This window comes from Cimex lectularius, unplaced genomic scaffold (assembly GCF_000648675.2).
Source record: "Cimex lectularius strain Harlan isolate CLEC.00 unplaced genomic scaffold, Clec_2.1 scaffold11, whole genome shotgun sequence".
NCBI lineage: Eukaryota > Metazoa > Arthropoda > Insecta > Hemiptera > Cimicidae > Cimex > Cimex lectularius.
Window position 1 is genome coordinate 1,986,432 of NW_019392673.1, and position 140,140 is coordinate 2,126,571.

General features: G+C 34.2%; 18 protein-coding genes, 1 long non-coding RNA gene and 1 pseudogene across 57 annotated transcripts in view; 11 read left to right on the forward strand and 9 right to left on the reverse strand.

Moving 5' to 3' along the window:
- Positions 1–2,273: 2,273 nt before the first annotated feature.
- LOC106668357 (eukaryotic initiation factor 4A-III) lies at positions 2,274–3,986 on the reverse strand. Its single transcript, XM_014397027.2, has 2 exons — positions 2,524–3,986; positions 2,274–2,399 (listed from the first exon to the last, which is right to left on the reverse strand). The coding sequence occupies exon 1, from the start codon at positions 3,851–3,853 to the stop codon at positions 2,654–2,656; it is 1,200 nt and encodes a 399-aa protein (XP_014252513.1). The 5' UTR covers positions 3,854–3,986; the 3' UTR covers positions 2,274–2,399; positions 2,524–2,653.
- A 174-nt stretch (positions 3,987–4,160) lies between these two features.
- On the reverse strand, positions 4,161–6,326 carry LOC106668358 (homeobox protein MOX-1-like). Of its 2 annotated transcripts, none has more exons than XM_014397028.1 (3): positions 6,137–6,326; positions 5,337–5,488; positions 4,161–4,234 (listed from the first exon to the last, which is right to left on the reverse strand). In XM_014397028.1, exons 1-3 carry the CDS (start codon positions 6,234–6,236, stop codon positions 4,178–4,180), a joined length of 309 nt encoding a protein of 102 aa, XP_014252514.1. In that variant the 5' UTR covers positions 6,237–6,326; the 3' UTR covers positions 4,161–4,177. The 2 variants fall into 2 exon arrangements, with proteins under 2 accessions (XP_014252514.1, XP_024081139.1); XM_024225371.1 differs by lacking the exon at positions 6,137–6,326 and adding an exon at positions 5,591–5,681.
- A 5,258-nt stretch (positions 6,327–11,584) lies between these two features.
- On the forward strand, positions 11,585–18,853 carry LOC106668356 (BTB/POZ domain-containing protein 17). 3 transcript variants are annotated; one of them, XM_014397026.2, is made up of 9 exons: positions 11,585–11,950; positions 12,036–12,147; positions 12,472–12,612; positions 12,674–12,853; positions 12,918–13,037; positions 17,059–17,195; positions 17,264–17,493; positions 17,569–17,771; positions 17,843–18,853. In XM_014397026.2, the coding sequence occupies exons 2-9, from the start codon at positions 12,037–12,039 to the stop codon at positions 18,284–18,286; spliced, it is 1,566 nt and encodes a 521-aa protein (XP_014252512.1). In that variant the 5' UTR covers positions 11,585–11,950; position 12,036; the 3' UTR covers positions 18,287–18,853. The 3 variants fall into 3 exon arrangements, with proteins under 3 accessions (XP_014252512.1, XP_014252510.1, XP_014252509.1); XM_014397024.2 differs by having other exon boundaries at positions 11,585–11,885; positions 11,982–12,147; XM_014397023.2 differs by having other exon boundaries at positions 11,585–11,885.
- A 1,315-nt stretch (positions 18,854–20,168) lies between these two features.
- On the reverse strand, positions 20,169–25,199 carry LOC106668324. The gene is made up of 7 exons (XM_014396972.2): positions 25,002–25,199; positions 24,723–24,896; positions 21,684–21,883; positions 21,453–21,603; positions 21,026–21,291; positions 20,756–20,971; positions 20,169–20,621 (listed from the first exon to the last, which is right to left on the reverse strand). The coding sequence occupies exons 1-7, from the start codon at positions 25,174–25,176 to the stop codon at positions 20,568–20,570; spliced, it is 1,236 nt and encodes a 411-aa protein (XP_014252458.1). The 5' UTR covers positions 25,177–25,199; the 3' UTR covers positions 20,169–20,567.
- LOC106668322 (beta-chimaerin) lies at positions 25,150–32,775 on the forward strand. Of its 2 annotated transcripts, none has more exons than XM_014396970.2 (8): positions 25,150–25,273; positions 25,359–25,409; positions 28,001–28,199; positions 30,814–31,181; positions 31,240–31,491; positions 31,549–31,686; positions 31,753–31,858; positions 32,250–32,775. In XM_014396970.2, the coding sequence occupies exons 1-8, from the start codon at positions 25,249–25,251 to the stop codon at positions 32,437–32,439; spliced, it is 1,329 nt and encodes a 442-aa protein (XP_014252456.1). In that variant the 5' UTR covers positions 25,150–25,248; the 3' UTR covers positions 32,440–32,775. The 2 variants fall into 2 exon arrangements, with proteins under 2 accessions (XP_014252456.1, XP_024081116.1); XM_024225348.1 differs by having other exon boundaries at positions 25,181–25,273; positions 30,793–31,181.
- A 3,247-nt stretch (positions 32,776–36,022) lies between these two features.
- Positions 36,023–38,045, reverse strand: LOC106668325 (probable serine/threonine-protein kinase kinX). Its single transcript, XM_014396973.2, has 3 exons — positions 37,939–38,045; positions 36,975–37,106; positions 36,023–36,718 (listed from the first exon to the last, which is right to left on the reverse strand). Exons 1-3 carry the CDS (start codon positions 37,944–37,946, stop codon positions 36,250–36,252), a joined length of 609 nt encoding a protein of 202 aa, XP_014252459.1. The 5' UTR covers positions 37,947–38,045; the 3' UTR covers positions 36,023–36,249.
- Positions 38,046–38,312: 267 nt separating this feature from the next.
- LOC106668364 (splicing factor 3A subunit 1) lies at positions 38,313–46,571 on the reverse strand. The gene is made up of 15 exons (XM_014397042.2): positions 46,343–46,571; positions 44,135–44,299; positions 43,897–44,074; positions 43,676–43,835; positions 43,463–43,616; positions 43,276–43,403; positions 42,019–42,162; positions 41,798–41,963; positions 41,562–41,735; positions 41,373–41,497; positions 40,874–41,195; positions 40,728–40,816; positions 40,535–40,651; positions 40,242–40,415; positions 38,313–38,815 (listed from the first exon to the last, which is right to left on the reverse strand). Exons 1-15 carry the CDS (start codon positions 46,446–46,448, stop codon positions 38,714–38,716), a joined length of 2,304 nt encoding a protein of 767 aa, XP_014252528.1. The 5' UTR covers positions 46,449–46,571; the 3' UTR covers positions 38,313–38,713.
- Positions 46,572–46,762: 191 nt separating this feature from the next.
- LOC106668365 (cytochrome c oxidase subunit NDUFA4) lies at positions 46,763–48,960 on the forward strand. The gene is made up of 3 exons (XM_014397043.2): positions 46,763–46,912; positions 47,023–47,169; positions 48,730–48,960. The coding sequence occupies exons 1-3, from the start codon at positions 46,868–46,870 to the stop codon at positions 48,787–48,789; spliced, it is 252 nt and encodes an 83-aa protein (XP_014252529.1). The 5' UTR covers positions 46,763–46,867; the 3' UTR covers positions 48,790–48,960.
- A 108-nt stretch (positions 48,961–49,068) lies between these two features.
- Positions 49,069–50,586, forward strand: LOC106668353 (leucine zipper transcription factor-like protein 1). Of its 2 annotated transcripts, XM_014397019.2 has the most exons (7): positions 49,070–49,257; positions 49,385–49,509; positions 49,578–49,772; positions 49,832–50,012; positions 50,069–50,200; positions 50,257–50,382; positions 50,437–50,586. In XM_014397019.2, the coding sequence occupies exons 1-7, from the start codon at positions 49,255–49,257 to the stop codon at positions 50,569–50,571; spliced, it is 897 nt and encodes a 298-aa protein (XP_014252505.1). In that variant the 5' UTR covers positions 49,070–49,254; the 3' UTR covers positions 50,572–50,586. The 2 variants fall into 2 exon arrangements, with proteins under 2 accessions (XP_014252504.1, XP_014252505.1); XM_014397018.2 differs by having other exon boundaries at positions 49,069–49,509.
- LOC106668352 lies at positions 50,568–53,868 on the reverse strand. Its single transcript, XM_014397017.2, has 7 exons — positions 53,515–53,868; positions 52,975–53,185; positions 52,763–52,896; positions 52,530–52,709; positions 51,754–52,470; positions 51,007–51,207; positions 50,568–50,952 (listed from the first exon to the last, which is right to left on the reverse strand). Exons 1-7 carry the CDS (start codon positions 53,560–53,562, stop codon positions 50,722–50,724), a joined length of 1,722 nt encoding a protein of 573 aa, XP_014252503.1. The 5' UTR covers positions 53,563–53,868; the 3' UTR covers positions 50,568–50,721.
- Positions 53,869–54,442: 574 nt separating this feature from the next.
- LOC106668355 (E3 SUMO-protein ligase NSE2-like) lies at positions 54,443–56,185 on the reverse strand. The gene is made up of 5 exons (XM_014397022.2): positions 55,906–56,185; positions 55,312–55,463; positions 55,156–55,249; positions 54,897–55,050; positions 54,443–54,830 (listed from the first exon to the last, which is right to left on the reverse strand). The coding sequence occupies exons 1-5, from the start codon at positions 55,991–55,993 to the stop codon at positions 54,773–54,775; spliced, it is 546 nt and encodes a 181-aa protein (XP_014252508.1). The 5' UTR covers positions 55,994–56,185; the 3' UTR covers positions 54,443–54,772.
- A 277-nt stretch (positions 56,186–56,462) lies between these two features.
- LOC106668354 (60S ribosomal protein L15) lies at positions 56,463–58,953 on the forward strand. Of its 2 annotated transcripts, none has more exons than XM_014397020.2 (5): positions 56,463–56,555; positions 56,843–57,027; positions 58,312–58,448; positions 58,508–58,618; positions 58,681–58,953. In XM_014397020.2, the coding sequence occupies exons 2-5, from the start codon at positions 56,856–56,858 to the stop codon at positions 58,873–58,875; spliced, it is 615 nt and encodes a 204-aa protein (XP_014252506.1). In that variant the 5' UTR covers positions 56,463–56,555; positions 56,843–56,855; the 3' UTR covers positions 58,876–58,953. The 2 variants fall into 2 exon arrangements, with proteins under 2 accessions (XP_014252506.1, XP_014252507.1); XM_014397021.2 differs by having other exon boundaries at positions 56,521–56,608.
- Positions 58,954–61,537: 2,584 nt separating this feature from the next.
- Positions 61,538–65,442, reverse strand: LOC106668372 (exosome complex component RRP41). Its single transcript, XM_014397060.2, has 4 exons — positions 65,114–65,442; positions 64,844–65,053; positions 61,801–62,010; positions 61,538–61,740 (listed from the first exon to the last, which is right to left on the reverse strand). The coding sequence occupies exons 1-4, from the start codon at positions 65,273–65,275 to the stop codon at positions 61,591–61,593; spliced, it is 732 nt and encodes a 243-aa protein (XP_014252546.1). The 5' UTR covers positions 65,276–65,442; the 3' UTR covers positions 61,538–61,590.
- A 38-nt stretch (positions 65,443–65,480) lies between these two features.
- On the forward strand, positions 65,481–69,310 carry LOC106668371 (zinc finger protein OZF-like). 9 transcript variants are annotated; one of them, XM_024225363.1, is made up of 11 exons: positions 65,497–65,644; positions 65,741–65,806; positions 66,601–66,680; positions 66,789–66,842; positions 66,919–67,000; positions 67,208–67,428; positions 67,499–67,669; positions 67,721–67,804; positions 67,883–68,056; positions 68,119–68,286; positions 68,541–69,310. In XM_024225363.1, coding segments are annotated over exons 5-11 (1,173 nt in total). In that variant the 5' UTR covers positions 65,497–65,644; positions 65,741–65,806; positions 66,601–66,680; positions 66,789–66,842; positions 66,919–66,998; the 3' UTR covers positions 68,894–69,310. The 9 variants fall into 9 exon arrangements, with proteins under 9 accessions (XP_014252541.1, XP_024081131.1, XP_024081129.1 ...); XM_024225361.1 differs by having other exon boundaries at positions 66,601–66,842; XM_024225360.1 differs by having other exon boundaries at positions 66,615–66,842.
- Positions 69,311–70,371: 1,061 nt separating this feature from the next.
- Positions 70,372–71,510, forward strand: LOC106668384 (CDP-diacylglycerol--inositol 3-phosphatidyltransferase). Its single transcript, XM_014397078.2, has one exon. It carries the CDS (start codon positions 70,530–70,532, stop codon positions 71,175–71,177), a length of 648 nt encoding a protein of 215 aa, XP_014252564.1. The 5' UTR covers positions 70,372–70,529; the 3' UTR covers positions 71,178–71,510.
- A 399-nt stretch (positions 71,511–71,909) lies between these two features.
- Positions 71,910–72,792, forward strand: LOC106668385. Its single transcript, XR_001340744.2, has 3 exons — positions 71,910–72,331; positions 72,392–72,611; positions 72,684–72,792. It is a non-coding gene; the product is annotated as an uncharacterized LOC106668385 (long non-coding RNA).
- Positions 72,793–85,368: 12,576 nt separating this feature from the next.
- LOC106668383 lies at positions 85,369–86,203 on the forward strand (annotated as a pseudogene).
- A 17,449-nt stretch (positions 86,204–103,652) lies between these two features.
- Positions 103,653–105,704, forward strand: LOC106668295 (putative uncharacterized protein DDB_G0271982; the record flags this gene model as incomplete). Its single annotated transcript, XM_014396908.1, has 3 exons — positions 103,653–103,743; positions 105,058–105,140; positions 105,618–105,704. Coding segments are annotated over exons 1-3 (261 nt in total), but the record flags the coding sequence as incomplete, so codon positions are not given.
- A 7,598-nt stretch (positions 105,705–113,302) lies between these two features.
- Positions 113,303–118,173, forward strand: LOC106668381 (pro-resilin-like). The gene is made up of 5 exons (XM_014397076.2): positions 113,303–113,520; positions 116,378–116,447; positions 116,509–117,243; positions 117,307–117,396; positions 117,482–118,173. The coding sequence occupies exons 1-5, from the start codon at positions 113,491–113,493 to the stop codon at positions 118,105–118,107; spliced, it is 1,551 nt and encodes a 516-aa protein (XP_014252562.1). The 5' UTR covers positions 113,303–113,490; the 3' UTR covers positions 118,108–118,173.
- Positions 118,174–126,279: 8,106 nt separating this feature from the next.
- The window catches only part of LOC106668314 (AN1-type zinc finger protein 6), a 52,612-nt gene continuing 38,751 nt past the window's right edge, over positions 126,280–140,140 (reverse strand). For 5 of the 25 annotated variants that reach the window (XM_024225395.1, XM_024225397.1, XM_024225396.1 and 2 more), the window contains 4 exons: positions 130,853–130,969; positions 129,423–129,752; positions 127,634–127,790; positions 126,280–127,474 (listed from right to left, as the gene is read on the reverse strand). In XM_024225395.1, coding sequence (XP_024081163.1) covers positions 127,326–127,474; positions 127,634–127,790; positions 129,423–129,725 — 609 coding nt within the window. In that variant the 5' untranslated portion in view covers positions 129,726–129,752; positions 130,853–130,969 and the 3' untranslated portion in view covers positions 126,280–127,325. Of the gene's footprint in view, positions 127,475–127,633; positions 127,791–129,422; positions 129,753–130,291; positions 130,634–130,681; positions 130,970–131,054; positions 131,365–131,394; positions 131,600–137,840; positions 137,861–138,125; positions 138,257–140,140 lie in introns of those variants that run through there. The other 20 variants (XM_014396942.2, XM_014396946.2, XM_014396944.2 and 17 more) reach the window with 16 other exon arrangements.

Sequence of the window (140,140 nt, forward strand, 5' to 3'; positions counted from 1 at the left end):
CAAAAATGACTTGGTTGTTTTTAATGTATTATTTTTATACAATTGAAAAATCGAGTATTGAATATATTTTGACGAATTAATAAAAGTGTATTATTGTGTGCAAAATTAGTAATTAACAAGATGAATATATACATACATTTTTTCCTTTTTTTTCTTTTCAATTTGAATGTAACCTAGAAGAATGAAATATCTGAGACAAGATTTTTAACGGACAGCCTGCATATGTTGCATGTGAAAGCCTATGAAAAATAGTAAATACTTTTACTTTGTCAGGTGCTCATAAGAGAATGTTTATTTTATTTATTTATTTTTTGAGGGGATTTCAACGAGGTTGTACGAACCTTCAGGGTGCCAATGTTTGTAAGCGAATGTACAGAAAAGCCCGCTTGTATGTCTGGTCTGAATGCAGGGCCAGTGCTCATAACGCGTTAAAAAAGTTGTAGTTTTTATATGTTCAAGTAAAATTTTTGGGGCCGCGGTAGCCGAGTGGTTAGCGTGAGAGACTCTCGGCTCATAGATCCCGCGGTCGTGGGTTCGATTCCCACCATCGCCTGTGGCCTTTTTTTCGCGCTACCCTTCCCCCCCCCAAACGAATATGCATAATTAACATTGTCTTTGGCTAATATGCTCAGAACATAAAGCCATTGAAAAAGAAGAAAAAAAAGAAAAAAAAAGTAAAATTTCAAAATTATTATGGATTATGATAATATTGCATATAACATTTTTGTAGTAAAACGTGTCATTTTAGCGTTTTTTCATTATTGTTATTTTTATTAAAGCAAATATAAAAAAAAAAATTACAAAATAACATTGATAGAAGAAAAATGTTCAAAATTTTAATGTATATTGATGGAGCAGGCCTTTTCAGGTTACCCGTAACAATTCGCCATCAGCCTTAGCATTGTTTCAGGATTGTCCCAGGGGCCAATTTTGGGTCCCACGCTTTTTTCAATTTTTATCAACACCCTGCTCAAGCCTAGATCCAGATCCAGTACTACTCAATTTTCCTTTTTTCCCTCCTGGACAGTTTGGAAAAACTCGAAGAAGATTCAATCTGTCTTTCATTCCATTTTGCTTCTTCTGCCCTCTCCTAGAGTTTAGTTTGATTTTTCAATTTGTTGCTTATTTTCCTTCTTAATTCAATATCTGTTTACAGCAGTAACATTTTCTTTTTCTCATAGAGGAGACATCTTGCTTTGACTACCATATCTTTTCTTCTGCTCTAATTTGGAAAGCGTCAGAGGGTGAAACAAAAGTTTATTTACAGCTCTGTAGATTTCCAAGGCAACGAACATTAAAAGTCATTTGATCTCAGTCAATGCCCATTTATCATTTCTAATAATTAACAATAGAGAACAATCCATGGAAACAAGAGGTAAATAGGCAGCAGTATTCCAAAGTAATATTGTTACTTAAGCACTTAATACTTGTATAAATGTAGGGAACGGATTTGTGATAATTGTACCTGAAGTTTGACTAGAAAACGGATCTGTGTTTGCAGTGGTCAATGTCTACACCGTCTTTCATTTTTGAATCATTGGAACTTTTTTTTAAGGGTATTTCAACTACGAGGTTATACAAACCCTCGGGGTGCCAGTGTTCTTGAAAAAAGACCACATATATGTCAGGTTCAAATGCAGGGCAGAATTTTGTTAATTATAAGATTTTAACCTTGTTTTCTGGTTATCAGTATTCCTTCTTCTTTCTGGTGTTAACTTAGCTTTATTTTGAACCATCAAATAAATTCAGCACATAATATTGATGCAGGTCTACATGCTTAGAGTACTCAAGCCATTTTTAAAAAATAAATACATGCTGAACTATAAAATATACTCTCGGTCAGCTTCTAACCAATTTGAATTATTTAGTCAACAGTTCATCACTAATAATTGAATATTATAACGATTACATTCAAAATGCAGCCAACAGGACTGAAAACTTCCTTATTGAAGAAAATGTGAGGCTTGGCTCTGGTAACAAACCCAGCATCAAATAATATGGCTGGTAGCAAACCAATAACAAATAAATTAATAGGAAAATAGACAAAACAATAATGGATATAAAAATTATATTATTTATCCAATATATACATAAAACACAATTAAGAAAAGGTAATTAATTATCAGTAACTAAAATTTAAATGAAATTTTTGACATTTATATGACAATAAGATTTAAGTGTTGTTTCTTCTTTTAATGCCTTTAGGTAAGTCATTGTTGTAACACTTAAAAATCAAAATTATAAACAGAATCTGTTGTTAAAAAGTCAATATCTATCTTGTTATAATGAATTTTATTGGTAGAATCGAGGTCATTGTAAGTTCTTTCATTGTCACCATCAGTCTGGTCGACATTCATCCTTTTTGACTTCATTCTTCTGTTTTGAAACCAGACTTTAATCTAAAAAGATAAAAAAGATGTAAATAACAAAATCTAATTACAGGAAAGAGCAGAAAAACTTATATGTGTATTTATTATTAATGTTATGGCTAATAGTTAACTTATTAGTACATTTAGTGCTTACCAAAAACAATGGACCTTCAGGTCTGCAAGAACCTGAAGGAAAAGTTATGAATGCCTACCCTCGTAGAGATAGTTTTGACTTTGAAAAAAAAGGAAAAGAAAGAAGGGAAAAAGTTGTAACTTGGTGAGATCTAAATAAGATCTGCAACATTCATTGGCATTTCATCAATTTGTGTACTGTAGTACTGCTCAATATCTCTGAGGATCCTTATATCATCACTCTTGACAAATATGATCGCAACTCCTTTTCTCCCGAACCTGCCAGATCTGCCAATCCTGTGGATGTAAAGTTCTCGGTTGTTCGGAAGGTCATAGTTGATAACAAGCGAAACTTGTTGGACATCGATACCCCTGGCCCATACGTCTGTTGTGATAAGGACTCTGCTTTTACCAGACCTGAATTCCTTCATGATTGCGTCTCGTTCCTTCTGAGGCATGTCACCGTGCATGGAGCAAACGGTGAAATTGGCCTCACGCATTTTATCGGTGAGCCAGTCCACCTTTCTCCTCGTATTGCAGAAAATAACAGCTTGTGTTATCGTCAAAGTATCGTACAGATCGCAGAGTGTGTCGAACTTCCACTCCTCCCTTTCTACAGCGACAAAAAACTGTTTGATGCCTTCCAATGTCAATTCATCACGTTTGACGAGAATCCTGATGGGATCGGTCATAAATTTGCTGGTCATCTCGAGGATTTCGTGAGGCAACGTGGCCGATATGAGGACGACCTGGGTAGCCGGCGGGAGAAACCTGTACACGTCGTAAATCTGCTCTTTGAAACCTTTGTTAAGCATTTCGTCGGCTTCGTCCAGAACTAAGACTTTAATACCCCTCGTCCTGAGCGTCCGACGTTTGATCATATCGAAGACTCTGCCTGGGGTGCCGGAGACGACGTGCTGTCCGTAGTCGAGCTTCCTGATGTCCTCTCCGAGGCTGGTCCCGCCGATGCAAGCGTGGCACTGCACGTTCATGAGATCTCCAAGGGCGAGGATGACTTTCTGGATCTGGACGGCGAGTTCTCTGGTGGGCGAGAGGCAGAGGACTTGAGTGTCTCTCACTGTGATGTCCAACTTCTGGAGTATCGCGATGGCGAACGTGGCCGTCTTCCCAGTGCCGGATTGTGCCTGGGCGATCACGTCTCGTCCTTTTACGATCGGCAGGATCGACCTCTGCTGGATGGCCGACGGCTTCTCGAACCCGTAGGCGTAGATGCCCCGAAGAAGGTCTTCTTTCAGCCCCATCGACTGGAAAGACGGGATCACTTCCACGTTCTCGCTCGTCTCGAACTCCACGTACGAAAGATCCTCCTTCACAATCCGCCTGTCCGACATCTTCGATGCTCTTTCAAAAAAAGCAAAACTTTACCAAATAAAATCGGCTAAACCGAAGCGCGACGACTGTTTCCGACGGTTGCCCAACAGAACGTGTGCCCAATAAATGGCGTCTCACGAATAACGTAGAGAAATCGTTTTTAAAGCTGCCCTTTCACGCACACTCACCGCTCTCAAACGACGAAATTTCTAAATAATAGAGCGGTGAAATAAATTCCAAACATTCGCAGAGTAGAAATGATAAAACTGAGAGTAAAAACTACCTTTTAAAGCTATTTAACATTTCAATTTGTAATTTAGTCGTTACCTATCATTTTGGTCTGCCTACCCTTGCTGTGTTGGTTGGTCAGACTCCTTTCGGCATTTCACCATCTTTTGTGTCTAATAAAGAAACGACCAAATTAAAGTTTAAACTACTCAAGTAATTAATATTTACGTGACATTTTATATATGTTTATGATTATGCGATTACGTACACCTCCGTTCTTTCAGTTTACGCCTAACAAAAGTTATAATTCCTGAGATTATAGAAAAAATGGGTACATGGATTGAGCATTGAAACTTCAGGACTATGGATCTGGTCTGTGGTTTCTCTTTTTGCGGGAAAACGGCTGGACAGATTTCTCCAAGAAATTAGCCAGGACAGCTCTCATCGAAGGCTGTTTAAATAAATCGCGAACATCGAGGCATTACTCGTAGTACAAAGATTTGGATCTCTCCTTAACATACTAGGCCCAACCTACACGACGATAGAAGGCACTCGATTGTCCGAATTTCGTTGGTTTATTAAACTGAGATGAGAACAATTGTATTTGGATTCTTGACCATGGAAGGAGGGCGACTTCAACCAAACTTGCTCTATGTGCAACTCTGGTGCAAAAGATGTATTTCATTTTATGGCCGAATGTCCTATTCTTGCAGAGTTCCGTCTTTGTATGATTACTCTGTAAAAACAGTTTTGGAATATTAAACGATATACATCTGTAAAAATCTTGCGAAATTTGCCCGGCAGACGTGGTAAAACCGATATGAATTAATCAGAGAATGTAACTGGAAAAAGCCGATTATTAAGAAACATATAAATGTGTAGTGATTAGTGACCGTTAATCGATAATTATTCAGAAATCGTGAGACCAGACCGCATCTTACGATTTCTGAAACATATAAAATTGGATTAATAATAACGTTTAAAAAATCGTAAATGCAATAAATAAAGAATTAACAGACCTCTGGCAGACGGATTTTTCCAAATTGTAAAATACTTTTGTTTTCAAAGAGCTTTTTTTTTATCGAAACTGATGCGTATCGTTTAACTTCAAGTGTGTTTTTATTTTTTAAATTTGAGTTGTATGTTAATTCTTCCTCGTCTTCGTTCTTCCATTATAACACGTACGAAAAGTACATATATTCAAATTTACATTTTACATATGCATAGAAATGGAATGATTTTAGTTTGTTTTTTTACGAAGAAAAATTTGTGTACCTGCCTCTCTGTCAAGTTAAGTTCAACTGCAATTTCGTATCTCCTGAGGCGAGTCAAATAGTGCGACTGTGAAAATTCTTCTTCCAGACGTTTGATTTGACTTTTTGTAAAAGCTGTCCTTTCCTTCCTGGCGCATTTGTCTTCTTTACGGTCTAAAACAAACGGCATCCATATAAAAAAAAAAAGAAGGAAATTGTAATGGTACTATAATACAACTAATATTTTGTTTTAAAACTCGTAGATTCAAGTTGTACCTGACAGCTTGATTAGGTATAATATTATCATATCTCTTTTCAGCTAAGCACGGTAGTAATTTATTGGCACCTCTGAATCATGCTAATTTTGACATCGCATCTTAACCATAAGTCCGTTTCGCTAGATTTAGGCGTTAGATCTTGAATAAAATATCATCATTTCATTGACAAAGAAGATTAGAATGAAATTTAAACATGATTTTATGGGATAGGCTTCCTTCGGATGCAAAATTTTATTTCGCTCCCTAAAGCAGTTGTTACATACAAAATGAGTGTTTTCTCTTTTACTCAGCATCTTTTTCGCATATCGTACGTACGAGAGAGAGAGAGAGAGAGAGAGAGAGAGAGAGAGAGAGAGAGAGAGAGAGAGAGAGAGAAGAACTGATTGAAACAAACATCCGTATGTAAATCTACAAATATGTGCCTAACAATGCAGTTAATATTGCAGTTAATATTAGAAATATTGACACTTCATAAGCGATTGTCCCATATTTTACATCAACCTTAAACACAATATGACGCGAATATTCTTTTTTTTTCACTCACTCGATTCGAATTGTTCGTTAAGATTGTTTGGCGGTTGATAGACTATAGGATCGTGGTTCCTCCAAAGTGGCCATTCCTGGCTCCAGCTCCAGTTGTCCATCTTGGACTGAAACTAAGAATTCAACTCCCACACTTTTTATAGGCAGATTGACGTCAGCTTTGACTGGAGACTAGTCGGCATGCCGACACATGTGAGCAACCGTCGGGGGATAAGATTTCTTCTTTTCTTTATTCCTTTTTTTTTTCTTTCTCCCTAAGCATATTTATTACAGTAAAGCCTTAATTATTATTAAATAACGTAATTTAGAAAAGACATGAGCTGTCCAATGTTGGAATATTATAAAAAGGCCGGTTAGATCAAAAGGTGTACGACTTGACATAATTGTATGGATCTAACAGTAAAATATTGTTCTTTATTACTTTTTATTACGGCCTTAAATTTATTTGTTTAGTTTTATCTTTAAAAATAGAATTAGATTTTTTTAAATGTTGACTGGTTCTTAATCCTAAATTGCAAAGTAAACCTGACGGATCAAATGGTAAGAGTCGTTCAAACTATTGACAAATCAAACTAACTTTTAATCACCAGAACAAAAAAAATAGTACAAATTCTTTTCTCATTAATTATGGGTAACTTTTAAAAACTATAATTTCAGCCAGTTTCAATTTGAATAATATTCTTATTGAGAAAAGTAGTACACCATCTTGAAAGTAACTTTTGTATGGCAGATAAAAAGTTCTTTTTTGTCTGATTATATTTACAATCTGAGCGGTTTATTGAAGGTTTAGAAAACGATAACAATAATCTGTCCCTCCAAGTGGCTTAAACGAATGGGCTTAATCGAAATATTTTTCATTCATTCGGATTAGATGGGACTCCCTAGACTAAACAGCTTAGTCCGACGCTTTTCCTTATTTCTTTTGGTTGTAAAAATGCGATTTTTTTCTTATGTGACTCCGAGAGACGATAATTAGAAAAGTATCTCTAAGACAACCTTTCTGACCATGTTTGTTTTATTTCAAATAATTAAAGTCTAAGGAACGATAAATTTCAATTTAAATCTTTAAAAAAAAGTTAAATTGTCGTACTTAATTTCGCCGATGGAAACAGTCAAACAAAAAAGCCCCCCGTACATTTAGGCAGGATTGCTTACAAGCTAAGCCCATAGAACTTCCGATAGAGTTAGCTATTAATTTTTAATTAATTTGTATTTTAAGCGGCCATGGATAGGTGGTCTCATTATTTAATTATTGGGTTGTCCGGGAAATAATTCAGGTTTATGGTTATAAAATAAAAACAATTAAATAAATGATTTAAACAATTTTTAGCAATTAAAATACCTTCCATAACTCCCAATACACTTCTCTCAACGTGATGGCAACTTCTCTTTACCCTATGCATAGAATTTTGAGCCTTTGTTATTAACAAATTCTGTAAACGTATTTTCTAACGACTTTTGATCAATGCATTTTTTATGTTGTTAAACGGTTTCTGAAAAAAAGGTAGGCGAGAGGTCTGGGGAATAGGGAGGATGAGGCAGATCCTTATAATTAAGTTCCAACAGTTTTCCTATTGTCACAAATGAGATGGGGCCGTGTTTTGTCGTGGAACAGAATCAGCTTTTTCCGATTGAACAAAAATGTTTTCAATAGTGCCAACTTCTGGTGCATTACTTCAATTTGAGGGCGTTGATTGTTTCTCCAGGATTCAAGAAATTGTTTTTTGATAAGGTGGGGGGAAAATGTGGTGCTACTTCTCCTATGTAGAGCCATTGTCCAGGTCCAGAATGTCTGCTTTTATCGTAGAGAATCCACTTTTATCACAAGTAACAATTATATTTAGAAAAGGTTCGTTTCTGTTTAGGCAATGAAGTGTTTGGTGGCAAACTTCAAAACGATGATTTTTTTGGTGGTCGTTTGATGTGTGAGTAACTTTCGAGCTTTTTCACCTTTCCAGGTGGTCAGCGACGGTCGATTTACCAACTGAGAAATTCTCTGTAAGATTTTGAATAATTGCTCTGGGATTTTCTTCGACTAAATCTCTCAGAACATCATCGTCTAGAATATAAGAAATTCTTCCTAGCGTTCTTTCAAGGCTAAAGTATCCGTCTTGAAATTGTTTAAACCATCTCTGAACGAAAGTGCTCTCACTTGCACTGCCATCGCCCCAGTCTTAATTAATGTTTCTGGCCGATTGAACGCCGTTCCTACTGAGTTTAAATTCTTAAAACGAAATTACGCGAAAATCACGCGTTGACATTTCAGTAAATACGGAAATATTCCCCATGTAACGAATTGCTACTGAGGTAAACAATAAGGCCGAGTATGTTTGGTGAATAGGCTAAACCAACAATGAAGAGAAGTGCGGTTTTCTTCGGAGTATGTTACAGTAAAAAAAAAACCTGAGAACGGCGAAATAAAGTCGGCCAGGTTGAACAGTGTCTACTGCCAAAAACTTTTATAAACAACTAAATTGGCAAAATCGTTACTAATTTAATAATAGCCGAATAATTTAATTATTTTACGGTTATCGATCTAATACCAGTATTAACTGAGGATCTCTAGCTGTACTGTTGAAGATTTATTGTTAGTGTACTAAACAGTGATATACTTCAATTATCTGTCCCTTAGTAAAGATTTTTTTTCTTATTTTCTCTAGTTTAACCATTTAAATACCACATTAAATTTAAACCCTAGAATAGGAAAATTATTACCCTAATTTTAGTATAAATCTATTTGAATTAAATGTGTGCTTGTTCAAGGAAGATTGTCAAAGCAAAAATATAAATATTATGAAATTCAGGATTTAAACATTAAAAAACTGACTAATCTCTTATCTGGCCTGTTTCTATAATTCCTGATTTGCTTCCGACGCGTTTTTTTAAACTGACAATAATAGTATTTCTCATTTATTTTTCAATTGTACCCATACGTTCGTCTTTTCGTTTGTTCCTCTATGTAATACTCTTACAATTTACTGTTTTATTCTTTGTATTGTTTAAATGAAAAGTCAATAGTTTAAATTTTTCATTCTACAGGTCACTCTCACACTTAAAAAAAAATCTTTTTCAGAAAGGAAAGCCGACGATCGGTACAGATGAAAATTGTCTTTCGGTTAACATTTGAAGTGAGATTGTAGTCTAAACGAACGGATAAGGCGTGAACGAATATCTGGCGGATCTCTTCTTTTAGTCGGCGACCTTTAAATATGAATTAATTGGAGCAAGAGAAGTTTTTTCTCTCGCCTCACGAGAGAACGCCGACTTGTAAAAGCATAATTAAACAACGCTATTAGAGTACTTTGGTAAGTAGTGGCGTCGTAATTTTCAACAAAATAAAAATAAAAATAAAATAAACTATTTGGTTTGGACATAGAGTTGGACTGTGAGAGGACAAACATTTCTGTGCTAATTTTGAATTAACTTTAATTTTAAAAATGCGATAGAAGTTATGTATTTCGTTATGTAATAAAACGTTAAAAACACACAAAAAATATAATATCTTATGCAATCATCACATCCACTGTGGTACTACTAATAAAAGGAATTATAAAAAGTCCAGGAACAATTATAGCCACACTAAGTTCAATGCAAAATAAATGAAACTATCGAATAAAAATTATATTTTTGTTTTTGCTGATCATACTTTGTGTACGTTTCGGCATCATGCAACTGAACAACAAACTAAACTACAGTAAGTTAATAAAAATTACAATTATTTATTTGTAAAAAACGTCAGTTAAAGAAATTTAATTATACAAATACCGTGGATAAATTAACTAAAACAATTTAAAAGAAATTGACGACAAATTTTAAACGAACGAAAGTAACTACTGGAGTGAAATATTACACTTAACTAAAAATAAGTATTACAAATTAAAGCTTTTACAAAATTTATAATTTCATATTTTCATCTAATTACCTATCTGGATGTCCGATAAATCTACTGTGAAGTTAAAGGAACGCAAGATAAACTAAAGCTAGATGCAGCTAATTATTTTTTGTGTTTGTAATTGTGGCGTATTGTATAAATGTGATCACAATATTTTTTTCACACGGTCACAGTACTAAGTCCAATGCTGTACCCCGACGACATATGCCATGAGAAGCCTCTGGCACTCAGTATTGCCGTCCTTTCCTCCTGGCTTTAAGGTGGACAGCCCCTTGGAATTTACTAAGTCCGGAATGGAACTTGTTGAATAATTCGTGAATTATTAGTCGGGAGTTGTCGTTTTTGTGTATCTGGTAGTTCCTCACGTAACACTGGGAATTTATTTTTTATTGCTTGCAGCCGCTTTATTTTGGATGAAGACGCTGCTCTCCATATTTCGCACTTATGCCACCGGCCAGGGGCCTTACGATAGATTTATAAACTAGTATAGCGAGTTTGGGCCTTATCTTGGATTTGCGGTTTATAATGGAATATAGCACACCCAGACGAGCAAATCCTTCGTTCATTTTTTAATGTATGTGGTATTTCCAGGATATAGCCTTCTGTCCAGGTAAAATCCTAGGTACTTCACAGGGCTGTCAGGAGGATTTCACGGGATACCGTTTCCTTCAATTTGTAAGACTGTTGGGTCGCATGGGTAAAGATTTTCGCTTCGCACTGGAAGCAAAAATCTTGAAGGGATTATCTCCAGTTGCCATTTATCACAACATAACACATTTATCATAGTTTGATCAAAAACGTCCTGAACTGCTTATTGAATTTCTAAGATATCATGATTGGAGGCAATGTATTAGTGTGATGTAGGTTTAGAAAAACATTTTTTTATTGTGTCAGCGTTTCGACCTTTATTTAGATCATCTTCAGGGCTCAAGTGTGTGTTTTCTGGGTAGATTTATCACGGTTCTGAGACGTGTTGCAAGTGTTAGTGTTATAATTATTATATAGTTATAAAGGTTTGCTTACAATTAGAATAAAGGGGAAATATAAATGAGAAGTTTGTAGTATGGGCGATCGAAGTAGCTCAAGTAGTTAGAGCAACGGCGTATTGAGCCGAAGATCGTGGGTTCGAATCGCGCTCATGACACTAACTTTTTAATTTCAACCAAAACCTTACCTAAAAAGATTAATTAATTGAAAGAAGTAATTTGGTCAATCAGACCTCTAAATATAATGAGTTCTTTTTAAACTTTAAGTAATAAGATTGTACAACTTATCGAATTCCGGAGAATATTTTTAATCGATCGGGAATTTATGTATTTGATCGTAAGCTTGAAAAACATATTTACATTTACTAATAACAGTTTATGACTTTATGAGTCATCACTTTTGCCTCAGTCATACAAATCATATATTTATGACGTTATTTCTTTAAGCATATTTAAAAGCGCTCGAATATTAATGTTAATTAATTTAATATTTATTACTGTGATTTTGAATGATAATTAAAATTATCAAAAGAGCTGGTTAGGGAATTGAATAGTGTTCTAGTTCTTATCTACGACATAAACCTTACACTGATGGAAACCTACCTTTGTTGTGTGCTTTTTTTAAACGTCTTGATTTTTAAAATTCCTTTCCAATATTTTAATTAATAATAAGACATAAAAAAATAAGTAAAAGAAGTATTTAATTTGCAAAGTACTGCGAGCGTTTGGATTGCGATGAAATTTAAAGATCGGTTTCAAGACGGAATATGAATCCGACGGTTATCAAACCGCAAACGCTCGGACTACGAATGCAATTCTGACCCCTGGGAAAGAAATTTTTAAAAAATAATGTTGGAATGGGCCGTTGGAAGGTTAGACCATTTATTAATCGCTTAAAAGAATTTAATTTTTTCCATTTGAAGCTCCATTGCATATAGTTAGTTATAGCGTTCTAATTCTCAATTCAGGACCGTCCTTTGAATATTCTGTACTGTAAAAGGGCACCTTGGTGTGTGTTGTAGAATGTTTAGATCTGCAATGAGACCCCCAAACCAACCGTCAACGTTTGTTAACGATGCTGAAAATTGCATCTCGTCAGACCGTGCTGCAGCAGTTTCAGCCGAAGATGTCGAGGTAAGTCGATTTGAGTGACAAGTGAAATTTATCTTTTACGTATTTTGAATTCTCCAACAATTTAACAGTAGTCTTTTAGTTGTTATACTTTCGTGAAACCTAGTTTGTAAATGTCCGAGATATTTGTCAGTCGTTTGATCATCTTGATCTCCTTGGTCTCTGTGTTTGTTAAGCTACTTCTGCTACTTGTTAAGCTTACTGCTGACAGATTATGTAAAATTTTCAAGTTGTGCGAATGTAAAAATAGACGAACATAGATGGAAGCATTTATTTTATTGATATTGTACAATTCACGATTCACTCATTTACTAAATACATTAATAGGTAGACAATTCTCATCATGTTTTGCTCAAAATTGCAACACTCTATGCTGACAAATTGATGAACGACATAAGTCTCATAGTCGGCGGGATCGAATATCCGGCTCACAGGCTTATCCTGTGCGCTTCCAGCGATGTGTTCCAGGTATTTAACAAAACAGTCATAATTCGAAAAGCGGTTTGTGAGTTGTTACTGTCCATTTTAGGTTATGCTTATGAACCCACAGTGGAGTGAATCGCACGAGAGCAGAGTCGTGTTACAAGAAACTCCAGCTTGTGCTGAAATATTTGGTCAATTCTTGAGGTATTTTTACACCGGCCAGATAAAAATCAACCATAAAATAGTCACACCTCTTTTGGCCCTTTCTGACAAATACAACGTAAAGGTTAAAGCCTCAGTATATTATTGGTTGTGTGAATTGTTATTAACTTGAATGTAATTAATTACAGGATCTTACCAACCTTTGTATAGAGTACATGTGCAGCCACATAGCCTTAGCTGCTTCAAACAATCAACTTGTTACCTGGTTCCAATATACCTTATCTATCGGACACCATATCGTAGCTTATGTAAGTAATTTTTTAAATATTAAAATTAAAGGTCATTTGTTATTGAAATTCATAAAGCATTTTATTTTCATAAGAAACATTTTTAAATAAACCATGTCAAAATATGCCACATGATCCTTGGCACACACTTCGAACCGTCCAATAGTCAGATTTAAGTGTTTGAATCGCAAGTAAGACTGTTTTCAACTATTCTAATTGTTTATTTAATTTGTTTGTCTCTTTGTCTTTAAATCACATTTTTATTGATAATTATTTGATCTTTTAGTAAAAACAATTATACTCAGTAAATATTTAATGCATATGAATTACATTATTTGATAGTATAATATGCAACTTATAAAACCATGCAAGTCGAAAAGGAAGTTCACTCAATGAGCAGAATGTGTCTGTGACAACCAGTGTCAAGAATGATCTAACACAGAGCTTCCCCAACTGTGGTCCACAGTAAACTTTGAGAAAAAATAATAAATAAAAAATAAATGGAGAATGAATAATTACAATTAAAAATGAATAATGATGAGTACTGAAAACAAAAGTTTTGATTTTGCAGCAGCAGTCATTGTGTTCTCTGTAGGCATACTTTAGTTATGAAACAAGTACCAGCCTCTTTTAAGAAAGTTTTGGATGAGTCTGTTCAAATTATTAGTTACATCAAGTCATGGCCATTGACGTCAAGATTTTTCACAATACTACGTGTCAATATGGGAAGCCTTCATCATTCCCAGCTTCACCATACAGACATGTCCAAGTTAGGGGACTGTCTGTATAAGTACTTTCACAATCACAAGAATTACATTCTGAAGTCTTATATCTATTGATGGACCACAATTTCAAATTGGCCAACGTTTTCAATTCTGGATTTTGTTTTGTGAAAAGGGTCTGCTGGCTAAAAAGTTTGGGAAGGCCTGCTCTAAGAGATGCTGCCTAAGATAATGTTACAAAAATATAGCGAACTGTCAAATGAAGTAGGGTTGTCGCAGAGAAAAGGTGTGAATGGCCACCTAAACTAGATAGGAAAAGTTACAAGTGTGTGTAAAAAAGTTAGACAAGCTTAACTCGCAAGAACCTGAACATCTGGAAACACGCTAGTTGCTCTTTCAAAATTCAAGTGTTCATTGATTTATCAAAATATTTGTTATCGGCGAACAAAATAAATTTACTAATGCACTCCCAACGCCTTGAGACATATGCTAAACCGAAACCTGCTTTTCGAGAATTAAAAGCCCTGTTTTCAATTTTTATTTTATTTTTAAAGTTATCAGATATGAGTTTCTTCTATTGGGCATCCTAGTTCTATTTGGAACTGTGATAAACTTGCATGTTTTTGGAGAGGTGATTACTGGCTTGGAACAGGATGAAAGTTTTCATTGTCAAAACAAAAGTTGTACCAAAAGGCTTGGACTGATACTGCAATGGTTACAAAGAAAAGTTATACAGGGTGAATTGCTACTCGTGCTACAAACTTCTCCAGTAGATTCTTCACCCTAAAATGAACAAAAAAGTTCATATTGTCCATGGTCCGATTCTCAACCATTTCAGAGTAATTTCGCTTTTTATCGATTTTGAAAGATATCACGTCCTGGCGTCGGAAAATCGTGATATCTTTTAATCTAAACATTTCTCTTAAAATCTATAAGCACCGTTGAAATCCCCGTTAATTTTTAGAGAGAATCAAAATCATAATTCCATTGAAATTTTTTAATTTAATTTAATGCCCATTTAGTATGTAATGCTTAAGAAGTTTACAAACAGCTAGAAGGTCAAGGAAGAAAGACCCAAACGTTTTGCCACCTTCATCTTCTTATTGAAAAATTAACGGGGATTTCAACGGTGCTTATAGATTTTAAGAGAAATGTTTAGATTAAAAGATATCACGATTTTCCGACGCCAGGACGTGATATCTTTCAAAATCGATAAAAAGCGAAATTACTCTGAAATGGTTGAGAATCGGACCATGGTCAATATGAACTTTTTTGTTCATTTTAGGGTCAAGAATCTACTGGTGAAGTTTGTAGCACGAGTAGCAAGTCACTCTCAAACATTAGCAATCCTTGAACCACCATTTTTTCTCTTTTTGTCATCAACATCTTGGTCTCACAACCACTAAATAAGAAAATGACGAGTGCGTTGGAAGCGTTATTAAATCAGGTAGTTTTCCTCAAATTTGCTGCCTTCTGAGACTAAAATTAGAAACTCTGGATTACTTTATACACTTTCCGATTTACACAATTTTCCACTCTTTTTGTAGTTCTGGCTGAAATAAAACACAAAAAATTAGCCCAAACATTTTGCCACCGTCATCTTCTTATTGAAAAATTAACGGGAATTTCAACGGTGCTATTAGATTTTCAGAGAAATGTTTAGATTAAAAGATATCACGATTTTCCGACGCCAGGACGTGATATCTTTCAAAATCGATAAAAAGCGAAATTACTCTGAAATGGTTGAGAATCGGACCATGGACAATATGAACTTTTTTGTTCATTTTAGGGTGAAGAATCTACTGGAGAAGTTTGTAGCACGAGTAGCAATTCACCCTGTATATGTGGGATAATGTAAAAACTGTAGTAAAAGTATTTTTTCAATCAATATGTAAGGAGGGGCCTGTAGGAAATGGAACTGCTAGCAAAATTATTAAATAATATGATGAAAATATTTATTAAAAAAATTGTTTTAACTTGTGAATAATGAAATATCAGTTTTTTACTCACAGAATATTATCATACCGTGTAATGTTCATTAGATGTTCCAACAATCAGAAGTGTGTGACTGGTATTATTTACAAATGAATAACAATATTTATACATTTAGAACTTGGAATAGAGGAAATCCATAAAAAGTTTGTTTATAATTAACATTTTAAATTTAAAGAATAATCATTTAAAAATTTAATATTTAGTAATGTTCAGCTGTATGGCTTAGGGCTATCACACAATAGCGGTTTTGAACAAAGCATTTACCAAGAGGAAAACTGAGTCGGTGGGTCATTTCTTTCTTGAGAGTGGGACATGACAGATGGTGCAGTGCGAATCGCCTGGCGGTTTTGAAAGCATATTTCCTGGAATGGTTGTTAGTTGTGCATCAGCCATACTACACGTATCTGTTTTATGTCCAACTACACGTAAATTATTTGTTTTCGATTTTATTTTTATCTTGCATTCTTTTGCATTTAATTTATTAATTTCAACATGAACCACTATTGTTTTACATGTAATATATATACTTTTACAAGTTATATATTGTTCATTTCCTGCAAGTTACAATTTTTAGAGAATTGTTTATATACTGTTACATTGTTTTTGTAGAGGAGGTTTATTTGAGTATACGGAGGTGTCGAATTAGATTAGCTCTTTCTGGATCAAGCAAAGGGCAGTGGAACAAGAAAAGTTCCACGTCCTGAAACTGATTGCAGCAAATATACGCCGGTAATGTTGGCATTTCAATTCCTTGCAGATATTCCTGTGTCCTTGAGAGTCTCTTTATTGAGAGTCAATCCGATTCTGTCTTATACCTTTTGAAATTTTCTACCTTTTTTATCCAGTTGATTCCACAATTCCAAATCCAAATTATTGAAATGTTCTTTTTTCTGTTTATTTCCCTACAATCAGGAAACCTATATTCAACTGTTTTTCATTCTTTTTCCATTGGTAATATAGTAGGGACAGCAGAAGTACTTGTTTTTCGTCCATTGTACTAATAAACAATATTAGAATATAGTGCAGTATAATAATTGACAATACAGGAAAATGATTGGAACGAGATCGGCTCCTTTGAAGTAACCAACACGGTACTGCTAGTGATACCACAGCATGAGTCAGCTACGAAAAAACCGCGTTAAAAGCTTCAAAACCGCTACCTGTGTCAAAGCCCTTTGAAACCTTTTATTGAATATTGTCAGAATAATGTTTTGTGTGATTAAATATAATTAATATTTCAGGTTTGTTATTTTATTTATTTGGCTTAAAATAAAATTTAAAAGAAATATGTCGAAAAAATTAGTTATTTCAGTTTATTTTTCTAGGTTTGCCAAAATTTTTTAAAATGGAATTTTGAGTTAGTTGCAAAGAGTAAAGATTTTGCAAATTGCACTCATGAAATTCTGTCCAAGTTGCTACAGTGGAATGATTTAGTCGTTACAAATGAAATAACATTGTATAAGTTAGTAATTAAATTTAAAGTTTTATTTGAAACTCATATAGCAATACTCAGTAAATTTTTTTTTTCAGTTATGCGGTGGTATGGCTTGAACATCAGAGGCAAACACTTATCGAAGAGGGTCTTACGGGTGACAACTTAGAATTTTATATGAAAAATCTAGTTCAGGAAATTATGTCCCACATTAGATTTCCAATGATGACTCCAAGGCAACTTGCTGAGCTTCTCCTTAGCCCGCTTACAACAAAATATAAAGAGTTTTTCATTGAAAGAATGGCAATAGGGATGGCTTTTCATTCTGGTTAGTTATTATTAAACAAAAAAGAAAATTAAGAAATATAATTAATCATGATTAATCAATTAAGATCAATTTTAGATCAGCGTGAAAGAGTTCTTGAGGTTGCAAGAAGCGAAGCTGGAAAATTGCAGTTTACCCCTAGATTGTACACCGCAGACACTTTCAGCTCTACGCTCTGTGTAGATAATTTTTCATCGATGCCATTCTACCAAACGAGAACGCTTGTCTTCTCTTCCCATTCAGGCTTAGCTGAACATATGGGTGACAAACCATGTGACTGGGTTAGAATTTTATGTTCTTTTGATAAAATGTTTTTATTTAGATTATTGATTTAAAACTGGCTTTGTTTCAGGTAATTGATTTATACCCAAAAGGAGTTTGGTTTCCAAAGTGTTTTCTCATCGTGTGGCAGGGGACTGTCGAGTTACCCGAGAGCATACTTTGTTCAGTCAGACTCTCAATTACTTGTAGAGATGTCACAGAAGATTATCTCAGGGTAAAAATTGGAGTGCTTATTGTGGGTCTACAGGACGGTACTGAGCACGTTGTCAATGTAGTTGAGAAAAACCATTATTTCAGCAAGGATGATAGAGTCTTGAACATAGATAATATCATACCTTTTGATGACTTAAACTTAAGGCTTATTAAAAGCGATGGACATAAGCGACCACCTTACACTTACCTAGTCGGGCTTAACAAAGATTGCCTCAAAGTTCATATTGTCATCGCTCCGTTGTCAGATGTCTCGAGTATAGAACCACAAAAAGATTACTTCTTCCATAACCGAGGGAGGTAGCAAAGACTTAATTTATAATTGTATTATTTGTAATTTACATAATATTGACTATGAAAGAAATCTTCATTCAATGAGACGTCAAAATACTAAGTTGATATTTTCAGAATTGTCTTCCTTAAAATAATTTTGGAAATAATATGAGTCAATTGTATTCCAAATAAAAAAGGAAGTCTTAGGGAATGTTAATTAATTTTAAACGCGTAAGATTTTTATTTTCTTCAAGCATTCTTAAATACATCGTAGATGTATAAAATGTCGATAATTGTTCTCAATTATACAGGTAATGTACTGCAATTTATCAAAACCAAATTTTTGAGCAGTATAAAGTGGGATCAAGCTCCGCACAAAATTAACATTACAACACTGTCAAAATAAAAATAAATAAAAAAGTAGACAATGGACAGCATTCATCATGATTGATGTAGTCAAATGTACATAAAATGTGTTTTGCATAATTTTAAACGTTGAATGAACCATTGTTACATGATATGTATGTGTGAAAAAGGCTGTAAATGTTATTTAAAAAAATTATTGAGACTTAACTATTATATGTTGTTTGTTTATTTGCTGTGTTTATTATAAATTTTATTATCAATTGTTATTGCAAATAAATATTAATTTAAAAAAAGAAACTTTTGTCTGATTGTTAACATGTCCTATATATCATATATATACAAATTTTTTAAATTCAAACTATCACGCATAAATATTAAATAAAACATGAATTTGAACATCCTTACTCTTTTGAATAATTGGTTTTGTAATATTTTATACTTAAACCCTGGTGAGAGCTGGGATGTTAAAAAACAAAATCAAATTTGTACTATTATCCCACTGTTGAAACACTTGTGAAACCTTAAGTTTGTGGGGTGATGAACTTGCAGATTTATATCCTGGTTTAAAATTTCCGATAGCTTTTTCAATCATGTTTTGAGAACAGGTATAGTTGTTACGATTCATTCATGTCATCACATCATTTTCAGAAGTGATAAGATTTCGGCTAAAGACCGGATTCCCGTGCAATTACTCCTTTTTTTTTTTTTTTTTTTTTTTTTGCACTTTGAATGAAAGCAGCAGAGATATATTAATCACGGAAAGAACATACTTCTGACAGTACTATTATTTTACACGAAATTGCAGTATACTTCACAGTTTTTGCTTTTTTTAAATTTTTATTTTATACACATACATATTGCACATAAATTTAAATGCATGAAAACAATCTAAATAATTTTAATGATTTTCAGCATTGAGTAAACAAATTTAATGTAATCGCTTCTTCCAAGTTCTCAACTCTCAATGACTAGAATTTTTTCGTCAGCTCTGTCCCATCATTTTGTACTTCTTATTTCTCACTTCCTCAGTCTTTCTTTGGCTTGGGACCAGAGCAGAACCACACGTTCAATAATCGAGAGATTTCTTCCTGTGGTCTGTATGGTGATGAACCTATAAATTGATATTTACTAATGTATGTAGTAATGGTATTTATTTTATTAAAATTATAAATTATGATAAGGTAATAAAATATGTATAACACATTCAGGAAGCATATTATTTATTTATAAGAAAAAATAATGTAAATTCAGTTTAAACCTTGTGATATGCATAAAGTTAGTTATATTATGTATTGTCATGAATGCTTTATCTATCATTTATTTTTCTATACAAAGGTTTGTTAATCAAGAGATGTAGAAATAGATAATAAATACTGGAAAACAATAATTAAAAAAGAAAGAAAGACAAATCACATTACATACAATATTTGTTAAAATTATTGTGTATCACTTGTACTTATTGTCTTTTAAATAAACATTACTAAATAAACAATTTTTTACAGCTTTCAATGCTTAAAAAAAAATAAAATAAAACAATATCATTCTACTTTATGGATATAACGGATTAGGCACAGAGGACAGTCTTACACAAACTTTGTTTCACAATACTTTTGGAATGTTTTCTTATTACTTACCAACTATGTATCTAGAATAAATTTAAAATCTTAACACCCTGTGACTAATTTATCACTTACTGTGCCAAATCCCCTAAATATAATTAATTAAATGCATGTAAATTGCGTAAAACTAGAAGTAGCACCGACCTATTTGTGATTCAGCCCATTGTACGACATATTATGTCAAAAGCAATCAACATAAATGGAAGCATTTAAGGCGTTCGACGAATGTATTAAGTACTAAAAATCTACTTGGCCCTCTTCGGTATCATTTGAAGGTAACTTAATTGAGCACACTTTCATCTGAGCTTCAACACAACTTGGTCACATTCAGGACAACAGGGACTTTGGAAACATGTTCATGTCAATGTAATCTTTGACTATCTGCAAAAAAAATGTTTCATTTTTGAAAAATATACAATTTCCATTGATTAATACTAGTGAAATTGTTTTATGAAACACTTATGCATCAATAATGTTTCTTGAGAATTGTGAGCAAAAATAGATTATTTTATTACCTCCTTAATATAATCAGCCGTTATTTCTGGCACTGATACTTCAAATCCAGTCAATTTTATTTTATCAGTGCTGAGATATAAATGTTTATTATGTAATTGTTCTTTGTGTATGTATGGAGAGAGTGGTGTATTGACAACTCCGTTTTGGTTGCAGAGTTTTGCCCACGGAGCGAGATGTTTGTCATTGATCTCGTCGACCACTGTGTTCATATCAACCTGAAAGATTTTATTTTTGCTTGAAACCAAACAAACAAGTTTATTGATCATTACCTTGCACAAAGAAGAAGCTACATTCCCCCAATAGTCGTGGTTGATTGAAAACACTTCTGACAATGCTTCTGTCAGAATCCCCTGAGTCGTTTTGCCCTCATCAACCAAATTGTAAATTCCCCCATCTTTCTCTATTGTTGCTAAATGCCACAAAGCTCTGCATACATCCCGCACATGAACAGTGTTCATAAAAAGGTCCTTACTCCAGAATAACGTCATTTTTTCACCAAGATACTTGTACAGACCAGCAATAATTATTCTAGCACCTGCAGGAAGTTTTTTTTTCAATTAATCAATCTTGATGAAAGGTATGGTTGAGATAAAAAATTATTTTATATTGTAATCAGTTGAAATGGTAAATTTTTTTATTCAGCATGGAATTATTTTCTGAATGTGTTTTTCATAATAAAGTCTATCAAAGATTTACCAAGGCCAGACTTATCACCAATTCCATAAATAATCCCAGGCCTGAGAATATTGTAGCTAAGGTCTATCTCACTGAGTTCCTCTTCGACTTTATGCTTATACTTGTCTATTATAGTCCATGGTTCGACCTTATCATCCTCTTTATGACAAGTCTTGAAAGATAGAAAATTTTGTTATCGTTATATTAATTTTAAATTAAGTAAATTTATTCAAATACTATATTTTGTAATACCTTCTCACTGCTGTACATCTGCCCTGTTGAGAGTTCTATATAACGCCATGCATTACAACTCGCAGCGGCTGTCATGCAGTTCTTGCCGACCTGATACACACCTTCTTCATATACAGGGTCTGTCTGACCTAGCTTTGTCTCACTGGCACAATTGAATACGTAATGAAACTGCATATCAGAAAATGCATTTTTGCAGGAAGCTGAAAAAACAAACAATATTAATAGGTAAAAATATTTAAAAAATGAAAGCTTTCAATACAAAAGTATGGATTGTATACAGAGAAATAGGTTTCCTTCTCCTTCCTTCAATCTTTTTTCAAGTATTTATTTCGCATAATAATTAAAGCAATTACTTTCGTTAGTAGGACCAACTAAAAACATAACAGATTAATATAATTCCTGAAGGACAAATTAACAAGAAAAAGTTTTGTTTTCTCCTAAATTAATGGCAGATTTAAGTTAAGATTGAACAGCTATTTGAAAGAAGGTCACTTCTCAACAATTAGTACCATTATCAGATAAATTAATTGTGTTCAACAAGGTTTTCAGCAAATTTTTGCAGTAAAGCCAGATACGACCGATCGATACTCCAGTTAAAGATAACATTCAATATTTAGACATGTTATTTTTATAAACATATTTACAGTTCACACTGACTTATAGCCAACTTGGACCTTTATCTTACAGTGATGAAAGCCATGTCAACGCCTAAACTGTTGTGGCCACCGACACCCCCCTAACTTATTTTTAAAGAGGTTTGGTGGGCTGTCAATTTATAAAAATAATGTGCATAGATTGTTATTTCTTGTTATGTGATAAACCTATGACTTGGTTGAAAATGGCGAAATGCCAAGAACAGCAAGCCATTATTGCAATGGCCATTCTATTGCAATTTAAAACAGATTATTTTACTTATTTTGTCTTTATTTTAATAAGTGTCTATATTCATTATATTTATTTTCTTTCACTTTCAATTTTACAAGTTAAATCAGAAAAAAGTTGTTACAAACACAATGATTTAATGCATAAGACTATAAATATGAAAAACTATGTCCCGAGCAGGTCTCACATCTTTCGGATAAATACACACAGTATACAGTAGTATAATATCTATCCAAAAGTCATGGGTAAGAGCTCATTCAGGAAACTTATTTTTCATCTCCACCTTCTTTGAATAAAAATGAGCATACTGTGATAATTAAATAAAAATTAACAATTGCAGTAATTAAAATATAGTTTAAAACGATTAAAGAATAAACTTTATTGATTTATTATAAATTTATTCAAATAAAATTTCTATCTCCCAACTCAGATTTAAAAAAATCCCTTGTTAGTTTTTGATACTATAAATCGATGTGTTTTGCAATATAAAGCTTTTTTTAAAGAGTTATCAATATTTCAACATCTTTCATTTTAATTATTTAAAGGGAGCAAACTTCCTGTGATAAATATAGCATTTCCTTCTGATAAATTCATTTTGTATCCAGTTCATGCTTAATGTGTATAAAAATAAGAAAAAAAATTAAAAATGAATCTTGCATTTTACCAATCCAAATGAACAAATTGTAAGAAAAAAGGGAAATTTAATTAATAGAGCTCCATTTCATAATATATTAAGCCTAGCTGAATATGTATGCAAAAATTTACTGAGATTAATTTTTCATTTTCAAAAATCTATATTATACTATTTTCATATCATATTTTAACAGCTTTATAATGCACATGTATAATCAATCAACTATTGTTCATTTTTATTTTTTTATGTCATTGTGGATACCAGGAACTGGAGTAGTCCCCCTGATCACTGCAGCTTTACAACTTATTGAACTCCTTCCTGGTTCCATTTTTCGTAGCATACAACAATACGGTGTGCCAGTGTTCTTCCATCATAGAAACTCATTTTCAAAGGGGGTCGGGATTAAATTCAGGGTCTCAGAGGTCCAATCCCACCTCCACTGAGGCGCCAGAAAAAAGTACAGAGGCGACAGTGGGAATCTTAACCACTTAACTACTGTGGTCTCCCAATCTTTGTTCATTCAGAAAATATGGTGGGGGAATGTAAAAAATAAATATGTTTTATTATATTCAATTACACAAGCTCTACATGAACCTCTCTCGCTGGTCCAGAGATTTGACAAACTCTTGGCTTTGTAAACCTTTAACTGCTTTTGCAAGAAAGGCCTGGGATACAGGTACAACTCAATAAAGAAGTTTAAATAATAATTTTGTTGTTCATTGTTAAATTAGTACATTATTTTATTTTTTCCTATTCTAAGATTAACTTAAAAAATATGATTTTAGTTAAAATTATTATTTTTACTTAAGTATTTTTTATGTTAATTAAAATCATCTACAATATTAACTATGTAAAATAAATTATGATGATTATAATTAAAATAATTCCAAACTCCGACATAAGGGCTTTTTGTGATGCTTAACATTTATTGAAAATATATTATAACTATTTCTTATGTTTAGTAACAAATGTATTCTTCTTCTTTGTCCATTCAATTACAAAAATATATGGGTTTGTTTCACATATCTCACATGTACTGATTGGTATTTGGGACATTTGTCCACAATTATTCCTGTTATCAAATTTTGGTCAAACGAGTTTTACATTTTACATCGATATCTTGCAATATTCTGTTTTATAGGTGGACATTAAATGATGCAGCCATTCAACAGTGTTCTTCGTATTAATAGTAATATAGCCTTTAAATGTTTGTATAGGTGTCTTTGAATTTGAAATTTTGTCACATCATTCTGTCAGTTGCATTTTGCCATTTTTCAGTCTTTAGGTGTCTTGTCGTTGCATTATTTAAAGACTACAGGATTTTTTATGTTCTTTATCTTCAGTTGAGCATTTTCACCACAAGACTTCCACCTAAATCCACATCTACATAATGACAGTAATGATCAGTTGTTTTCGTTTGAGTGTCATAATTTGATCAAAGCTTTTTCATTCATACAGAAGCACAGAAAACCTCAGAAAAACACAACTTTTTAAACGTGTATGATCGAACAATAAATAATTACCTGGGTTTATTAAATTGGCGCTTTTAAATTCGACTCTATAATCGTTGAATACTTTCTGGTGAGACTTGTTGAGCCATGCCACCTGCGGAGGTACTTTATCCACGACCCGGACATGAGCCGCCAAGTCGTTTTCCACTATGTATTGTACCAAGTTGCGCCCGACGAAGCCGCATCCTTAGCCGGCGAAATTAACAAACAAAAAAAAGAGAAAAATTAAAGCGAACAGTATTTAAAAAAAAATACGTTTAAATTGTCAGGAAACGTGATTACAAAACGAACCTCCAAAAATTAAAACGTTTATTTCACGATCTGCCATAGTCGAGTTCGGACTGTGGACAGGAAGCGAGAGCGACTGATAAGCTTGGTCGACTCGAATCGTCGTCTCGGTGCATGGGTAAACATAACCTGCTCTCATATAACCGAGTCTTGTACCTCTTGACTTTTCCTTTTTCATAACTTAGTTAATTTCTGTTGCAAATGCAACAAGATTTTAAATAATTTATATTCAACTGCAGTCTAAAATGAAATGGATCTTGTGCAGCCTTTGAATGGTCAGTTTATTTATTATATAAACGACTTTCTCGATTACGAACAAGTGTCCCAGATTTTACTGATATACTTTTTTTTATTATTCAGGAATTCCAAAGACTCCGGAATCACCGTTCGGCCCGATATGGAAGCCGGATCGTAAGTCTAAAACAGCATAAACAAATATGATAAACAATCTGTTTCATAGTGAACAAAAAGATTCAAACCCAAACCAATGTCATTGTGAAGAAAAAACTGTGTGAACTAGCCAATAGAATATTGCAGTATGCACTTGTGACCTGTGATATCAAATACCCAGAATGGCCCAATTAGACACTAATAAATAATTGTTTAAAGTTTTCACTATTAACATTTTACTCAGTACTACGTGAAGTCTTCAACATTTCTTGTCACATATAAATAAACTGCAATGCAGAGAATAAAAATACACTGATGGAAAAATTTAACGCACCACCCAATTTATTTAGTTTAAAATTAAATCCATTTTCTTTCTACATTTGTTACAGGTAATTAGGTGCTTTCGTGGTGAAAATAAACAGTAAATAATGCTTTGTTTACTTCCTTTATATACTTTTATACTAATTAATTTGCATAAAAAATAGCATTATGCCCTTCCATTCTTCTAGGCCTAAAGATCGCTTTCAGTTAATCTTTTTCCATTGTTTGATTTCATTTGATATTAAAGCTTTTTCGATGGCTTCAGTCTGGCATTTGAGTATGACAGTGTCAGATTCATAACATTATTATGTTAATGAAGGGTGTGCGAAGTCGTCAGGAGACTGAGTGTTCGTCAGTTTATAATAGAAAGAGTTTGAACAGTTTCACACTAGAAGGCCAGGACAGGGTCGACCTGGTATACAGACCAGAGAGTTGATAGATTCATTCATCATCAGGCTCTACAAAACTGCAGCATTACAGAAATGAGATAAGAAATCTGATATGACAAGTCCAAAATGTTTCGACTTCCTAAAGGATTGTAAGGAGAGGCTCAATGAAAATAACCTTAAGGCCCGGCACTAGGCTCGTGGACCTATTACCACAGCTCATAAAATGGCCAGGCTTCAATTCGCATGGGAATTTGTGAATTAGACATTATAAGACTGGAGACAAATTCTCTTTACAGTTGAGTTACATGGTTGGCCTCAAATCTTCGTATGGGCGTAATTTTATATGGAGACACTCAGGAGAAAGGTAAGCTCCATGGTGTATGGTTCATTAGCATTCCATGCTAAGTCACTGATGTTCTGGGGTGGCATTTCTTTGGACACGTGCACAGATTGGTTGTTGTGCGAGGAAGATCTCTAACATCACAGAGGTACTTACAAGCCATAATCAAAGAACATGTAGTGCCATTTGCTCCCACATCAGTGAGAAATCCTTGCTAATGCGAGGCCCCATAGAGGATGTATTGTGGTTGACTACCTAAATGAGATTGGAATTAAGTGCTTGGTGTGGCCTGCATTAAAGTACATTAAAATTTAAGGGTGGTGCATTTATTTTGTCCATCAGTGTACTATGTTGTGTTGGCATTTGAGTTGACCAGTTTTTGTAATGTGCCTCCTTGTCCCAGGCACTGCATTGAGAAACTTCTAATGAAATTGGCCAGGACAAAACACTAGCCAAATTTTATGAGATTGTGCGCTCTTAAAAGTACAACCTCAGTAGACAATCATTAAATTTGATAAATGTGTTTTCATTTTAAATTACATTGTCCTTCCTGTGTAATGAAAACAAGATTAGCACTGCTATATTCCAAATTTTATATTCAGGGGGCAAAATATAGCAAGAAATGAGTAGTTTTTATTATGTGTTAACACTGCTGACTGCCATTAGTGCAATGCATTGAGCCCTTGGCCAAATGTTTTCTTCAGCCAAGGATGTGCCTACTCTAGGACAAGGTTAACATTAATTCAGTAGAAATATGACGATATGATATATTTACACTATGTATAATATTTGCTTATGAGATACTGATCACTTTATCTACTTTTGTATGTAAGCTCAAATCTGCACATGCACGTGTGTACAGAGTTGTACCTACCATTTCTCACAGCTTGCCGACAATTCAAGCTTTTGTGTAATTTACAATAAATAACTGGCAAGCCTCGAGATTCACTCACCCTCACCTCTTGTCAGACCTAGGTCTTATCCGTACAGCTTCCGAGGTTGGACACTAGTGCTATCAATCTTTTCAGCCCCCCAATATAATCAGTCTCCAAATCTACTTAGGGAATAGTTATTGAAATTAGTTAATTCAATAATTTATACCAAGCCTTGCCTGTGATATAATATAATAAAAGAACAGTAAAGGTTGGGATGGTACTAAATCTCAATTTATTTTTTAAGTTTAGTAAAAATGCATTTATTAATTAAGCTTGTATCTTTTTGAAAATTGGGCTAAAGGTATTAATTTGAATGATGCATATAATTACTTTAATATAGAATGGTTATGCAAATATTCACACTTTTTATCCAGTAATTATAAATTAGTTGTCATTGTCCTGCGGGTAACAAATAATTCAACTAATTACTGTAGAATTTTATTTAATTACATTTTAATATTATCCTTCTGTACTGTACCTGTTTTTTAGTTTTATAGTGGAAATCAAGTTTATGGCTTTATTTAAACAATCCAATTTGTTAACAGAAGTATCATTTTAAACTCTGTCTAGTAAAATTAGTTGTTATCATTTAAAAATATGGTTCTTATGTGCAATATAATTTTACAGTATACAAGTTGCAACAAGAAGCACCGAAGCCGAATATGATTCCATGTGATTTAGATGTGCCTTCTAAGCCAGAACATTATGGAAAAGAATTCCATGGTGCTCTCAGTCATCAGCAGGCGGCACTGCTCCTCAAAGAGGAAGGAGACTACCTTGTCAGACTCAGTGGCATAGCTAATCCCATCTGCACACTCTCATTTAAGTAAGATTGAAATTGTGGAATTTTGATGTGATGAAGCTATATTCTGATGGCCCCTGATCTTCCTTGTCCTGGAGGTTTTTTCTGTGATGCATATAATTTTACACCAGGTAGATAAAAACTAGCAAGAATAGCAGACCAGTATAATCAGGGAAGGTCAGACCAAGAGTATATTTAAACAATATGAAATCAGATTATCAGTTACTAACATTAAAGTGTTTTAGATGTATGTATAATGATTTTATGTGTAATTTAATTGTTTTTATTAAATATATTATGCACTAAGGCTTTAGTTTCAAAAAATTTTATTTGAACTCTATTTGGCAAACAAAGGTCTTTTATCGAAAGATTGCTTTACATTAAAAAAAAATAAACCTTTTTTGGAAAAAAGTCTTATACAGTTGATCAAATGATCAAGTTGTCAGAAAACAAAGAAATAACAATAGCTGTAATTAATAAGGCCTATTATTATTTAGTCATACATCAGCTGATTAATATACCATCGACTGTCATCAAATATCAATTAGTGTAAATTGTTGGTGATAATATTGCAACAAAACATTAGTTTTTCTTTTTTAAAATTTAATTTTTGCTTTAAAAATGTACAAGGTAAACGTTAAATGGGGAAAGGAGATGTTTTCCGATGTAGAATTGAATACAAATGAAAGTCCGTATGTTTTCAAAGTAAAGCTGCAATCATTAAGTGGTGTTCCTCCTGAGAGACAAAAAGTTATATTGAAAGGCGTTACAGTTTCAAACGATTGGTCTAATGTTGAAGTCAAAGATGGAGTGACAGTCCTCCTGATGGGTACCAAGGCTGAAAACGTACCTTCTGAACCAGTAGTTAAGACCTGTTTCATCGAGGATATGACTGAAGATGAGATAGCCAAAGTTTCTGATCTGCCTGCGGGTTTAGCGAATTTAGGTAATACTTGTTATTTGAACGCGACGGTCCAGTGCCTAAAGACAGTGCCAGAACTGCGAGAAGCTCTCAGACTTTTTAAAGGGAAGTTTATGGAAGGAACTATCACTGCTGAGTCCGTAGTCGTGGCGATGAGAGATTTGTATGATGTTATGGACAATGAAGCGTTCATTCCGCCAGTTATGTTACTTCACGTCGTACACATTCTCTTTCCGAGGTTTGCAATAAAGAATGAACAGGGAGTGTTTATGCAACAAGATGCTAGCGAATGTTGGACTGAACTGATCAGAGTGCTGCAGCAGATAGTACCATCCATTAATAAGACTGGTTTTGAAACAAAACACAAGCATTTCATTGACCAGTATTTTGGTGGGGTCTTTGAAATTGAATACACTTGTACTGAATCCAGTGACGAGTCTCCAATAAAACGGGATGAGACATTTTTACATCTTAGTTGTTTCATTGCACAGGATGTTAAGTATATGATGTATGGCATCAAATCCCAGTTGGTGGAGAATATAACAAAAACGTCAGAAGTTTTAGGCAGAAATGCAGTCTTTTCCAAGTCTTCAAAAATAAAAAGGCTCCCTGCGTATTTAACGATCCAGTTCATCAGATTTTTTTACAAGGAAAAAGGATCCGTGAATGCCAAGATCCTGAAAGACGTCAAATTTCCTTTTGAGTTTGACGCCTTTGAATTGTGCACCCCTCAACTCAAAGCTCGGCTCACACCAATGAGGCAGAAATTTGAGGATTTTGAAAATTATAAATTTTCAGATTCCAATGCGAAGATGAGTGGAGAAAACTTAAAGACATTGCCATTTTCATTTGAAGACGATTTGGGAAGTAACAATTCAGGCTATTACACACTTCAGGCAGTTTTGACTCACATGGGTAGGTCTTCCAACAGTGGGCATTATGTAGCTTGGATCAGACATTCACAAAACAACACTTGGATTAAATGTGATGACAAAACAGTTACCCCAATTTCAGAAGAAGCGGTGTCAAAATTGTCAGGAGGTCACGGTGATTGGCACTGCGCCTATGTCTTGTTGTACGGTCCAAAAACTCTACAAGTCCCGCTTGATATGTTTTAGTCATCTTAGATCAATCTCCAGTACTAAATGAATAAAGAACCTATTTTTAAAATCTTAATAGCAGTTACTTTGCTTCAGCAATGTGGCCTGAGACAGTCTTAATAATAAAAATGTTTCTGCCATTGAAGTACATTTGTTTTCAATATTTTAAACATTATTTAGCTTTATAATAAACACCTGAGAGATGCAACAAATGAACCATCTGAATCGCCTAAGACTTTGGTTTCACATTTGTATTAACTATTATTTGATATTTGTTATTTTGTTTAGATATTTTCATTTAAATTAAACTGAATTTGCTTTTATTAATCTATTAGTGTATGTACTTAAGCATAATTTATTATGACAAAATTGTACTCTGTAACTTAAAACAAATGTAAACAACTGTAACTTAAAAAAAATGGAAGTTCAATAATAAAATCAAATTTTAAAACCTATTCAATTTTTGTTTCCGAATTGGAAATATTGAGTATTGTTTTAAATTGAATGATTATTTGTTATTATTATAGTTATTAATGAGAATTAACTATTTATAGCAAGTTAAATTGTTTTTTCTCTCACCAGTTCACTGTTTTAGGATATTGAATTTTATTTTTAGATTGAGAGGAAAAATAAGACATTACCGTTTATTTTATGATGGACAGCATTATGTAAAGGACAAGAAGTTCGACTGCATTGATGATCTCGTTGCTCATGGCCTTGTCACACTTCATTTAGAAGCAGAAGCTGGCACATACATCCAGTTGATGTGTGATGAGGCCAAGTATGAAAAAAGCCCTGCATACATGACCTTATCTAGATTTAAAAACAGAACAAAACCATTATTGACCACTCATCAAGAAGAAGAAACTGTATTGTATGACAAGCCGCACAAATTTAAAATTCACAATTTCAAAGGATTCAACTGGTGTGAGTTCTGTAGGAATTTCCTTTGGGGTTTAACTGCTCAAGGAGTGAAGTGTGACGGTACATTTATTCCTTATAGTTCAATCCACTCGGTTTGTACGACTTCCCTTTCTTTTAGATTGTGGGTTCTCTGCACATGTTAAATGTTCAGAAAAACTCCCGCCGGACTGTTGTCCAGAGCTGAAGTCCGTGCGGTCTGTTTTTGGAGTCGACTTGACTGCATTCGTCCGGTCTAGGAAAACAACAAGGCCATTTGTCGTTGAAAAATGTGTTCAAGAAATCGAGATCCGTGGCCTACATGTGGAAGGGTTATACAGGATATCTGGTTTTGCCGATGAAATGGATAATCTGAGAATGGCATTTGAAAGAGGTGATAATTCATTTATGAAATTATCTTTAAAAACGATAATTTAACCTATATTTTTAGATGGAGAAAATGCAGATATTTCTGCAAACGTTTATGATAACATTAACGTAGTAGCAGGGATATTGAAGCAATATTTTAGATTACTCCCAATTCCCCTGCTAACCTATGAGGTTCATCCTAAATTGATAAAAGCTGTTGGTGAGTATTGCAAAAAAATGTTGAATACATAATTAATAGTTTAATGTAATTTTCTATTTCTTTCAGAACTTCCCACATTAAAAGAACAAATTATAATGACTAAAGAAGCCCTTGCCCACTTACCACCTGCACACTACAACACACTTAAATATCTTATGGCACATTTATCAAAGTAAGTGCATAACTTTAATCATATGCTGTTATAAATATTTCAAACATGCAATTAATGTTTCTTACTTAGCAAATGGTAGTTATATTTATCAATAACTTTAAATTAAACAGAAAAATCAAAACACTTTTATTTATTTTTTTCAAATTGTTATTCAAATTCTCAAAGAAAAATTTTTTTTTTTTTTTTTTTGGCGTTATGAACTATGCATATTAGCCATGTGACAAATTTGGGGGGTTATTGGGAAAAAAGGGCCAGGGGCAACGGTGGGAATCGAACCCACGACCGCGGCGTGAGAGTCTCTCATGCTAACCACTCGGCTACCGCGGTCCCCCTCAAAGAAAATTCAAAGGATTAAATTATAGTTCAAACATTTAACTTTCATTGATTACAGAGTGGAAGAACATCAAGCTGCAAACAAGATGAGCTCATATAACTTGAGCACAGTCTTTGCCCCAACACTAATGCCACCATCTAGCTCTAAGATGGCCGGCTCAATCCCGGACATGACTGGTGAGATAAACTCGCTCAATCTTCTCATCCATCATCAGAAACTGATATTTCAATCTGCAATTCTTTACTAGTGTTTCTTTACTCTATCCCCCCATCTAAATCTGTATGATAGCAGAGTTTTAGTGACGACTTAGAATGGGATTTCATGCCTCTTGTTAAATTCAGACAAAATTTTTGCAATGTTGTGAAAATGTTAAAACTTTGGAATTGTTTAGTGATTGATTACAAATTTATTGTTCCTGACTATTTAGAATCTTTTGTTAAGAGGCCTGGATATCCTATAAAGAAGTGAAGAAACTATTTATAAGAATTGAGTTAAACTTTCCATTCTTCTATATTATTTATTTATTTTTTTGTTATTGTAAATATTAAGTAATGTATATTTTTATTTGTTAATTACTATTCATTGCCGTTTTTTTGCTCATTTCATAATTCAATTTTAAAAAATCTACTATACTATGATTTATAATTTGAAATAAGTTTTAGAACATGTTGCATTTAAATGTAATAATTGCACAATAGTTTCTTTTGTTTAATAGAAAACAATTATATCTACTTCTTCTATTTTTAAATTATCAAAAACTGTGAATATTCAATCCAGGCAATATAAAAATTATAAACCTAATACATAAATAATTAGGTCTGTGAGGCATTTTCCTATTTACCTGAATAAATAATATAATTAGTTTAAATAAATTCTCTCTATGTTGTAACTTACATTTTCTAATCTTAAAGACTATTTATTATCGGTAATTAAAATTGAGAGTGTATAATCTGCAATAATAGTTTCAAACATTTTAACCCTCAGCTGGTAATGATTGATTATTTACAATTTTTTGTTGTAATATTATGTTGTGTACATTATTGTGAATATGTTTGTAATTCTAGATCTCAGAAGGGGCCTTTTGAGAATTATCGTTTCTATTTAATGTACAACTTTCTTTTAGTAGTACATTCAGTGTTAATATGCATTCCTTTTTTAATAAGATAAAAAAGTTTGTTTTAAAAAAGTCTTAATAACTTAATGAGTTTTTCATAACTTTACTCAACAATGAATTAAAAATCTATCTTGATCTTAATCTTATAAATTGTTTTTAAATATAAATGGGTTTGTAAAACACACTAATTAAAGTAAAACATTAATCTTTCTCAAATACTTTAAGGGTGTTATGGGACAAATAAATTGAAACAATTGACTTAATTTATATTTAATTTAATGTATGTTATCTTCTTGTATTTACATGAAATAATACAATTTTATAAAAATATCTTCTCACTTTACCAATGAATTATACATGTATGAATTTTTCACAATTGGCCTTATAATTGTACCAAACTATATTTTTAAAAAATGCAAGTATTTTAAATGCGAAATAAACATTTTTATATTATATATATTTTTTTAAATTAATAAACCCATAACAAATAGTGTCTTATATGAAAAACTATTCAGAAATCATGGTGTACACCAGACCACATCTCATGATTTCTGAATAATTATCAATTAACGGTCACTAATCACCATACATATATGAAAAGCATTTTAGTGTTTGTTTTGAGTCATGAGTTACTAGTTTTATTTTAGTTTTTATGTTCAGGGATGAATGTTTAATATTCCTATAAGGCAGCAGTCATGAAACCCCCAAACCTTCCTTCATTATTGTTTTCCCCATTCATTATGGGTTTTTTATTTCGTAATTACCGATCATTTTGGTTTACCTATTGCTTGCTTGTTGGTCTGTCAAATACATTTCACCATCTTCAGCCTATGCATGTGAAGTTATGAAGGGTGAGGAGTTTTCTTAGTGCCTTTGATGGATTAAATATGTGTTTTTTATTGCTTTGGTTTGTGTTATGCATTTTTAAAAATTAATAATGTTTTGAATGGTGTAAATGATGTTTGCAAACAATTGTTAATTTGTGTGCATGTGAGTTTAATTACCTGTTTTCAAATAAATAGCGTAACAACAATTTAATTAATAAAAAGTTAATAATTTTATAGAAATATAATGGTTAGTTTTAAGTAAATAAATATCAAACAAGGTCAACTACGCTGGTTTTCTAAGACAAAAGCAATTAATGATACTGATATAGCCAATATTAAGAGTACTATGGAAAAATTATGTTTCAAAATTACAATGAACTGTTTAATGTTTTATTTTCTATTTGTTTATGACTAACTGTTATTAAATTCTTAACTTTTTCATAATCCACACTTTTAGATTTAAAAAAAATTGTACATTGTTTTCTTTTTACTTTGCCAATTATTGCAAGAAAATTTAAAAGTTCTAGGATAACTTAGCACAATATAAGTCAATTTGTGAACATTTCTCAGCCAAAAACAGTCTACAATATTTTTTTGTCAAAAACTGTGTTAAGGAATTTGTTTAGGTTCATGCGAACGGAAAGAAATTGGTTCCAGTGTGTACACACTGTTTAGTTCATTGCACACCATGGCTTGCAATCTAAAAAGTCAGTATGATGTATGTTTGATAAATTATTCCATTGCAGGCTTGGCATATTCGTCTTCGTATATACACCTCTGTACAATTAATTACATCATAATAATTTTACAACAGTTAAAACCTCTGCATTCAGCAGAAGCAATGGAGTAATAAAATATACTGCTAAGTCTGCATTAATCTAGTTTTTTAAACTTTTACTACAATATAATATTTTGACCTTTTTGACATATTAATTATCTAAGTTTATACATTTGTAGGAAGATGAGATTCTAATGATCTAACTGATCTTAATTATTAGTAAGCCATACAGGAGGGCTTAACGTCCAACTTCAGATTGGGTATCGCAGATGAGGGGTCAATCCATTTTTCAAACTGTTATCAATTAAAGTCATGGGCTCTGCCAATATTTCAACCCAGAACCGCTAGTAATGTGCAAATAAGAGAAGGTGCCCTAACCATCGGCTATCCCCCATATGTACATGTTAAAATAAAAAATAATCCTCAAGAAAGAAACTATGTATTAATTAAGTTTTTAATGCATAGATAAGGATGTTGGTTGATTGAAGATATTAAAGTACTTGTTTTTTATTTTATTTTAAATGCCTTAAGGTCCATTCCACTTCCTCAGTTATATCTTAGTTACGAATGACATTTAATTTATTAACTTCTTTTCACTGTTTTAATTTTTTTCCATTGTTTGGGATGGATGACACAGATACACAACCTCCTACATTTTCAATTAAATTTGGGCATTTGTCTTTGAATTTAAAATTTTTAAAATAAATAAGTTTTGAAAATAACGTTCTTAAATCTGTCTATTATTGCTATTTGGCTTTAATGCCTGAATTTATTTATTTTGCATAGGTCTTTTTACAAGTACTTACTGTATGTTTTATTTCTTTTTTTAGAAGGTCTGATAATAATTAATGATAAGGCAAGATAAAAGTGAATAGCGTAAAACCCCAAAATCTATTTTTGATGCTTATTTATTTGGAGTGATAAATTGATTCTCATTATTATTAATATTATATTTTATTCTTTATTAATACTTACTATTTTATTAATTTTTATTTTATCTGCTTTATTTTAATGTATTCATCACTGCTCAGCATTATTAAAATATTTCCTAATTTGCAGTAATGTAATACCTAATTAAAACAAACTATGCAATAAAAAAGAAAGTGTTAAATTATTTATCCTCTCACCACATTTCATATATTACAGTTAACATAAATTTATTTTATTGGAAGAATATAAATATGAATATTTTGTTTATTGAAATAACTTATGTACAATAATTGTAAAAAACACAAAAAATAATTTTATAGTTTTACACAAAAACGAAGCAACAATCATCAAAATAAAATATTAAAAGAAATTATTAAATTAATTCATTTTCATATGTATAAAAATTAATTATACTGATTCTTCTTCTACAGCGTCTTCCACAACGGTATCTTTGCTTTCTTCACCTTTTTCCTCTTTCATGGTTTTGCTGCAAGTTTTGCTTTCGTCTTGTTTGTAATTGGATTTCGTGTCTTGGTTGTCACACTTTGTCAATACTTCTTCCTGTTGGGCCAGTACTTTTTCTTCATCTTTTCGGGCCACTTTCTCTTGTTTGGTCTCTGAGGATTTTTTTGATTTCTTAGTTGGCTCATTTTCAACAACGACTTCTTCGACCACTTCTCTCTTAACTTTCTTTTCCTTTGTCTTTTCTATTTTGTGTTTCTTTGCTGCTTTTTCAGGTTTCGCCTCTGGAACACTCTCCTCTAAGACTTTGGCCTCTTCTTTTTTCTTCTGGGTTAATGTTTCTTCATGTTTCTTCCCCTTCTTGTATTTGTTTTTCTCTTTTAGATTTTTTTCTTTGTTTTGCTTTTCTTCATTCCTGTCAAAAAATAAATAAATATTAGCATAAAAAAAACTAAATATGACCGTTTAGTGACTTTTTCAAGGTAATATTTATCAGTAAAATAAACTCCTAGAATAAAATGATAAGAAACTCCTAGTTTGATTTATAAATCAAATACAAGCTTATCATGAAATGTAAACAAATGTAATAATTCATTTTTTATAAGCAACCCATAAAATATAATTTCATAACTGTTACAGTTTACGTTAGTGTAAATAAAATTTTTTTTTACCATTTTTGATCTTTTTGCTTCCCATCTCGAACTTTGTATTTGTCTTGTTTTTTGGTCTTTTTTCCATCGGCTGCATCCAAAATGAAAGCAATAGTAATTAACAATACGGCAGCCAAAGCCAGTCTTCTGTACCTAAAATGAAATTATATGTTAAATATAAAATACAATAAATTTGACTTTAAATTAATCATTAATCAGGTATCAGTATTAGAAGGATCGATCACTTTTTCACTCACAAACACTCTGGATCAAGGTATGGTCTTGAAGAAAAAAGCAAATTCAAGCTTTCGACCTATTTTAAGGTCATCATCAGGGAAAAACTTAAATATGTCTATAGATCAAAAACTTGGCAGTAGCAACTAAATTTGCTTTCTTCTTCAAGATCATGCCTTGATCATAAATTATTTGTGATTAATTAGTTAGTCCTTCAGAGGTTCTCCATTGGGGTAACGAAGTTACATGTTAATTAGGTATATTACCTAATGTATCCATTTAACTGTGCAAAACTGTACTATTTGTTGAATAAAACATTTTATTTTATATATTCAAAAAACATTAATAATAAACATATCAATCAAATTAAAATTAAAATAACATTATTTCATAAAAATACAGTTAGTAAAAGAACTGTTATTTTTATTTAATAATTACAACTGCTGTCTACAACAAATACAGACAATCAAAAGTTATCTTTGTTTAATATTTTTAGCAGATATTAGCTTATGAAAAATATTGCTTGTAATAATTGGAAAAATAAAATAGGTAAAACTATTTTAAAAAATTTAAAGCATAAATCTGTACAAAAGTGTAAGAATGAAAAATTAGATAAACATAACAATGTTATAAATCATTATTTTGTTACAAATTCTGAAAGTTATTGTCTGTTTATTAAAAAAAATCATTTTTACTAATTAAAAAATATTAAAATATTCAACACATCATTAAATAATTATAGTTTGCTTACCCACTCATGATGTTGCTGTTTTTCTTTACAAAGGATTGTGCTCTTTCTCTACCTGTTGTTCACAAAGGATTAAAATCAAATGGTGTTATCAAACGGCTCCCAAACAATTTATATTGCCTGTCTCCTTGCGTTTCATTCAGCCAATCCATGAAATACACGACTACTTTAGATAAAGTAACATTAAGAGATTAAATTTTAATTTACTATTTACGTGAATTGTCTCGAGTACTTCTGATTTTTTAAACTTGTGTAACTGACGTAAAGATCATTTTTTTTACCATTTTATTAATTTTTTGTTAATATTAAAAAAATATATACGTCATTTGACTGACGTATGTGAAGGATCTTCAAAATAAAGTACAAGAAGTTGGATGTTAAGTCCTCATTAAAAATTACTTTTATTTCTCTGACATTTTCAGTAGATACATAATTATAGTACAGCAAATAAATGTACTTCACAATTTACATTAAAACAGAAAATCACAAATTATAACTGGAAATATTTAGGTATTATTTTGTTAGAACATTTGTAGATGGGCTAAACTGAAAATGGCCATGAATTAATTTTTAAAATCTATGACAAAAATAACTATTTTCACAAAAGCTTTTAAATTTTTTAATTAAATAAAGTGAGTATAAACGTATGTATTCTGAAATGAAGTTAATGGTGGGTGTTGGTCTGCAAATCAGTTAACAAATGTTGAAGAAAATAATTAATAATACCATCTTTATTTCTGATGGATACAAATTAATACAAGATTTACAGGATTTTTAATTAATTCTTCCTTCCTCCTCTTTCTTTCAGCTGAAGTTGGATGACAGTATTGGGCCCGATGTTATAATACGCGAGTGAATTTGAGTCCTTGTAAAACATTCCCTGTACAAAAACAAAATAAAAATAAGAAGATAGAAAATAAATAATAACAATAAAAATTAACAATATATATAATAATATTGGGGAGGATTGGCTGAGAAGTTCTTAAGTAACAAACTTACAAGTGGTTGGAGAATTTGGGTCAGAGAACAGGAATTAGTAAGCGTAATATTAGCATGACCTAGTGTAAATATTATGACTTGTTTCTTTGCATCTGCCTTCAGAATATTTAAACAATAATTCATGCACTTTATTTTTGTGAATTGGTTGTGTCTAACCTATAAATTGGCCACTATCAATCATTTTCGATTTAATACTGAAGATAGTGAAATGCCAAAATGCGTCTGGCAGATAAAATTAGCAAGGATTGGCAGAGCACATCAGTTGTCGATCAAGTTGTCTGTCAGTCATTATCAGAAATGACCAAATTACTTTCTCTTTCTTTCTTTTATTATTTTGTTCTTTTTTTGACCTTTCTGCTTCTCAAAAGCAATTTTTCTCAGTACATATTTCATAATAATTATTTCAAATTGCTAAATTAGAATACACTATTAGAATAGTGTTTAAATTATTAAGTAGTATAAAAAAGTAAGTATGTAAACACTTTGTTTTGAAAATAAACATTAATAAATTGATTAGATTTCGTGGTCCGACTGACCAAATAATATCTTTCAATAAATAATCTTTATAAGGTATTGGTTGGGATAAAAAAGTCAGTGTCACAAGTGGGATTTGAACCCACGACCTTTGGCTATATACGCCGCTGCTCTACCACTTGAAGTAGTAGTAGTCACTTCGATCCACTCGGATTTTTTTATCTCAACCAATACCTTACATAAAGATTAATTAATAAATTGATTAATTTCCCAATTAGTATTTTTAAAATATTAAAATTGATTAAACATACATTTATTTTTATGATATAATCACCTTAATTAATGGCAGTCATGTTGATTTTTATATTATTTTCTTTTGTTTAACTTTTTTTTTTACTAATTTGCGCATGAATATTTTTTATTTTTTTAACGCGTGTTGTTAGTATAAACCAGCCTAAGGTATTACCTCCAATGTAAAAGCTAATTTAAGCACAATAGGCATAAATGTTTTAAGAAAAAGGGGCATTTTTAAGTTTTCATTAGGAAATGTAAAAGCAAAATTATTAATTGTTTTAAGTATGTAAATATATCATCACGACTGCATAGTGTGCATAGGGTGATGGCATACAGAGTATATTGGGTATGATTGTTTAGTTTGGAAACTAATCAAAAGTAGTTGCATGTGTTGGGAACTTAATGACCTAATTGTAAAGCCTTTGGAAGACAGAAAAGACTAACACCAAACCCCCTCTAACTACCAACTTTTACCAGAGTAGGTAATTATTATGTCTTATTATGCTATTCCAGTAAAACTAATTAAATTTAAAACTCACATCACAGTGAAGTTTCTGTTTTGAAGGAGGCATCCCAACGGCTTCTTGGATTTTTGCTTTCAGAGCAGAAACTGTTTCAGTCAACATCATTGTTAAGCTGAGACTCTGGCCATTAAGCTTCCATTCGGACTTTTCTGACATCATGGGTACCATTACTTTGAAAACAACAGGACCCTAAAAAAAAAAAAAAAAAAAAAAAAAAAAAAAAAAAAAAAAAAAAAAAAAAAAAAAAAAAAAAAAAAAAAAATACAATTAATAATCAAGCTTAATAACATGAGTAAAATATGTAATACTTTGTTTTGTTGGAGATACTGTTCTTCTGGAATAAGGGAATCTTCTGTTTTTTGTTTTTTAGTCAGTGGCTCTTCGTCATTCATATCAGATGTGACATGTTTCAACATTCCACCCATCTAGAATATAAAGTATTAATTACTGAACTGAATTAACTAACAGTTTATCAATAATATTTAATCAAATTTAACAAACCTGAGGTTGTGGAGGTAGAGGTGCCGTTCCTGGTGGTGCAATAAAGCCTGAAGGAGTAGCAGCAACAACTGGAAACGCTCCTCCGGGAACTGAAAATTAAAATAATGAACATCGCAATATCAGACTTAGCAAGGTCTACAACTTACCCATCAAAGGAGGCCTGATGGGTGCAGGAACCATCATGATATGAGCCTGCGGTGGTGGGAGCATACCAGGAGGAGGTGGCAATGGGGCCTGTACTTGTGGTGGCGGCAATGGAGGAGCAACTTGGGTTTTTGGAGGTGGAAGTGGAGGTTGTATCACTCCTCCAGCCCTTGTAACAGGTTTTGGACCAATTTTTTCTTTCTCCTCATCTGGCAGGAGACCCTTGACCTTATGTATCTGATGGATTTGCTCCTCAATTGTGATGTTTGCTCGTGCAGCTCTTGTAGCAGCTTCAACACTTGAAGTGTGTCCATCCCATGTAACCTATAATAGCATGTTATATATAAATAAAAACTTATTTTTTTTTAAAAAGGAAAAGTCGAAAGAAGATATAGTACACTTTCATTTAATATATAAGGACCAGAGGTTTCAAATTTGGTATTTAGTAGGTTAGTAAAAAAAAACCTTTGTAAATGATTTTTTTAAAATAAAATAAAATACCTTGTCATCCTTCTTTTTGTCTTCTTCGCCAATCTTTTTACCAATTGCTGTTTCTTCATCCCCAACTCCAAAGATATCAGTACGGCGTTCAGCCAATTGTTTTAAACTTGCCTCAATTGCTGACCCTGAAATTCATATATAGAGAAATAAGTATAAATATTTGTCATTTTATATTTATGCAATGCAAACCTCCAGCATAAACTGTGTCTTGGTTAATCCTGTCCTGAATGTGCTTATCCCTTTGTTCCACCCAGCGAGGATCCAGAAGTCCGATCCTCATATGTTCTTGTACTTTGCTTGCCGGAATCTTTTCACTCGTCAAAGGAGATATCAAATAATTATCTCCAGTCTTAAGAGTTTTAGCTAAAACAATCAACACATTAGTAATATAATAAAAAAATATATATTTATATATTATTTGTTACCTTGCTTTGGATTGTATCCTTTCTTGACAATCACTTTATCAGGAATAGGAGGAAGAGGAGGCTGCATGGGTTTCTTTGGTTCAGATTTAGCATCAGGTTTCGAAGATCCCTTGTCACCATCCTCAGTTTCGCTTTCGCTTGAAGATTCTTCTTCCATGTCTTGCACCTTAAATAATTTATTTCTTTACAAATGTCTTAAAGTAATAGATGATTATGATTACTTGTGTATTATCCGTAGCCCCCTTTTCAGCGTTAGATGATGTTGGAGGTCCTGAGTTATCTTCTGCATCACTGTCATCCTTATCCCTATCACCGTCACTTTCAATTTGCATGTGACCATCCTCAGTTGTATCCAGAAATCGTTCCTAAAATAAGTGCAAAAAAGAGATCATTTCTTCTAAATTTACCAACAATAATAATTACATAAACACAATTTAAAAATAGTTACTATATTTTGAGTGATTTGCACTCTTTGATTTATTTTTAATTATAAAACAATTTGCTTTAAAAACAAAATTTATCTAGATAATTCTAATATCGCTTTACTTATTTTTTAACTTCATACAATTCATAAAATTAGAATAATATATTTAGACAATTTTTTAATCTGAAATATATATAGATTTTTATAACAGTCTATTAGAGACCAACCCCAACTTCCACGTAGTGCCTCCTGGGAAACATTTCGATGTCGCCTGCACCCCTCAAGGGCCAGCGCAACGAGGCAGGCTAAAAGGGGATATGGCCACCCTAATCCTAAGTTGTTGTGTGATCCGTGGCGAAGGATGAATGGCGCTGGGGTGAAAAACAATAGTGTCTCAAACGGAGCCCTCAGGGAAATGCATAGAGGAAGTCAGCGACACTAATGACCTGACCCTGGCATGGATCCCTGGACATTCGGGGCTTAGAAGCAACGAAAAGGTTGATATGCTGGTCAAAAAGGGCGCCAACTTGGGCTGTATGGGCCCAGAACCCTACTGTGGTCTACATCTTAAAATGGATCCTTAATGAGTCCAAAACCTGGTATGAGGCACGCGAAGAGATTCATAGAAGGACCATCCGCAAAACTTACAAAAGAATTACTGGAAGGCAACCGCAACCGAACCAGGATTCTGGTTGGACTCCTGACAGGACATTGCCACTTAAGAAAGCATATGCACCAGATAGTACAAAAAGAAGAAACACTGTGCAGATATTGCCAGGAAGAGAAGGAGACCACAGAACACATTTTATGTTTCTAGGTATATGTAGGTGCAGAGTCTTGCAACTAGGACAAGAAAAACCACAAGCAAGATCCTACACCAAGGAACCACTGGCAAAGCTGTGGAGGCTGGTTAATAGTCTGAAGCTGGCCAGTGAGTTATAATTAACAGAGAAGCACAATAGATCTTTTTAGGTCGAGGTGCAGTAGGCCTTGTGGCCGCCTCTATTATCCCTATCCCTAACAGTCTATTAATTTTATTATATTAACTATTTACCTGCATCAACACCCTCGCACCAACTTCATCTGGTGTAGTAGGTGGTGGAAAATTACCAAGTTCTCCAGGTATGTAGTCAACAGTTTCGACAACAACAAAATCATGCCAATCAATCTGTGCATATGCAACTGTAAAAATAACATCAAATAAAATCTAAATAAATAAACAGAGGTTATAAAACATATACCTCTTTCCTTCTCTAAGGCTTGTTCTTCTTTTCTTTTTTGAATTTCTTGATAGCGCAACCAATCTGCTCTGTAGCGGACCTGATCCAAGACTCCTGTTACACTAACACATTCCTCTTTTAGTTTTAACATCATATCCTTAGGTGGGATCAAGACCTAAAAATACAATAAATTAGAGAAAATTTGAATACATATACAACTCACAGCACTATTACCTTAGTGTACTGCATCAAGAGTTTAGTAAAGTACTGAAAAAGAGAATGCTGTGGCCTTAGGAAATCAAACTGGTAGTTCTTCTGTTCTCTGTTCATCAGATTTGTTAAAAACTGCCTTTCATTTCTTGCCACAAACTGTGCAGTCAATTTGACTATGTCCCTTTAACAATTACAATAATACATAATTAACATAATTTTCTTTTTAACTTGTTTATACTCACAAATCTAAAGCAGAGATTGATGGAGGGTCAGCCATAAATTCAAAATCCTGAGGAGGATCTTTTGGCACAAAGGGTTCTGCAATTTGTTTTAAAATTTCCTGCTGTTTAAGCTGAGTCGCAGAAGCGACAGTTTTCTGTGCTACAACCGGTGTGACAACAGCAACTTGTGGCTCATTCCCTACAATTACAAATTTAAACAGCATTAAAAGGCAAATTATTAACTACAAATATATAATACCTTTGCCTTCTTTGAAATCTTTGACTTTGTGCTGGTAATAAGCATGATAAGGGTCACCACTGTTGAGAAAATTGAACTTGGGGTTTCCCAATTCATTCTGCCTGATCCTAGATTCAAACTCTGGGCCATTACGAGCAACAAAGCTGGCAGTTTTATCAACAATATCTAGTAATCAATTTGTTAAAAAAATATAATATATATTATACTGATTTATTTATTATTTATTTAAATTTTATTATTTGGGGGTGTGGCAATGATTATGACAATTTTGATTTCTCAGCACTTAAAGGAAACTTCGGGTTTGAATGCAGGGCTGCTGGATTCGAACCCTGGATCTTTATTTCACAGTTATCAGTGCTGTGTCAATGCCTCAATCATTGTGGCCACTGATGTCCCTTGAAGAAATGCTGTCTAGGAATCTGAAAAAAGGGTAGGACAAACCAAGCCACAATATACAATTTTATATTTTTTATGTAACCTTAGGTATTTATCAAAGTTTAAGCATTGAGCACCTTAAACATAAAAATAATACGTATGCCAGCAGATCTTATTGCTGTATATGAGAAAACAAACTGTGGATCAGTGGGCTCTCAAGAGACTTTGAATTAAGTTAGGGACCCAGACGAGAGTCGCCTCAAGATGATGATGAAAAAGGTGGATCAGAGTAACCCAGGATGGGCTTTAATGAACCAAAGCACTCAAAATTTGGCATGTGCATATGATATGATTATTGATGATATGATATGATTATGATATTGACACGATTGCCTGGAATTGAAGAGAGCATGAGGAAGGTTTGTCAAGCTTGAAGCAGAAATGTTGGGTTTGGTCCATTAACTGCACCAAGACGATGTATACATTTCACAAGAGGTCAGAGGCAAGTCAATTCTGATTTCATTGCACTAAACAGCGAGGATGAATGTTGTAAGACCTTAAAATATCCGGGTACCCAGCTTACCGATGATAACAGTAGGAAGAAGAAATCCGGGCAAGAGTTGCCAGATGCTACTTTGCCTTGAGGATGGTCTTCAGGTCCTAATATGAAGTTGAGTCTATTGAACGATAGTGAGGCCACCGGTACTTGATGGCTCTGAAACATGGACCATGGCAAGTACCAATGAAGATTCTTTGAGGTGTTTCAAAATCACAATGAAACCTTGAGTAAGACTGATCCATTCTTCTGCTAATTATAGATAAATCAGTTAAAGTTTTTTCCATTTAAAGTTATAAAATCTCATATTTAGCGAAAATACCAAAAAGCGAAATCTTCATGTGGAAGCTTTATGACAGCCTTCTGTTCAATTTTTTTTTTCTCTTTTTATGCGAAGGGAGGCAACTAGTCCACATGTAGTAGTTTTTTATCCCCTAATATTGAGAAAGGGCACAATTTGAAAAGGAAAAAGTATATTGTCATAATGAAAATTAAAAGATGTATGAGGTTCAGCCACGATTAAACCTCGAGTCAGAATGATCTGTTCTTCTGTTCCCTCGACTCTCGTTTCTTTTGCTGGCACTGTCATTCCTGTAGTACTTTAGGCATGATAAGCCAGCATAACAACACTCAATTCTAACAGTACAAACTAGAAGTGAAAGTTTTGTACAAGAAATCAGATATTGTGACTGAACTAAAAGCGAGCCACCTCAGGAAGGATGCAGAAAGCAGGGCTGTAAGGAAATGTGTGGTGATTAGTGGCCATTAGTTGATGATTATTCAGAAAAATGTTTTTCTGAAACCTACATCACACCAGGCTGTAAAGAAAGTTTACTCAGGTAAGATAGGTAGGTGTTAGACAGCTGCGAGGAAGACCTAGAAAAAGATAGTTGGAATATATCGAGGACAAACTAAAAAAGATAAGGATTATGAGATTCACAGAGGATAAAAGAGAATGAGCGAGCATTGTAGTAGGCCAGGGCCCTTCAATGGTTGTAGCACCGAGGAGTATGAATGAACTTGAGTATGAAATTAAATTGTGTATGAAAATACAATTTTAGAATGAAAAAAAATTCTTTCTTAGCATTAAATAATGACAAATGATTGACGAAGTGAATCTAGAGATTATGTTCAAATGTTGAAGACGACTTTCATAAACAATATACACATTAAGTCCTCTTTTTTGCTTTTCCAAGTTGCTTCATTATTATACAACTAATAATACATTTTTTACCAATCGAAATAACTTTTTAATGGTGTAATGTTTTAAAGGATACTTCTAACCTCAGGCGGTGGGTAAATGATACCAACGAGGGGTTTCGAAGCCGGCGGAGCGTTTTCCGTCCCTTCTTTTGGGAGGTGGCTCACATCGATCGAAGGCATTTTTTACTTTGTCAATTATTTAATCAACTGCATTCAGTAAAATAGTTCCAATTAAGCTAAATAAATAATTAAACTTTTCGTACAAGAAACGTTCCCTATTGTTTACAAACCGAGAAGGTTACTAAGTGTTAAGGTTCTCAATTCTGCTGACTTGAAGGCGAGTAAAATTTGCATCTTGATAAATTTATCTTTCTTTAATTTAAAATAACCTTTGGTTTACAATTTTTTTAAATGCTTATTTATGGTGGTTAGAATTGTATGCTAGAGTAAAAAATCTTTCATTGCATCTTTTGGCACCTTAGAGATATATCAAGTCGCCATAGGCTATTTTCTACAAGAAAATCGAAGGTACTTCTTATAGTATTTTTACTTCTTCTTTTCTCATCGTCGGAAAGAATTAAAGAAAAAACTCTTCAAAGATGTTGCCGGGTATGACATTTTCCAGTCTTCGCAAACACACTGCGGTAAGTGGAAATCGCTATGCTCGATAGAAATCCCGTGAAAATCAACTTCTTCCTTCTTAAAATTGTTCATTCTGTGATGAAATAATCCAATTTTCTTTTATGTGGTGCAGCTCATCCCTCTTTTTGCATGTATTATCGTCGGAAGTATCGGCTCGGTGGGCTACCTGATGAGGCTGGCCTTGAAAAATCCCGAAGTGGCCTGGAACAAGAGAGGTGACCAAGAGCCCTGGAACGAATATGAAAACAAGCAGTACAAGGTAAGAGCAAAATTGTTTTTTTTAAAATCATTTATTTGGATGTGTGTTACAAATTGTAACATTTTATCAGTCAGTTGCAAACACCACAGCAGCCAGATCTCTCGCTTTATGTTCCAACGTAGTCATATAAAAAAGCCATATTGTGGAACATATGATACTGCACTTCTAAAGCTGTACCATGGCTGTTGTAGGTATCACAGTTCATCATATATCACACTACATTTTTCCACAGCTCTTCCAAGTCATCCCTGGAAATATCTGCTTGTAACCATCATATTTAACGATCATCAGGCCATACCAAGAAGCCCTTGCATTGATATGAACAATCTTAATAAATGACTGAAAAAGATTATATGCTTCACACAACATATCCATGTAGTCCACAGCTGTTAACAAACCCTCTATAAAGGGAAAAAACCTCTAAGCTCACAACTAGATCACCTTTAGTCATTTGCTCTTGTGCATTCTCCAGAGGCTAAAGTTTTCAGGACTATATCATATTTCCTACATGACTACATACTCTTGATCATGCAAAGTCCTCCAGTTCTCTAGCCAATAAAACCATTATTTATCCCCATTCACCAACTACAACAATTTTTGTTTTAACTTTTAAGAATTGAACTTAATGAAAAAGTTGACCTTCCTGTTGAAAATGTCATTTACTAATCAATCATTATCTTGCCTTCTAACATGTTCCACTTAGCATTATGGTTTTATAATGCAACTGTATATTCTTTGAAGTAAATTCAACTTTGTCCCCAAAATACAACAATAATTAAATTTTTTTGACAACTCGTATTTCCCATTATAATAAGTATCATAGGAAGGCTTAAGGCCCAACTACATATTGGGTGTCAAAACCTCATTACAATATTAGGATAGAGGATTGGGAAAGGCACGTGTGCAAGCTCTTCGAAAGTAGGACATCCCCAATGAGATTTAGATGTGGTGGAATGGTTTACAGAGAAAGGAATGTCGGAGTAGTTTGATTGAGAGGCCACATGGTGAAATGAAGGGGGAGAAAAGAGTGGTTCATAGTAAAAGAGGAGGGAAGTGTATGGGAGGTCTTCACTACGGAGATGTATCCTTCCTGAATTCACGTCAGCCCCTTCAATAAATGCTGTGAGTCCAACTAGGGCCCACAAAGGTAAAAACCACGAGTATGAGATAATGTGTCACAAGGCTTGGAGAGCGGGAGAGCCCCCGAACAAGATACTATCATTAGGTTAACAAATTTTGCAGTTAATCTACTTTATATTTGTTTCTTGAATCAGTACGATATTATCATAATATTAGTTATTAAATTTAATATTAGTTAATAAATCTATATATAAGATGAATGCACGTGTGTGTGTGTGCGTGTGTATGTGTTGCAATAAAGCCTCAAGTAAGAATGATCCATTAGCTCCAACTTGCTTGTTTCTTTTGCTGGCTTTTTCATTCTAGGTGTGCTGCTGAAACGATGCTAAGCCAGCGTAATAACAATGACTATATCTTTTCTGTATATTTTTTTTCCAAAGTCCAGAGAAATGAAATGATTGTGATTTTTTTATGTTTTAGTTCTACTCAGCTTCAAACTTTGACTACAAAAACTACAAATCTCCAGCCCCAGAATATTAGAAGATGAGAAGAATAAATAAATTGTAGATATTTACTTCTAAAATTGATTGGAAATAAATTGTAAATTAATATTTGTTGTAATATTTCCGATATATCCATTTTGTGCTTTTTACCTATCTTGTTCTGCAGTTTTGTGTATTGAAAATTAAATAAAGAGCTACCTAACTGACAGATTAATCTTTTATTTACGTATATTTATATGTTAAAAAAGTTCTATGAACTGTCAAGTTAAATTAATTAGCCAAGAATTTTTTTCTTTATTAGTGCTAACGTGATTAATTCAATAAAATAATTATTACTAATGTTAAACATAAGCATCAATTTTAATTATGGCTTATTGATCTGTGTCACACACTGCATTCTGTTTTGTCATAGCAACGATGAGCAATACAGTGATTACTTTTTCAAGGCTGAAAGTTCGGCAATTCGTATTTTACTAGTTAAATTTCTCACGTTGTGTTCATCATGGTAAGTTAGTGTACAAGACAATTCATACTTTACTGCTGAGATTAATCTAAAATAATATTTCATGTTAAATCGAATGTTTATATTGTGTTTACATACCAGTGATAAATAACATTAATTTTATATGAAGGAGACATTAGGTTTAAATGAGCAACATCAAGGGATAGTAAAAGGATACATGAAATTTGCCAAATACCAAAGGAGCCAAAACTTAAAGTTTATCGAGATGTTGTTTCAAGATGTAGAAATGGCACGGTACTAAATATTACCTTGATTTTTTTCTAAATATCATTTTACTTGAATCAAAGTTTTATGTTGAAAAGGCTTAATGAATCTACATTCACCAAAGATGAAGTACAAGAAATTTTGGACAATCTCAAGGAATTGGTCACAGGTGAAGTGGTTGCAGAGTTGATAGATTTTTCACACACAAACATACTTTTGTTTGCTCAGCTTTTAACCCAGGCAGAAAAATGGCATTTGCACATGACAGTGGATTTATCAGAAATCCAAAATAGGTATAGATCAAGTTTCATTTAGTTAGAAAGAAATAATTAAAACTTCATATAAAAAAAAGAGAACTGTTGGATAAAGTGAAGATAATGGAAGAAGCTGATGGAAAAGCTCAACCAAACCCACATAGACTACAGCCACTTACAGACCAATCAGGATCAACTGAATTGTTGAGAATGGAAATATCACGCCTAAGAGATGAAAATCTTGTCCTCCAGTCCCAACTGAACAATGTGGAAAAACAAGTAACATATATTTATTTTTTCAATGTATTTTTGTTCATGTTGATTTTCTTTTTCAGTTGAAAGACATGCAAGATGAGAAGGAACAAATCAAAGAAATGTGCACTTCAAAAGAAGAAGAGGTCAATGTCTTAAAGAAGAAGGCTGAAGAGCTCACTTTGTCCGCACAGAACATCCAGACAGAAATTACTGTAAATAAACTCTCTATTTGAAATAATTTATATTTTATTTTAGTTTTATTTCACAGAAGTCTGATAGTGAACAGTTGTTGGGCGAATATGAAAAAGTCCTAACTGAACAGCTTAGCTTGGAACTGGAGTCCATGAGGCAAGAGTACCTCAGTGTACAGTCACAGCTAACGCTCGCCGAACAGGTAAGGTGACTAGTTTTTCAAATTCTCACTGTTGTAAACAATCCAATTTAATAGGAGCTGGAAAGGAAGTTCAACCAAACAACAGCTTACAGCAACATGAAAATGATGATCGCAAAGAAAAATGATCAAGTTAAAGAATTAAGGAATCAGTTACTCAAATTTCAAAAGCCAGATGAAGCTCAGAGTTAATTAGAAAATATTATATTGCTCTACATTAGATTTTGATCAACATATGTATTAAAAATTAATTTTCTATGCATAATTCATTAACATTTATTTTTTATTTTAATTGATTAAATTTTTTTTGACAGACTTTGTTAAAAAAAAAAAATAATTGATTTAGTCATCTCTAGGTAAGGATATACTCTCTTCGCTCAGTGATTTTTTAACTTTTTTTGGTCTCTTTCGAGGTACAGGAATATACTCTTTGATAACTTTCTGCACTGGATCAGTGATGCTCGGGTAAGGATATCCAAGGCCAAGTTGTGTTTGGAACAGGTCATAATGTTCTTTCAGCTGCATGATCTGTTTCATCAGTATTATCCTGACCCTTTCGTGTACCTGGTATTGCTAGAAAAGAATCGTTCAGTTGCTGAATGTACAAACACGATAGTTAAGACTCACCTGCCAGAATACAATCTCTTTTGTCTTGCTGTTGACTTTGGCAGGTCCTGAAACAAACATTTCTTTTGGAAAGCCGAGTGCACCCATGCTGCAAGTCATGATACTAAAGGGTGTATCAGTGCCACAATGCAACATCCGGAGGTGCTCATTTAAAGATCTGGCTGTAGAAGCACCATTGGTAGCATACATATTCTCACATAACTAAACAAAACAGTTAATGGATAATTAGTGATGTAACTTATTACAAAACATGCTATAAACAATAATTAATAATTATTAAAACAATGAGAACAATTGTAATTCATTCAGAAAATTGCAAGTATTTAAGTAGGACAAATGGCTGTTTAATAGTAATATTTCTATAGAAATGCATACAAACCTTTTAAAGCACATATTAATGCACTCACACAACATAAATGTGCGTAATTTGATATGTGTGTTTTTATATACATATGTGTGTAAAACGTTTTTTAAAGTACATGGTTGAATTACAATATACACAATTTGATATTTTGATATTATTATGAACATTTAATAAGATAAGATTTTGTTATTTTCTTTCACAGTGTGTAGCATCCTTCCTTCCTCTGTATTGTTTAAATTTAATATATATTATTTTACTTGAAACTTTTTTCTATCTTTGTTTATGAAGTTATCATAATTGTGTCTGAATGTATTTTTATGACTCAATACTTTTTATGAACTAGATTTTAAAATTAACATACTAATTTAAAATTAATTTTTTACCTTTGGCAATTTATCATAAAGCCATTTCATGTCGTCTACTACAGCTGCAACTAAAACAACATTTTTCAAATGGGAATCTTCATAGAAATAATTTTCTTTCAGTCTATCTTTTCTTCTTTGCTCTACCATTCGTCTTATGTGATTACGTAAAGGAACAGGATTTTTTGTTTTGGGAATGAAATAATCATCTTCTTGATAATAAGAAATGCTATTGTCGCCCATTTTATAAATTTCCTTGGGTTGTGAAGAGTCTAGTTCAGAAGAGTCAAATCTGTTTAGTGTGGCAAAAGACTCTTTATTGGCAATAAATTCAACAACACTAGGACTCTCTGCAACCACTAAGGGGGAAGGAGATTTTTCCACTTGCTCATCTAATTTGTTTAACACGTTATCCCTTCCTTTTTTTGTTGCCTCCTCTTTAGTTTTTTTGAAAAATTGCAAGTGTTCTTGGAGATTTAAGCATTGGTAACAATTAGAGTGTTCTCTTCGTCTTATGCTGTTGTAAAATTCTGCAATTTTTTCCTCTTCGCCCTCAAAAGGATTTGGTATTTTTCCTTTATTGAAAGAGGCTAGTTCATAAGATCCATTGTCTGCTTTTTTAAGATCTTCCAGATTCACTATTTCAATCATCTCTTGTTCCATGTTGACATAAGCCATATTTACGTCTACCACATTTTCTCCCAGCACAGTGATCCCAGAAAATTGTTGAGGAGGGACCTGAAAAGTATTTGTACAATAATTATTGCAGGTATTTGTATAATTTCTTAATGTATTACCTTTAAGTATTCAGAAAGCAATATAGTAACTTTTTTCTCGATATGCCGTGTGAGCCCTGTTATTTGATTCCATGGGATTTCCTTAAGAAACACAGCCATCATGTAGCAAAACAAGCTTTCATACTTTCCAACTATGACAGCTTTTGATGTAAGCTTGGCAAACTTGTCCATTCCAGCCGCCTAAATTTTGCCTTTCAATGATAAGAGAAAAAGTTGACAAACCAATAAATTACCATTGTCGAAAGAAACACAAACTGCTCATTTATTATATTTTCAATTGACATATTTATATCACTCAGTCGTGGAAAAATAAGTAAGTAATCAGCATCTTTGAGACCCTCTTCTAAACTTTTAGTTACTTTCACATCTAAAGCCAAAGTAAAACAATGAAAATTGTCATTAGACCAATCTCTTAGATCATTTCTTTGCTTTTTATTTTACTTAACTTTAATCCAAGGATAGCATGCAATAGTAAACTGAGCAGCAAGACATTCTGCTTCAACAAGATATTCTGGCCTGTCATAAAGGAAGATTTCTGCTTCCACATTTTGTCCAAACGTACGACCGTTCCCGATATCAAGTAACAAATGTGTCAGTGTATCTACTGGTACAGTAGACACAAATACTTTTACTTTGTTGATGTAGTACCTTTGAATCTGCAATATTTTTTTGTGTAATTATCCAATTATTGCAGTTTGGTCATTTCCGTTCATTTTGTTTGCTTATCCTTGCTGGTTTGGTCTGTCAGACCCAAGCCAGTGATGAACAAAATGGTAGGAAACGAGCACACTACAGATTCATCACCTCATGAACCTCAATGTGAAATCTCACGACAAAATTGGTATTTAAAACATAAATAAAGTCTAATTATTTGGTTTTGCCCCTTTTTTTAATAAGTTAATCTTTTCTTAATGAATTGAGGTGCAACATGTAGCGTTTTGACTGTACTTAATGACACTTATCACAAAAGTATTGGACAACATACTTTACTCTGAAAGTGAGGTTTTTCACGTTTCAGAACTTCATAAATCATCTTGGTAAATTGAAGAAAAGAGAATCTTTAAAATTATAAACAGTAATTCTTAAGAAATTTACAAGTTGCACTATTTTAAATCTACACAAATATTTTAGGTATACAAATCAGATGTTTTAAAAATGTAATAAGTAATTTGTTGGAGCGAATGAGTATGTTTTGAAAATATGTATTGTAATTTTAATTTTCTTTTCTAATTGTCTGCAGAGATCTGCAAAACCTTGTGCACCAACGCGTTCTACTGAAATGCTTAAAAACTTGTATACTTTTGAGCAAAAAATGTTCTTAAAAAACAAACATTGTAAAATATTTTTATAAATTAGATTTCTTGAAAATTTAATGATCCACTAAAGTGTAAAATGAATAAATAAATATTTCAAGAAAAATACAACTTGTACAGTTAAAAAATCAAAGCCACAGAACAGAGTTTATTTGATATTTGGCATTGATAATAATAAATAGTTCATAAAAACTATATTGTTTTCTTCTGATAATGTTGTTATTTCATTATGTAATTGTTATTAATTTTTTTATCTTGATACACTGTATTCCACAGTCATGCACAACCAAAAACTGATTTTGGTTGTCTTTATCTGTGGAATACAGTGAATCAAGATTCTATAAAATGAAATGGAGCCACTTCCCCACTTTATAATTCAAACTTTTTCTTTTTAATATTCCTCTAAAGTTAAACATATTGTTTACTTACTTACAGTTTAAAGTTTCTTTGAATTTTCTCAAGTTTGTTATTTTCGGTGGTCAGTGCTTTGTCAATGTGTTCTCAGCACTGGTGGTCACTTTGCAAAATCATTTGAACAAAGGATACCAGGCCACATTGAAACAAAAACCGCATCACAATTTTTTTAAATGTATAACAATGTTCAATTTTACAGTTATTTCCACTTTTTAATTATTTTTACAATGTTTTATTCATGTACAATACAAGTAATAACTTGTAAAAATGCATATGAACTCTTAACAACTTGATTTTCTTTCCTCTTCACAATTCGAATAATTTTTGTGGTCCCTTGGGTTTCCAACTATCAAGTCATATGAAAAAAAATTGAATTTTCACTTTGTTAAGTATTAAAAATAGAATATGAACATTATTAAAAAAGTTTAAATTTTTTTAATAATATAGAGCAATAAATATAGTATAAAAAGTGTAATTAAAGTAATACATGTGTATATGAGTTGAGTACATAAAATGTTACACTTCTGTTATTTTCTTCTTTGTCAGTACAGCATTACATCCAATATAAGGACACCTGAGACAAAATAAAAATTAATATACATTTAACAATAAATTATTATTTACATTAATAATTTAGAACCTGAATTTCTTGTTTGTTTTAATTTGGCAAATGATGCTATCTTTATCGTAAGTGTGCGCACAAATGGTTGATTTGACAGGGTTTTTTATTGGCTGTTTAGTCCAAGGATCAAGCATCGGTTGGGACGATACATTGCTACAGTTCATTTGCAAACCTGAAACATCAGATTATATAATTATATACTATGCCAATTACTCAATAAATTATTTTACTATAAAATAACTAATTAAAGCAAATCTACACAAGAACAAGATCTTACTCATATCTAATTTCTCTGTAGTCAGGTCATCAAAGGATTTGACGAAATCTGTTCTAATCTCGGCAGGAATGTTTTTCACTTCTTCATCAAAAATCTATCAAAGAATACAAATAAAAAATAAAAAAACAGATAAAATCAATTGCAGCCAAGCATTACCTCTTGTGCGTTAATTATGGGATCAACAGACTCTTTCATAATCTTCTTTACAGCCTCATATGCCTTCCAAGTGGCGGCTTGATTATTCATGTTTGCTTCATTTTCGCTGACTACTTCGCGAAGCATTTCAATGAGTTCATCCCGGCTGGAATCTGCAATGAACATATTTTTGTGTCACATCTTTCTTCCGGTTTTGGTTTATCCTTGAAAAGATTCATCATCTCTTTGGCAACAAATTGAATAAACACAAAAAATTACTACTCTTATTTTTTTTTTGTTCATTGTTCTTTCTTTGATGATAGATTCGGACAAATAAGTAACTCCAGTTTGTTATTATTCCTAGCCCTGAAGAGGAGAGTCAATTGGCTCCAAAATGCATCGGCATCATAAAAAAATAATTGTTGAAGAAGTACACTAGTTATTTTCGGACTCTATCATTGAAAAAAGAAAAAAGTTTCATTTGTAATAAATTCCTTATTGCAGGCAACCCAACATAAATACAAATTCAAATTAGTAGAGAAATAAATTACAATATTTTCAATGATTTCGGTCATTTTTAAATTGTTCAAACATTTTAAAACTTAAGTTGGAAACCTTTGACATTTTCAATTATTGATTCAGCTAACTCCATTGTACGCTGGTGTTGTTCCTTAAAAAGCTTTCCTATGTCGCTCCCCAACATAGCGATAGGTCACAGAATCAATTATTTTTTATTTATGTTTTTAAACGATGCTGCAACTTGATTAAAATCCAGTTTGTCCTGGATTTCTGAGAAACCTCTAAGTACCCAGGCAGCAGGTCGGGCCATTGACAAGGCGGGACTTCGGGTTTCAACACGGTTCAAGCGCAAGGCTGTTCTGCCAAGTATGAGCATACCGGCATACCTATGTACAATAGAAATATTAAATGGAAGTCACCAAAAAATTGTCTAAACAATATTTTTCTTTCATTTGAGAATAAATCTAGATATTTTTTAAGTAATAAAATTTAAAAGTTTTCTAATTTTGTTTGAAATGATCTTTCGTTTACAAGTTTGATTTTATGAAAAATCTTTTGCCTTACAATTGATTTAAGAGGAAATTAAGGCATTGTGAACAGCCGAGTTTTGCTAACAAAAATAAAATTGTCTCTCTCCGGGTAATTCGATAATCGACGAAATGCGATGTTGTGAACGACTGGTGTCAGCAACGATCCATTTGGCATTGAGAGGAGAAACCGAACCTTTCTTTGTGGCGTGTTTAAAGGTGAGTCTGTTGTGATTTTCTCTCTTTTAATATCCCGTTTCATCAAAGTTTAGGTTCGATCATCCTCAGAATTATTGATATTCTTTATATTATGGTGCATGCCGATTGTTAAATTTTCTTATTCAGGCCCGACAATTGCTGTAAATTTTCCCTGTCGGCGAGTTGGTGGTTTAGGTTATTCCACCATCCACTCAATGCCGATTTTTACCCCGTCTCTTTTAAACCCTTACAATTCCACGTATTTTTCCATCACTTTCATCCGCCAAGTTAACAGGTTTCTTTTCCAGCCCTCGTCCGACAATGGGGGCGTACAAGTACATCCAGGAATTGTACAGAAAGAAGCAATCCGATGCTTTGAGGTATCTTCTCCGTATTCGGGTATGGCAGTTCAGGCAGATGACCAAGATGCACCGGGTCCCGAGGTCTTCCAGGCCGGACAAAGCGAGACGAATGGGATACAGGAATAAGCAAGGTTTGCACACGTATTTTAATATCACATAAGCATGTCTATGCCACCCTAAGTGATTTTGGAACGCATGAATTTTTTTGCAATAAACGAACGTTAACAGATAATTTGCTGTAGAAAGTTTTAGGTGAAGTCTTGTATTTCTATCTCAATGGTATTTGCTTATAACAATCTACAAGGGATCATTATATCCGAATTTTTATTTAAAAAAAAATATATTTAAGAAAAATTGTTAGGATAAAAGAAAAAAAGCCAGTTATTACACGTATTTATAAAAAACACTGGCTTATGTATTTGTTAAGCTTAGTCCACATTAGGGTCAAAGTGGCATATCTTTGTTGGGAACTGTTTGTCTGTTTGGGGGCTGATCCACATCAATGTCACGTCTATGCTATAGCCCTAGAAAATGTCTCAGGGTGTTTCTCTGTCAACGTTATTGTTAATTAAAAATAGAAATCGAAGATGGTTGGTACGGAAATATTAATGACAGTGATAATGATCTTTTCGATGCATTAAGCTTAGAAGATGGAATGGGATTTGTCAACTTTTTAAGTATGACGCATAAAGATTTTGACTTGCAAATTGTTGTTCCAATGATATTTTAAGACAACAGGAAATTTATCAATTTAATTTCCCTTACCATGAAACTCAAACCACACTCAGGATGGCCCTGAAACGCGTCTTGCAATGTTGTATCACTGAATCCCAGAATAAACTCCAGATACAAGGAACTTGTTGCAGGGCTGAATTTTCTTTTAATCAGGAGGGTTGAGATTCAGCCCTGCAACAATTGCGCACAACTTTGAGTCCCAAGTGTGGACTAGGCGTTACACACATACATATATATTGTTATATAAACAATAATTTGAAGTAATGTGTGGTGTTTAGTGACTGTTAGTTAATGATTATTTGGAGGTCGTGAGATGCTGTCTGGTATGATGTAGATTTAGAAAAACATTTTCTTTATCGTGCCAACGTTCCAATCTTGAGGCACTCTCAACACGACACACAATAATGACACATCTACACAGAAAACTAACATTTTGAGCCCTGAAGATGATCACAATAAAGATCGAAACGTTGGTACAATAGAGAAAATCTTTTTCTAAACCTACGTCACACCAGACTGCATCTCACGATCTCCAAATAATCATTAATTAACGTTCACTAAACCCTATGCTTGCCATTCAAATATATATTAATCTGCCTGTCAAAGAGGCATCAGAAATCCACATTAAATTGAATTAATATTAATTAGCTCGATTCAATAGAAGGTTTTTGTTGATTTAGGTTATGCTATCTTCCGAATCAGGATCCGTAGAGGTGGTAGGAAGAGGCCAGTTCCTAAGGGTGCCACTTATGGCAAGCCAAAAAGTCATGGTGTCAACCAGCTGAAGCCTACCAGAAATCTCCAAGCCATGGCCGAGGTATAACACAGATTAAACTAAGTCTGTTGCAGTTGTTTTAACTTACGAATTGTACACAGGAGCGTGTTGGAAGAAAGTGTGGTGGACTTAGAGTACTTAACTCATATTGGGTTGCCCAAGATTCCACCTACAAGTACTACGAAGTGATCACCGTAGATCCAGCGCACAAGGTACTCAACATCATAACTTTTATGCCAGTATTTCAATTGTTTTATCATCTTATTCGCTTTAGGCTGTAAGGCGTGATCCCAAGGCGAACTGGATCTGCGATGCGGTTCAGAAGCATAGGGAAATGCGAGGTAAGACATCAGCTGGCAGGAAATCAAGAGGCCTCGGAAAGGGGCACAGGTACTCCCAGACAATCGGAGGTTCCAGAAGAGCTGCCTGGATCAGAAGGAACACCCTTTCGCTCAGAAGGAAACGATAGGGTGTATCAAGAATTATATATTTTTGTTTATATTCTTTGTACTACTCAATAAAGAAATTTATCGGGTAGTGTTTTATATGTCAGTGTTCCTTTCTTCAATTTTCCTTGTTTAATAGTTTACAAGTCATTAACGTTATAAACAAAATTTTAATATTAAATACAGTAGAACCTTCATTATACAGGCTAACGACAGAGATGGTGTCCACATTGTTATAATTTTTATTTGCTAAGTTCTTAAATAATGTTAGTTAATAGAAATTGTGTAAAAAAATATTTTTAATAACACTCAATTATGTATCAATTTATAATATGTAAATAGATCAAAATAATCTACATTTTTATTTAAAAAATATATTTTACTTTGTTGTGGGGAAGTGGTCAGTGGCCCGTCCTTTCTATGGAGAATAGGATTCTATTAGTTTTTCAAAAATCTCTTTTGTATCATTTACTGGGCAATTTATCATATCAACATTGATGAGATCCGGGAAAGAATAGGCAACTAGAAAAAAGAGTCAACTTTATGACTTATGACATCATTGGCAAAAAAAATCAGAACTCTTAGTGCACTTTTACATTAACCATATTTTAACGTTTTGGCCGAAGCATTGACCAAGAGGAAAACCGAGTTGGCGGGTTGTTTCTAGAGAGCAGGACATGACAGATGGTGCAGGGCTATCACTTGGTAGTTGGTGGCTATGAAACTGCCGGTGGTTTGAAGATACAAAGGTGTCAGCCGTGCCAAACACTGTTTTACTTATTTAATTTTTTTATCTTTGATTACTCTATTTTAAGTACAAATTATTGTAGTTTTTTTCCATTGGGCAGCAGCAATACGTGTTCATCCATTGCAATAATATAATACATTGCACTATTATTGACAATATAGGAAAACAATTTGTTGAAGTCATGAGAAGCGGCCTCATTCTTGCCACTCCTCATGACTTCAACAAATTATGAAACAACAGGTCTCTAAGAAACATTGGAAAACGTCGAATGGGGTTGGTTGGTTTCATATGGTGAAATTGATACGATAAATGCTAGTGAAACTGTAGTGTCATCTGTGAAAAAACTGCCATATTAAAGCTTGGTCAAAACCGTTGTTTCTCATAACCGTCAATTATCCATTGATTAACATGTTCATAGAGGTTCATCAATGAGTTGTTCAGGCAGATGACACTACCATGGTATCACTCAAAAAGTAGCTTCTAGATAAACTTGCCAATGTCAAATGAAATAGGCCCCACATGAACATATTTTATAGATATTTTCGTTGTTTTAGCTGACTGTATGATATAAACAATGAGTACTTCTCTATATCATGAACTCCATACTTAGCAGAAAATGGCCTTCAGTTTTCACCTTTTCAATAAGATTTATTGTCTTGTAAAAAAAAACTTAAGTGCACCCCAGACATAATAGGGGTTCTACTAAATGTATATGCTCTAGAAGAGAAGACTTGAACTAAATTGTTTTCTTAAAATTGCTTCTTTTCTAGATTAAATTTTTGCATAATTTTATTTTTTTAATATTTTAATGGCACACTGGTCTGAAGTATATCCATACTCATACCCAATGATGATTATCACGGTGACTAAATCTACAAACCAAATTTTGGTGACTAAATCTAATTAAAACTCAACAAGAAAGGAGTTGTCAGTTGTACTTGTAAGTTCAGCTAATTGATATCTGAGCCATTCTTCACTTGGAAGAATTGAAGTACCATCTCTTCTTAAAGATTTTATTGGAGTAATTTAATGCAAAAATTTACATTTTGGTCTGAGTAATTAATCCAAGCCTAGATTCATTTGTATGTATTTAGTAATTTATCAATACCACCTGCTAGCAAACCATATTCTTGATTCTGTGGACATGCCTATCAATAATTTACTTAGGAGTGTACATTGGTGACTCCTTTTGCAAGGTTTTTATCTACTGTGATCACAGTGGTATAATGTGAAAATAAGCTGCTTTCTGATTTACTACTGAAGGTTTCTGCAAAATCTCAGCTTATGTTGTTTTTCCATATAAGGTGGTTGTGATTCACTGTGATGTTTCACATGACAGTCTGCAAAACTACCACTTAAGATGGTAATATGTCAAAACTATCAGGCATTGGAAAACCAAGATGATTGGATTGACTGAAAAAATCTCACAGATTAATCTCTTTGTTAAAGTTTCAGTTGTTTTTATTGTGTTTTAACATTTTTCTTCTTTAAAAATTAAATGTTTCAAGTAATCCATCATGGAAACAATGATTAATAAGTGGTAGTACAACCACCTTGTTTTGGCACTGAAATGGTTCAATAAACAGGATATAAGTCTACTCCTTTATCTTCACATTGCTCAGAATATGCTGAGCAATATAAAGATATTCAAATAAATGAGAAAATAGTGATAGAAACATTCAATTATATTATGTTTGTGAAAAGAAAATGGCCATCCAAATTTTAAAAATATTAAGATTGTAAAATAGTGATTTGTAATTAATTACTAATTTTTTTATATTATTGTATTTGTAATTTTTTGTTTGTTTAAAAAATATATTTTTTCTGTAATATTTGAAATATAAAGTGACTGAAATACTAATGGAGCAAATTTGTAGGTTTGTTTTTCATTCTAAACAGATTATAAATCCTGATTCATTAGACAATTAAAATCAAAATAATTGGTAAAAAAATTGTATATTTACAAAGCAGTAATGTATACATTCAAACATCATTGATCAAAGTGCACTGCAGATCGTAACGATTGATTGACAGCTTCGTCTAAAATGTTATATATATTCATGCAACCTTGCTGTGCCATTTTCAACACTTTACCTAAATGTTCGACGTGCATCCGATGCGACATTTCGATCAGAGCAATCTGAAATAAAAGTAAATTAAACAACATTTAAACCTATTTGAAAATCTATTGAAAACCCACTTGTTCGGAATTGGGTAGCATGGCCACTGTGAGACAGGGGCCGCCAAGATTTTGCTCGAGATTGCTTATATCCACCATAGGGACATTGTCGTCACTCAATGAAGCAGTGCATGCAATAACGTACTCCTTCAGAGGGACTCCAGCATCAATAAGGGCTAAAGTGGCAGCATTAATAGCTGCACAACAATTACCACCGTCAGCTGCCAAAACCTAGAAAAACATTTATCTAAAAATAAAATTATATTTCGTAAAATTAATGCTTTAATTCCCTTTAGAGAAAATGACAGAATTTTTTATTTCTAAAGCGAATATTGGTCACAACATCTTTATTATCTTAATGAACATGTTAAAATTATAAAATGTGATATGTTGTGATTAATAAAATAGATACTGCTTTTTTTTAAATAGAATGTAAAAAATAATAAATAAAATAAAAATAAAATGGACTTCCCCATGTACTAACTAAAAATACTAAAATTAGGTAAAAGAGGAAACACACTAGTATTATACTAAAATTAAGCTGAAAATTGACATATGAAATTGTACTGATATCTCCAACAAGCCAGGCGTACCGCACCAGTATATGAGTATCTAATTCATTCAATATTTGAAGGAAGGTTTCTCTTTACAACACAACCACACCAAAATATGAAAAGCCTGTCCCATTTAACTAAGTGAAGTGAAATACGTCTTCAACAGAGCAATTGCAAAATTGCAAATTACACTTTCCTGAGTCTCTATAACGCTGACTTCACAGTGTAGCACCTCACAGCGAATTTAAAAAAACCCAGCAGAGCTTGTCAGGATTAGACCTTTATTGTTACATTTCTGTAAGTTAAAGAAACATCGTATTTAAGTTTTTTGTTAATTTTAAAATGTTCACTAGAGCGGGCATTGATTTTATTTCACAGAAAAATAAATGAATGTTATCTAAAGTCAGGGATACTTCAATATCGCACTTTAGGTAAAAATGTGTGGTGATTAGTGACCGTTATCGATATTTATTTAGAAATCGTAAGATGCAGTCTGGTGTGTAATTGTACTGATATCTCCAACAAACCAGGCGTACCGCACCAGTATATGAGTATCTAATCGTCCAATTTAGGTAAAGTTCATGCCAGTGAGCAAACCATAAAATTTTGCTGTTAATTATCTCAGCGACTGAAGTTTTCCTAGAAAGTTTTCCCTCATGGCCTTCTATTGATTTGATTGCACAATCAATTAATCATAACATATAAATGAAAAGTGGTTCTACATCAGTTTCCATATGTAAGTGCGTAATATAATGTCAGAGCAGGCAACGCAAACAGCTTTCTAATAAAATATCTTTGCATTTTTCCAATATCTCGAAAAGTTGAAAGCCCCAGGTCTGACACCCTTATCACAATATAAGCCTTACATAACGCATTAAAAATGGTAAACTTCATTTTGAAACGGATTATATTTTGTAAAATCAGGACCAGGTTTTAGCAATGGAAAGTTTTGCTTGGAAGTGTGGGAAAAATGATAAATGAAGAATTAACATAACATCCAGGTTCTTATATTAGTTACTGTCTCTACCCTCCTTGTTTTAAAAAAACATTTTTCTAAAGAACAGGTTTACCTCCTTTTTTTGAAGATCATTATTTTACACTTTTTTAGAATGACTGCGACATTCCACTTTTCACTGTATTCTTCCAGAAGATTTTTGTTTCTCGGTAGACCCATCTGTCAATATCACTATATGGTCAGTGTACTTCAAGATTTTGATTATCACGCCTTGGATATGTACACAATCTTTTAAGACAGAGGGCAGGTCATCCAAAAAGAGAGAAAATAGGTAAGTTGGGGTTAAGTTACCCTGTACAGATTGAGCCCTAAAAAATTCCGATATGCCTGTTTTGACTCCATATTCCAGAAGATGTAAAAAAAAAGGATATGAAGAAGCTTGCTAGAAAAACCCAATTTACTTAATTTAAGGAGAATCCCATTCCAGTCCAATGAACCAAATGCAGATTTTAGGTCTACAAAGAAACAGATCCTCTGTTTAGATATAATGAATTTAACATTGGAAAGTTCAAATAGGGGGACCGCGGTAGCTGAGTGGTTAGCATGAGAGATTCTCAGTTTGTCTGGGTTCAATTCCCGCCATCACCTCCATCCCTTTTTTCATGATACCCTTCCCCCCAATACGAATACGCATAATATATTGTTTGGCATTGGCTAATACACATAGTACATAGAGCCATTAAAAAAATAAAATAAATAAATTTTAACAAATTAAAAAAAAAAAAATGGTTTGAACGGCCACCATCCACCAGTGATAATGGCCTTAATTGGCCATTATGGAGTGAAGTCAATGGCAGTCCCTAGAGTGGTCAAAGTTACGAAATCAGATGGTCACGATTCCACCTTCGCTTCAGTCTTCTATGAGGTTGGAAGGAGAGGTTGTGCGGGACAGGTTGTGAATTAATGGATTGCATGAGAGGTTAGTGAAATTTATTGTAGTGAAAGTGGGCTACGTTTGGGACAAGGGGTATATTGAGAGTGGAGTGGGTAGTATGTTTGGTGACGTAGAATGGAACATCAAGTATTACACAAAGGATTTTGGATTTTAGAGATTGGATTTTGTTAAGATTGGGATGCTTTGTTGTCCTGTACAGTATAAGTTAAGCAAATTGGGGTGATTAGGGTAGTGTATAATAGTTTTTTGTGAAGAAATGTTAGTAGTCTCTTCAGCATTTTATATCTAATCTGTCTGATCTGACAGTCTTTTCATAAAGTTATCATTACCTCGACCATGACAACGATCTGTGATCTTGGCATAAGTTCTGCCTTAATAACTGAAGTGAGCGCTTGGTGTAGGTTGATGGTCATTTTGGATTTTAAGGTTGGTTTTTGTTAAGATTGGGATGCTTCGTTCCCCCGTGCCGTTCAAGTTCGTAGCTCCAAACTGGGGTGATTAGAGTAGTGTATAATAGTATTTTGTTAAACAATGTCAGTAGTCTCTTCGGCATTTTATCGTATCTGTCAGATGACAGTTTTTTCATAAAGTTATCATTACCTCGACCATGACATCTATCTGTGATCTCGGCATGAGTTCCGCCTTAATGACCGAAGTGAGAGCTTGGTGTAGGTTGATGGTCATTTCAGTGTTTTTCCTGTCCCGCGCCCGTGGCGCTTTCCGCTCCGACTTGCTGAAAGGGCTCATGCTGTAGTGGCAGTTGACGAGCGCCAAATCCGACTGAGCCTTGGACTTGTGAGCGCCGCGGACCTGCGAGCGATTCCGTTAGGCGGACGCTACTTTATTTACGATTTATTTTTAAATAAATACCTCGTTCGGGCCGAAAACGGTGGCGATGACTTTCGTGTTTCCCTGCTCAAGGTAGGCGCTTCCGTCCGCGTGGTCGTACACCCCGAGCCGGCACTTGATCAGCCTCAACTCGTCCGGCCTCCTTCCGTCTATCCTCAGCCCCTGGTCGTTAACGAGCTCCATAGCCGTAAATATCGCTAAAACCTACTATTTAACTTAATTACAGGACTCTGCCTTTATTTATTTTTAATTAATCGGTTTAAAGGCTATCGTTTGATTTGAAGGAGGTGAGATACATCACGCCTCGTGCTCGCTTTACGGTTGTTTGTTACCTTCGCACGTGGTTCTCCTTCTCAGAGGACGATAACGATATCAGTAATAACCTCAGCGAAGGTTTAAAACGTAAACAAATTTTTCAAAAAGATGTTCAATTTTCAAACGAAACGAGAATTAGTAGGTTTTAATGTAGAAAAAAGTACAAACGGATAAAGAAAAAACCACGAAATAGCCAATAACAGTGAAAAATTTATCTGACCTATACACCAACAAGTGGTAACCATGTTATATTTATATTTTACGTGTCTTATTTGACAACGCATAATTTTATACTGTTTACTGTTCATAAATAAGATTTAAATTTTATTAAAGCTCCAATCTTCGATTCTGTCGTTCCATCTGTTCAAGGCATAAAAGTTGCGATGAGATTGAGTCAAGGTGTGTTATTCTTTCACAATTGCTGAGCTGATTGAAATTATATAGTTACATTATAGACCGTTTGAAAATATAAAATCTCAAGGACAGGACTTTTTTTAAAAAGATTTTAACGGGACAAAAGTGCAATTCTTTCTCTCTTCTCACTACATCATAATGTGCAATAGAAACGAGTTGATTTTACTCGTGTGAATGTATGAATTTAGAGATCATGAGATCGTCTAGTGTGATGCATGTTTAGAAAAAACATTTTCTTTATCGTGCCAACGTTTCAATCTTTATTGAGATCATCTTCAGGGCCTGGGATTTACAACATTGTTTAAATTATACAAATACAGATAAGATGTGAAAATGAATTTATACAATGAAAGATATTTTAGGTTAATCAAAGTGTTTGTACTCACTCAAAGTTTGTGTTTTCTGTATGTCATTGTATAAATTCATTTTCACATCTTACATGAATTTTTATAATTTAAACAATGTATATAAATCCCAGACACTGAAAATGATCTCAATAAAGATCGAATCGTGGGCACAATAAAGAAATTAGTAAAAGTAGTCTTTTTCTAAACCTACATCACACCAGACTGCATCTCACAATCTCTAAATAATCATTAATTAACGGTCACTAAATACCACACATATTGAAGATAATTTTGTGGAATTTTGAGGTATATAAATTTTAGTAGTGGTGTTATTGCAATTTTCTTGCGTTCGTTTTTATAGTGCAACTTTCCTGCTTGTCAGATAGCCCTGTAAGAAACCATTGTGTAAAGTAAAAATAATTTCGAGATTAGTTCCATTGCTCCAGGAGCTGACAGGGAATGGGCAATGAGGTATAAATAAATTGATGAAAAAGACCAAGAGTTGAATTAGGGTAAAGGGCAGTTAAAACCCATTATCATACTACAGTTTCTTGAAGAACTTAACACAATATTGCATTATTCTACTTGTTGCCTAAAAGCAAAAATATGACATTTTACAGCATTTCCAGAACAAAATTGATCATTTGTCAGTTTGGCCTACAAGACAACATCATGTAAGAAAAAAGTGTTGACTTTGATTATATCATTACATACTTTTTTAAAGTAATTGATTTCTTTTTTTTAATACAGGAAATTGCGCATGGATACAATCTTATGAAAACCAATGAGTAGAAAAATAAATTTGTGAAACAATATTATTCACAATTTAAATGTAAGTTAAACGTTAAATAATCCATTTATTATTAATCATTTACATGTAATAAATACATAGTACAAACTAAATGCTCTTTTTACTGTTTTTATCTTCTTTCTAATTCTTTTATATTCTAATTCCATATTTTGAACTTTAAATTTATTTATTTAATTTTATAAGTTTTAGTCCGAAATAAAATTTGAACAACCACAATTGTAATTTTAGGTGCTGTGATATTTTAGTTATGAATGAGTTTGAGGAAGAAGCCATAGATCTGACTAATGTTGGGTGCTCAGGGGAGTACATCAATGTTATGGAAGGCTATGAAGATCCTGCACCAATTGAAGATAGTGGGACAAGCGATCCTTTTGAAAGCGAAGGGTCTCAAGATGAACGGCCAGAAAGAAAGGAAATAGTCATAGGAAACCATATCAAAGTTACTGAAAGTTGGTAAACCTATTATTTCCTCAATTGAAACATTGTTGATGGCTTCATGTTTTTTCCTCGTTTCTTTAGAAGATCCACCTTCGTATGTTTGCCAGATTTGCAATCATGAATTCAGATGGAAAAATCAAATTAGGTATCATGATTATTGCGTGACTGGAAAACGGCCCCTCAAATGTAAGCTTTGTGGAAAACGATTTGTAAAAAGATCTCACTTAGAATATCACATTAAAACGCATACAGGTAAATTTTAATAATTGGCATTTGTTCAATGTAAAACATGTTTATTTTCAGGAGAAAGACCTTTCAAATGTTCTGTATGTGGAAAAGGTTTTAAACAAAAGGATAAAGTGAAGCGGCATGAAATTATTCATACTGGTATAACACAAGCTAATGCTGGTTTTATGCTTTTAATAATGGTGGTTTTAATGCTATAAATTGCTAATCAATTTTCAGGCAGAGTGGAAAAGGATGAATTCAAATGTAAAGTTTGTGATAAAGTCTTAAGTGGGAAACAAGCTTTAGCAAACCATAAGCTTACGCATAGAAAGAAGAAATTTGTTTGTGATATTTGTAAAAAACATTTTTCAAATCCTACATACCTTAAACAACATGTTAAAAGGCATTCAAGTCAGTTTTTTCCTGTTACGTTTTGTTTTTAAATATGTTCAATTATTTTGGTATTTCCCTAGATGTTCCTTTGTTTATTTGTGAACACTGTGGTGCATCTTTTAATAAAAAATCAGATTTGAACAACCACCTTGGTGCTCATAGAGGAGAAAGGAAGTTCAAATGCGACAAATGTTTAAAGCATTTTAGAAGCAAGCAGGGTTTAGAAAGGCATATGGTCGTACATAGCGGTAGGCAAAATGTTTAATTTTATAGAATTTTAATTTTAATTTTGTTATTATAAGGCTAGAACCATAGTTTTCAGAATTGTTATATTTGCATGTTGTATCATAATTATAGTTGCATAGCCTTGATGAAGGTGATATATTCCCTGAAAAAGCTCAAATAGGTACTGAGTGTTTTTCTTTCTAATTAGATACATATAAAACTAAATGTTAAAAATGTTATTTTTCTCATACAATTTCTTCATGATTCTATTTTTTAGAGGAAGCAGATTACGAGTGTCTGTTTTGTTTGACAACATTTGGCAGGAAAGACAATATGACAAGGCATGTCAAGAATAATCATCCAACTGAAAAAGATGGTGTAGCAAAGTGTATGAGAAACAGAAAGAGTGTGGCACTTAAGAGAGGAATTGGTGAATCTGATTCTAACTCTTCTGAGAACAATTCAACAGAAATTACTGAAAAAGAATCTCAAAAAAATGAAAATCAGTGTGCCCTGGCATCCGTCATTGTACATACTAATTCTGTGATAAGGCAAAACTCTGTTGAAAGCTCTCATGAAACCCAGCAACGAGAGTCTGTCATTAAAATATGCTCTTCTTTTAAACAGTGAATTTTTTGTTTAATGTAAGATTGTTTATTATAAATGTGTCACCCTCTAAAAAGGCAAACAATGTATCTTACATTTTTTAAATCTTGTGATCTTTCCTCTTGAGATCTTCGGGATGATTAATGTTTTGCTTGGTCATTTTCAATCATTTTGGACTGCCTTTTCTCAAATGATTCCCAATCATCAATAGTGACAGCTAAAGACCAACAACAATCTGACAGAGCAAAATAACTAAGATATGACCAAGCTACAAAATTAACATTAATTTAATATACGAGTACAATGTAATAATGAAATTTATATGTTGTGCCTTCTTTTGTCAGTTGTTAAACAATTGTCTGTGTCTTGATTGTCCCTGATTCCCTGGGACATACAAGTTGTGGGAATGATCAAATGGTAGGCGATTGCCAAGTGCCATTGTTTGATTAAAACCACCAAATTTTATTAAATTATTCTGTTTGATTAATTTGAAAAATGTGTTTTTTTATTATAAAAATAAATATTGTTCAGAAAATTATTACCCTCTATTTTTTTATACACCGGATATAACTTATTAGTTCTTCCATGTTTTAAGTTGTAAGCAAATTATTCTGTCTTGATATTCCTGGTCTGCTTATCATTGCTCCTATGTCTGAAAAAAGAATTAGAAGTGTGATAAGATTAAATAAATGGTAGTTGCACTATGAATAACAAAAACTATCAATAGTAGTGAGGAGTGTTCAGGAATAGGAAGAAAAACACCTTTTACATTTTGTTGCTGACGTTCCGACCTTTATTTGGGTGATCTTTCAGGGTGTGGATAAATTAAAAATGATTGTAAAAAATACAATTTAACATTGAGCCAACTATTTCATACTCACATAAAGTTTTTTGTTTAGTCAAAACAAATAAGTCATGGTTGCCCTGAGACTCTGTTATAAGCCTTAGCGCAGGCAGGGAGGCGAAAAGGTGCTATTCTTGTGGTGTCATATTGGTTTTGTGTGAAAATGTTGTGACACGTGAATTGTATTCTGCTGTTTTTATATAAAAAAAATAAGAAAAAAGGCGTTTTCTAAACTACCCCATTCTTGATCACTCCTCACGATTTCAATTATGAAACAACAGGTCACTAAGAAAAACACATTTGTTATTTTCTTCAATTAACTTGTAAAAAACAGGAGATTTTGGAAAATGTATCATATACTACTAGGTTAATTATCATTATTTATTTTTTTAAATTTGTTTTATTTATTTATGTATTTTTTTAAGTTATCTGTATAAATTGTTTCCAAAATTATAATTCGCATGGCCAATAAAGGTTAATTTTGAAATTGCCGCTTCATGGAGATAATTATAAATCATGTTTGTGTTGTGATTTTTTATTATTAGAATAATATATTTTTTAGAGTTTTCTTAATATGATGAATGAGTAAATATTTAAATGGTATTTGAAAAAGCAAAAATTTGTATAATGCAGTGAATGTGATGTAGGTACCAAGTGAACATGACATTTGGTGCGAACAGCGAGAGATGACATTGACAGTCCAATCAATAAACTCCCATTTGGTCGTTGAAGCGAATGTTATCTCGTTTATTGGAATCGCTTGAAAAGTGGGCGAGGCGACTCCGACGATAATTTAAATTAAACGTATTATTTCAGATGGCGGAAGAGAACATTTTCCTCTTTTATCCGAACCTGATCGGTTATGTGCGAGTCTTGCTGGCCATCGTCTCTTTTTACTTCATGCCGACCAACTACCCTGTCGCGAGCGTCTGCTATGTCGTGAGCGGTTTCTTGGACGCGTTCGACGGCCACGCTGCTAGGGCGTTCGACCAGAGCACGAAATTCGGGGCGATGCTGGACCAACTGACCGACAGATGCGGGACCGCCGGCCTACTCGTCACCCTCAGCCATTTCTACCCTGATTACATGTTCCTGTTCCAGGTGTCGATCGCCATCGACATCTGGTGCCATTGGATTTTCCTCCACTCGTCCCTACTCAAAGGCAAGTCAAGCCATAAGTTCCACGACTTGAACGACAACCCCATCATGGCTTTCTATTACACAAAACCGGTCCTCTTTTTCATGTGCATGGGCAACGAGGCGTTTTACGCTTCCCTCTACTTGTTACACTTTGTCGAAGGACCTCTGTTATTCGGAATCGGCCTGTTCAGGATGGTCGCATACATTTCTCTTCCAGTTTGCGTTATCAAGACCCTCTTTTCTCTTATTCATGGCTATGTTGCTGCAATAAACATTGCCAGTGTAGACAGGGTTGAGAGGTTGGCAATGAAGAAACAAAGCTAAACCAATGATTTTTTTATTAGTGTAAAAATCAAACTTGTTACCAAAAACCAAAGAATTAGTTGACCCGGATGTCTTGCAATAGTGCAAACATCCAATTCCATGCCCTTTGAGTATTTTATACCTTATTAGAACTATTTTTAGAGATTTAATTGTGTCTAAACACTGTGGATGTTAAGCACTGAATGTGCCAAATTTTACATTAGTGTCTTATAAATAATCATTGTCTGCTTTATAAATGAGCATAATTTATTGTACTATGTAATATTTATCTCTTCATATTTGTTGTTACCTTATAATTTATAAATTGAGTAAATTAATCCAATTGAAAATTGTAAAGATGTTTCCAAAAATAAAGATATTTAATAGTTTTGTTCAAATAAAACTCAGTTTTCATTAAACACCTCAATTCAACTGAACTAATTATGCGTTCGTCTGATTTGAAAGCAAGGTCAAAAAATAATGTTAATATTTATTTCAATTAATTATTCTTTTTAACTAATATCTTGATTGAGATGAAAAAGTTAGAGTGATGAGCGGGATTTGAACCCATGACCTTTGGCTATCGCTCCTCTAATCACTTTGCTATCATCACTTTGATCAACTTGGACACAACTCCACCAAACCACTCTGTTTGAATCCTGCTTGTGAATTAACTTTTTCATCTCAATCAAGAACTTATATAAAAATAATTATTAATTGAAATAATAAAGGCCGCTAAACATATAAGGGTTAATATTTATGCTGCTTATTAGATTATTAAAGACTATAAATACTATTGTATTATAAATTTCTCTGGAGAAGAAAATTTTCAGGGAAAACTAGTGTGAAAAAGTAATTCATTCATATTTTTTTTAACCTGATTTTAAATTAAATAAACCTCTTTCGGGCGTATGCATCTTTTGGTGCAGGTCACCCATGTCCAACTTACAGACCTTAGGACAATTTTGAGTACCGTCATCCTAGCCAGGGTTCGTCGCATTCAGGTATTTTGCCCAACAGCGGACAAATGTTAAAAAGCTGCACTCTATGTCCATATGAGACTCTCATCAGAGAGTGAGGACCTGAGTGCTGTTGGGGAGAGGGCGATGAACATTGTCAGGAGCTGATTGATCCCAGGTTCCCTGAGCATCTTAGTACACTTGTAACACACTTGGGTATGCATCCTCTTGCCCTCACGACTACACCCACTATTTTAAATATTTTTTTTTGTGTAGCTCCATGAGGTTCAGTCAGAGAAATTGGAATAAAGCAAGGCGTGCATCAGGGGTGCATTCTTTCTCCAATGCTGTTAAATATATATTTGGAGGCCATCATTAACAAAGCATTAGACGATGAGACAATTTGAGTAGTCATTATTGGAGTCCCTTTAAATATGCAGATGATACTGTTCTTTTTACAAAAAATGTCCATGACCTGCAGAGAATAGTCTAGAAGGTATTTAATAAATTTTATTTTAATGGTCTTTAAATGAATCTGACCAAAACAAATTTGCCTGTTTTCACCAAGGTACCTAAATTGAATGCACAACTGGCGATTTCTGATGTGGTCATTGAAAGAGTGTACAGGTAACACAGTAACAGGTCCGGAAACCTGGATAAATTACAATAATGACTCAGCGGGGCTGAAATACCAAGCTGTCGGATGCCTCTTTAAATAAAAAGAAGAAGAAAAAAAGACTTAACATCCAGAAATAAAAGCTCATACTGAAATCCTTTGTAGCAGAAATATAAACAATCAACATAAAGTCTGTGTGTTAAGATACTATGTATTCTCTGTCCTTCTTTAGGTATTGAAGCTGCCACACTTACTAAAGTTATGCAGAAAAGGATAGAGGCCTATGAGATTTGGCTCATTGAGACACAAGGGCTCATAGGATATCTTACATATATAAAGTCACCTCATAAGAGGGTGTGCAGCGATTTTTAAAGCAGACAGAATTAATTAATGAAATTAAAATCCAGAAACACACTAAAAAAGTACTCGGGTCATGTAATGAGAAGAGTGAGAGGTATGAAATTCTAAGTGTAATAATGCAAGAGAAAATAGAAGGAAAGCGTAGCATAGGAAGGAGAAGAATCTCTTTTCTCTAAAATTTGAGGGAGTAATTTAACTACTCATCCATTCAATTGTGTAGGCCAGCTGTACAGAGTTAAAATTGTCATGATAATCTCCAACCTTCGGGAGACGTAGGCACTCTAAGAAGTCAATTCTGTAAAGATGTTTGAATAACCCAAAACATTTTTTAAACTAAAATTGCACTAGAAAAGAAAAAATTGTATTCATAACACAACAGGTGCAAAATTTATAGATTAATTTGCACTGTTGGTTTTACAATAGCTCTTAAGGCATGGTAATATGAATCATTACGGAAATTACAGCATCATGAATAAAAAGTTGCTGATTTATCTCCAAAATTAAGATCCAAACTCAGATGATTCAATTTGATATCACTGAAGTGAACTAAAGTTTGATTCCAATAAACTATTAAAAATAAACCATTGATAGTGTTCAAGGTATTCTAATACTTAGTTGTTTTTAATTATTTTGAATGTAACATATGATAGTTTTGCCAAATTCAGTTGCCAAAATTGACATAAAATCAAAGTTTTTAAAAATAGTATCCAAACACTGTGAAGAGTAATATGTTTCTGTAGATTGTTATCCATTTCTTTGATCTGACTTTGACCGACATGGATGCTAATGTCATATGTGATTCAAATTTTGTCAATCTTGTGCGGTGAGAGGCGTGACTGCAACTTTGGACAATCCTGCTTAAAACATCATATTGTAATTACTGTAAGAGAGACGGATCCAGAAAGGCATCGATGGGTACAAAAGTGTATGCCAACGAGAAATTTAAGTCGCATAGCCACTCGCATAAAAAATTCTACACATATACACATGACGAGAGGCGAATTGACCAACAGTTCTACAACTCAAAATCGTATCCTGCTCACCTTAAAGATGAATGCTTTCAGTTGAGTCAAACTATCTCTACCTTGGGTAAACATGCTCGGTATTTAAAATCGTTGAAAAACAATATGCGCTCTTGCACTAAAACTTGCAATTCTGCACACAATAATTTCTTTAAAACAATTTCAGAAAATATACGCAACAATCATGATGTCATATCCCAGTTTGTCCAAAAGCTAACGACGATTTGGCAGGATTATAGCATTATGAAGGACCAACAATCTACCCTGAAACAAATGAAATCTTTGGTTAACATTTTTGGTTACGAAAATGACTTTAACAAATCTGTTTTTGTAAAAAATAAAAAGTCTCTCATGCCAAGAAAATTCAGCACTGATAAAAAAATTAAACAGAAACAAAAGCAACACGCTTCATCTTCAAATTGCCCTTCTGAAAAGTATTGGATTAAAAATAAATCCTCAAAGAAGGAAGACCACTCTAAGCTAAAAAAGACACTTAAAAAAAGGGTGGATAACATCGTTCATAACTGTTATGAGCTTACCAAAGAATGTGCCAACGAAAATCTTAATGAAGCAGGCAAGACAAAGTTGATAAGTAACCATAACAAAAAAACAAATAATGGCTCAAAAATTGAGAAGTACAATATAAGTAAAATGAAAGGAGGAGACTTTAAAAGAATAGACCCTCGTTACTCTGAACAAGAGACTCTTTCTTGTTCTATGCTTGATAACCATTTACAAGGAAAAACACAGACCCAAGCATCTAATCTTGACAACCAGATGAAAATATCCAAATGGTTAATAAAATCGAGCAGTGCACCATCTGGTTCCACATATCAATTTAATCCTAGAAAATACCCAAATTTGGGGAAAGTTACTGACAGGAACAACTACCCGGCAAAGCACCAAAAGTTGAAGCCCTTTGTAGAAAACCGATTAAGCCAAATAGAAGTTGGCAAAAAAGAAGTAAACATTTTGAATAATGAATATGACTCTAATGATGATATCTCTACCTCGGCCAGCTCGCATACAGTATCTAGCAAGTATCTAAGCCTTATTAGATCTTACATAGGCACACATTCTGTAAAAAAAAATCTGGCAAATTTAACTACAGATCTTTCATCTCACGTAGAAGACCCATACCAAAAATCTGCAAATCCCCACTGCAATGAAAATGCTTCAAACGATTCATACCCACATTCCCAGTCCAACAACAAAGGAGGAGGAGACAGTATCAAAACGTGGCAAAGCACGTCTAAAAACTCCTTTCCGAGTGAAACAAAATGTAAAAAGAAAAAAATTGGTAGGTATGCCAAAGTCAATCCAGACATGATGAACTATTTGAAAATCGGTGACAAAAATGAAAAGTATCGTAAACACGATAAGAAAAAAAATTCATCCAGAAAGAAAAGAACATCACGAGGAAAGCATAACAACAAGGTGAAAACGTTGAAAATAAAAAACGATAAAATTTTCAACTCGAAGATTGGACCGACAGAGATGTTGAATCCGTACCATTCGTCTGATGAGGAACGTCGACCAATTTTCCGCTGTTGCTTTAAATAAAACAAAAGTTAATAAAGCTGATATGGAAGAATGCCCATATAAAACCTATCAATATAAAAGGGATAATTAGGGCAAGTTTACAGCAATATGAACATCAAAGATGACAGGCAAAGATAACCTGTAGATTATAATATTTAAATTGCAAGAAGGAATAATTGATTTGACCATTGGAAAATGTAGTAGGCACACGAGAGTTGCAGAAATTGACATCGCACAACTCTGACTGACAATTTTAGAATTTTAAAAAAATTACGCAAAGTGCCACAACCAATTGCATACACTATACTTACAGATTTTCCAATATAAAATATGTGCTTAAAAACCAAAATAGATCTATCTGGCCCTTTCAAGATATTTATCTAAAGAAAAAGGCATGTCGTGAACACATAATAATAACTTAACACAACTGTTGTTGTATTATTTATTTACTTTTAAAATGCAGAACATCACTAAAGGCAACGAAAGTGCAGCAGCTGATATGGACCAAAATTTAGCAAATATATTTGATGAACAAAGTGATTTTAGGGATGTTTTAGTAAACCAAGAAAAAAATGTCTTTTAGAAATAATTAGCGATATATTAAATTTTTGTCGTAATAATAATAATAAGATAGTTGAATAATGTCTACTTACGAGAGTTTAAACTTTATAGTTTGTATTTCATTATTATTAATAATTACTGTAAATTCTGCAGTAATTGTGTACTTATATTCTATGTTCACAGTTGTACACTTTTCTGAGATGCATACGCTATATTTGCAATATGCTTTTAAAGATTTTATTGGGAACTTTATCAGTTAAAAATTTCTGTTTATACACTTATTCGAGCAAATACATATTTAAGGTTGAAAATACACAAACAGCATGTATTATTTCATTGAATTTTTTAGACAAAACACCGTGGACAAGCAGAATCGTAATAAAATTTAGAAGTTAATCTTTCTGTTTTGACTCTGTTAATAGTTCTAATTGATTTTGAGACTCAGAAAAAATCTTTAGGGTCTACAAAGACTTTGACAATAAATACATGATGTTACCCTTGAAACAGTAGGCCAGATTAAAAATTGTGCATCTTCCTTGCTATTAATTTTAAATAAATAGTCAAACAAAAAGCCTTAACATGATTAAGGGTTGAATAAAATCAAAGAGACAAGAGTTAAAGAATGGTAAATTGACTGTACACTTTTTTCATTATATAATTAATTCTGTATTTTGTAAAAATTCCATTTTCTACCCTATTGTATTATTTGTGTTGTATATACAGTAATAAATTAAATTTAAAATTATATAATATAGTTAAACTATTAATTTATTTATGTTGTACACTTTTTTTCTACTTTTCTGTGCGGGGTAGAAATATTAATAACAATATTAATTACGACAGTAAAGCACCTTTAAATTTTTTAAGTTTTTGAAACAAATATTAAAACAATGCATCTCCGTATTGTTGGAGAGCTTAATCTTTTTTTGGTTAAAAGTTTTGGTAAAAGTTTTTTTGGTTAATATATTCATAACCATTCCATTACATAGATAATAATAATAATTGTTGCTTGTTGGGTTACGTTTCGTGGTTTTTTGTTGCTTTACTAGATTTCATAGAATCGGCGAGATATGAGAAATCCAGTGATGAAAGAAAGAAGTTGAGATAAACATAGCTACTACTTTAACCGGTGGGTATAAGTGGATAAATATTTATTCTATGAGCACGCCAAACATTGATTATTTTCTATTTATCGAGGATCGATGAAAGCGAACTACAAAGATTGGGCGTGTTGTTCGTCCGTTGCATAATTCTTGAGTGCACGGAAGCACGATGACAGCTCTGCAACATAAACGCCTCCCTTGTTACACAAGTTCGCATCGCGTTATAAATTATGGATAATCGCTACTATCGTCAACAAATTGAGACTGTTACTGATCAACGGAGTTTGTTTCTTAAACAAAACGTGCAATTGTGAGACTTCTTGTTGAGCACTGGGAGTGATGAAAGTACTGGTCCTCATATTCTTGTTGCTTCGTTCTGACAGGCATACTGGCAATGAAGAAACCGAAATGCGTCATAAAGATCAAGGATATTCAGATTAGAATGATTCAAAACGAACCAAATTATAAAACATGTACGCTTCCGTGCGAGGGAAGTGATTAAGTTAGTTGGGATGGTTCGTCCATAGTTACGGACGACCAAAAATCGCGTTTAATCGGGTGATATCGTAATTTTTGAGAACATTTATTGATCTCACCTACATATTCATTGGATTTCGTCCTTAATTTTCCATGAATAAGGAAAAACAATTTAAAACAACAACTGTGCCATTTCTGGTTGGGACTCGTTCGTTTATGTCCAGTCCGCCTATCCTCGCTGATTTGTACCAGTACCTAACGCACTAATTGTAAGTACTTAAGATGGTGAATCGCCAAAATGCGTCTGATAAACTAAATTATCTAGGATAGGCTGACCAGAGCAGGATGACCGGGAATTACCAAACTACAAATATAACAAAACTAAATAATTTTTATGCTTTCTATCTCCTGGGCCCACTTTTATTATTATTCAATCCATATCCGGTGGCACGATGTGTACTTAAAACCGTTAAAAAAATGAATCAATGGCCAGTAGCAAGCAGGGAGGTCAGTGCTGAATCCCTAATCCTGGACGAAGGATAAGTTCGATTTCCACTTTATTAATCTACAAAATTGACACGAAGAGTTGCTGGTTGCTTTGATGTTAAATAAATGTGAATGTTTACATAATTTTGATGAAATATTATTAACAATATTATTGTGTACAGTTTTGCTAAGAAATTTAAAACAAATAAGACGAAAAAGGATTTGAGGGTGCAGCCTATTAGCTGTCCTCATCAGCATTTAAATTTTAGTTTTATTATTGCTCATATTACAGACCGTGTAACAGTTAACCCTACTATGTAATAAACTGTTTACGTTTGTACGAAAGTCAAAACTTTTTAATCCTCTTCTAAACAAATATGTTTGTTTACTTCAGTAGCATTTCGTTACTTGGGAATAATTCAGTCTATTACTAAGAGGGTTTTTGTTTTTAGAGTTTAAACTAGATCGGAACGGTGCCCAAATGGCCAGAAATATCAATGAAGCTGGGGCGATAGCAGTGTGAGTGAGAGCACCGTTCAGAAATGGTTTGAAAAATTTTAGAGGGAAACTTTACCCTTGAAGAAAAAGAAGGATTTCTTCCCTAGATGATGATTTGAGAGCTTTGGTCGAAGAAAATCCCACAATGTTCGAGAACTCGCAGAGAATTTTTCAGTTTGCAAAGCGACCATCGCTGACAATCTTAAGGCAATTGGAAAGGTGAAAAAGAACAGAATAGAATATAAAATACTTTATTATTTTAAAAAAATTGTTTACACCAGTGGATCTTATTTACATCCAAAGTGCATACGACATGGTTTACAACCGTCTGTCGGAGCTCATTACAATCTGTCATCAAAACATCCTATGTATTTATATATTACTTCCTATATACATTGACAGGAAATTCTACCCAGTTGTAATATAACTTGATTTGTATATATGTTTATACATTAATCAAAGTTTCACGTTTTTAACGTTAATAATTGAGTCTTTTTCTAAAAAAGTATTTAAAAAAATGTAAATTGCTAAGGAAAGTGAAAAATAATTTTAAAAAAGACAGACAGATAACATTTGTTTTAAAATTTTAATTAACATTTCAATACGGCGTATTGCCTCCTCTTGCCTTAATTACATCTCGAAAACGCCTCGGCATACTTTCTACCATTCTGGAAATGTCTCTTTGCTGGAGGTTAGCCCATTCTTAACGAAGAGAACTTTCAAGATCGTGGAGTGTAACAGGAAGTGATGGACGTGTTCTTATTCATCTTTTGAGGTCTTCCCATTAATGTTGGATGGGGTTCAAGTTTGGAGAACGGGCTGGCCAAGCTAAGACCCTGATGTTATGCTGTTGAAGGTACGTTTCTACTATGCGAGCGATATTGGACGGGCGTTATGCATTAGAATAGGATTGTCGCTGATTCAATCGAGAATAGGCACCGCTTGATGTTCCACTATTTCATCCACATAGCGAGTGGCCGAAACAACAACCAACTCTGTGCGACTCTCTATTAAATTCCAGTCCACATCATCACTGAGCTACGTTGGAAAGGTTGGCTCTGGAAAAAATTACAGACTTCGTGCCATTCATTTCTCCTTCTCCACACTATTTCAAGTCCGGATGACCGACAAGTCGTCAGTGGCCCCTCTTAATCAGCACGCTATCGGACAGATAATGGTACCACAAGGATGTATCTAGGACCGATCCTATACACAGTATACACCGCAACATTCCTACCCGTTGCCTTTCAATGTAATCCTCCCCTCAGGGGCTGGATTATTCGGTCCTGAACCAAATACTCAGAACCCATGGGAAAATACACCAGTATCTTCCAAGCTGAGGTCTACTCAATCGTCCATCCGGACTTTGTACAGCAAATCTACACTCATCTGTAAAAAGTACTGCAGACCAATCGTCCAAAGACCAATGGCTGTGTTCTCGAGCAAATGCGAACAACTCTGTGTGTTCAGGTCAATTCTGGTCCTCTTACAGGACAAAAAGAACTTCAGTCTACACTGATTTACTATTCTTCGAGCAGTGCGTTCAGAAATTTGAACACCTCGAACTTCCTGGAGCTGATGAATCGCTTGAACAACAGTAAGGTGCCTGTCTCAAATTAAAAAAAAAGCGGTCATACTGTGGTTCTGTTACCCTAAGGCGTCCAGAACCGGGCCTTCGATGGTAGGACCCAGTTTCTCGAAAACGTCTAACGGCGTCTCGCGGTGTTTCGTAGGGAACTCCGATGGGAATAGTCGCATACCTGATGGAATGTGCATCATCAATAAGTACCACACCACGAGCAACATCCTCAGCACTAAGTGGCATTTTTAAGTTTAAAAAGTGAAATTAAGAGAACAAAGATGAAACTAAACAGTTTATTGCTTCAAAATTCAAATGAAACTGAATAAACATTTTAACTTTCTTAAAAGTAAACATTGAAAAATCCTTTATCCTTATTTTGGATTAAGGATTAATTGTATGTACCTCTAATTGATATTCCCAATTTAAAACATAGCATAAACAAATTTATTGGTTGAGAGACAAATTAAGGGCAGAATTTTCTTTTATCGAGAAAAAAAAAATCAGTTGGATGGAATTTTTTATAAGTTATATATATATTGCAAACAATAATAGTTATAGCGTTTCTTGTACAGAAAAATGCACTTGGCTTATCAGATGTCGATTAAGCACAATTGCATTTTTCTCCCCCTTAGCCCGAGGTGAGTTAATAATGGACCGAGAGTAATTGTATTAGATTATGTCTACGCTTCCTCGAATGTATATCGGCGGAGCTACTACTTTTTAAATAACATTTTTAAAAAGGAAGATCTCGAATTAAATATAAACATAAATAAAGACGAACCTTCTGGAGAATATTATTAAATGGAAGTCGTACGATAAAAATTAATTTACTTGTTGCTTAACTGCCGATGACCAATGTCGTAGCGGGCATACTGTATGAGGGTCCTGGCCTCTGAGCGGTCCAGTAATTTAATTAGATTTTCTTTTGATAGGGTAAAATTCCCATAGTGTAGGCTACGAATCTCCCCCAAGATAGTGCATTCAGAAATAAAATGGAGAACATTCTCCACAGCACGTGTGTTGCAGAGCGTACAAATCGCGCTACTACCACAGAAGCAATTCAGAGAGTACAAGTACAGGGCTTCATATCTGCATTTAATCAGCCAGCTAAGGTCCTTCTATGACAATCCCTCAAAATTATTTGTACTTACGTTAAAAGTACCTGTATTTAGAGAGAGCTGACTGCAAATCAACTAACTAGATTTGGCCAATTCTAAATATTCGCGACGGTGTTGGCTGAAGATCTTCGATAAGTGACTTGCGAAAAAAGTAGGCCAACAGCCATGTTCTCACTGGATGGAAGAAAAATCTTGAAGTTGGGTTCCTCAAGCATTAATCGACTGCCAAAAAATCGTCGTTATGAAGTTTGCGCAACACTTCTTTGCCGAAACAGAAACGAACGTCAATATAATGAAAAATGGATTCTCTACAATAAAAGCGACTTTTTGGACAGTGGCTCGACATAGGAGAAGCTCCAATACATTTTCCAAAGCCCCCAAATCATTAAAAAAAGGTGATTGACTATTTGTTGGGCTTCATGTTGGCTGATTTACTACTGCTCCATCAATCTTGGCGAAACAATCAATTCTGAAATGCATTGCTCTTAAATTGAAGCAATGCACCAGAAATTGGCATTGTTGAAGTCATCTTTGGTCAATCGGAAAAAACCGATTCTGTTACACAATAACGCTCGGCCCCATGTCTCACAACAACAGGTAACAACCGAAAACTATTGGACCTTATGAGGTTCTGCCTCACCTCTGACTTTTTTTATACACCTGGACAACGTTTTACAACATAAAAAATAGATTGATCAAAAGTCGTTAGAAAATGCGTTCACAGAATTTGGTAATAATAAAGGCTCAAAATTCTATACAGAAGATATAGAGAAGTTGCCATCACGTTGGGAGAAGTGTATCGAGAGCGTTGGAGGGTATTTTAATTAATAAAAGATGTTTTAAAATAATTCATTTAATTGTTGTTATTTTTTGACCATAAACCTGCATCATTTTCCGGACAACCTAATAGTTTTCGGTTTGTAAGTCAGTTAAAAGTTTTGCATATTTTCGGCAACATTTGCGTTATATTCACTAGTTTCGTAGTCCGCTTGACCGCTTATGTCTTTTTCGTCTTCAGATTGTTTTAATTTTATTTGCTTAGTATTTTTTAGGTTTTTTTAAAGAACAAATACAATCCCTCCTTTTTTCAAACTATATATTTATTCCATTATATTTAGTGGTCTATTGACCAAATTACCTCCTTCAATTAATTAATCTTTTTTATGGAAAGTTTTGGTTGAAATGAAAATGCTAGCGCCAGTGCGGGATTCGAACCCAGACCTTTGGCTCAATACGCCGCTGCTGTACCACTTGAGCTATCGTGACTACTTCGTGACTATATATTTATTGAGCATCCCCTCTTCACTCCAGTATACTTTTTTATATAATTAATATTGCCTCTTGGCCTTCTCATTGGCTGGAATGCCAGAAAGCAAATCCAAAATTCGTTGTTAATAAAAATTTGTATTTTTTCTTCAAAAAACTTTTGTTTTTAAGGTAGTACCTTTTTGTTAGTTTTTTAGTTCACTGTATGAACGAATCTAGTGTTTTATACATTATTTTGTATAAAATAAAACTTTTATATTTTATTATATTTTATATCACTCTCGACACGACACGCAAGAATGGCACAATTGCACAGAAGACAAACACTTTGAGCCCTGAAGATGATCTCAATAAAGATCGAAACGTTGGCACGATAAAGAAAATGTTTTTCTGAAACCTACATCACACCAGACCGCATCACGATTTCTAAATAAATATATTTTAAAAATTGATCAAACTGAAAAGACTTTGACAACTTGATGTTTATTGCATTAAGTAAATGGCATTTCTTAGCGAAGCGATAATTTGGCATGAATGGTAGTGAATGTCTTTCAAGTTGCAAAGTCATTTATTTCATCGTATAGGAGGTTTGACCCTTTGGAAAAAATCTTAAGGAAATCAGCTCAATGATTATTTCGTTTGGAGAGAGAATTTCGTCAGTTTTTATGAAATCGAATTGTCTTCTTTCAACAACCGAAATGTCTTTAATATCTCGGATAATCACCGGGTAAAGAAGTCAGCCGGTTACATATAATCAGGCAACGACCTTCACCGGTCGAACCGGGGATCGTTTATGTAAATCCGGAGTGAAGGGTTCACTCACGACAAGTGACGAGTTGAAAACTAGATGGGAAGCCAAGGACCACGATAGTCGACGACCGCCAATTCAACATTACCAGCAGATGACGGTGGCTCAATTCTCCATCCTCATCTGCCATAAAGCAATTCGTACAAATATGATTAATTATTTCATATACACAGTGATCGTGATGCAGAGTCAAACTATAAAAATTTTTTGCTACGTATTACACGTTTTCTGAGGACCCATATTTTCTCTTGTTCTAATACTTAAAGCGAGCAGTTCTCATTTGCTAATTTCTCTTTCTAAGTTCGTCATCTTCCATTAAAGGAAAACGGCTCATTTGAAGGCGATGCAGTAGGGCCTAACCTATTTTTGCTAAGAAACGTCGCTACATTGACTATGTGGCAATTAAAAATAGGACGCCATTGGCGAAAATAAGCGAAAATAATCGAGAGTTAATATCTCTTCTCAAATACTTTACACGTAAAGGAAGTTTTGAGGCTAGGAAAAGCTCACTTAGGCTCCAGAAACAACTAAATTGGAAAGGAATTAAACAATTCGGGTATACAACCATAATTATGAAAAATGGGGACTGATTATGTACAATCTTCACAACTTCCTATAAAGTCTCAACAGACTATAAAGGAGAGGAAGAACCAGGAGAGCATCAGATACAATGATATGGTACACAGATGGCTCCAAAACAAACGAAGGAACCGGATCAGGCGTTTTCTGCACAAGCCCAAAACATGAGCAATCAAACTCTTTAGGGATACACTTCTGTCTTTCAAGCAGAAATACATGCCATCAATGCTTGTGCCCTGGAAAATCTTAAAAGAGTTTACACTGATAAAAAAATCCTCATAAGGTCAGATAGCCAAGCAGTCATTAAAGCATTAGCATGTAAAAGAATCACATCAAAATTAGTCAGTGAATGCATCCAAAATCTCCAAAACCTGGGGAAACACAACAACCTGATGATATCTTGGGTGCCAGGGCACAGGGGAATTTTGGGTAACGAGAAAGCAGACTGACTGGCCAGAGGAGGATCTGCAAGACCATACATAAGCCCCGAACCTATTCTTGGGATAACAAGAACAAATATAGAATCCTCCATCGCAGAATGGATCCAAGCAAAACAAAAGGAGAAGTGGATAAACTCTAGCGGTGCTAGACATAGTAAACTTATGATGAAACAACCCTCACCGAGACTGGCAAAAACACTGGCCAAACTCAGAGGAGTGGTAGGACTACTAATCGGTCACTGGCGTCTGAGAAAACATCTACACATGAGGCGGAGGAAACAGCCACTCATATCATCTTCGAATGCGAAACAACAGCTCAATGGAGGTTTAACCTAACGTACGGAAAAAACTTAGGGAATCAAATTGCAGCAGCGACAGTCAATGACCTGATACTTCTAAGAAGAAGGATTGAGTCTATTGCACTGAACTAGAGAACTAGGAAGGTACAATAAGCCAGAAGGCTGCAGTGCCTGGGGAGTGCAACCCCGCTTCCTAGTATCCTTTCTACCATACCATACCATACCAAGGAAGTTTTTATTAAAGAATTTCAAGCAACTTTTAATCATTGTTTTTTTAGATTAATCATTTTCAATTAAATCATTCTTATTTTAGGAAAAAATACGTTATCGCACATTAAACTTTGTTGGTCATGTAAAACATATATATTCTTTTAACAATCCTGCACAAGATGGTTATGTTTAATGACTGAATGTCGGCTTTGTTGGTGTTAGATCCTTGAAAGGCAGAAATAGAAAATTCGTAACATTTTCTTATAAATAACCGGCTGATGTTTGTTCAAAATCAGCCTAGAAAAAAAGACAAAAGATTTTTGTTTATTTCAATTTTTATTATAATTTATAGCATAAAATATATTCTTTGAAAATTGGTTTACGTTGGTAGGCAGGAAGGAGCGAATCCAGTAAGGTACTTTTCGTCAGAAATTTTGAGAATGTTACTACTGAACAGCGAGAGTCGCCCTGACGATCCCAGTCAGTGAGATGTCGAAGGACTACGACCATCTGTTCAAGTTGCTCCTCATCGGGGACAGCGGGGTCGGGAAGAGCTCACTCCTGCTCAGGTTTTCGGACAACACGTTCAGGCCCAATTACCTGACGACGATCGGCGTCGATTTCAAGATCAGGACAGTCTACCTGAACGGTCAGAAGATCAAGATACAGATTTGGGACACGGCCGGTCAAGAGAGATTCCGTACGATAACGTCCACCTATTATAGGAGCACTCACGGCGTGATCGTCGTCTACGACGTCAACAACGGCGAGTCCTTCGCCAACGTAAAACGTTGGCTCCGAGAGATAGACCAGAACTGCGACTCCGTTGACAAGATACTCGTAGGAAACAAGAACGACACCCCGAACCGGAAGGTGGTCCTCGAGGAGGACGCCAAGCTCTTCGCCGACGGACTGGGCATCCGCCTTTTCGAGACCAGCGCCAAGGAAAACGTCAACGTCGAAGAGATGTTCATGGCCATGGCTAACCAAGTCTTAGACTCTAAGATGAAAATACTGGAGCGTCAACGATGCAGAAAAGCTGAAACCGTTTACTTGAGGAAGACGAATAAAATCAGAAGAAAATTGTGTTCCATTTAAAAAATATATTTTCTTACAGGTGATTACCTCCCAGTTATTTTAAATCTAAAACTATTATACAGATTATTCATCTTGTCATCCGTTCAGTTATGACTTTCCTGAAGGTGCGCATACTACAGTTAGCACATGCCCATGTAAAACACCCACACATTTGCATTGGAATATTCTTATCTTATATTTTATATAAGATTAATATTTTATATTTATTATNTATTATATTTGTATAAGATTTTTATTATATCTTATCTTTTACAAGGCACAAACACCAATACCCCCAATACAAAAATTCCAAACACTCTATTCGATCAATACTTATTTCCTTGGCCAAAAATTCACCGAAACATCTGACTAGGGAACAGTAATACTTAAAAATTAAAAGCAAGCTACCCAAACTTCATGTCTGCATAGATGGTTTAAAAAAAACGGACGGGTTGGAACTTTTTTTTAACTGTTAAAAATAAAAGTACCCACTTTCCTTGAGTTCTATTTCACTAAATTAAAGTGCCAAGCTGCTTGCAAGTAATATATCTATCCGTTTTCAGGCATAAAAGTTATCTAATGGTTGTATATTCTGATTCCTTGTACCCTTTGCGAGCATTGGATTACCAGTACACGTGTAAGATAGCGTCATGTCTTTTAGCATTCTATCCCAATGAATAACAAACGTCTGGTTTTCTGGATATAGCTGACAAGGAATAAGCAGTTTTAGCTGCTACAGAGGTTGCAGTGGACGAATTGATCAAAGGACAAACAACCATAGAATTAATGTTTTTAAAGCAAAAATTGGTAACAGTTCGAGGAAAAATGGCTAGGGTTTTAGAATGCCGTCATCGATAGAGGAAGTTGCAGAGGAACAGGTTCATTGCAGTTTTCAAGGGTCATTTAAATAGCACGTGAACTGCTTCGTTGAACGTGTCAACAACATTATGATTACCAGTGCTTAAAAATGTCAAATTTATGATTGACAAGGGCTGTTACATTTATTCTATCTCAGCAAGTCATTCGCGACGGACAGGACAGCAAAACCATACGTTTACAATGGTTAACTTTGGTAGAAATAAGCAGCATCAATTGAGAGATAATCATAACCTTCCGTGGTCCTTTCTATTAAATAGATTAAAAAAACCTAAAAGTTTCCACCAGGCTTTCGATTTTACAATTAAACTGGTTAACATTTAGACAATATGCAAAACACAAACTATACTGCCCATAAAAAGGTGAACAATTAACACTAATACAAGGAATAAAATGTGATTGCAAAACACTCAGAGAGAAACACTAATTTTAACCGATACAAATATGGCAAATTGGATGCTGATTACTTAATAATAAAATTAAGAGTGGGGTTTAAAATAAACAATGTATTTACTGTACAAGCTGTTTAATTCAGATGTGATGATTATTGATGTCAGTTAGATTTTGTGAAATTCGCCATCTCTAGTTAAGCGTAGTTAATTTTTAATATTCTCTAAAGATCTTGTTTTTGCCAGTTAAACGGCCAGCAGTTCGATTGAAAGGGTTCATTAGATGGCTCCATTCCTTAGCCAATTTAACATAGATTTTAAAAAACGGCATCAATTTGGACAAAAATGCAAAGCTAACTTAGAAATTTGTTGTTATTTGTGTGACAAGTTCGTTAGAGCTATTAAGACATCCTAAAACACTTTTCGACCTCTGTGCTTAACCACCGCGATCCGGGTCGCAGATTTTTAAAATGCGTAATAAGAGCAGTGGCAATAGGTAGCACCCCGAGGATTGATTCGCAGAAGAAGAGTCATCCTCACCTGATTAAGAATATGCCACACGAGGTTGACACACGGACACTTGCTTTTGGACCAAAGCCGCCCATGTGTCCAGCATGTAGGGGAGGGTTGCGATAAGCCCACCTAATTTTAGGGTGCAACCACTTGGCTTCATAAAGAGAGCGCTTAGGAATTTTACCCGATATGAGAATGAAAAAAGTGTAGTTCAACACGGCATCGATTATCGGGGTCCATTGTTCCGATTTTTGGAGGAATCAGGTTTATTGTATATAGTACTGATAGATTTGTGTTTTGCATTTTTATTTACTAGAGTGAATGTATAGTGTGAGAGGGCCGATGGTAGAATATTGAGACCCATGAACCCACAATTAGGTTAGATATATAATGGGCAACTGAGTGAATGGTATGTAAATAGGAAATAATGTATTTAAGATTGAGTGAGAGTGTATACGCGTTTGGATGTAAGAACTGCATGCGTTGGGGGCTGAAATGACCTGGCTGTTGGCATCACCCGGAGCCCAACCCCTCGGTGGTGGACGGATAACACTGAGATCTGACCCCGGATGGCCAACTCCCGGTGAGATGATTTTCTAGGCCTGCCGGTAATTTATTGTAAATAACCAAAGCTGGAATTGCCGGTGGCGAGAAGTGTATGTAATAGGCTCGACTCTGTACATGTGTGTATATGTCTGTATAAGTATGTGCAGATTTGATGATAAATCAATCAATCAACATCCTATGACCCATACACAGCGAAAACCGGCTAGAAACATTATAAAATCACTTCATAGAAAATAAATTAAAACACTACAGCTCATAAAATTTATTCTCTTATCAATTAAGTATCGTTTTGTATCTTCAAGTAGATCAAGTTATCGAACCCATTAAGTCCCCAACCCGACCAACGTTAGAAACTGATCTAAAATTATCCTTTTCTGATCATTTAACTGTGTTATATTTCGCCCATCCCCGAGCCAAGTTTCAAAATTTCAAAAGTATTTTCCTTTAAAAGGGATTTCAAGGACGTGTTTTCTCTTACAAAAAAAAGACGAACCAGTTGCGGAAAGACAAATGAAATCTATGTTGCAAAGTTTCCTGCCGTATTTTTCCCCTCACCATAGCCAATATAACATCTAATTAGATTAATGGTACACGTTTCTTCATTTATGTGCAATCAGATGTCTAAAGTTATAGAATCCTCCTTGAACAACCGATAGAGGATATGAAAATATCTTTTAAAATGTAATGTGCCATTCCTGCTTTCAAAAAATAAGTTTCGATCCGTTCATCAATGAACACGGACAAGCTTTGAATGGAGCACAATCGCTTTTTGTTATGTAACCACTAAATTTAACAACTTGAAAATCGGTGTTTTTACAACATCGTACAATCCACGCACTATCCAACGATACTTGGCCATTTTGTTTTGAAAAGGAATCGCCTTTATTAAGCTTGTGTGAAATTAATTTATCACGAGAAGTGGGTCAGGAAGAGAAGACGCTGATTTCAATAAGAAAGAACGACTCCGGTATTCATACACTGATGCAACGTTTCTTCACTTTCTTCAAGGATTCACGAGGAAAGGGTGTTTGTCTTTCCGCAATTAGTTCGGTTGTACTCTTTTCTCTTTGACACGAAGGAGAGAATTTAGTTTGTTGAGGAATAAAAGTTAAATTCAGATTTTGAAATTTTACAATTAAAATTTGTTGACTGTCGACTTTTCTAATTCCTCATGACAGCAGGTATTGCACAATAATAACTTTCTATTGGAATTGTATAATAAAAATCAATAAGTTAAAACAAAACTTATATTTCAATTTTAATCGGTTACTACTGGCTAAAAGAAGGCAGAGACACGAAACGTCTACAAATGCGATAACATTCTTTGTGAGAAATAAATTTAAAAGGTTCCCGACCGATTTTGCATAAAACTTTGATACGCATTGTAAAACAATGTAAAAAGGTTAAAAAATTTAAGGAATAGAAATTACGCCAGCCTTGAACTTTGTCATGCCGTTCATTACCTTCAAACAGTGAAAAAATATATACAAAATATATAGAAAGTATTGACTAATTTATGCAACTTTCATGAACAAAATCTGCCGTTGATATTAATATGTAAAAAAATTAATTATTTTAAGCCGGAAATGTTGAAGTTACATGAAAAGACACATGGTTTTTTAAATAATTTTTTTTTAATGTTGAGTACCGAAGGTCAGCTGATCAACTTGAACTTAAAAAAACAACTTAAAAAATTCATTGCAAATTTACGTTTTATTATATTATAAATTGCATGTAAACTATATTTATTACTTTTTTTTATTGGAGTTCAAACGGGTCAAATGACCCAATATTGAAGGTCAAGAAGTAAAAAACATACATAACAAACAAAATTCGGAATAGATGAGAATAAACTCGCATCGGCTATCAATCAGAGAACTTTTTTGCTGAAATGCAGGCAACACAAGGCCCTGAAGATGATCTCAATAAAGATCGAAACGTTGGCAATGTAAAGAAAATGTTTTTCTGAAACCTACATCACACCAGACCGCATCTCATAATTTCTAAATAAATATCGATTAACGGTCACTAATCACCACACATTAATAATAATGATTGCAATAGATAAAAATAAAACTTGAGGCCAAGTGAATCACTATTTTATTGCTAGTAAAGTCTTCTTCGTTTCCATGTAGATTAATGTGCCGAACTATCCTTAAAAAAATAGTAAAAAAGATAGCACTGCGATTCATAATTCGTCCTATGTTGGGAAACAGATTAGCTCCTCACGGGAGAGGAGTCGGCGCTGGAGGACCCACTAACGCAGGGGAATCAATCCTATTGTTCAGTATCTTCCATAAGACCAAGGCCAAAGTCAAAAAATCTTGTGCCTTGCAACGAGTCCAATTCGACCAAATTCAGTCATTCAGTATGAGGGAGCTCACTACTGTCATGTACATTCATTTTAATCAGTAAATATTTAATTGCCCCTTCTTCGTACCCTCTCAATCATGAGAGAACCGCTGTTTAATCCGGGTGACCATACATACATGGATACTCCAAATGGTAAGGAACGTTTGGTAGAAAGAATTTTTATGTATTTTGTGGCAAATACATTTTTAAAATCAACAGTCTGCCTTTTAATGAAGACCAAGTTTTAAATGCTTTTTGTAACTATAATTATTCAGAAATCCTGAGATGCGGTCTGGTGTGATGTAGGTTTCAGAAAAACATTTTCTTTATCGTGCCAACGTTTCGATCTTTATTGAGATCATCTTCAGGGCCTGGGCTTTTTTTAACAGTTTCAAGGTGGTCACGAAAATCGCATTTCTTATTAAAAATAGCCCCAAGGTCGGAGATAGAACCGACGTCGTCAATGGGATGATCGTTGAATTTGTAAACAAACAAGTCAAGTTCATTCGTGACCTTTTTTATCATCGTATGACCTTACACTTATTTTCATTTAATTTATTATTGTTATTATCGCACCAAGACCAGAAAGCGTCCAGATCCTTCTTCAGTAAAGTACATTGCTCAAATAAGGAAGTTGGGAGAGAGATTTTTACGTCAGCTAAGATTGAAAATGAAGAGTTTTTATTGATAGATCCAATGCTACTAAAAATACCAGAAACAATACTGGCCCTAATAAAGACAGGGGCCAATAATCCTTCACCGAATTTTACTATAAAGGATCTCCCCGACAGAAAAGAATCGATTCACCTATGAAATAATTTCATTTCCTAAATAAATAATACTATTTATAAAATAATTTACTGTATTACAAGTAATATAAATAACATTAGTGTAATTAAGAACGTTTTTATCGTTTAAGAGCTGAAACTTAATGATGATGCACTTAGTATTGCGGGGGCTATACGGGCACGTGGAAACTTTTATTTATTTGTTTTTATGTAATTATATGTGTTCTTATTTTTTATTAGTAATTTGATAACCTGAAGTTACAGAGAGAGTCAATTACAATGATACGTGAAAGTAAAAACCCAGCAGAATTATCCGTTTAATACAAAGATGGCTGGCGATGACCACTCGATATTTATCGGCCGATAACTAATAGAAAATAGAAATGATAGAAATAGAATGAGTGTGGGGTTCATTCCTTTTTAAAATGATAGTTCCTACTCACAGTAAGTAGTAGTGCTACTCACAGATCTTACTGTGAGTAGGAACTATCTTTTTAAAAAGGATTGACTAATAGATAATGTGTACTATACTATACAGGGTATTCGGCTAATTGTGTTTGAAACTTTGCCAGTAGATTCTACATTCAAAATGGAACCAAAAAGTCCTAATTAACTATGGTCCCTATTTTTTTAACGTACAATACTCAGGAAATCGACTTGCAAAAAATTATATGAAAAGAATTCATTGTTGGAACAAGTTGAATAATGTTTCACTAATTATGACTAAAGTTTCGTCCATCACAGAAATAGACAATATCTATCACAGAAATCCATCTCGTTTTTATTTTTGACTTCGGATTAACAATGTGTTGCTGTCTCTGCCAGAAAGCTTGCCGACATTTATAATAACTTCACACTGAACTAATTGAACCAATTGTTTGGTGGTGCTATATGGGGTGTTCGGCTACTCGTGTCACAAACTTTGCCAGTCTAAATTCAAAATGGAACCAAAATGTCCTAATTAACTATGGTCCGAACTTCAGCAGTTTCGGAGTTATTCCACTTTTTCAGATTTTTTAAAATTTCACGACCTTGCTTCAAATAAACAATGATAACTCCAAAACTAAACAGTTTTGGACAAATCCGTTGATACGATTAAAACGTAAGTTAAATTTCCAATTAGGTGTGATCAATACTAACCTTGTAAACGTTCGTGAAATAAGCGTTTTAGTAGCGAGAACTTTAAAAAAAATTTTCAAAGTTGAAAAACGTACTATGGTGATTTTAAACTACTATTTCCAAATCTAGAGACCAGCAAATTTCAAAAAAACGTACTACATTTAATATCCTTTTTAGTGGTGCAATTGCTTTTTTAATTACTTTTTCAAAGATGAAGAAATTGATGGAGGAAAAGAAAAATACCGTGGTTTACAGATTACTAAGGTGGAAAATTAAAAAAAAATTGAATGAATTTATTATTAAACTTTTTAATTTGAGTTCCAAACCGAAATAGTGCAAGTGTTTACTGATTTACCAACACGACTGCAACTTGTTCTGTCTACTAAAACGCTTATTTCACCAACGCTTATAAGTTTAGTATTATTGATCATATCTTATTGGGAATTTAACGAACTTTTTAAAGATCTCAACGGATTTGTCCAAAACTAATAAAAGGTTTTGATTGATTACGTCTTATTGGAAATTTAACGTATTTAACGTATTTTCAAATATGTCCACGGATTTGTCCGAAACCATTTAGTTTTGGAGTTATCATTGTTAATTTGAAGCAAGTTTATTTGAAAAAATCTTAAAAAATCAGAAAAAGGTAAATAACTCCGAAACTGTTGAGATTCGGACCGTGGTTAATGGGGACTTTTTGGTTCCATTTTGAATGGCAAAGTTTATAGCTCGAGGAGCTAACATCCTGTATTGCAACGAGCTGAATATCAAATGATAAGTGTTTTAATGAAATCCATTTAATTAAAAGTTTTACGATAACATAGTGGGGACTAGAAAATTCGTTTATCATCATCAACTAAAATTGGCACTAATATAGTTTCTACTAAATACTAATGAATCGGATTATAATATTTACATGTAATTAATAATACTGAAATTGCTTCAGAGCCATAATCCGAATGGATTATGTTGTTATGAATCTGTTCTTGGAGTTCAAGTATTAAAATGGTTTTGCCCCAAAAATATTTCTAGTTTTCAAAGTTGGTCATTTTTCGGATAGTGAAGAGTGTTCCTTTTCAAATTGAACTTCTAAGGAATTTGAATTGAACTTTAAATTCATCGCCCGACCACGACGAACCCTGTCAGAGCTGCAGCTTACCTTTGTTACTTGTCCTCACTTATCTGTAATATAAATCCCAAAGCATTTTACCACGGCAATTAATGTTTGGAGGCTTAAGCAGCTTCTCAGAGAGATTGCTATAAAGTACCCGGCCGTTAAAACCGCTGTAATTTAAGTTTCTTTTTGGTTTGTCTTACGCATTGTGGGAACGTTTTGATCATCTGTGTTCAGTATTTAGTATTATTAGTTATAAACTTCAACTAGTAGCCTTATGCTTTAAAAATGTCAAATGTAAAAAACTATTATTAGTAGAGTCGCGCATCTTCTCTTTGCTCATTCCATAGGCCGCAATTGACAGGAATTAATTACCATCGTCGATCTGATCATATACCAATGTCAATAAACATGATAATTATGTGCATTCCTCGTTAGTCGCAGTTCAAACTGGTCCGGTACGATTGAAGACGATGTAACTATGAGCACTTCAAAGACTTCAACCAACATTTGACGATTATTTTCCTCTGTTCAAATTGAACTAATTGTACGCGCATCTGCATGACACTGATTTTGGTTCAAACCGATTAGAATTCTGGCCATGGTACGGTCTTAGGTTCTGGCTTCTCCAATACGTATATCAAAATTTTGTATCTTTCAGAGTGAGTTTTTGGCCAGCTCTTAATTTTTTTTTCGCCTTGATGCTTTTTCTAATTATCCTTTATAGCCAAAAGTATGGGATTGTCTACCGTTTCGTTTTAAGCTTTAGTCATCCCAAGAGATTCTTCCCTGCTTAAATTGATCGTGATATTATGACCCTTGTTATCAATTGGCAGAGAGTGTTTTTTTTCTTTTTTTACGAGGATTCGCAACAGCAGAGGTAAAATGAACCCTCAGGGTGCCGGTGTTTTTGAAAAAAATGTAGGGCCGCTGGATTCGAACCCGGGACCTTTACCTTACAGTGATGAGCGCCGTGTCAACGCCTAAACCGTTGCGGCCACCGACGCTCCCGCAGAGAGTGTTTATCCCGTAATTTCCTCATGTAATAATCTTACACCTTGGTCCACATACTTACAACACTGTATTTTGTCGTTATGTTTATGCAGAATCTCATGATGTTCATCTAAATCAGCATGCAGGTCAGCCTATATCATGCATTCAGCTCATTTCCAGCTGTATTGATGTCGAAAGTGAATTTTTTATTGTAAAACAAAATTTTAGTAACAAAAGATAAAATGAAACATAAAAAAATCGGAAATTTTATAATTACATTAAATGTTAGTTATTGACGTTAACAATCGCTTCACAATTATGCTCCTCTGTCTTTCACGTATCAAGAGCACAGTCGATAGGTGGCCCTCGAGGACCTGACAAGAAGAAGAAGCCATAAGAAATAGACCCACATTTACTTTTGTGCAAAAGCCGGCCTATGTATCCGACATACAAAGGTTCGGACGTATGGGTTGTTCGGAAACCCTCTGAATAGGTTGCACTGCCTACCACCTAATTGACGGGTGCAATTCCTTCGCTCCATATGGAGAGCATGTAGGAATGGCGATATGAAAATTGTGCTTGAGCACGGCGGCAATTATCTGGGTCCCATATTGTGATTCATTATTTTATTGTATATAGTAATGACAGGTTTGGGCCTCTAGCATGGGTTGTGTGAATGTATTTACTAGAGTGAATGTGTAGTGTGAATATTGAGTACCCCATGAACGTACAATTAGGTTAGATATAATTGGTAACTGAGTGAATGGTATGTAAATAGGAAATAATGTATTTAAGATTGAGTGAGAGTGTGAATGGATCTGCATGAGCTAGGGGCCTGCTACAGGCCTCGCTGTTGGCATCACCCGAAGACCAACATCAAGGTGGCTGGACGTATAAAACCGAGGAGAGATTCCGGACTGCCAACACATGGGGTCGGTAATCCTCTAGGCCTACCGGTAATTTAATGTAAATTAAAAAAAGCTGGAATTGACGGTAGATTGCGAGAAGTGATAATCTCAACTCTGTAAACGTTTGTACATATGTAAATCCATGGGGGAGATTTGAGTATATATAAATCCAAATCAAATATTGGCCATACTTGCACGTAGATGTGCTGATTTGAGCTCGTACAAATCCAAACCCAAATCCAAATGTACATATCTAAAGTCCACTGTTATAACAATATAATATTTGTACTGGAATGTGTTCACAATAGAATAAAACATACATTTTAACGAATACTGCATTTTCCGCCGGTCTTAAACAAATGCAGTTTAAAAATCTTCAAATACGGGGAAACGGGGAACACATTTATAAATAATGATGTCAATTTTGTACACATTCGCCGATTAGTTATTATAATTATATTGGCAATTTCGATCCTCCCTCGTCATCCCGGTTTGTACGTTATTGCTGCCATTCGATCAGACGCGGAAGTCTGACGTAACGTTCGACAAAATTGCCTCCTGATTAAACCGATTCCATCATTATTCCAGGACTTTTAACCTCGTCTCAATTATACCATAGTTGTCCATCATCTCACGTTCAAAAAATAAAATAAATAAATAAAAATAAACATTAAATAAATAAATGAATACATGTTGTTTCATATATTTAACATGGCATATTTGAAACACTTAGGGAAAATGGAGAATGGAATTGGGCTGTGTTGGGTTGGTTGTTCGGAAACCCTCCGAATAGTATTTGAATCTTTATTATTAACAAATTCCTTAAACGCATTTTCTAACGACTTTTCATCAATAAATTTTTTATGTTGTAAACCGGTAGTCAGTAGGCGAGAGGTAAACAGGATAGTGAGGCAGACGCAGAACCTCCATAACCAAAACCAACATTTTTCGAGTTGTCACACGTGAGACATGGGGCCGAGCGTTGTAGTAGTCGTAGGCTTTTTCCAATTAACCAAAGATGGCTTCAATATAATAATAATTCAATAATATAAATAATATAATAATTTCTGGTGCATTGCTTCAATTAAAGAGCAATACATTTCAGCATTGATTGTTTCGCCAAGATTCAAGTAGCAGTTCAATAAGCCAAAATGAAGCCCACCAAAGAGTCGTTATAACCTTTTTTATGAGTTTGGGGCTTTAGAAAATGTGGTACTGCTTCTCCTTTGTTGAGCCCACTGCTCAGATCGTCTGCTTACCGTAGAGAATCTACTTTGGACCTTTTTCACCTTTCCCACTGCCTTAAGGTGTTCTGCGTCGGTGGACTTGTTGAACGATTGTCCTGGGATTTTCTTCGACCAAAGCTAGCAGATCAACATCATCTAGGGAAGAAATCCTTCCACGACCTTTTTTGTCTTCAAGGCTAAAGTCTCCTGCTCGAAATTTTTTAAACCATCTCTGAACGGTGCTGTCACTTACACTGCCATAGTCCCAGACTTCATTAATGTTTTTGGCCGTTTGGGCACCGTTCCGGCCGAGTTTAAACTCGTAAAACGAAATTACGCGAAAGTCACGCGTTGACATCTTAGTAAAGACTGAATTATTCCCAAGTAACGAAATGCTACAGAGGTAAACAAACATTTTTGTTTAGAACAGGATTAAAAACGGTTGACATTCGTACAAAAGAATAATCCATTAAACGTAAACAGTTTATTATACAGAGGACAACCCAATAAAAGACATTTAATTTTTTGTCGTTAACACTCCTCTTCAATTAAATTATCCTTATGAAATACGTTGGCTAACATTGAAATAGTGTGCGTGCGTGTGTGTGTGTGTGTGTGAGTGTGTGAGAGAGAGTATAAGAGCTTTGTTTCAATTTATATAAGACTTGCAATTTCAGTTTAAAAATGCATGTAACATGTTCGTCCCCATTAACCGTAGTTTACGAATTGGATATCGAAGTATAAAATTGACAGTTTTATGCCACCCGATTGCACTGATATTTGATTTATTAGTGGGGTTTCCCAATGTTTGCTATTCGTGCTCCCCCGGGCTCGTAACACGGATGAATCCTGGGATGAAGAACACCCTTGACTCACTTTCTACAGTCTTTCATCTGGCCGGCCCCCCCGTCGAAAGTTCCTTTGAAAGTTATTGTCAACTTAAATCCGATGAGAAAGGATCTCGAGTAGTTTAATAGGCCTCTGTGGATTAACAAATCGAAAAGAAATTAGTAATAAAAAAACTTTGCTTTACTCTCTGCTTAATTTGTGTTGATTAAAATAATTTACGTAGCCATAATTTTCGAAAAAATAAAATTTACGAATCTAAGAAAAAATTCAAGATGGAGTAAGTTAAAACGCACACACCCTCCAATCAATATGATGAAATGCAGAAACGCGTGTATCTAACCAAACCGGCAAGTTTGGCGGACCAAAAGAGTCAGAAACGACCACACTTCAAACCGTGAAAGCATTTTTTAATATTTTTAAAAATTTTCATCTCAACCAAAAACCTTAGATAAAAAGAATAATTAATTGGAATAATTAATATAGTCAATTATGGCCACAAAGCAAATATGGACTAATTTTGATTGATTAATTGCCTGTTTTCGCCTATTTGGTCTTAGTATTTAAGATTGCGAAAAAATGAAACATGTCTGGCAGAACAATGCAGCGAGGATAGACAGACCAGAATGATCAAAAACAATTAATAAAAAACAATAACTTAAACAATAGCATAATACATCAATAATACATGATTTATGAGGAGCGTTGGATCTGAAAATTTTACTCAGCTGTAGTTCACAAAGTTTCATTGTTTTTTTTATAACAAAACTCTTGCAAACGGTTTCTTTCAGTCGGTCACCTGCAAAAATGTTACTTGTTATTAATAATTAATTTTGGCGTGTCATTTGTTAATGCTTTCAAATCCAGGTTTGCTGATAGTTTTCCAAGAATCCTTTTCATCTTTCAAGAGGTCGGTCACTTAACTTATTCTAAGTCCTCTTATTTAAATAATACAATGTAATGTCAAGGCGGGCGGAAGTTTGTGGTGAGGTAAGAATTTTGAGCCACCAAACAAATGAGACAATGTATTGTCTCGGATGACGTGGAGCTCGGTTTCAATTCAAATTTTATGGAATTGGCAGTTTTGTTGTCAGGAAGCAGCTCATAGCTCCCATCCCAGCAAATTCTCGTCATCACCTTGCAACAAGCTAGAAGTCCTTCATCTGGGCTTTTTGTCATCACTGCTGAAGTATCCTCTACGAAAAAATTGGCCTACGCTCAAACGCGTTTCGGCCTCACGCCATCTTCACTGTGGAACAGAAGCAGAAACGTGTTTGTGTTATCTAAACCCACGATGTTAGACGGACTCAGCTAAACGAACAAGTATCGATCAATTCAATAAGTGTTCACGTATATATTTTTTTTTATATCCGCGGCAACCATCAGTAGAATTCATTTCAGCCCCCATACTTTTATGGCCAATGAGTATTCGACATTCCAATATCGGCCCTCTCATTAATCACATACACCTAGTAATTTAATTATTTACAAATGCAACATTATATAAACATTAATCCATATATGTATTTAGTTAGTAATAGTAATCATAATTGACCGTATTAATTATTTTAATATTAATTACTATTTTATATTATTATTTTAATACTTACTTTTTCATCACAACCAAGACATTAGGTTAGATTAGATTATATATGAATCATAGGTTATACGATCTATTGTGCATCTCCATTTTTTTTTTAAATCTAGAGCTCCTCGTTAAGCTTAAAGCTTTTTACCTGACTCCAAAGTTTTTTCAAGGGTTCCCGTGTGTATCCTTCAGGCCTTGGCTTTTCCTCTCCCAGGATTAGCCTGTTCTGACATGTCCGGCTGTTTCTTCTTCTTCTTGGCAATATCTGCACAGGCTTGTTTTGTGCCATTCCGAGTCTATACATATGCCTCCGGAGTCTGTAGCGTCCAGCCAGCAGACCAACTATTATTCTAGTCCTAGCACGTCCTAGATTTAGTAGTTCTAACCAAGACCTTAGATTAAAAGTATAATTAATTCAAGTTCTTTTTAACGTCTATCGCTTTCATCTAAGCTCTATTATAAGGGCATAGGTAGAATAGCTCCGAGAAAGCTATGCATCGAAGAACTTCAAGACCAAGTCCTCAAGACAATGGCTATTCTTGAAAGACCAATTTTAGAATTTTTGCAGTTGCAAAACCTCTGGTTTCCACGTCACTTTAGAATCAAAAATCACTTCTAAATAGTTGAGAACTTTTACCTCCTATATTTTATTTGTTTCCAAGAATATTTCTTTTATTAGGAACATGCAATTGATAAATTGAAAAACAATCTTGTTCTGTTTAGTCCGTGTATTGTCTATTTCTAAAGCTGCAAAGTACCTGGATTTGAAGTTCAATAGTGTCATTTTCGCAAGTAATCATGCCAAAGTCTTGCAATTAGCTGGCAATTCAGGTTTCAGCAACGAATCATACAAAATGTCCCATAAACCCGGTCCGCAAGTAGAACCCTGTGGGCAACCCTTTTTGACTTTAGTCGCGTGTTTCCTAAGGCATAGTAGCTCGTCTGTTGCTGAAGCAAGCTCTTGCCAAGTGGAATAGGTGTTTTTGGACAGTTCTCGTTTCTCTTAATAGCTGTATTTATTGCTGGTTTAACCAGCATTAAATGCTCCTTCCACGTTCAAAGATGTAAGTAGTACCTGGCGCTTCTTGTTCATCTCCATTATCGTCGTTAGGGTTTACAACCGAATTGTTTATAACTGAGCAAGTCTTGTAACTATCATTTGTACAGTCTTGAAGAAGAAAGAAAATTAAGTTGCTACGGCCAAGCTTTCAATCTATTTTAAGGTCATCATCAGGGCAAAACAACTTCAGATATGTGTACAGATTGACATCCAAACTCCTACAGGCGATCTCAAACCTCCCTGAAGTCCGACTCAATCCCATCAATTCCACGATCGTTGGCGGTCCATTTGCCCTGATGATGACTTTAAAATAGGTCGAAAGCTTGGCACTAGCAACTAAATTTGCTTTCTTCTTCAAGACCCTACCTTGTTCCAGAGTGTTCGTAAATGGAAAAGTGGTCGATACTTATAATACTGAAAACAGTATCATTTGGGCATTATTATTTTTATTGCACTTTGCCTCGAACTGACAGCAACCTAATAGTTCGAAATTTACTTGGCGCTACAGTTCACATGGGGCTATGACAGAAGCCTTTTTTCAGTGATCAGGATCGATCCCTTTGCTATAACACTTACTATATACTATGTGGTAATATTTTATAATAAGCCAAATGTCTAGTGCTATTTATAACACCCCTACATGGTGTTTTTTGGTATAAAATTTTTAATTACCTCCATAACTTCTGTTCCTTCATAACTTAATCATTTGGAGTATCAATTTTTTCAAAAGTCATCATAAGCTTGAAGGTTTGTGGTGTTTTATAAATAAAAAACAAAACCATAGTGATACAGTACAGTACAAAAAGAATATATTAAGTAAGTATTTTAACTCGAAACCTTTATTTTCAAACAATTAGATTCAATATATCATAAATTCTATGGTTTTCAAGATTTAAAGATAAAAGTTACCTCAAAAATTATCTACACTGATACATAAGTTATTATATATAAATATTGATATAAAATTAAGTAAAAATTACATGGTAAACATGTAACATGGTAGAATATTTTTAAAAAAATCGACAGCCTCATTTCCAAACAATATGTTTGATTTGAAAATATTCAACAAAAGCAAGTTTCTCCTTATAAACTCTGTAATTTTTCAAAATTTCTATGTTTCCTAACATAAAATTGACAAGTCTCTTAATGTAGTTTGCATAAATAAAAAAGAATTTACAGGTCATTTAAAAAATTCTCGAAATTTAAAGTAGTCTCGGTAAAAAAAAATCCGAAATCACAAAGTTTGAAATGCTCCAATGCAAGTACTAAAATGTTTCAATTTATGTATCTATTTATTAAATCTATTTAAAAGTTCAAAATAAAATATTAAACCGAAGTTTAATTCACAACCTGACTTAAAAATAGGTCCAATTTAAACAAAGCCGATAATTTTTTTCATATTAATAAGAAAAAATTTACACTAAATCTTAATTTTTCATATGTAAATACACTTGTAACACAAAAAAATTGTAAATATTTAAGTAGACATAGGAAAACAATTACACTACATATCTAGTTTTCATATATAGTCATGTCAAACGAAGGAAAGTTAACTAAAAGAAAATAAAATTTAAAATTGCATTATTAAATAATGAAAAACAAAATTTATTCGGGTAACTCCTCTTAAAAGTACAAAAATCATATAACAATATCTACGTGATTTCTGAACATTCCGAATTTACACAAACAAATTATATTAAAAAAACTTAAAAACAACAACTATCTAATGATTTCAGTTGTGACTTGATCCACCTTTTTGTAAAGGATGGGCGTGCTTTTGAAAAGCATCAATTGCTTTGTCTCTCGAAATCGGATGGCTTCGGGCCGGTTGTCGATTGCCGTACAACCGTTGCATCAAGACATCTTGCTGCAGTCTGCAACAGCCTAGGAATAAGAATTGCAACAAACCGTTTAATGATTCCTGTTTCACAGTGCGATGAGCATCAGACCAATCCAATTATTTCGACCTGCGCTACGAAATCATTACATTATTCACGATTAGATTCGGTTTCTTTTTTTTGTGTGTTAATTTTTTTCCTTGTCTCATTAATTTCGCTATCAGGCTGATTAAAAAAATTTTTTTTGTCCGATGTCCATAGAAATAAATTAACACATATACAGGGTGTCCTTTTTAGAAGGCCCGGCTGAATTTCTCTTGAATATATAACGGGCCCAAAGTATTGTATTTCTTTGACGCCTACCTTATAATTTTTTACCACTACGTTATTTAATATTTCGTTCTCATTTAAAATTTCAAAGCTGTACTGGCTAAAATATTTTTAAAAAAGCGGTCAAAATTTAAAACTTGATTAAAATATATTAAATGTTTTTTAAATTTATTTTTGATAACTTATCTGTTCAAGATAAATTCAGCCGGATCATCTAAAAAAGGCTGAATTATATTATTTATTTATTTTTTATTTTACGAGGGTTCGCAGCAGCAGAGGTTATATCAACCCTCGGGGTGCCGGTGTTTTTGAGAAAAAGCCCATTTGTAAGTATGTCGGGTTCGAATCCAGCGGCCCTGCATTCGAATCCGGGACCTTTACCTTACAGTGATGAGCGCCGTGTCACCGCCTAAAACCGTTGCGGCCACCGACGCCCAGGCTGAATGCAGATTGATTTTTTCCAAACTTATGAACTCTGTCATCTAAATCTAGCATCACTCTACTATATGCTACTTTTGTGTTTATTCGTTCTCTCTAAAACATTAGAAACAAGTTTTTGGTGTGACGTTGTCGAATTCAGAACTGAGTCATTGCATTGCATAAAATATGATTGGTGCCACTGCCTGGAGGAGGTGAGACAAATTTGAACTGACCATCACATGATTCGAATTGCTTTGGTTAGAGCTCATGTAGGGTTTTTGGGTAACGAAAGAGCAGACATAGCCCAACAAGCATCTCAGGATAAGAACCTTCCAGAATCTTACTTACGAGCACCAAGCACAGCAAGGAGAGTAGTTTTATGGAGAAAAAAATTGGCCGCCGAGTCTCTTTTGAAGTGGGAACATCTATGGGCTTCTTCTCCAAAAGGGACTTCTTCCCGACTATTTTAGGCACCTAAGTTGTCCTCCATTAAAATCACCTATAAAACAACACAGCTCATATCCGGTCATGAGAAGAATAGAGAATACCCCCACAGGTTCAATATCATGGAAAGCAATGTCAGCCCTTGTGACAACACCTCTGCACCAAATTGGGACCACGTCCTGTTCAACCGTGCAATGTTCGAAAGCGAAAGAAGTGAGTTTGTGAAATTTTTGGTGACGACTGGTGGTGTCTGGTTTCTTAAAAAGAGTGATTCGGAAGTTCCCATTTTTTTCTGAAAAACATGCGAGACAAGTTTTTGGTGTGACGTCAGGACTTTACATTTTAAAAATTTAGTTTCATCAAAAAGTTTGCCGCTTAAAATTTACAGAAAGGAACCCATTTCAATGTGTATTCTGCCACACCTACAAACTTCTCTTTACTGGCAGTTTCAGATAGATATTTATTTCAGCCTTTTGTTCCCTCGAATTCAGGAATCAACTAAAAACTTCTCTAATTAAAAAATTTTTTGTTAAGCAAATGATCTTAATGTGTGAAACAGATGTATACCATAATTAATAACTATAATTATGAAAACGCGAGTCATAAATTACAACAATAAACTTACACTTGCATTGTTAATAAATGTTATAATTGAAGAATGCATTATTTTCATTGAAGAAAATCTATTGACAATTGAACGAATTTATACAATTTATATACCTTTGAAGAGGTATATATCTTTCATACATTTTTGTTACACAGTTACAAACAGTTGTTAAATTATTTACTATTATTATTATAATTGTAATGAACAACGCTTATTTATTTTTATTACAATTGGCTTTCTCTGAGTTCATAATTTCAACTTGACTCTATTTACCAAATAGCAGTGTATTTTTATTTGAGGTTTTTTTTTCTTCATTTTTATTGTGGTAATTTTTTGTACCATTCGGTACTTATGTGAAAAGTCTGGGACCAAGCATATCAGTCGTATAAATGTTTTTTTCCCCACCTTTTTTTTCAACCTATTTCTATATTTATACCTATATTTATAAATAGATAGATTTATAGATAGATTATTCAGATAAATAAACTGAGATATATAGGTAGAATGTTGAACGAGTGAGGTAAGGAGAAAGAATGAGATTTAGGCATAGATCAATAGATAGATAAATAGACAATTTTGGCAAAATTTGATAGTGTTGTTCATTCTACGAAAGGTACCTGATGGTTCAATCAGGTGGGGCAACTATTATGACTAGTAGATTCTGATGTACAATATATGCATAATTTAACATTTAAAAAAAAATTCGTTTTTATCTTTCTGTAAGCGAGTCACCTATATAGGAATATGGACAGACAGAAAGAAACTCGGACCTAGAAAAAAGATATAGAGAAAATAGACATACAAAGATAAATACAAATACAGAAAAGAGGGAGGGAGAGAGAGAGAAACACGAACCTAGAATACGGAAAGAGAGAGATATAGCAGACAGAAAGAAGCTCGAACCTAGAAAAAAGATATAGAGAAAATAGACAGACAGGGAGAAATAAAATACAGAAAAGAGGAGAGAGAGAGAGAGAGAGAGAGAGAGAGAGAGAGAGAGAGAGAGAGAGAGAGAGAAACACGAAGAACCTACAAAACGGAAACGGAAAGAGAGAGATATAGACTGACAGAAAGAAACTCAGAAATTCGAACCTCGAAAAAAGATATAGAGAAAATAGACAGACAGAGAGAAATACAAATACAGAAAAGAGGAGAGACAGAGAAAGAGAGAGAGAGAGAGAGAGAGAGAGAGAGTGAGAGAGAGAGTGAGAGAGAGAGAAAGAGAGAGAGAGAGAGAGAGAGAGAGAGAAACACGAAGAACCTAGAAAACAGAAAGAGAGCGATATAGACAAACAGAAAGAAACTCAGGAATTCGAACCTCGAAAAAAGATATAGAGAAAATAGACAGACAGAGAGAAATACAAATACAGAAAAGAGGAGAGACAGAGAGAGAGAGAGAGAGAGAGAGAGAAACACGAACTACAAAACAGAAAGAGAGAGATATAGACAGACAGAAAGAAACTCAGAAACTCGAACCTAGAAAAAAGATATAGCGAAAATAGATAAACAGAGAGAAATACAAATACAGAAAAGAAGGGGAGAGAGAGAGAGAGAGAGAGAGAGAGAGAGAGAGAGAGAGAGAGAGTGAGAGATTTGTACAAATATTAATATTATATTATGAATATAAAAATAGATGGATATAAAGATCTATAGATAGGTAGATAGAGATAAATAGAATAAACTTTCAAAGGTCTAGAGCAGCAATATTAAAACTTAATCATTTTATTAGTGAGAACGAAATAGACCTTATTTTTCTATAAGAACAACACATTGTTCATAATAATGAATAGATAAAAGATGAAAGCTTTGCTTGATGAAAGTATTTACAGTAAGAGTGAACCACTTAAAAGAGCTGCTATTATTTTAAAAAACAAACAATTAGATGTTACGCCACTCTCGAATTTTTTGATGATGACTCTGTTTATGTTGAAATACAATACAAAAGGAGGTTTTGAATTATATGCGGCTTCTTTATATTTTGACGGTAATGCGGACAACACTTCTTCAGTTCTTATTAGAAAGGGGGAAATCATCAATTATTATATCATTGTATTCTAATGCCAGATCTACTCTTTGGAATGTTAAATTAACACGGATGTTAGAAGATTTGCTGTTCTGTAATTTTTTCATTGGTGAAAAATAATAATCCGTCCTTGCCAACACTTAAAAATGGGTCAGAGTAACATAAACCTGACAGTCGTCAACTCTGACATGTTTTCTTATGTACACGATTGGTTTATGCCCAAAGAAGATAGCTGCTCGAATCATAATTGTATAATACGTGAAATCTTTTTCAAAATAGTGATCTCCTTTGATGTAACGACTCATACTCAGTGTACAACATTATTACAATTATTAAGCAGATTGGAATCGGTACGAAACATCCCTGAAAAAATGAAATTAAAAATCTATCTTTATTGGATCCCCTCGTGATTGTTTTTCGTTTTTCATTTCTCGAAATCTGTTTGGAACCCAATAGTTTTGGTTATTGACTATGGTCCAAATGTATGTCCTTTAGGTACGGCGGGGAGGTAGATGAAAAAAAAAAATGAATTAGGAGTTAACAGGTTATCCTCATTTTTTAAAGACGACGAGCTTCTTGTTAATGTTCTCGTTTTACCAAAAAAGTAAGGTGCGTTTACGAAACTCCAATAGTGACGGATGGAAGCACCGTTTGTTAAGACCTTAAGGCAGAAGTCAGATTGTACCACGTCCGATTTATTCGAGCGTGTGACCGTGTTTTTGGGCCAGGTGAAATTAAACGAGATCGTTTTGTTTCAAATATAAGGAGCGTGCCATTATAAAGGGCCATGTCGGGGGGCAGTTGATGCAATCCCGATTCAGGTTCAGATTAGGCTCATTTCGTGAGACTCTTTCCCTGGTTTGCACCATAATTTTTCTACATACATCACATCTCGAATCGTTTCTTTGCGCCCATTCGACGAAACCGGAGTGAAAACCTCTTGGGCAACCCTATTTCCGTCCGAGATCATGCTAACAATGATCATCAACAACAAAAAACAACACTTTCTTCACTCTCGTCAACAAATGAATAATTGACGTCGACCGCTAATTAATGACAATGGATTTTTCGTCTTTTATTAACGGATGAAAATCGTTAATGACAATATGCATATATTTATTTAATTTTGACAGCTTCATCTTCAAACGATTTACCTCTGACCCGGAGACAGGAAATATTCATTAGAAAGTGTAAGTGACGAAAGCTGAACAATATCATTTTAAATTTTCTCCACGGAAGGGTCTTTATAAAGTTACTAATTGAAAGTTAATATCGATCTCAAAATACTGATAGCAAACAACAAAAATTGCAAATTTTTTTTTTTACTGTAATGGTCGGTCCTCCTAAGGTAACAGGACGAGTTTTATGTCCACACTCTGATCATAATAGCTTTTATGTCCACAATCTGATCATAATAGCATGTCATAACTTATATTTAAAGGATTTTTATTTCCCTGGAATGTTTGAGAGAGTCGCAGGAAAATTTCGAGATCAGAGATGATGCCGATGAAAACACTGCTAGTTTGTAAGTTAGATAATGTTGAGATAAATAAAATACCGACTGAAAACGAACGTCGCATGTTACGTACAATGACAGAACTGCGTAATCGTCCCCTTTAATTTATCAATTCTTTTATAATAACTAATAATTGATATTTTATATGATCGAAAATCATGTAGTTTTAAGGATGTTAAGAATTTAATTTAAAGATGAACTGGTTTTTACAAGATTGCGTGTACACAATTAATAAATGTTGTTTATATTAATTCAAGTGGGCTTTGTTTTTGAGTTTGTACACATGTCGGTGTTCGACCGAGTGGATGTAAAGGACCATCGATTCATCTGGATGATGAAATCATCGATTTAAGAGTCTCTGTGGAAACAATTGCGCCGACATGTTACACATCGCTTTTGAAGAAGGGGCGCTCAAATTTGCAAGTCTTCTTGACGCTGCCGGAAAACCAGGTCCGACATTTGAATAAACAAGTAGAACCGAGTAGAGGGGAGTTATAGTTGACTCATTCGATATGAAATCATGAAGAGTTTGACAACTGCTACGACGAGAAGTCAGGATTTGCCCGCCACATCGTCTGTCGATGAAAAACCGTCCGGCTGTGACCAAAAGGCTGGTTCGTCTCCATCCAAATCCGCCGATGCCTTCTGTTTGCTTTGAAGGGAGGACGTTTCGAAATTATGCTCCTGACATCACTGCTTCGTGATGACGCTCCTTCAAACCACTCCGTCGTGCTCACACGACAACTTTTGTAACTGATCGTCCCTAACCCGGTTCTAATTGCGACATAAACTGCACTTTATCTTATTGTCTCTGTTTGGCGACGTCTTCCTCTAATTGCCCTGCTGATCCCATCCGTGGATACCATGAAGGGGCCAGCGAAAAATGTCGAATTCACCATTTAAAGCGTGATTCATTAGGAAAGAAATCGTGAGTTTGTTATAACAGAGGGAATAGACTTGTGAATTCGATTGAATAAACATGAAATCGTATTTTGTCCACCAGATGCAGGGGTATGACGTGAAAAATGATAGAAACAAAAGAACGGCTACCAACGATTTGTAAGATCACAAACTAACACGGCAACACGCGATTCAATTCTCTTTACATTTAATAGATAAAATCCAAAAATGTATGATTATTACATTTATGTATTGTTTAACACCACTCTTCTCAAGCAGATGATGTATAACAAACATTATGACATGAATAGTTTTATGAACGACTGTAAGCGAATGAGATAAGGAGAGGGAAATAAATTTAGATACAGATCAATAGATAGCTACACAGACAATTTGGACAAAATTTGATTGTGTTGTCATTCTACGAAAGGTACCTGGTGTTTTTTGCTTCATTGGGTGATCAGGTGGGGCAACCATTATGATTTTTGATTTACAATATATGTATAATTTAAAATAATAAAAAAAATCGTTTTTGTCACTCTGTAAGTAAGTAAGATAAGGAAAGGGAGGGAGGGAGAGAGAGATAGATAGATAGATAGATAGAGAGAGAGAGAGAGAGAGAGAGAGAGAGAGAGAGAGAGAGAGAGAGAGAGAGACAGACAGACGGAGAGAAATACAAATACAGAAAAGAGGGAGAGAGCGAAACACGAACCTACAGAAAAAAGAAATACAGAGAAAAAGACAGACAGAGAGAAATACAAATATAGAAAAGAGGGTGGGAGAGAGAGAGAGATAGAGAGAGAGAAATACAAACCTAAAGAAAAAAGAAATAGAGAAATAGAGAGAAAAATACAGACGGAGAGAAATACAAATACAGAAAAGAGGGAAAGAGCGAAACACGAACCTACAGAAAAAAGAAATACAGAGAAAAAGACAGACAGAGAGAAATACAAATATAGAAAAGAGGGTGGGAGAGAGAGAGAGAGAGAGAGAGAGAGAGAGAGAGAGAGAGAGAGAGAAATACAAACCTAAAGAAAAAAGAAATAGAGAGAAAAAGACAGACGGAGAGAAATACAAATACAGAAAAGAGGGAGAGAGAGAGTGAGAGAGAGGGGGGAGATTCAGAAGGATAAATTGAGATATAACAATAAAGTGCTTAGGCGAGTGAGGGAAGAAGAGGAAAATAGATTTTGGCACTGATCAATAGACAGATATACAGACAATTTTTTGGCAAATTTCTTCATTCTACAACAAAATTAGCTATTTTCTGGTTAACTGGTTGATTAGGCAGACAACCATTATGACAGTAATTCCTGGTGTGCAGTACATGTATAATTAAAAAAAGTTTAATTTTTTAATCTTTTTGGGAAATGGTTTTACTAACTGAGTTTTATAAATTACGATTTATGCGAGGTATTAACTAGTGGATCCTCGTTACGTATCATTCCACATAGTAGATAAAAGGTTGTTACAAAAAAAAAGTATTTTAATGGTGATGTGATCGGTGTCCTTGTTACCTTCTTTACCCTATAGAATTGGTCCTCACGCGCTTCCTTAAGGTAGTCCTGACCTTACAAAACGCGTTCTTTCAATAGAACTTTCCATAGGCAGAAAGGTTAATCAGGACTGTCAGAGTCATGTAAAGCATAATTATGAACTATGAATCATATAACGTAAGCCTGTTGGTACCGGTAAATAATTTTATCCTTCAGAAAGTTTCTTATTAACGCTTATTTCACATCTAAATCGTGGTTAAACGAGAATAATTGGTTCGTATTAAACGCTCATGATCGTCCATAATGCGAAAAACTGACGGTGGTCAGTAATGATATAATCAGTTATGACAACTAAGAATTTATTTTATTCGGAAAATTCTTCTATCAAATTTTTTGACGGACTAATAATTTTAATTACGCTCAACCCTTGGTTATTAAATTATTACTGATCAAAATTATTCGGCCAGTAATTTACGCATTTATGATTTCGTGTTTGCCCGGTTCATTGATACCCCTGCAGGTAAATCAACACTTTATAACCGAGCCTCATTAACTAATTTATTTTTAACCAGACTGTTGCAAAAGTGATTACATTTTAATGAAAATAGAAAACATTATTTTGCTCAGAAGATATCTGAAATAAGAATAATGAAGAAGTTACCAAAACCAACTTTATCAATCGACATTTTATCGCGATGTTCATTCTGTTTTGTAAAACCACCATTTTTTTTTTTTTTTGTTATTTGTTAACTATTATGATTTCATAATATTCTCCGATAATAAAACAATATGACATTTGTAGTGAGATGACAAAGTCATTTCTCCCAAAACATCTTACTGAACTCACATACACTTAAGTTAATGGACATGCATATAAGAAAATATAATTAAATAAATTCTCAAAATTATGCAATATAATCCAATTAACAAGAATGCGAAATCATGCTTTTCTAAAATTCTCAAAAAGGTACTAAAACAATTGGGAATGAAAGGAATTTTATAATATAGTTTTTATTATTATCGTATTTTAACTCGTTTCTCCGGTACGTATATTTAATTATTATTTAATTTAATTATTACTATTATGTTTATAACACAATAAATCATCACTACTTCCTCCTTGCTCTTATTCTTCGTTCCTCATTCCATATCCTCCTCTCTAAAAAATCCTTTACGTACCAGCTATAGTACATAATAGTGTTTTTTTATTAAATGCAATTATTCAGAAATCGTGAGAGGCGGTCTGGTGTGATGTAGGTTTCTGAAAAACATTTTCTTTATCGTGCCAACGTTTCGATCGTTATTGAGATCATCTTCAGAGCCTGGGATTTACAAGCGTTGTGCCACTCTCAACACGACAAGCAAGAATGGCACAATTTCACAGAAAACAAACACTTTGAGTGAGTAGAAATACTTTGAATGAATATATTTAAAAAATATATATATTTTGCATTGTATAAATTCACTTTTTTCCACATCCTACATGTATTTGTTAAATTTAAACAATGTTTGTAAATCCCAGGCCCTGAATCTCAATAAAGATTGAAACTGTGGCCCGATAAAGAAAATGTTTTTCTGAAGCCTACATCACACCAGACCGCGTCTCACGATTTCTGAATAATCTTCGACTAACGGTCACCAATCACCACACATTAAAACAATGTTTTCAAAATTGTTAAACTGAGGCTGGGACTTTATTCCGTCAGTCATTATCAAGAGGAATATATTATCTATTAATATCTATTTATCGATCTCTCGTCAGTTTCAATACACGTTTACAATCTCACAATTGTTACAACTCAATCTCAATTGTGAACTCTTCTCTCTCCCTCCTTCTCTCAAACTCTCTTTTTCTTTGATTTGTTTCACTCTGTCTGCCTGTTTCTGTTTCTCTCTCTCTCTCTCTTTCTCACTCTCTCTCTCCCCTCTCTCAAATTCTCTTTTTCTGTGGTTTATTTCACTCTATCTGCCTGTTTCTGTTCCTCTCTCTCTCTCTCTCTCTCTCTCTCTCTCTCTCTCTTTCTCACTCTCTCTCTCCCCTCTCTCAAATTCTCTTTTTCTGTGGTTTATTTCACTCTGTCTGCCTGTTCCTGTTTCTCTCTCTCTCCCCTCTCTCAAATTCTCTTTTTCTGTGGTTTATTTCACTCTGTCTGCCTGTTTCTGTTTCTCTCTCTCTCCCCTCTCTCAAATTCTCTTTTTCTGTGGTTTATTTCACTCTGTCTGCCTGTTCCTGTTTCTCTCTCTCTCCCCTCTCTCAAATTCTCTTTTTCTGTGGTTTATTTCACTCTGTCTGCCTGTTTCTGTTCCTCTCTCTCTCTCTCTCTCTCTCTCTCTCTCTTTCTCTTTCTCTTTCTCACTCTCTCTCTCCCCTCTCTCAAACTCTCTTTTTCTGTGGTTTATTTCACTCTGTCTGCCTGTTCCTGTTTCTCTCTCTCTCTCTCTCTCTCTCTCTCTCTCTCTCTCTCTCTCTCCCCTCTCTCAAACTCTCTTTTTCAGTGATTTGTTTCACCCTGTCTGCCTGTTTCTGTTTCTGGCTCTCTCTCTCACTCACACACACACCCACACAGACACAGACACAGACACACACACACACACACACACACACACACACACACACACACACACACACACACACACACACACACACCACCTCTCTATCTGTGTATATATCTATGTACATAAGATCTAGCTATCTCTCTCTCTCGCTCTTTCTCTTCGCTTGATCTATCTCTCTTATCATCCTTCAAGTATATGCATTAGTTATGTAAAATATATTATACATCTATCAAATCTTACCCTATAAATAAGCGATTAAAATGAACTCTACCTATTTATCTTTATTTGCACTAACAGTGATCTCACTCACACGCCCACTCACATCTCTCTCTCTCCCTCTCCCCTCTTACTCATTCTCTCACTCTATAACTAGATGCACTTTATCTTTCACCGATACCACAATTACCTGTAACACATTTTGCACAAACACAAAGAGGTATGTTAGAATTGTAATTAAAACAGCAATTGTTTTTTCAGCTAACTTTCGAAACAACGGATAAAAACATAAATATTATTGTGAATCGTTTTAGATTTTAAATCGGTGTCGTTTGGGAAAAGAGCTGAAAGGACGCGCGAATAGAGGTCCGGTGGGAAAACATAACATTTTGTTTGGGCAGACAGAGAATAGAGTGGGCGGGCCATTGTTGTTGGACAGGGTGTGGCGTATGCAGTGGACACTGACAGCAGACAGCAGGCAGCGGGCAGCAGGTGACTCTGCAGTCTCTTCTGCAGGGCGAAGACGTCGAGAATAAGGAAAAAGAAGGGTTGCGTCGCCCCTTTCCCTCTTATCCTTCAGGAGGGGGAGCTAAATTGGTTGTATAAAAGGAGCGACTCGGCCTCTTCTAGCCATCAGTTACCGACCATGGGAATAGGAAGAATCTCGAGGTTTTCGGTGAGTCGTTCATTTCTCAGAGCCGCAGAAACAGCTCGAATTAGGAAGACCTGGCTTTTCTTTCTCCAGTGGATATCCATTTCGTTTAACAAGTTTACAAAGTATTCTTAGCAATGGCAAAACGGACATAATCAGGATGATAAATTTGCAGAATTTTAATAATACACTATTGCAAACATTTCAGAGTAAAGTAAAATAAATTATAAATACACATATGTGTTATCTCCATTTGCCTTTTTGGCATGCTCTAAACTCCATTTAGGAACAGAAAATATTGTGATAAATGACATTTGCAACATCAAAAATTTTCAATCAAACAGCAATGAATTTATTGAATATAAAAATATTGAACGCTTATGGTTTTTTATATCGTTAAAAATTTCCCACAAAATAGCTTTATATTAAAATTTCTGGTTAAAAGATTAATTTTCTTTTTTTAATTAATAATTGAGATCCTACAGTACTGTCCCTTTAAGTGTAGGTCTTCTGTACTATCATCTATTTATTTTATCTATAAAATATTTTTCATACCTCTAATTGAACAAGGTTTATAATTTCTAGTTTTACCGATTATACTGCTTTTACACATTTTTAGGCATTCATTTATGCCAAAACCATCAGCTTTTTCTGCAAACAATTCTATTTCAACATATTAAATCTATTTTCAAAATTTCCAAAAAAATACACGCTGAAAATCTTTTCAAGCGCCGTTGTGCAATTCTTGACAGATTTTGACCAACTACATTTTGAGTGTGAACAATACCTGCATGCAGTACGGCTTTATAAAAAAAATTCGCTTATTTTTTTTAAATGCATTAATAACATTTTAAAATTTATAAATTATGATAAAATTTTGATAGATCGAATTAATTAAAGAATTTGAATTATTGTATGTAAAAAGTTTTATGTAAAAAAGATAAATGGAGATAGAGAGCGAGTGAGAGGGAATGCAATTTTATAGTCACCCCCAGTATTAGAAATAATAAAGACAAATATTACGTTAGTAACAAGTTTAGGAAAGTCAAAGCGTCTTTAATAAAAGCTCGCTCATAAAAAAAATTTAAATCTTCAAATCTTCTAACATTTTTCTGAGTTGAACCTATCTAAGCGTCTATAATAAAAGCTCACTCATAAAAAAAATTTAAATCTTAAAATGTTCTAACATTTTTCTGAGTTGAACCTATCAACCTCACATTATTTTTCACTGCCAAGTTGGCTAGATACAGAGGTGGATGTATTAGTCTGGATGTATATTATACTGCGCCCTTTAAGAGTTGTATAGTTGTTGCTTGCAACACAACGGTGAGGCCTAGTCCATCAAGTAACTTGATTAGTAGGCACGGTTTCAATGGTTGAATCTCTTGTACATTGGATAAAGTGTACGTCCCTAAACACTTCCTCTTGAGGGCAAGAGTAACACCACAGCTTGTAGGTGTGTTGGTGTTTCTTCCGTTTGTTTGCAGAATCTGTACTTGCCGCGTTGGGTTACGACAATCTTCTTCGGACGACCATTTAGTTTGCAGTGTCCTGCTAAGAATCCTGCTAGGATTCGCTGTTTTTTCCTGATTCCTTTAATGCATTCTGTTAGCGCTTTCCATTCAAAGTTTGTTGGAGGTTCTTGGATTGTTTGTGACCAATGGGTGATTTTTCATCATTTTCTTTTTATCCTTCAGTCTGAGGTGCTCGATGATGGTGTGGATGCCTATACCACAGAAGAATTATGTAGGACTATAAAACATTATCGTTTATGTGGTTTGGGTGATTTTTTTTTATTGCACTTTTCCATTATTTTTTATAAAACGATTCGATTAAATGGATGGTTATCCTTTGTATATTTTCGACGTTCTTTACCTACAGACATGATAATTTTAATGACGTCCTAATGTTACGAGTGCGCGTTAAAAATCAATTTATAATTATTTATTATATCGTTTTTCAAAGAACACTACCAATTTTCCTTAGGATGGTACTTTCAAATTGAATCCTTTGTACAAAGAGAAAAAAATTATGTCGACGTTGCTGTAGTATCGCCAAATACAGTCTATAAATCTTTTTTTAATTATAAATTCTATATAAATATATTAATTATTTAAACCAAATAATAATTGGCGTAAAAGGGAAAAGCGATAACAATTGTTTCAGAGTTAAAAGGCAAGTCTCGTTCGGAGCGTGACGAGATGTGAATGCGGCCCATTTTAATATGTCGGGCACAATCTGCTCTGTCGACATCGACAACATCCGAAACAAACATCGTAATTTTTTTCTCCCTCTGTGCTTTCTTTCTTGTATGTGCGTTGGGGTTTCAAAACTAAAAACGTCGTCATCTTGAAATAACGAGTTTCGAAATGGGTTTTCCTCCGGCACCGCTGAAAACTGAGATGGTCCGAATTTACATTTAAAGAGCACCCAAGGATCTCCTAGCGCTCCTTGGATCGAAGCTCTCGTCAAATTTTGTTCAATTTTTTTAAATTTTTCAATAGAAAAGATGTTAAGTACTGCCGGTTTACTAATTGCTAATTATCTTATCCGTTAATCGTGTCTTACGAAAATAAATCCTACTTTCGCTTCTTAGTCGGTCTAAGAAAAACACCCACAAAACTTACTTCAAATTGCTTAGCGGGTAAGGGTTAAAAAAAAGAAAAAGAGTTTATTTATTTACAGGGTACATAATACACAAAACAAGTTATATATTGAGTCAGACTTACTGCTTATGTGCATTCCGACTAATAATTGTAGATTAGCGCTCACCATAGTTATATGTTATGTAACTAAAGTCTGAGATTTTGTCCGATTTAAAAAAATAAAAGAAATCTGTAAGGGTTCAGATCTCTGTACTGTGAAATAAAATTTGTTCCAGGCTTTCGCCGTACTTGTTCTCTGTATAGTCCAAACTACAGGGTTAACAAGAATTAAACGAGCTAGGCTAGGTAAGGCCCGTCGACGGACGATATCAATGTATAGAATCTTATTTTAAATTGTTGATTACAGAAGGTTTAGAACGTGGATATTTACCCCCCTCGAGTGGAGGAAATGCTCAGTCTGGTCAGGGTTTCAGACCGCCCCAAGGTCCTAGTGGAGGCAGCCCCTCGGGTTCGTACGGAGCTCCACAGGGTGGACAAGGCGGCTTTGGAGGTGGTGCTCCTTCCGGTTCCTATGGCGCACCACATGGTGGGCAAGGGGGCTTTGGCGGAGGTGCTCCACAAGGTGGACAAGGAGGCGCTCCTTCGGGTTCTTTCGGTGCGCCCCAGGGAGGACCCGGCGGTCACGGAGGATTCGGAGCAACTGCCCCTTCCAGTTCGTACGGCGCACCCCAAGGTGGTCAAGGAAGCTTTGGAGGTGCTCCTTCGAACGCCTATGGTGCACCACAAGGCGGTCAGGGAGGGCACGGAAGCCAAGGAGGATTTGGTGGTAGTGCACCTTCCAGCTCCTACGGCGCGCCACACGGTCACCAAGCAGGTGGAGCACCGTCCGGCTCTTATGGAGCTCCTCAAGGAGGCCACGGAGGGTCACAAGGGGGTGGCTTTGGGGGTAGCGCCCCTTCTGGTTCTTATGGTGCTCCGCAAGGCCCGTCGAGGGGCGTTGGCGGTTCCGGGGGAAGACCGACCAATAACTACCTGCCACCGACTCAGGGAAGCGGAGGAAGACCATCTTCTTCGTACGGTGCACCCAATGCCGGCCCTGGAGGTAGACCTTCGTTCGGAAATGGAAGAGGAAGCTCAGGAGGTAATATTACTCTATTCAATTTAAACAATTGAAATGCAGTACGTCGAAAATGAAATTTTGCAGGTGGAAGTCCTTCACCTTCTTATGGGGCACCTCAGGGCGGATTAAGTGGAGGAGCCAGACCTTCATCTTCATACGGTGCACCACAAAGAGGTAAGATTTAGACGGTTTAGATCGTACATATTTTTTACTGTTGCATGGATATATTTGTTTTATCTCCAAATTTAACCGCTTTCAGGACCTGGAGGAAATGCTAATGGACGCCCATCATCTTCATATGGAGCACCGAACCAAGGACAACCTGGACCAAGCAGAGGTCCTGGAGGTTCTCAAGGTGGATACCCAGGTGGTGCTCCAGGAGCACAAGGCGGATACCCTGGAGGGTCTCCAGGCGGATACCCTGGTGGGTCTCCAGGCGGATACCCTGGTGGGTCTCCAGGCGGATACCCTGGTGGATCTCCAGGCGGACAAGGTGGATACCCAGGTGGTGCTCCAGGAACACAAGGTGGATACCCTGGTGGCTCTCCAGGTGGACAAGGTGGATACCCAGGCGGACAAGGTGGGTACCCAAGTGGTGTTCCAGGAGGACAAGGAGGACACGGAGGATATCCTAAAGGTCCTTCTGGTGGTCAGAGTGGCTTTCCTGGAAGTTCTCCTGGCGGACCAGGTGGATATCCAAGTGGCGGGCACAGTGGTGGCAGACCGGGAGGACAATCTGGTGGCTACCCATCAGGTGGGCCTGGTGGATTTGGACCATCCGGAAGCCAAGGTGGTTTCCCATCGGGTGGATCTAGCGGATATCCTTCAGGAGGATCGGGAGGTTTTGGACAAAAAACAAATCCTGACGGAAGTTACGTTTATTGAATTGTGCCATTGGAAAACTGAAAATGTGTATTAAATTGGTTATTATTAAACAAAAAAATACTAAAATTTGTTTGTCTTATTTCTCTTTGCAACCTTTATGAAATAAAACTGTTTTCTCAAAGCTGATTAAATGAGAGATGTGGCTCTTTCTTTCTGTTCTAAACTATTTTCGACCAGTACATCCCATTCAGCAGTTTGAATCAATGATGTTTAACCACCATCAACGGCCACCTTGATGTGATTATACACACTTCACTGAGATGATCTCCGGTTCGGTCATCATACTTGTCGAAACCAGTTATGGCGTACTTGCAAAAGCTTTTCCTCAAAACTAAAATTATCATACTTAAAATTGTAACAAAGATGGATTCATTAAATAACAACTTTTTTTTTTACTTCTTTTATTTGTATCTACAACTGTACATGTATTATATACAACCAGCAGATTGGATTTCAGATAATGTGTTTGGCATTATGGGCGTAATAGAGAAAGCTACCCATTGGCAGCCGCTCTGGATTAATGAAATGATATTAATCATTTAAGAGGTGAATGGGAATATTCTTTTCAGACGTTTACGTGGTAATTGTGGGGAATGGAGTAATCGTATTTGTGTGTTGGTATATTTTGTAATTTACTATGAAAACGTCTGTAATATGTTTTGATGGATGAAAAAACTGTTGGGATTTGAAGATCTATATACGTAGGTAGTAGCATCTCTTTTGGTCATGTGCTACCATGAGACCTCATCTTACCCCTCATTCACATTAAAGGATTATTATTAAGACTTATCGTCACATTTTCTCAGTGTGTTATCGTTTTGTCTCAATTTCTGGGAAGGCAATTCAAATCGCTTTTATATACATTTGCATAGTTTAACTACAGAAGAAGAGGAAGTGCATGATCAATACAGGAAAAAATACTACCATTCGTCTTTTATACATAGTACATGACAATAAATAATCATACATTTTTAGTGAGCGGTCACATTTACATGGATTGCGATAGTAGCCACGCCATTTTAGCGATTCATTCAATTTTTGTTGTTCGACTTAAGTAGATCTACAAAAGTTGAAGGCAACTTGAATCATTTTTTCACGTTTCAATAAAAACTGATCAACTTTTGATTTGCAAACCAATTATGTTCTTTCTTATACACGGTTCTTTTTTCGGTTGTTGCCGCGGTCAAATTTTGGGGACTTAACGTAGAGAAAAATTACAATGGAACAAGTACATTTCCGTCTCGTTGCTCAAAGTCGAAAAAAATATACATCGTAAGAAGCTTCACTAACAGAAAGTGGGAGCAGACCCTGTAATCGGCATGCTATTTTACAGGTCATCCATCAGAGCAGTTATCGACTTCGACTCAATGTTCTATGCTGATACATCAAAAAACCCAGCTGAAGCGGATGGATATATTCTGTAATAAATGCGCGAGAAGGATTTTGGGGTGCCTCCCGAGCATTCTTATCACCTCATTGTTAGCAGAAGGAGACGAATGTCCGTTTAAATTTCGAAGAGAAAAACTAGCATTAGGTAGACCAATAAAACTCTGTGCTTTTGACAGCCAATCTTTCCGAAAATTGTGTCATCTAATTCAACAGTCCTCAGGATTTTTCTAAAATTTGTATACTGACGGATATTTTTAGAACTGTCACCCAAATCGATAATTTCCGTATAAACGGAAATATGAACACACTTTAGAGGATGTGAGTAAACAGGCTTGACATTACAAAAAAGGGATTTACTACAATTAATTTGTTGTGTAAAACGGCACGCTGGAATCCCTGATAACGAGAAAGTAGACGAACTGGCCCAAATTGCCACTACAGCTTGGGTCGCAATATTGGTTTAAAATAACGAGCTCCGGCACCCAACGGCTTCTTAGAAAAGAAATTCGACTGAAAAGGAAGAAAGAATATCATCCTCTTCAGTGGGCAATCATTATCGTTTCATGTTTACAACAGTGCGGAAGAATAATGCCTGGTATGCTAATGGAGGTAGAAGCAAAGCATTCCATAGCACAATCAAGCAGGTTGAGAGTATGTCACTACATTAGTGACCTTTACCTGTTCAGAATAGATAAAAGAAATACACCCAATTGTGAAATATGCCATGTAAGAGAGGACGCCTTCCCCCCTGGCGTATCAGCAGTACTAAGAATATAGGGAAGATTTCTACAAAAAGTAGATGGATATATGGCCTTACAGAGGCCTTTTATATCAATATTTGAGCCATGTTATACCAACACAATTGAGAGTTCCTTCAGCACCTTGAGACGAGTTAAAGCATGGACAAGATTGAATGGACTTTGCCTTTTGAGTATTCATAAAAAATTGGTTTCAGACAAGAAAGGAAAAAGTGAGTCATCAATTGTCGACAAATTTTCAGAAAATCTATATCGACTAATGCTCTCTTAGTTTGTAACGACCTCAATTCGCAATTAAGAAGTACACCTAATGTACATTTTTTGTTTCATTTTATAGTAGTTATTGTAAGACATTGGGAGTTATTTCAAATAATATGATCCGATTGTGATGGTATTTTAGTTTGTTGTATATTTATGGTTTTGTACATATCATAATCATTTATTGAAAAATATATAAAAGTTCCCAAAAAACAGATAATAGTTTTATTTTCATTAAAACTTGGTTAGTGTGATATTTTAAGAAAAAACTTTGTTTAGTCTATAAAGAATTTTATTTTGAGGCTAGCACTAAATTTTTGATTTTGAATTTTTCTATTAAAAAGTTTAGGAAAGAGAAATTGTTCAAAATGGTCTAAAAGCCTAAGCAATGGGTGACTTCTAATTCTAATTACATACCTATCTGCCCCCCCCCCCAACCAAGGATCCTACGTACACCCTTGTCCATAGGTAGTATTCCTTACGATAAAATTATAATAATTTTAGCATTATACGTTATTTCCTTGAAGCCTATTTTTTAAAAACAATTTTATAAACAAAAACAAAACAGCGTAGTGTACAAGGTGAACAAAAATGTCAACTGAGATGTTTCAAGTCATGTTTCAACTTGAACGAAAGTTTGAATTAGTTTGACCGGTTCTCTATAGTTGATCAAATCTGTAGAACCAGTATGAAATTGAAAATCAAAAAACCTCTTTGTGGTGAAATAAACATAGATATATTGCAATTAATGAAGGTTTTTAGTTGAGATAAAAAAGTCAATGGCACGAGCGGGATTCGAACCCACGATCTTCGGCTTGATACGCCGCTGCTCTACCACTTGACCTATCGTGACCTCGATCCACTCGGGCACCAACTTCCCATCTCAACCGCACCTTTTGAATTTTCCATCCTTCTTGCCATTTTTCAAATATCATGTGAAGGAAAATTGGAAAATTCAAAAGGTGGGGTTGAGATGGGAAGTTAGTGTCCGAGTGGATCGAAGTCACGATAGCTCAAGTGGTAGAGCAGCGGCGTACCTAGCCGAAGATCGTGGGTTCGAATCCCGCTCATGCCATTGACTTTTTTATCTCAACTAAAAACTTTAATTAATTGTAATATATTAATTGGTCAAGCGGACCACGAAATTAGTGAATTTATAGATACATTGTTTGATTTACATTGCTAAGTAAAATAAGGCATAAAGGGGCTAGGTAAATATTTCAAATTAAAAAAAGTGTGCAAAATCAGGGGAAAATTGTGGATGCCAATTTTTTTAACTAGCTCATCAGTAGAAAAATAAGAATTTAATATGTACTGTTAATTTTTGTCACCAAAGCAAAATTGACAGTTTGCTTTAAAATTAGCTGGAACTGTGACAACAAATGAGGGAAAAATAAAGACCTCATGAATTGCCTTCATCTTATTGATACTACATCTGCAATTTTTATTGACTTATTGACCAAATGAAGATGAGTAAGTTTTAGAGATTGAACAGTTTATATTTATTTTATTTATTATTTTTTTATTAATAAAATTGATGACTCTTACATGCAAACAAATTTCTCTCTTTATTATATTAGTATAGATTTACAATATGTACAACATTGAAAACGGCCCCATTTCCCTTAAAAATGGGAACAGGGGAACAATTTATTATGATAGAGAGTACAGCTGCGAAACAACTAATACCCAAATAGTGGTACCATACTGAATAGAAAAAAATTAATAAAACATTCTGCTTTTTAAGTACACAAATCAATGAATCTATTGAGCCAACTTGTTTTCTTAGCTTTAGTTTTGGACTGACATAAACAAAAATGTTCAATTATTTCTAATTTTACTGTAATGTTTACTTTAGTATGAAAAATACTATTGCTGAAATATGTTTTAAAACTGCATAATATAATTTTTTAACAGCTCTCTGAATTACCTAGAGTTCAGACAGAAGGCTATTCTGAAAGTACCACATAAATAAATAGTTGAGCGACCATGCTCGTCTGGGTGTGCTGTGTTCTATTATAACTGCGAATCCAAGATAAGGCTCTAACTCGCTATGCTAATTTATAAATCTATGATAAGGCCCCTGGTTCTTTATAGTTGCGAAATATGGGGAGCAGCGTCTTCATCTAAAATAAAGCGACTGCAAGTATTACAAAATTAAATAGCTCGAATGGCAATAAATGCCGAGTGGTATGTGAGGAAGAACCAGATACACAAAGTACTACAACTCCCAACTATCCAAGAGACAATTCACGAACGATTCAACAAGTTGCATTCCGAACTTAGTAGTCAAAGGTGCTGTCCATCTTCAAACTAGAAGAAAAAAGGCGTCTGAAGCCATCTATGCTGCATGTGTCAATAGTGTAAAAACATCTGTTATATAGTCTGTTGAATATTTTCAATTATAATATTTATTAAGGAACGATTTCCCCTCTGGTGAATATTGTGATAAAACTAAATGAACAATCTTATGCCTCAAATAATTAAATGTGAACTATTCCTATACATTTACAAATGTAAAACTCTTTGTATGTATTTGGGCGTGGTTTTAATTAAAAATAATAATAATAATAATTTACTTTTTGGAACTGTAATGAATAACATTTTATTTGCTTACAAAAAGTCAGTTCTTATAGCAACAACACTGAATTAATGCACACATGCTAAATAAAATTATATGTAATAGACTAACCATTTTCTATACATCATAATTAAATCTTTTTAAGTAATTCACATAACAAAAGTTTTGATTTTTCTTCCGTGTTCACTTGAATTCTCAGTGTTAAATAAACTACACAATATTACAGAATATCTCTGACGGTTTAATGCCCACTGTGTCATCACTTTTTTGTTTTCTTTTAATGTACAAATATATTTGTTTTTTGTAATAAAGGCATTTTATTAACTCATTTCATAACAGAGATTGAACACCATTGTCAATTGTGTCTCTACTCGTGGTAAAGTAGACAACCAGCATCATACGCATACATGCGATATTGACAGGGGGTTATAGAAGTTTTATAAAAAATAATTTAAGCATATGTGACTTGAACATAATTTGGCTCATCCTGTCTAATCAAAGACAATTTGGGCCATATATTTCTCTAACTTTTGTTCTGCATCTCTCCAGTATTTTGCAAAAATGACAAAATCACCTGCATATAATAAACTAACGATGTCTTTAGAGCTGTTGTAGTGTAGTAATATGAACTGCTGAAATAAACAATTTATTATTACACAGACATGACAAACATGCAAAGTTATAAATCTCAACCAGAATATACATTCTTTGTGAACAACACACAAATCATTACAATTTATACACGTCATCAACACCAGTTAAACCGTCACAAAACTTCAAAAGAAAACCATTATATTATAAAACAAACAAAAAAACAATTCATCTAAGTAGGTCAGAACAAAATATCAACTTGCTCTGCCCCTTCCCTATTTTGATGAGGTTGTAATTATATGCTATAATTAAGATGGTGAGATGCTGACATACAAAATGAATGGAAAACAGCAAATGATTGGCATAGATAAAACTACTTCATTTCTTTTGTTTATGAAAATAATTGTAATTGAAAAGGTATTTTACTGAAACTAGCCTTTTGCTATATTTCTAGATTTAAAAGGAGAAAAGCTAGAACATTTTGTCAAAATAGAAGTAAGTTATGAATGAATAAATAAAAATATCTCAATTAATTACACTTTTTATCTAAAGTTTTGGATGAGATCAAAAAGTTAGTGTCACGTGCAGATTTGAACCCATGACCTTCGACTGAATGTTTGAGTGGGTCTTTTTTTTGCAGCTGAGCTGTACAGCTTATTGTACTTTATCCCTGGCTCCATATTTTAGGGGAAGGCTCATTGTGCCGGTATTCTTCCATCAAAGAAACTCATTTTTGAAAGGGGTTGGGACCAAATTCAGAGTCGCTGAGATCCAATCCTGCCCCTTCCATTGATGAGTGCCGTGTCAATTTCTTTCAATTGCGGCCGCCGGTCCCCTTAGGCATCAGAAAAAGTCCAGAGGCGACGGTGGGGATCGAACCCACGACCGCAGGATCTACTAGACGAGAGTCTGACGCCTTAACCACTCGGCTACCGCGCCCCCGATTCGATGTTACAATGCTGAAGTGGTTTGCCAAGCGATATCCAAAGGTCGTGGGTTCGAATCCCACTCGTGTCACTGACTTTTTTATCTCAACCAAACTTTAGATAAAAAGTATAATTAATTCTAATAATTAAACAGGTCAATTATGATCGCATATATGGATTAATAAAGTAAAATTCTTTTTTTGCAGTAAATACAAACTGCTTCATCACATTCATCAACCCTCGCATAAGATATTGGATATTTGTCTGAATTAATTAAAATATTAAAGTTTAATTAAGATCACAGGTTAATCTATAAACGTAATTTATTTAAATTATAAAATACTTCACTCTTTCTACCAAAAATGCCGCATTATTAAAAAGACCAGATTGTAGTGAAAACATTTCATGAAAAATTAAATTCTGTTTAAACTGAATAAAATGCTTTAATGAATCTTGAAGCGATCTGGAAAGGAGAGAAATCAAATTTAAACATGTTACATATTTTTATATTTTTTTTAAATATCTTTAATACATTCTGATTTAGCAATAAAGTAGATGATTAAAAATTAAACATATCTATTGAATAAAGTGAGAAGAATACATTTCATGTGTTCCAAAGAATAAAATAAATTGTCTCTAGCATAACATATCCACTTTTACGTAGTTCCACCATAAACTTAAAAAAAAATCACACACTATACCAAAACTTACACAATACAAACTAAATGATTAATATGTATTCCTGACAATATAAATATTGTTGAATATATAATCACCATAACTTATTTGAAATTTACAATAGAACAACTCTTCTATACTCGTATAAGCACAATTGTGGGACAGTTTAAAGAAAACATCAAAGAATACATTATAAGCAGTCAATAGTAAAGAATTACCTAAACTGATTTTGTTATTTTTATAGGTTAGTTAAAACACCTCGTTACAATGCAATTCACATTAATATGATATTAGCGACTTGCGATTTTCATGTATCAAAGCCACGGATTTGTGTCGAACGTTTATATACGTATTATATTGATTTCGAGAAGAGAAGTTTCTAAACTGTACAAATCCGGGATGGCAAACCCTATTTGCACTAAATACAATCCTATCACGACTACAATTGCCTAAAACAACAAACATTCAAAAAACAGAAATAACATATAAACAAAGAATTTGCAGTTACTTAAAACAAAAGTTGATAACAAATTTACCGCTGTCTTAAATCTTAAGCCAGCCATTTAGCCAAGGGAATACATATGTCATGAGAAAGTCACTCCTGTTTGAAACAAAAAATGTTTGTGCTGTATTGATTTTTTCTTCTGAGATTAGAAAGAGAGAGAGATTGAAAGAGAGAGAGAGAGAGAAAGAGAGAGAGAGAGAGGAATAAAATATTAATTTTAAGTGTATGTATTAGAGGTAAAGCTTTAAATTACAAGTTAATCATAAAATATATGTTAGCATTTAAACCTCTAGAATCTAAAATTTGTCTCTACTTAAAAAAAATTTTAGCTGTAATTTTTTTATGCGTACATTAAATTCTATATCATATATTGATCACACAAACAAGAAATTTAATTGAATTTGGGGCGCTCAGGAGATTTACTCATCACAGTGCATCCATAAATAATTTTCAATTATGTGAAAAAGTGGAATATCAGAAAAGAAAAATGAAATGAACATTATATTCCCTGACTTTACAAACAAAAGGAACACATTTACAACAACTGGTAACACATTTTCCATTACATCACTATTGTGGGTAATAATGATTTTTTTTCTTTCTTTTAAAAACGTTCATACATCTGTAGAAACACACTGCATACGACTGGAACACTTTTGTTTTACATAGGCTAATGTGTGTTCGTTTTAATCCTTTTAATTTTGAAGGAACCACATGAAAGTCTCTATATAATGTTTGTATGCGTGTAACGTCTGTCTTGCACTAGCACACTCTCATGTCCACACATAATACCATATTCTACCCACACATAATTAATCAAAGAATTCACCGTATCAATAAGTGCATTCTTTGTTTTTGTTTTCTTTTTCCTTCTTCTATTTATTTTAATAAGTAATTATATTTACATCAGAATGCGAGTAATGTTTTAAAATGGCTAAACTAAACACCTATACAATGATATTATATATATATATAGTGTGAGCAAGAACAAATTATATGCAAACGAAAAATTAAACTATTCAAAAAAGAAAACAAGAATGAAAACATCAACCTAACGATGACATCATATGCATGGTTTTCACTTTAAAATCTAAATATATATTTATATGATATAATAGTACATTTTCTTTCAAAAAATAAGATCTTCACAGAGTGATTACATGGGCACCACGAGTGCAATCATCTTATTTATATTTAATAATTACACGGCACACACACATTATAGATGCTGACACTCGCGTAGAAGTCTGTCCTCACGACACTCTTGAATTATCCGTATATTTGTCAAATTAATTTTTTTTTCTTCTCCCATATTCTATCCTCATTTTCTCCCATTGTAACAGAACAAATAATTAACATTAGGCTAATTTATCCAATTTTTAATAAACATTATGTATATATGTTTTTTATTATTTTTTTTATTTTAATTTTTCTCTTTTAGTTTCAAGACACGAGGTGGAAGATGCTCCTTCTTTACATTCTATATATAACTTTGTCTTCACATCTTTTACTTTTTGTCTGTCATCTTTTTATTATATCTTGTGTATTTTTTCCCCAACTACGACTGGGTTGTTGCGACGGATTTCTTGTGCTCCTAATTCACGATAGTTGAACGTACACTTGTGTTTGTCCGAATATCGATGAACAGCGCAGTAAAGGCCTCCGCATCGACACTCGAATCCTGCAAATAAAATTGTAAATATCTCATTAATTAAAATCAATATAATATTTATCTGTAGAATAAATTACAATCGAAACTCTTGAACTTCAACCATAGGTTTTACACAATTATTTTAATTTTAAAGTTTATTTTACGGTAAATTACTTGGTATTTTATTACCTGTAAGGCCAACCTTCTTACGGCAAACAGCACATCGGTTCTTTTTCTTGCTCTTATCCTTGTCGTCTTTTCCTTCCGAGTCAACTTCTTTGTTGAGATCAGGGGAGTCAGAGGATGCAATCGAGCTACCACCTACAGCTCCCTCTCCAGCCTCACACTAGAAAAAAGTTTAATGAATTAATATCCTTTTCATTAGCTTGAACATTTTTCAGAGAATTTATTTGTTATCCAAGAATAATATCTTGAAATGGGACAAGACTTAATGTAAAAGCAATGTAACAGAGTTTGGCGCATTTTAAGCTATTGCCATAATATTTTGATCTTTTTTTGCAGTAAATGTTCAATTTAAATTTAAATAAATATTTTTTAAATTATAGATTGCATCTATTTCTCCGAAAGAATGGCTTTAATTATTTTTCAACCATGATTGGAACTAATTATTTTCAATCATACCTTTTGAACTTCATAAACAGACAACTGATGCTACAATTACAGGGTAATTTCAATACTTGTCTATGATTAATAGACCAATTTGATCTAGGTATTTTTTGTACAGAATTATATAACAGATATAATTACCCAGTTCTGTTTTTCATGCTATCTGTACTTGAAGATATTAAAGAAAGACTTGATTTGGTTAAACATTAACATTTTACTGCAATAAAAATATCTGAAAACTTGCTATTTCTTTGTTTATAGGAATGCACTGTTCTATTGATAATTGTAAGGATATTTTATGAGTTCATGTCAAGGACTATTTGTTTTAAAATTAAAATGGTAGTACTTATTGAGTCTTTTAACTGTGATTAATTTGCGGTTTTTGCGGATTTTACAATTTTCTTCGTAAAGACATCATTTTACATTCATGTATTCAGAATTTAAAAAAAGTCATTTTCTATGCCTTTACGAGAAAATAAGTCAAAAAGTGTAGAGAAGTGTAAAATGGACAATTGTGGTAAGACTTTCTATTGGGTTTTGAGACGTCATCTTGGAAAAGAATGAACGAGCCACATTTTTGGTTAGCCTTTAAAATTAAAATTTAAATAAAAAGTCCACCACAGATAAATTTAATAAAATGTTTGGTATAAGAATCATATTTTTTCTGTTTTATAAGCTAATTTATTGATTAGTATATTGTAATTTTTTACTCTGGAAGATCACAATGGCAATATTTACTACCTCTTTCAAGACAAGTTTTATTTTAAATAGATGCATCTTTACTAATTACAGATTCAGCTATTGGCAGCTTGATCATTCTCAATCATCCTGATCTCCCTTTATACACTGGCTTTAGTCTGTAATATGCGTTCATCCATTTTGTCATCTTCAACCAGCGAAGAATGCATCTGACAGACAAATCCTGTGTAGAATAGAAAGACCAATATGATCAGGAGCTATCAAGCAATAAACTGAAGGTTCTCTTTGTTAGACCTCTGGTCAAAACAAACGACACTTCCACGAAGGTAAATGAAAATAAAATTTAATATAGCTTTTATGCTAAACCTCTTATCCATAATAAGTCTATAATGTATGAAACGAAATTTCCACAAGGCTTTCAAATTAATTTTACAGCATTTCATACATTAAGGAATAAATGTTAACTTTTTTTCTTTCAATATGAAGACAACAGTTCTGATAATACTGCTGAACCTAATTCCTTATTTATTAAACTATTATATGTAGTTGTAACAGTGTTGTACTCTGAAGCTATAAATTGTAAAATTATTTCAATCGGACAGCGCACATCAGTTCCCAAAACAGAAAAAATGAGCAATTGATTCAGAATGACCTGGCTGTCATCCGTTCTTTGGGCGAGGCATTCGCTCATCCCTCTGGAGGCTAAGGGATTGATTATTCTCACGTCTTTAATGTCCTGAGGCTGAGGAGCGATAACTGGAATTGTAGGAACCGCCGTGTCCATTGCACACGCTGGGCCACTGCTCTGGTAGCTGGCTGCTCCCTGTGGTGGCTGTTGCTTCTTCTTGAGTGCTTCCTTGTAGCACAGTGAGCACAGGCCGTCTGTCGACGGGTTGCCGTAGAATCCGCACCCTGACCTGCAAAGCGCTTGCATCGAATTTGACTCCCTTTCCATTTTTCTTCTATATGTATGGGAATACTCCTGAGGGAAGAAAAAACCAAAAAACAAATTAGGCATAATAAATAAAAATTATAATTTTAATGATAAATTTGCGTTTATAAAAATTTGTTTTTATAATCGTAAATCAAAGATCAGAGACCTGAATCACTTAAAACATTTATAGGATTAACTGTCAGATTTTAATAATTGTCAAATGAGATTTATTGAAAATAAGGCTGGATATCATGCGTTTAACATGCTCTATTTCTGTGAAATTTTATAAAGATCTACAAAATTATGGACCTTGGAATTTAAAAAAAATAAATCTTATCAAATCTTATCGTGAATTCCAGTGATCTGTACAATGAAAAATATCTTGGGAGACACAATTTGAACTTATCTCAAGAGGGATTTCTAATTTTTTTTCCCCCTCTTATGTCTGTAATGAAATAACGGAGGATTATTACATTAGGGATTTGACTAATTCTTTGACATTTTTAACCGGCAACAAGGTGAATGTATCAAATGAACACATATATATTTTATATATGTATGTATAGTTAAATAATTATAAACAATACCTGAAAAAGGTTTACTCCTGTCGATATTTTCTAAGACGGTATATTCTTAATTCATTAATGTATTTGCGCGAAACCTTCATAATTATTAAGTCTGTAACCTATACGATATTAAAGCACTCAAAAGTTTAAATATCTATTTTATGTAGAAAAGGCTAAGTACTAGAATTTTGGACATACATATTTTTATTAATCTAATTATCGGAAAAACAGCATCTGTTTCTTGTTTAAATACTGTTCATTTAAAAGTAAGGAGGGAAGCGGGCACTCGCGTTATTTTTTTCTTTTTTTTTTGTAAACAGTCGACAATATCAGGGGAGCAATAAATTATTGATATTAACTGTAAAAATTTATTTAGCCTAATGATCCACGGTAAATGTAAAATATGACTACCTTGAGTGAACATCAGCTGAGAAAAGTGTTGGAAAAACAGAACGACTGTGACAGTCCCACGTGGAGCGGCAGGAAGTCAAGTTAAAATAGTGTGTAATTCATTTTCGTTTTTTTGTCAAGACAATACTTCGAATGTATGAGTCGGTATCAAAGATATTATGAACAACTTACTATAAAGTAAACAGATGTTCGTGTCTATCGCTGACGGTTTTCAGTACGGTCGGTCAGTACACAAACTGGACGACGGCGTCAGTCAAGTTCAAGCCTGGGCAAATATTGAGTTGTTGCCTGAAACAAAAACAACAATTGGTCAAATCGAGTTAGTCAAACTAGTGGATATTTACAGTAGTTTTTTTTTTACAATTACACATACAGCAATGGACAAAACCTGTCTACGGATATACTTTTTTTTAAATCTAGAAGTGTAAATTTTACGATACGTTATTTTTCTAAAATGATTTTCCTTTGTCTTTTCTGTAAACAAAAAGTGTTTGCTGTTAACCTACACTATAAGACTACTAATGGAAATTTCGACTTTTATATTGTTGACTATAAGAGAAAAGTAATAATGATAAACTGAAAGGTTTACAACAATTAAAACATAAATGAGCTCTTTTCTTTAACACATGCAACAACAACACAATGGTCTTTCGTTGCGCCGAATACACTCTCATGCTGCGTTTCAAACCGAAAAACGAAGATAAATTTATTACCGTTTAAAAGCATTAGGTGTTCGGATGTGTAATGTTAAAAACAAAATCGGAAAATTCTTCCTCGGATAAAACGCTTCTGAAGAAAGGGATTCTAAAGGGGGGGAAATAAGAAATAAAATTTTTGATAAAACGCAAAAACTTATTCCTCAAATTCCAACTTTTATTGAATAATTTATAAAGGAACTTTTATAATTGTCATAACACACAAAGAAGACTACTAAAATTTAGGAATATCAGCTGTAAAACTAATACCACCAGAGTAAGGAATTTGTTTAAAAATAAATTCTGAGAAATTTTGCAATTAATCATTTTATTAAAAAAAGAAAGAAAGAAAGAACCCTTGAATTTATCAGGAAAACGCGACTTCGAGCTAGGTTCCCGGATGCCTCGTCAGGCATGAGTGTACACATTAACTACACATAAGGAATTTTTAGAAATGAAGGTAGGGTGACTATGTAGATTCACTTTTTGTAAATGATGGTTCTACTCGCAGAGTTGTTTACAACGAACCGGAATTCATGTATTAAACACTCATCATCAGGTTGAAAATGTTACAAACACGCCTCTCGACATGCTATTATAAGAGCGAAACCGCCGATCCACCGCCTCCTAGGCTACGTTCAATGAGCAAAACCTATTATATTCATATTTGCTTAGTGGCCATAATTGACCACTTAATCTGAATTATTTCAATTAATTATTCTTTTTATCTAAGGTTTTTGATTGAGATGAAAAATTAGTGTCACGAGCGGGATTCGAACCCACGACCTTCGGCTCAGTACGCCGCTGCTCTAACCACGATAGCTCAAGTGGTCAGAGCAGCGTCGTATTGAGCCCAAAGGTCGTGGGTTCGAATCCCGCTCGTGACACTAATTTTTCATCTCAACCAAAAACCTTAGATAAAAAGAATGATTAATTGGAATCTAATACATTATTTATGCATTAATGTCCATATATAATTTTACATTTTCTTTTATTTCAATCAAATTTCTCAAACCGATATAGTTCCCTCCCTTTGTTGAAACTGTGTAACACTGTTGCATTAAAATTGAAATTGTGTTCGATTTAGGCATGTGTTCTTTAATTCTCGTTTTAATTCATCTGCAAAACTTTCAACAAAATGAGGGAACAAGATTGGTTTGAGAAATTTTAAATAAAAAAAAAAAGTAAAATTAAACATGGACATAAATGCATAAATAACAAAATACATTTTGATTTACCTCCTATTTTAAACATGTACCTAAATAATATTTGACATAAAAATTAATCACTAATTTAAAATTATTTTCTTACAGTATTTACTAGGATAACATCTAGTTGCGCAATTCACGTTTTCGCATGTTCCAAATTAAGCGACATTAATAACTAGATTCTAACTTGAACGTTGGAGGTGGATCGGTGGGTTTACTCTTACAATTCAAGTCAAGAGACGTGTTTCTAACTTCTTCAACCTACTGATGATGAGAGTTTAATGCTTGAAATCTGATCGTGACTACAAACCTGTCATTAGAACCATCTTTTACAAAAAGTAAGGACATTTCTTCACAAAATTCACCAATTATTGATAATCAAAAACTAATGCTATACACATATACATACAAAGACAATTTATCTCTCCTGGTGTATCCCCATGCCCCCAAAATCGAACGAACAAGCTCTTATGTTAAGGGTAAACATTTTTTATTGTAGTTTTAAAGTACGATACAATTTATCAAAACGAAAGGCGACCCACTATCAAGATCAGTTAATAAACTGTACAAAAATTTAAATTGTAATAAATTCTTGTTTTTATGCAAGGATGATAAATATGCGGGAAAGCATTGGATAAAAACAAATCAAATGGACAATTTGTTTTAATTGTTAGTAAAGCATACCATATAAACAATATCACAAAAGTAGCGATACTTGTATCTATCACGTGGCTCTTATGATAAGGAAGGTAAATATAGAACAGGCTGGAAAATCTTGACCTAATTCCCCTTACTCCCTTCCACGCCACACCAGTTCACAAAATCCTGAAATAAAAACTGTGCTAGCATACTTCCTTGTAAAACCGAAAGGGGGCAAACCTTTTCTGAAGTCCGACACGGACTTTAAAATTTAAAATTATTGAGGAATGGCCATTAATGAAACTATGATTATTGATATATTTATGTATAAATTAAGATTAGAAACAACCTTAAGATTGTTTTGATTTTTAGAATATACCATAGTATAAAACTACATCAGATCGTTAATTTAAAATTTTGGTGGTGTTTTATGAATTCGTTAGCTTAAAATTATGCCAACAAATTTCTGCTATCACAAAATGGGATAAATTAAACGATTAAACAAAGGCTTTTTGGGAAAAAATTCGAAAATCTGCCTAACTTGTGAACAGGTTGGTTTTCTGCTTGAATTTGCATCCCAATCCCGGATAAAACCGATTCGTGCCTTAATGCGAGGAATGGATTTGACGATAGTAATCAACTATCTCTAGGATTGTAGTTAATGGAAACAAGGACAGAGATAAGACGTTCCAAAAAGAAATGAAATTAGCAAAGAATAAAATAAGATAGGATGAGAGGGAGAGGGTGAGGGGGAGAGAGTGAGTGAGAGGGAGAGAGAGATAGGGGGTGAGAGGGAGAGAGAGATAGGGGGTGAGAGAGACAAGGGGAGAGAAAGAGAGGGGAGGAAATTTAGAAATTAATGAAAGAACATCTCCATAACGATAGATTTTTAAGTTAAAATTAAAAATAGGGAAGAAAGCTTTAAATTAAAGTAATAAGTTTGAATGACATTTATCTCCGTTTTTTTCATGTTTCATGGAAGTATGTATTCATATGTATGTAGAAATGATGAAGGTGGTGTGTGTATTGATTCACTTTTGTAAAAGGTAAAACCTTTTAACCTTTTACAAAAAGAAACGTACATATTCACATGGTTTGTGAGACAGACAAAAGAGTTGGACTCGAGAGATATAATTGGAAGAAACATTACATGTTGATGAAAGACTTATTTGTGGTTGTCATGGTCATCGATGGTAGATCATCTCTTGTCCGTTTACGTGTATTTCCGCTCTTTTATGGTTGTTTTCTTTTATTGTCCTCTTAGCGTGCTCGTTCATATTTAGCGTGTAATATTAATTTAAATAACGTGAATGACATCCCCGGTTCCCCTTAGACGTCAAACTTAACTTTTAACTGGCGTTAATTGTGAAAAAGTCTCACATAGGTTTGAAACAGTTGTTTTTAGTTTCAACGGTGAAAGTCAATCTTTCCCAGGACGATTATGCATTGCCAATTTATGTTTACTATGGCAGGTGTGCCGGACGATTTTAGAATTTAGCGGTTTTCCTAATGGGCATCGCGACAACTGGGAACCCCTGGAAAGTAAGCGAACTAAGGAGTTGCCATGCAACCTGAACGGATGAACGGCACATATCTATCTTAGTTTTAGTTGAAAACTGCTTTACTGAATTTTCGGTGGTGGTAAATTAGTTTAAAACTTTTGTAACGTCGTAAATATGCCGAATAACGGTTTTCTTAAGTTTGCACACTGGGGTAAACGAGTTTTCAAGACCGGTTCCCCTTATAAAAATTTCTCTCAATCCCGTCTGTAGCCCTACTTTACTTTGACTTTCAATTTGCTAGTACTTAAAATCAATGTCAACCACGTTCATCGTCCTACACGTTTATCCTACATATTCAGAGTATTGAGGGAGAATATACGGCACGGAAAGACAAAGGACTGCAATAGATTTGTACATTGTTTTCAACGGATTTCTGGTACCCAGTAAAAAATTGAAACTTTTGGGAATAGAAATGTGGATAACGAGCAAAGAACAAAACATGCTAAACTGAGATTTCTTGTTGAGGTTTGAGGATGACTATAAGTTGGTGGTTTTGCCTATCGTCGCTTGTTCGGCCTGTCAGATATAGTTCTGTACCTTACCATCTTCAACCTCTGAAGAACGCATCTGAAACACCACAACGCCCTTGAGAGTAGGCAAACTAAGATAGAGACGATCTTACAGGCTTTTCATCCGTTTCACAATTTAAAGATTAGTTATTTTAAGATAACATTACTGCACCTGAATAACGCTTTCGTAAGAACGCTTTTGATTAAAGCTAGCCAAACAGTGCCTTCCTGTTGCAAGACCTCGGGACTAGTTGCCCATATTAAACCGGCGATTAAATTCCTAGAGGGGTTTCTACAAACTTTCCATGTAATACAATGCTGTGCTGTTACACCAATCTAGCATCAGTGTATGCGGACTTTAATCAAAATGTGTAGTTTTCATTTTTTCTTTTGTTTTTTACATGAATACAACAGTTTGTGTAATTACGTAGGGCCTGATATCAATAATTCTTCATTATAAGCTGTCTGTTAAAAGTAAATTAAATATAGTATAATCAGCATTTTGTACTGGCTGTAACTGAAAATTATAAAACTGTTTCAATTTGGATATTTGAAATGGATAATGACCTAGCAGTCATTCGCCATTCTTTGAATAAGGAGTAATCACTAATCTCTTTGGATAATATGGAATTTATTATTCTTAAGTCAATTAGGTTTGGACAAAGCGAACAGGCAAACCCCCGCTGAAGATGCAGAATTGAATCTGAAAGACCAATGTGTTACGATAGGCAGATCAGAATGATCGGAAACAATTTAATTATATAGAGCTTTGTAATTAAATAGCCCCTGCCAGTTGCGAGAGCGAATCGGAAGAAAATCTTGGTTTTTAAAACACAATTTCTGGGAAACAGCAGGGTTCTTGCAGTGGTCGACACACTGACCCGAATACCTCGTCGGAGAGGAAGAAAGAAAACCAGGGTCACGAAAGGACGGAATTCTCTCCCTCTCGTGTCCTAGAAAGAGAAAGGGAAGAGAAGAGGGGGATTGCAGCATGCGGGTTGCGTCACCTTATCCAGCACAAGACGACACCCTGACAATGATGAAAATTCTTGTAAGCCAAATGGATGAAACGAGAGTAAAACATAACACAAGTCCCGAAAAACGAACCAAATCGGTCCAACAGAAAAAATGAAGCCCTTACAAAACAAAAGAGATGAAGGGGTTCCAACTTCATAATCAATTAAATGGTTTTAAAAAATGTCCTTTATGTAGGGATAGGGAAAAAGAGTAAAATGGATAAGGATACCGAAATTTACATTATTTCTCAAGAGTTTTTGTACACCAGACTTATTGAAGTCGACTGCTCAACATCTTGTGGAAGAAAGTTTAATATATTTTTATACGGCTATTGTTAATTTCTATGGAGAAAAAATTGATAGTCGATGGAAACCTTGAGTCGGCATTTTTCGCAAAGGACAAGAATGAACGGAGCAAATGCCTACCTGATAAATGGTGGAGGGCATATCGTCGCTTAATGCGTGTCGCCTTGACAATAAATTAATCAAAAGAAATAGGAGCAACGTGTCGAAGAGAGAGAAGTCAAGGAGGAGGCCAATTGTAAGCAATTCAATTGTAATCTGATTACAGAGAACCGCTGTACATCCGCCATCCGTCTTGGCGGTTCTCTTAATGCGGTAACAGAAATTTCGTTCAAATTCAATTTCGGCCGGTCTGTAGAGGGGAAAGGATGTGAAGAAAGAAAAAAGGAAAAAGTGAGAACGGTAACTCAACGAGAGGTGGACCCGGTCTTACTCTCGTCCATGGTTGGGGCAACTAGGCCGGAACGAATCTGCCCATTGTGCAAGAGCCTCCCCAAAACCAGGATTGCTTCACGCAGAGAAAGTAAAAATGTGACGTCTCCTCTCTTAAGACTCTGGAACCTTTTTTACGAGGTACCATGGAAATTTATTACAAAATGACTAATGCAATATAAATATTAATTGCGTGAAAAAGTACTGGGACAAAGTAAAATCAACAATAATTGTATCAATGCTGAAGGAGATGGGTTACATTATACTCCAAATGCAGCAATAACCCCACTTTTTAGTAGTTATTTTCAAAAAAATAATAACTGGTCTTCGGGAAACTAAAAATTTGTCGATATAACCAAATATAATACCGTTATATTAATCGAATCTTACTATAATAAAACAACCCTGGATATTAGCGTTTCCTTTAAATAAACGTTCCTGGACATTTTTTCAGTATGTCTTCCTAAATAAAAGTAAATTTTCTTTTTCTCAAACAATTTCGACACAAACAGAAAGGGATTTTCAAGCAAATTTTCGAAGGGACCACAGATAATCTTTTTTTAAACTGAATTTTACTATTTACTATGGAGAATTTTTTTGCTTCAATAAATCTACCTAAATGGACCTAAACCGAAATTAAACATGGAAAATAATTACTGTAACAGTAAAAGCATTTTCAAAGGAAGGTCCACTTTAGTTTAAATGTTTTTTAAATATACACTTAAAAATGTATCCTCACTACTCCAACAAAAAATTTAAATTGTTTTACATACAATTGGAAAATGAATAAATCACCTGATTGCTTTGGCCAACGGTAAAAGTTCAAATCACGTGAATTATAACGCGTTGATAACTTATAAAAACTCAAAAAGAAAAAAGCTATACCATTTTTAGAAATAAAGTAAAATATGTTAAGTTTGTTTAGACTGAGGGCAAGTTATTTCAAAAAGTAACGTTTTTGAAATAAAGGAGTCTTCATAACCTATTTACTCAGACATCTGGTTTTTCAAGTTTTATTATTTAGCTTAAAAGTAAATAAACTATTGTCAAGTGCGTTTGGAAAGAATAAAGACAGCAAACCTTAGCGCTTTGGAATTTCCAGCGAGCGAGATAGCAGCCTTACTCCATGTGCATCAGTGCCGGCAAGGACTGACGAAGAAAGATACTTGCTAAAGTTTTGAATCCATATTGTGACCTGATTTATTTAAATTAAAAAACTGTTTCTAGGGCCCCCTGGATTTTAAAAAATTTAAAATCTCTGTTGGAAACCTAAGTTATGTACGTGGTGAGTTCGCGTTTCAATGCATCAGGAAAGGAATACAGGCAAACTCATTTAAATTTTTTTTATTGTGAATGGTTTCAAATAATACGAAATGCAATATTTTTGCGTGTATTTGTGTGTGAGTGAGGCTCAGAATGACTATTACAAAAACTGCAGGAAGGACCTTTCAGTCGGCCAGGGCTGTGGAAACTGTGACCGTCTCGGGCGCTTTTGTCCCACAGTTTCGACCACTGGTGGTGGTCATAACGAGATCTTAACGGTCCCCCGATGCGGATCTGCCACAGGGGAAGAGAATGCACCGGCCGAAGGGCACGGAAGTGTGCCATACACAGGACGTTGTAACGGGTGTTCGCCGTGCACAATCCCGCCAGACTCCCTGGTATTGATTGTACGTCTGTCGCCTAGGAGATGGCTCTCTTGTTTACTACCCCTTCGGTTCTTTTACTCCCATGAGAAGCCATGCAGACAAGGACGGAAACAGATTAATCTGAATAAAAATAATGTTAATAAATATGCAAGGAGAAATTATACCAAGTCGGAACTTTATCCAAGTTTTTAAACAAACATAGGTGGGGGTCAGCGAGCAAAAGACATCACATTTCAGACAAAACACTCGTTCAAAAACTTTAAAATTGTCAAACAACAAACCCAATCAAATCTATTTGGCTTTTCTACACATTGTTGTACAAAAGTATATGTGTACATTGTAAAATGTACTGAAGTATGAAGTGATGAACCAGAAGTTTTAACTATAGCAATGGAATAGCCTACTAAAAAGAGACAAACTCACAATCAAGTGTCTAACATCAACTAATATATNATTATATATATATATATATATATATATATGTTAACTGGCCAATAAATAAACGTCGGTTGAATATTGATTTTTAGTACTGTCCGATCATTTGAACAGAGCAGTACAGGCCTACCGAAGAGATGATTACATCGACCTATAGTCTCCTTATTTCACAACTGGTGTTTGGGTAAAGAGTGGTACGTGTAAATTTGTTCAATTTTTGTTAAACATTATTTGAAAGTTTTGTCATGTTCAGCTGTAAATCAGTTGATTAGACATATTCCCAAAATAATGTTTTTAATTATGGCTGTCTGACTTGAAAACTTAACTCCGTACTTAACTATATCGATGTAGTTGAACTGTTCCAGCAGCAGTGTTGAATGAAAGTTATATTACATAGCAGACTATCTAGGGATAGTCAAGCGCCTGCGAACACTGCATGGCAATGCATAATACATTTTGTTTCCATCGCTAAGTGTAGGAAATGTAAACCACTCGAAATAAAATCATTTGAAGTGCTGAGCTATGTTGTGCAGTCGGGTTCCGGAAAACGGGACTTGCCAAACAGCGTTGTTTTGGAAAGTGGGAACGCGTTGAACGAGTCGCTTTCCAACTCTAACCGGACCTGTGCTCTTGATTCTCCGTGATGTTTTAATAAGATTTCTTCTCGCGGCTACATATTATCTCATTACCCACTTTTTAATTAATGCAGGGCGGGGATGATTAAAAGCTGACTGACGACGAAGGTTGGGCGAAAGTCAGACCGGTTGGGACTTCTGGGCCATCGAGTATCTAAAAAGGTGGCGCGATTAATAGACAATGCAAATAATCCCTATGTCCTTGTAAGCTCGAAGTCACATCACCGGGAGGAACGACAATTCATTTCTTATACCCTTCCCGATACTTTCAGTACGATTTCGACATTGACAAAACATAAATATTTCCATTTGGATCAAATCGCAAAATTGTTTATCGCAATGCCCTTAACCCAGTTTTTAATCATATCGCATTTTT

Excerpts from the sequence above, each read along its gene's own strand:
- LOC106668357 (XM_014397027.2), bottom strand. The coding sequence starts at position 3,853 with ATGTCGGACAGGCGGATTGTGAAGGAGGATCTTTCGTACGTGGAGTTC.
- LOC106668358 (XM_014397028.1), bottom strand. The coding sequence starts at position 6,236 with ATGGACAACTGGAGCTGGAGCCAGGAATGGCCACTTTGGAGGAACCAC. Across the intron at positions 5,489-6,136 it reads TAACGAACAATTCGAATCGA|ACCGTAAAGAAGACAAATGC; the intron begins GTGAGTGAAAAA and ends CGTTTGTTTTAG. Across the intron at positions 4,235-5,336 it reads TTAACTTGACAGAGAGGCAG|ACACAAAAGATGGTGAAATG; the intron begins GTACACAAATTT and ends TTTCTTTATTAG.
- LOC106668372 (XM_014397060.2), bottom strand. The coding sequence starts at position 65,275 with ATGGAGCTCGTTAACGACCAGGGGCTGAGGATAGACGGAAGGAGGCCG. Across the intron at positions 65,054-65,113 it reads CCGTTTTCGGCCCGAACGAG|GTCCGCGGCGCTCACAAGTC; the intron begins GTATTTATTTAA and ends AATCGCTCGCAG. Across the intron at positions 61,741-61,800 it reads TGCTACCCAATTCCGAACAA|ATTGCTCTGATCGAAATGTC; the intron begins GTGGGTTTTCAA and ends CTTTTATTTCAG.
- LOC106668371 (XM_014397055.2), top strand. Across the intron at positions 67,805-67,882 it reads GCATGAAATTATTCATACTG|GCAGAGTGGAAAAGGATGAA; the intron begins GTATAACACAAG and ends ATCAATTTTCAG. Across the intron at positions 68,057-68,118 it reads ACATGTTAAAAGGCATTCAA|ATGTTCCTTTGTTTATTTGT; the intron begins GTCAGTTTTTTC and ends GTATTTCCCTAG.
- LOC106668325 (XM_014396973.2), bottom strand. Across the intron at positions 36,719-36,974 it reads AAGCAAAAAGATCAAAAATG|GAATGAAGAAAAGCAAAACA; the intron begins GTAAAAAAAAAT and ends ATTTTTTGACAG.
- LOC106668354 (XM_014397020.2), top strand. The coding sequence starts at position 56,856 with ATGGGGGCGTACAAGTACATCCAGGAATTGTACAGAAAGAAGCAATCC. Across the intron at positions 58,449-58,507 it reads ATCTCCAAGCCATGGCCGAG|GAGCGTGTTGGAAGAAAGTG; the intron begins GTATAACACAGA and ends AATTGTACACAG. Across the intron at positions 58,619-58,680 it reads CCGTAGATCCAGCGCACAAG|GCTGTAAGGCGTGATCCCAA; the intron begins GTACTCAACATC and ends TATTCGCTTTAG.
- LOC106668352 (XM_014397017.2), bottom strand. The coding sequence starts at position 53,562 with ATGATTTATGAAGTTCTGAAACGTGAAAAACCTCACTTTCAGAGTAAA. Across the intron at positions 51,208-51,753 it reads TTTATGATAAATTGCCAAAG|TTATGTGAGAATATGTATGC; the intron begins GTAAAAAATTAA and ends TGTTTTGTTTAG. Across the intron at positions 50,953-51,006 it reads AAGAGATTGTATTCTGGCAG|CAATACCAGGTACACGAAAG; the intron begins GTGAGTCTTAAC and ends ATTCTTTTCTAG.
- LOC106668381 (XM_014397076.2), top strand. The coding sequence starts at position 113,491 with ATGGGAATAGGAAGAATCTCGAGGTTTTCG. Across the intron at positions 113,521-116,377 it reads GAAGAATCTCGAGGTTTTCG|GCTTTCGCCGTACTTGTTCT; the intron begins GTGAGTCGTTCA and ends AATTTGTTCCAG. Across the intron at positions 116,448-116,508 it reads AATTAAACGAGCTAGGCTAG|AAGGTTTAGAACGTGGATAT; the intron begins GTAAGGCCCGTC and ends TGTTGATTACAG.
- LOC106668356 (XM_014397023.2), top strand. The coding sequence starts at position 11,863 with ATGTTGGAATGGGCCGTTGGAAG. Across the intron at positions 12,854-12,917 it reads CTGACAAATACAACGTAAAG|GATCTTACCAACCTTTGTAT; the intron begins GTTAAAGCCTCA and ends AATTAATTACAG. Across the intron at positions 17,494-17,568 it reads AGGGATGGCTTTTCATTCTG|ATCAGCGTGAAAGAGTTCTT; the intron begins GTTAGTTATTAT and ends GATCAATTTTAG.
- LOC106668322 (XM_024225348.1), top strand. The coding sequence starts at position 25,249 with ATGGATCTTGTGCAGCCTTTGAATG. Across the intron at positions 25,274-25,358 it reads TCTTGTGCAGCCTTTGAATG|GAATTCCAAAGACTCCGGAA; the intron begins GTCAGTTTATTT and ends TTTATTATTCAG. Across the intron at positions 31,687-31,752 it reads TAAATTGATAAAAGCTGTTG|AACTTCCCACATTAAAAGAA; the intron begins GTGAGTATTGCA and ends TATTTCTTTCAG.
- LOC106668364 (XM_014397042.2), bottom strand. The coding sequence starts at position 46,448 with ATGCCTTCGATCGATGTGAGCCACCTCCCAAAAGAAGGGACGGAAAAC. Across the intron at positions 42,163-43,275 it reads GTGCGAGGGTGTTGATGCAG|GAACGATTTCTGGATACAAC; the intron begins GTAAATAGTTAA and ends CACTTATTTTAG. Across the intron at positions 41,964-42,018 it reads GGGCTACGGATAATACACAA|GTGCAAGACATGGAAGAAGA; the intron begins GTAATCATAATC and ends AAATTATTTAAG.
- LOC106668384 (XM_014397078.2), top strand. The coding sequence starts at position 70,530 with ATGGCGGAAGAGAACATTTTCCTCTTTTATCCGAACCTGATCGGTTAT.
- LOC106668353 (XM_014397018.2), top strand. The coding sequence starts at position 49,379 with ATGAAGGAGACATTAGGTTTAAATGAGCAACATCAAGGGATAGTAAAA. Across the intron at positions 49,510-49,577 it reads CAAGATGTAGAAATGGCACG|GCTTAATGAATCTACATTCA; the intron begins GTACTAAATATT and ends TATGTTGAAAAG. Across the intron at positions 49,773-49,831 it reads TTATCAGAAATCCAAAATAG|AGAACTGTTGGATAAAGTGA; the intron begins GTATAGATCAAG and ends TATAAAAAAAAG.
- LOC106668365 (XM_014397043.2), top strand. The coding sequence starts at position 46,868 with ATGTTGCCGGGTATGACATTTTCCAGTCTTCGCAAACACACTGCG. Across the intron at positions 46,913-47,022 it reads GTCTTCGCAAACACACTGCG|CTCATCCCTCTTTTTGCATG; the intron begins GTAAGTGGAAAT and ends TATGTGGTGCAG. Across the intron at positions 47,170-48,729 it reads ATGAAAACAAGCAGTACAAG|TTCTACTCAGCTTCAAACTT; the intron begins GTAAGAGCAAAA and ends TTTATGTTTTAG.
- LOC106668324 (XM_014396972.2), bottom strand. The coding sequence starts at position 25,176 with ATGAAAAAGGAAAAGTCAAGAGGTACAAGACTCGGTTATATGAGAGCA. Across the intron at positions 21,884-24,722 it reads CGCCAATTTAATAAACCCAG|CTTCCTGCAAAAATGCATTT; the intron begins GTAATTATTTAT and ends TTGTTTTTTCAG. Across the intron at positions 21,604-21,683 it reads AGATGTACAGCAGTGAGAAG|ACTTGTCATAAAGAGGATGA; the intron begins GTATTACAAAAT and ends CTATCTTTCAAG.
- LOC106668355 (XM_014397022.2), bottom strand. The coding sequence starts at position 55,993 with ATGTTGGGGAGCGACATAGGAAAGCTTTTTAAGGAACAACACCAGCGT. Across the intron at positions 55,464-55,905 it reads AATAATTGAAAATGTCAAAG|ATTCCAGCCGGGATGAACTC; the intron begins GTTTCCAACTTA and ends TGTTCATTGCAG. Across the intron at positions 55,051-55,155 it reads TACAGAGAAATTAGATATGA|GTTTGCAAATGAACTGTAGC; the intron begins GTAAGATCTTGT and ends CTGATGTTTCAG.